At 27.2% G+C, this 120,662-nt stretch overlaps 4 protein-coding genes and 3 pseudogenes across 11 annotated transcripts; 5 read left to right on the top strand and 2 right to left on the bottom strand.

Annotated features, from left to right (window-relative positions):
• Nucleotides 1–1,593: 1,593 nt before the first annotated feature.
• LOC145181318 (voltage-dependent L-type calcium channel subunit alpha-1D-like) lies at nt 1,594–40,214 on the top strand. Of its 2 annotated transcripts, XM_090071962.1 has the most exons (43): nt 1,594–1,663; nt 2,736–3,024; nt 4,649–4,754; nt 6,372–6,511; nt 7,536–7,642; nt 11,095–11,253; nt 11,988–12,190; nt 12,261–12,370; nt 12,929–13,044; nt 13,324–13,638; nt 13,902–14,014; nt 16,376–16,473; nt 17,576–17,707; nt 18,222–18,294; nt 19,827–19,950; nt 22,725–23,118; nt 23,221–23,251; nt 23,350–23,533; nt 23,799–23,937; nt 24,072–24,201; nt 24,313–24,372; nt 24,585–24,691; nt 25,090–25,186; nt 25,368–25,475; nt 26,005–26,057; nt 26,150–26,204; nt 26,318–26,418; nt 26,946–27,144; nt 27,282–27,446; nt 29,229–29,336; nt 29,423–29,500; nt 30,665–30,787; nt 33,165–33,230; nt 33,346–33,434; nt 33,569–33,728; nt 33,815–33,942; nt 35,270–35,366; nt 35,699–35,903; nt 36,127–36,227; nt 36,358–36,506; nt 38,621–38,771; nt 39,545–39,635; nt 39,720–40,214. In XM_090071962.1, the coding sequence occupies exons 2-43, from the start codon at nt 2,759–2,761 to the stop codon at nt 39,887–39,889; spliced, it is 5,601 nt and encodes a 1,866-aa protein (XP_089928088.1). In that variant the 5' UTR covers nt 1,594–1,663; nt 2,736–2,758; the 3' UTR covers nt 39,890–40,214. The 2 variants fall into 2 exon arrangements, with proteins under 2 accessions (XP_089928088.1, XP_089928087.1); XM_090071961.1 differs by lacking the exon at nt 1,594–1,663 and having other exon boundaries at nt 2,664–3,028; nt 4,653–4,754; nt 39,545–40,214.
• A 117-nt stretch (nt 40,215–40,331) lies between these two features.
• Nucleotides 40,332–68,688, top strand: LOC145181856 (muscle calcium channel subunit alpha-1-like). 2 transcript variants are annotated; one of them, XM_090071959.1, is made up of 42 exons: nt 40,332–42,598; nt 44,705–44,810; nt 45,048–45,187; nt 45,307–45,413; nt 46,012–46,170; nt 46,439–46,641; nt 46,799–46,908; nt 47,737–47,852; nt 48,819–49,133; nt 49,387–49,499; nt 49,952–50,049; nt 50,214–50,345; nt 50,463–50,535; nt 50,651–50,774; nt 51,751–52,180; nt 52,777–52,807; nt 52,911–53,178; nt 53,355–53,487; nt 55,153–55,282; nt 55,675–55,734; nt 56,212–56,318; nt 56,418–56,517; nt 59,643–59,750; nt 59,860–59,912; nt 60,017–60,071; nt 60,157–60,257; nt 60,412–60,610; nt 60,843–61,007; nt 61,162–61,269; nt 61,389–61,466; nt 61,734–61,856; nt 62,156–62,221; nt 62,322–62,410; nt 62,719–62,878; nt 63,087–63,214; nt 63,361–63,457; nt 64,936–65,140; nt 66,398–66,504; nt 66,625–66,770; nt 66,895–67,048; nt 67,124–68,147; nt 68,317–68,688. In XM_090071959.1, exons 1-41 carry the CDS (start codon nt 42,342–42,344, stop codon nt 68,123–68,125), a joined length of 6,456 nt encoding a protein of 2,151 aa, XP_089928085.1. In that variant the 5' UTR covers nt 40,332–42,341; the 3' UTR covers nt 68,126–68,147; nt 68,317–68,688. The 2 variants fall into 2 exon arrangements, with proteins under 2 accessions (XP_089928085.1, XP_089928086.1); XM_090071960.1 differs by lacking the exons at nt 40,332–42,598; nt 44,705–44,810; nt 45,048–45,187; nt 45,307–45,413 and adding an exon at nt 45,676–45,802.
• Nucleotides 56,836–58,886, top strand: LOC149879148 (uncharacterized; annotated as a pseudogene).
• A 2,724-nt stretch (nt 68,689–71,412) lies between the features above and the next one.
• LOC145181319 (muscle calcium channel subunit alpha-1-like) lies at nt 71,413–99,014 on the top strand. 4 transcript variants are annotated; one of them, XM_090071095.1, is made up of 43 exons: nt 71,413–71,576; nt 72,151–72,551; nt 74,497–74,602; nt 74,871–75,010; nt 75,182–75,288; nt 75,376–75,534; nt 76,594–76,790; nt 77,597–77,706; nt 79,868–79,983; nt 80,571–80,888; nt 81,032–81,144; nt 82,777–82,874; nt 83,043–83,174; nt 83,364–83,436; nt 83,809–83,932; nt 84,274–84,652; nt 84,908–84,938; nt 85,057–85,279; nt 85,724–85,853; nt 85,983–86,112; nt 86,330–86,389; nt 86,632–86,738; nt 86,821–86,920; nt 87,080–87,187; nt 87,470–87,522; nt 87,889–87,949; nt 88,080–88,180; nt 88,444–88,642; nt 88,771–88,935; nt 89,031–89,138; nt 91,657–91,734; nt 91,818–91,940; nt 92,063–92,128; nt 92,235–92,320; nt 92,454–92,613; nt 92,760–92,887; nt 93,119–93,215; nt 93,389–93,593; nt 94,366–94,478; nt 94,585–94,742; nt 97,238–97,412; nt 97,517–98,624; nt 98,745–99,014. In XM_090071095.1, exons 2-43 carry the CDS (start codon nt 72,160–72,162, stop codon nt 98,927–98,929), a joined length of 6,822 nt encoding a protein of 2,273 aa, XP_089927221.1. In that variant the 5' UTR covers nt 71,413–71,576; nt 72,151–72,159; the 3' UTR covers nt 98,930–99,014. The 4 variants fall into 4 exon arrangements, with proteins under 4 accessions (XP_089927221.1, XP_089927224.1, XP_089927222.1 ...); XM_090071096.1 differs by having other exon boundaries at nt 71,481–71,576; nt 74,911–75,010; XM_090071097.1 differs by lacking the exons at nt 71,413–71,576; nt 72,151–72,551; nt 74,497–74,602; ... (3 more) ...; nt 76,594–76,790; nt 77,597–77,706 and adding an exon at nt 78,251–78,269.
• An 8,486-nt stretch (nt 99,015–107,500) lies between these two features.
• On the top strand, nt 107,501–114,579 carry LOC145180862 (uncharacterized). Its single transcript, XM_090071094.1, has 5 exons — nt 107,501–107,974; nt 108,381–108,735; nt 113,310–113,430; nt 113,553–113,838; nt 113,959–114,579. Exons 1-5 carry the CDS (start codon nt 107,943–107,945, stop codon nt 114,146–114,148), a joined length of 984 nt encoding a protein of 327 aa, XP_089927220.1. The 5' UTR covers nt 107,501–107,942; the 3' UTR covers nt 114,149–114,579.
• On the bottom strand, nt 109,288–110,274 carry LOC149879147 (uncharacterized; annotated as a pseudogene). Its single transcript, XR_016446746.1, has 2 exons — nt 109,931–110,274; nt 109,288–109,762 (listed from the first exon to the last, which is right to left on the bottom strand). The product of XR_016446746.1 is annotated as an uncharacterized LOC149879147 (transcript).
• An 822-nt stretch (nt 114,580–115,401) lies between the features above and the next one.
• On the bottom strand, nt 115,402–117,593 carry LOC149879146 (uncharacterized; annotated as a pseudogene). The gene is made up of 2 exons (XR_016447034.1): nt 117,456–117,593; nt 115,402–116,152 (listed from the first exon to the last, which is right to left on the bottom strand). The product of XR_016447034.1 is annotated as an uncharacterized LOC149879146 (transcript).
• Nucleotides 117,594–120,662: the final 3,069 nt, after the last annotated feature.

The raw sequence follows: 120,662 nt of genomic DNA, 5'->3' as shown, positions 1-120,662 counted from the left end.
CAATGCGAAGGCAAACAAAGATTTTATCAAAATATGATTACCTCACAAAAGAGGCGTCTACAGATTTCAGGAAAATGATTTCGAAAAATGCTCCTCTGCGATTATTATGAAGTACCTCATCCCACAATCACAGCAACAAACTTTTTTTTTTTTCTTGCTAAAATGTTTTTTTTTATATTTTTTTCGCAATTTTTTTCAGATGGCGTTTTCCTCATGTTCTTACATTTTAAGTAACACGTAACACTTGCAAATGAATAAATTTGATAAAGAAAAAACGAAAGAGTTAAAAAGAAACTTAAGACAACAGAAATTGCGTCTGAAAAGTTGTCAAACGCAGACTAAACACAGACAAATATATTTTTAAAAAATGAGAATAAATTTATACATATTAGACAATACAAGCATGCGTATGCATATACATAGTTACATTTCGTCAACTACAATCCAGTCCAAAACTAATAAAATAATAATATTATCCCCAAGACGAATAAAAGAATTCGCATTCGGGGAGAAATGAGATTCTGTCGAAGAATGCAGCTGTTTTAAACAACTTAATTGTTGTCAAAACGTAATTTGTTTCCGCCAAATTCGAAAAAAAAGCGAATTCAAAATGCACTTGAAAAAAATATTGGCTTTAACCAAATAAAAATAAGTTTTGTGAATGGGGATAAATAGTGAACGGAGAAATAAAGCACTAGTGTTAAAAAGCTGTTAAAACATACACATTATATAAACTTTTCAAAGATAAATATCTTTATTTTCAAATAATATTTTATGTTCTACATATAAAGTATATATTATATACTTTATCATTTTTTATGTTCTATATATAAAAGTATATTATATATAAAGTATAACAATTACATGTGTAATAGTTTATACAAACACATACTTATGTTAAAAATTTTAGTTTAAAATATGATAACTATAGATTTATTTCCTATTTAATTAGCTAAATTTCTATAATTTTTAATGGTATTTGTTCAAAATGATATATTCTTTTGTATTCATAAACTTTACCCTGTATAATTTTTGAACGTAAAAAAACAAAAATCCAAAAACTCTTAGACAAACACAAAAAGAATATATTTAGGTTTGAAATATTTTTCTCCATTCAACTTTAACGGGGGGTGGTGGGGGTTGGTGGCCCATTTCTTTTACTTGTCCATTTCTCCCCACCCTCGTCTACCTTTTGCATCAAAAAAATCATTCTTACTAAATTCATGATTGAACAATTACAAAGTGGACAAATGAATGATTGACCGATAATGAAGTATACTTTACAGTCGTTTAATCATTTAATTAGAGAAAAAAATAAAATAAAATAAGAGATTGGCGCTCGATTTAGAAGGGTTTGCAAAAGCCCCACCCGAATATTTGGAGAAAATTAATAGAGGAGGTCTCACCTATTTTACAGAGGGCACAGAAAAAAGTATTTGGTAAGAAGAAGCTGAGAGATTGGTTCATTTGTATAATGTAGATTACAAACAATTTTTTAGAAAATATGAAAATGATTTAAGATGTTCTATGAAAGTAAATTAGAAATGTAAATATTTAAAATTTTTATTAAGTAAAAATTTAAACAGATCTCTCAAAATTTATAAAGTTTAAAACAAGAATTATAGTTTTTAAGTACAAAGTTGCTGATGCGGATTACATTCAAGTGAGAATAATATTTAGCATTAAAATATTTTTTAGAGCTTGAATTATTCAATTAGATAAGAGTTTGCAGACTGGCACTTATTTTAATGCCTTCCATTTCTGCAATAAAGATTTACGTTCATTTATTTAGACTAAAAGGTCTGAAGAATTTATTAAGCTCTGTAATTATCTAAAATTATTACTAACTAAATTAACAATTAACAAACAGATAAAAGAAAATTATATAAAAACCACTCTTCATATAAATCATAACATTTCCTAAACATTTACTAATGCTTCCCTCTTACTCCAAACCCTTGTATACCTACCAACTAGTTTACACCCATCTCACCGACCATCAAACATCAGCATCGCATTTGAATCTTTTACAAATTTTATAGAGCGCATACTTAAGATTTTATCTTAAGTTAAATATATATATATTTTTTCAACTTAATTTTCAAATATCATTAAAAATATTTAAAAATAAAGTCTTAATTGTTATCAAAATTATAAACACTTTAAAGTATAAATATTCTTTATATTTAGATAAAAATTCTTAAATTTAAAATTGTGACCTACTTTAGAATATTTTGACAATGATTAATTTTAGTTCTTTGCATCTAGCGAACTGATGTAGGATGAAAATCCCCATATCATGTCTAAATCTTAGGAGATACCAGTTATTATTTATGCAAAAATGAACTTTTAAGTCATCACTAATATTGCGGGTTAGAGACAGCAAGACATTGAAAATCTACCGTAAAAAATTTCTTAACGAATGTCATTAATTAAACTTGGTGTCGTTCAATTGTTATTTGCATTATATCTTGCATTCGCGCGATTTAACCTTTAATTAAAATTTTTGCGAGAAATCATTGTTTTTGTGAAAAGAAAAGCAGATGGTTACGGAATAAATGAACGTGTATATTTTAGCAATGAATAAGATATTCAAGAAAAATCAGTAACTTAATCTTTATGTTTAAAGTACAAAGCAGCAAAAAAAAAAATAGCGTGTAATACTAAAATAAATTTTTTTAGTAATCGTAGAAAATCTTGTTTTGTTGTTTTCACAGCAGTTTCATTTGGTTTAGAAAAAAAGTTGACGGCTTCCAACATGGTCAAGAGACAATACAACATCAAATCGTTAGAAAATTGCATTTCAGAGAACGGCGTTGAAAATTTTAGAAAAATTATCGGCAATCAAGAAAATCAAGTTTTTAGCAATTTACCAAAAGAATTAAACGAAGACAAGATAATACCTACAAATACAAATAACAATTATCTTAAGAAAAAAAAAAAGAAGAAAGAATACAATTCATTATTCATATTTGGGCCGAGGAACAAATTTCGTATGATGGTGGTAGCAATTATTGAGTCAAAATATCTTTTCATTTATTTTTTTAAAAAACTGATATTATTAAATATTTTCATCATAGAACAGAAAATACCAGAACTTGACCAAAGTAAAGTTAAAGAATTGCTGCAATTGCCTGTTAAATACTTTTTCATTTATTTTAAACAGTCAAACATAGTGCTTTTTAGGCCTAAGTTTATTTTTATACCACTAAACTGGACCATTTACATAACGACACATAATTACATGACGCAACATTGTTATATTATGACGCAACCTGAATAATGTTGGAAACATTTTCATTTAATAAGAAAAACAAAAAAGCATAATTATTCATGCATAATTATTCATGCATATCTGAGGAAAAAAACACAAGTTTTTTTTGTTTATCGAAAAAAAAAAACTTTTTTCTTACCGACTTCGGAGAAGATCATAGCAACTCTTGTTTGGGTATTTAATTATCACTTCAAAAATTTTTTTCATTTTCTTTCATTTTAATTTTCCAAAGAAATGTGAAGTGAGCAAGAGTTTTCTTGAACCAATCAGTATTTTTCCTATCATATTTCTTTTTTTTTTACTCATTATAATTAAATAAAAAAGATGTTTAAAAGATGCATATATAAAAATAAAGATACATGTAAACAGAAGCAAGATTTTTTTTAAAAAAAAAATAGTGAAATAATTCCAATAGTGGTACTGGTTCTGTTGCTTATGGTGCTGGTAAGGGGAGAGAGTTACAATAAGTTTATACCCGTTCACTTTTTAAGTGTTGTAGATTTTTACTTTGAAATATTCGATAAAATTGTAAATTGGTTCACAACTTTTAATTTCATTTTTTATGATACAGCTGTGATTTATTTCATTGTTGTATCAAAAAATCTTTGAGATTATCATCATCTCCCCCCCCCTCCCCTCCCATTGCATATATTAGGATTGCGTCAAAACAGTAAAATACGTAATTCTACAATTACAAAATTACATCAAGGGTATACTCTAATACACACGATGAGCGTAGTGTAGAATATACCCATGAAAATTAAAGAGAATAGAATAGAGTGACTCAAGTATTCACTCCTGTAAGAAGCGGATTAATAAATATTCAGAATCGGTATCTTATTATTAACTATATTTTTAATATATTTTTTAGTTTTAATTATAATCCTTGTTTCTGATTATTTATCGTGTATTAGAGTATAGTTTGTTCACTTTCTATCACTTCCACCATTAATAGTTCATTTCTAAAAATCAGTTTACTTCGAGGGGTAAAACAATGAAAAAAAAAAAAAAATTTAAATAGAGGTCGAAGAGAGGAGGGAGACATGCGGGCGATCTTAAAGTCAGTTGTTTTTAGTGAGAACGTTTTTGAAATGACCCTTATCAGTATTTCATTATTCCGCGACCACACGGCTACACCATTAATCCGTAAGCACATGGCTACTTCACTCCAGTTACTAATATACACGGTCTGCTTATAAAATTCTGCATGTTTAAAAGTAAAATTTTAAAACTTAAGATCAAAAACATAAAGCAGCCTAGACAAATTAGTATACAGAAATAAAATTTAAAAATGCATTATTAAAGTACATAAATTATGTTTACATGTTTTTATTAAAACTATATTTTTCAAGCCGTCTCCTTATCTTTTGTTACATATTTTGAATCATTCATATTACTCACTATCTTGGTTGCATCAGTTATTATGGCATTGGATATTCCTCTTCCGAATCAAGACAAATCTGAAATGAATAAATTTGCAGTAAGTATTATATAAAAACAGTCAAAGCGACTTTATGTTTTTTTATACTACCACGAAACATTCCTAACTAACTTAATTTGTATTATATTTATACATACTACTGTGTTAAGTATGTGTAGAGAATATATACCATTTTTTCTTATTTCATTTTCTCTTTTTGATAGTCTAAATAATAGAAGCTTATTTAAAATCTTTGATTTTACATAAGTTGCAGTATTGTGCAAATTAATTGCATCAAAATTAAAAACAATAAAAATCCAGGAAATTTTGAGTTTTCTTATTCTAATAAAATAAAAACTCATGCACTAATATTTTATGTGTCCTCCTTGTGCTGCTATGACTTTCTGCACACGATTTGGCATGGAATCCACTAAGTTTTTACAAATGTTTTGGATTTCTGTGTCTTCAATCCAAATCTGAAGAACAGTGGTGGTAAGCTTAGTTTTAGTTGTGCAGTCATGTTTTCGCAGTCTTTTTTTTACAATTGCCCAGAGATTCTCAATTGGATTAAGATCTGGGAAGTTGCCAGGCCATTTAAGGGTTATAATATTATTTTTTACCATGAATTTCTTAACTTTTTGGATGTATGGCATGTGGTTAAATCCTACTGTAATATTCCATTTCCATTTGGAAACACTTTTAACATCTCTGGAATTGAATCTGTTTGAGTTCATCATGCCAGTAATTGGGTAGAGTCTTCCTGGTCCAAAAGCAGAGAAACAACCTCAAAACATCTTCTTTTCTGGATGCTTGGCATATTTTTCAATGTGTCCGGGTCGTATAGGCTCACCATCAGAACAACGAACAAACTGTGTGCTCGTTGGCCTTGCACTTCAAAATGTGATTCATCCAAAAATAAAACCTGCAATCAATAAAAAAGCATGTTAACTGTTATCAAGTCTCTTCAATTTAATATCTTCAATTTTTAAAAATAGTATGATTATATAAATATAATAGATAAAGTAGCTGTAAATTTAACAAATACATTTTGTCTTACCCTTCTCCATTTTTCTTTAGTCAACTTTTTGTATTCCTTTGCCCACAAGAGACGCTTCTTCTTCATGACATTTGTAAGTAATGATTTTTTAGAAGGTTTTCTGGCAAACCTTCTAAAAGCTATCAACCTCCTCCGCACAGTACTCGAGCAGACATGGATGTCATGCATAGCTAAATCATTCATTAGTTGGTCACTTGTCTTTTTGGATTTTTGATACTCTCCAGCATCAGATATCGGTCATCTCTCTCTGAGGTCTTTCATTTTTGACCACATTTTCCTTGTCTTAATGGTGATAAGCTGCCTGTTGCAATGTAATGCTTCTTAACCCGGCTAACTGTAGATTGGTTTACTGAACATAATGTGGCTATCTCCCATTGAGATTTATCAGAATATTGAAGTAAAGTTAATATTTTAGATCTTTTTCTTGGTGTAGTGTCCATCTTTGTTTATTTACTTTTTTTAAATTTATTTATCCTTTTAATCACAGTTAAATTATAGAAAACACAGAATAAAACAAACAAAAAAAAAAAAAAAATGTTTGATGCAATTAATTTCCACAATACTGTAGTATTTAAAGAAATAGATGCTGAATAGATACTAATGTAATGGTAAAATTTTAGGACAAAACAGAACACTATTTTCTGGGAATATTTGTGTTTGAAGCAGTTCTGAAAATAATTGGAATGGGTTTTGTATTGCATAAAAAGTCTTACCTGAGAAGTGTATGGAATCTTATAGACTTTATCATTGTTATCATCAGGTATCAAACTAACTCTATATTTGATTTGCTCAGAAAAGAAAATTTTATATATTAAGATGATCTTTTCATATTGAACTAATGCAGAAATTTTACCTTTTTTTTTCTTTCTGTATGATGGTTGACATGAGCAAGCATAAGCTTTTAAACATTTATACAACTATTATTAAATGTAAGCATCAACATGACAAGTGAATTGTCGGTGTCTTACTCTTCAAAATGAGTTGTCATGTGAGACATTTAAAACAATTTATAAAACACAAACTCAACTTTCTATGTTACTATACTACTTACAAAAAACTGCAATGTTGTCATAAAAATTTGTAACTTGACTCATGTACAAGTGTCTTCATAACAGGTAAACTTAACATATCTACCATCAGCATCAGAGACTGCTTTAGTTTAAGGCTAGATTGATTAGTATGCCTTAATCTAATGGTCTTATTTCATCATCAAGGCATTATCTTGATATTAGAAGCTTTTGGAGAATCTTTAGAATTATGGGGATGTTGATTAGCTTCTCTCACATTAATGACCCACTCAAGGTAAGGTCTAAATTATAAACATCTGGTAAGTTTGGAAGCCACATGTAAGCCCATTCATGATCATTAAATTTATCAGAATTCCATTTCTGAATCACTTAAATGCTATGAGTTTTTGTGTAGCCTCACTAACAATATAAATAAATCTAGTAATTATTAAGTTTGGTTATATTAGCTCAAATAAAGTCCATTCAATAAAAGAAAAATTCATTTCAGCTTTTTATATGTGATTCAGGATTTTAATTTTTTTCTTGTTTATTTCATTTTTTTTGTGTGTGTGTAAAAAAGACAGCAACAAATAAACTGAATCAAAAGCACTAAACTGTAACAGGTTGTTATAAAAGAAAAAGAAAGCATTATCTTGTATCAAACAAAACCAAACAGAGATAGGGAACTTAATAACATCTGTATAAATACTGAAGGTATTTATGGTAAGTTTTTGTTCACGGTGTTGTTGTAGATTTATTATCAACTAATTTGTTTAGTACTGTTACATTACCTGAGATCCTATCTGGAGCTAATCAAGTGAATGTTAAAGGGTTGCGTGTAATCAGAGTCCTTCGCCCACTAAAAGTTGTTAGTGGGTTTCAAAGTAAGTTTTTAATTTCAATCATAATAATAGTGAAATTACCGCTCTTAACAATCTAATAATAAAAAGCTCTCATTCTTGATATTTTAACAATGATACAATTGCCATTTTTAATAATCTCAGTGTGCATGTTTAGCAATACTACACATTGATAAGTATTTAAAAGTTTTCCCTGTAAACTTAAAACCCACTTACAATGAGAACTTGATCTTAAATGTGTTTGGTGAACAAACTAGATACATATAAATGATGTATGTGTATGGTGCACCACCTGGTGCATAGAAGGAATCATTCCAGAGCTTAAATTTAACTTAAGTATATTCACGTATCAATTTTCACTAATGATAAAATGAAATCTTTATGTTATCTCCTTTAAAGTTATATTGCTTCTTTTGAGTCTATTTGCACAAAAGTACAGCTAGCTGTATAAAAAGCAGAAAAATCCACCCAATTATGAATTTCACTTCTATAAAATGAATTTCTAAAAGTGAAATCCATAATTGGGTGAGTTTCTACAAATGTTAGACTTATTTTTGGAAAAAAAAAAAAGGATTGGACACCAATTAATTAGAAGATGTATCTCACACATTTGCACACCTGAAAAACCAACATCAGAATATCTTTTCTAATGAAAACTTTTTTAGCTGATTGTTTAGGTATTTTAATAAAATCAGTAAAAAAAAGTTGTAACTTTTTGGAAAAATTAGTCTATTGAAAGACATACCTCAAATACTAAAAAAAGTGCCTCAAAAACTAAAAAAAGAAAATATTTTTAGTTTTATGTCTTACCATTATATTTAGACAAAATAAAAAAGTAAACAAGTTTTAAAAGTTGTTAATTGTTAGATCTCTAGAAATTTCAGTTTGTTTGAAATTGAATAATTTTTAAGTAGGGCTACCATAGTCCTGATTTTTATCAGGACTGTCCTGATTTGAAGGGTCTGTCCTGACTGTCCTGATCAGGTGCCAAAATGTCCTGATTTTAAAAAACCATAACAAAAAAGAAAAAATATCATTTTGACAAAAACTAAAAAATAAAGCAAAGAGAAAAATGTTGACTTGGCAACTCCAACTTCTCCATTCAATTTTTACTATTTTCTTGCAATTTTAGGCAGTGCTGGCAGAAATGGCAGTGGTAGCAGACATGATAAGGCAGTACTTTACTTTTGTTTTTGCTGGTTTGGTACTTTCCACTTTTACGAAGTTTCTACTTCGTGACAGAGGGTTTTTTAGTGTTAAACTTTTACTTTAACTTAAAGTAAAAAAAAATCCCTTATTAAAGTCAAAATGTCAAAAAGAAAGTGCCATTTTAATGAAACTCTGAAGAATGAATTTGCTTTTCTGAAGAAAGTTTATGAAAGTGGTGAAAAAGTTAGATGCGGAGATTGTTTGACTGAATTTTCTGTTGCAAATGGCGGAAGGACAGACATCACCAAGCATTTAACAACGGAGAGACACAAAAATGCTTTGAAAGCATCAGCAAGTTCTGCATCAATAACATCATTCTTCAAGACTGATAGTTTAAGTGATAAAGATCTAGTTCTGGCAGCAAAGGAAGCTACTTTCGCTTTTCACACTGCAATTCATGATTTGAGCTTCAAAACTGCTGATTGCTCTACCAAATTAATTTCAAAACTTTTTGAACCAAAGTTTAGACTTGCAAGAACAAAATATGAGGCTATTATTCTCAATGTTATTCTACCAATGATTTCTGAAGAAATTAAGGAGGAGTTGAAGAAAGCTACTTTTATCACCATTGCAACTGATACATCTAACCGAAATGAACTGAAACTTTTTCCTGTCCTTGTTAAATATTTTGTGCCTGATCAAGGAGTAAAAGTTAAATTACTGGAATTTAAAAATGTACCTGGTGAAACATCAGAAATTTTGTGCAATGCTCTGCAATCTGCCATCAATAGCCATGATTTATCAAGGAAAGTGATTGGATTCTGTGGTGACAACTGCAACACAAACTTTGGTGGAGTGAAAAGACGAGGACAAAACAATGTTTACAGTCGGTTGAAAAAGTTTCTTGGTCGAGAGATTGTTGGGATTGGCTGTGGAGCTCACATAGTTCACAACTGCATTCAAACAGCTGTCGATGTTTTACCAATTGATGTTGAAGCTCTTGTGGTGAAAATTTACAAATATTTTCACATCTACACTGTCAGAGTTACTCAACTGCAAGAATTCTGCGAGTTTGCTGATGTTCACTACAAGAGAGTTTTGCAGCATGGAAGCACAAGATTCCTTTCTTTACTACCCGCAATTCAGAGAATTTTGGAAATCTTTGCGGGACTAAAATCTTTCTTCTGTTCTCAAGAGCAATCTCCAGTGGTAATTAGTAAGTTCTTTAGCGATGAACGTGGTGAAATGTATCTTTGGATTGTTCATGGTCAGCTTCAGACATTAAACAAAACAATTCTGAGAATTGAAAAAACAAGAGCAAGTGCATGTGATATTGTTAATGAGATAAAAGTATTGCAGAATAATCTTAAGGAGAGATTTGATAATAAGTTTATTCCACTGGAAGCTAAAAAGATACTTGCAAAACTATTTGAAGACGGAATTATTGACGAAATTGCTGTCAAAAAAGAATTTACTGGCTTTTACGAGAGATGTCTTTCTTACATTGACCTTTGGAAAGATAGCTTTGCTGATGCTGAAAAGTTCCTGTGGATTGAAAACAGTGCAATAACATTTCCAGAGTTGGAAGAAGCTGCAGAAAGAATTAACCGAAAAATTGGATGTACAGCAACAAATACTGATGAACTATTTGATGAAGTTGTTTTGGTCAAGGCATACTTGTCAACTAATTCTGAAACTTGGAAATCTGATGATATGAGTGTGAAGAAAAATGGGTCCTGATGATGAAACATTTTGGAGAAAAGGGCATTTCAGTAGCAAATTTTTCACTGGTGTTGGAATACATTTTCAGTCTTCCTGGAACTTCAGCTGCTGTGGAAAGGGTGTTTTCAATGATGAACAATATTTGGTCTCCTGAAAGAGGTTCTTTGCTAGTTTCTACTGTGAAAAGTTTGCTTTTTTGTAAGTTAAATATTGATCTCAATTGCTCACAGTTCTATGAAAAGATAAAAAATGACCAGTTATTCCTGAAAAAAGTACACTCTAGTGAAAAATATGACTGGTTTAAAAGCAAAGAAAAGAAATAATTCTTGTAGTCATTACAAAAATGTAAAATAAAGCTGGTTTTTAATGTTGTATTTTTTGTCATTTTCACTTTTAGTGTGACGAGCTTTTGTCCTGATTTAGACTTCCTGTTTATTTATATTTGTCCTGATTTGACAGGTTAAAAAAGACATGATGTCCTGATTTTTCCAAAATTTCATATGGTAGCCCTATTTTTAAGTAACACTAATATTTTTTATAATCTATGTACATACTATAATCTTTCTAATATTTACATTCTCAGAATTTATATTTGTTATTTATAGGTCTACATGTTGTCATGACAGCAATCGCAAGAGCAATTGTACCTCTTTTACAAGTTTTGTTTTTAATAGTTTTTGTGATAAGTATTTATGCTATCATCGGTTTGGAGTTTATGGTTGACAGATTTCATTTTAGCTGTATGAATAGTATTACAGGATTGTGTAAGTTTACTTTTTATCTTCTTCCCCGAGCACTTTCTTCCTAGAGCACTTGGATATGTTTATTAAATTGTGCAGTAACTATCTTTTTAAGCTGTGATTGGAAAAACAACACAAAAAATGTTAAAGTTCAAATCATTTTGTTTCTTTTAACTGAGAATGCACTGCTGAATTCTTTTATGAAATATTTTTACAAATTTAAAACAAGATCATTTTGTATCACTAAGACTAAAAGAAATTTTGATAAAGTGTATATATACTTTTGTAAAAGCAGAAAATAAAATGGATTATTGACTAACTCCTTACAAAAACACAAACACAAACAGAAACCAATTTACAATAAATATCTTTTAAGAATGAACTTTTTTGGTGATAATGCCTTTCCTGTTTAAGATTCTTTAATAAGTTCCAAAAGAAATTTAAAAAAACACAACTATAACACCATATTGAATGATGAGTTGTTAATTATAGAATAATTTAGACTGAGTTCAGCACTCTTTAAAAACCAAATTCATTATCAATAAGTTGGCTACACAATTTATTAAAACAAAAAAAGTCAACTCTTCTTTGAGTTGTTTTTTAAATACTTCCTGCATGTAGGAAAATCCAGCCTAGCAAAAAAAGCATTTAAAAAACATTTGAAATTTTTCTGCATTAAAAAAGTACATAGTTTTTTAAAATTTTTCTCTATATGTAATTAAAACTTTAATCTGTTTTTAAAATCTTTCATTTTACAGTTACAAACAAAGATAAAGCATGTGACAGTTTATTTAATGAGTCCTTCTTTGTGCACGGTAATGGATGTTCTAGTAATGAGACATGTTCCAGATTTGTTCCTGGTGTTAACTATGGGATTTCATCTTTTGACAACATCTTCTTTGCTATGCTCACTGTATTTCAGTGTGTTACTTTGGAGGGATGGTCTGATATAATGTATTATGTATGTCAGTTAAATTAAATTGTTTTGAAGTTTTTTTAACTACAACATACTATAGTTATTCAATCTTTAGACACAAGATGTAATGGACTTAAGTGGGATTATTTGGACAACTTTTTACACAACTCTAATTTTGCTTGGTTCATTTTTTATGCTTCATCTTGTCCTCGGTGTGCTAAGTGGGTAAGTCTATGTAGTTATTTAAACTTTTATTTTTGATTTTAATTTGATTATACTAAACGTATTTTGCTTTAAAAAAAATTCTTTACGTTATCGAAATCTTAGCAATACCACACTGAGCCAGGTTTTTATTGTATTAAATTATATTACATTACATTATGTAATCATAATTCTATATAAACATATTTCTTAAATTATGGGTTGTAATTATTGCAATGCAAGCATAATAAAATAATCATACAAAGAAGGACTAAATAGTTTATCAAATGAAATTTACTAGCTTGTAATATGTACTCTAATTGCCTAAATAATGTACACAATGTCAATGCTCAAGCATATCTTGGTAGATAAAGGTTCGGGACCCTAAACAGCAATGTGTTAAAGCTGACTAACGTTTTTAGATTTCTGTTGGTTTTACAATAGAATGATCTTCTCTGTTTAAAAGTAGGTTTTTCCAAAGATTTGGACTCTGCAGGATTCTTAGTTTATAGGACAACTGTTTTCAAATATTTTTGAATATTTTTTTTTTACTGAGGAATAGTGTGACAAATTTTGTTTTAGTGAATTTGCAAAAGAAAGAGAAAAAGTTGAAAACAGACAATCTTTTATTAAATTACGTGAAAATCAGCAGTGTCATAAAATATGTGATTTTTACTTAGAATGGATTTCAAAAGGAGGTAGGAACCCTTTTACGATTGATTAGAACATTTTATTATTGATTGATATGATAATGAATTTAAATATTTTACTAGTTTTTCTTTACAGAGTCTTTAATGACAATGGCAAAATGAAAACCCTTTTAGCAACTTTGTCTAATCTATCAGTTTTACACCTGTAACCATAATTCATTGACAGTTTTTTTCAACAAAGAAATAAGTTTGAATAATGTTCTATTTTTAATACTCTACTTTTGCTTTGAAGTATAGCAACAATTTAAATAAGTTTTATTGTTTTAGAAGATCTGACCATTATTAGTCAAAATGAACTCATTGCACAAACGCAAGAGAATGAAAAGGAGGCTACTTTAAACAGTATAATTTCTAATCCAGCTGTTGTACTTTCTTCGTTGAATTTCCAGCTACCAATAAAAAATTATCAAGTATCAAAGTCTAAGATTATTATTCTTCGCATAAAACATTTGCGCTTAAAAGTACGCAATATCATCAAACATAAGGGTTTTTTTTGGTTTATTATTTTTATGGTTTCAATTAACACTTTCATCTTGGCGACAAACCATTATCGACAGCCAAAATGGCTTACAGATGTTCAAAGTAAGTAATTTGAAATTATAAATTGTAATGGAACCTAAGAATAAAACTGATAAGATTAACATAAAAGTGTTTTTTTTGTTGTTGTGGAAAAAAACTTAATTAAGATTGTAGTATCAATAATACTTTTATTAAAATAATAAATGATAAAAAAAGAATAACAATAATAAATACATTTTAAGAAGTTGTAATATTTATTTTATACAACTTTAGATACAAAGAAAAATAAAGTTTTATAAAATTTTAAATGCTCAAACTTTCTTTAGGTTATGCTGAAAAGATTTTTACATCTTTTTTTGTTTTTGAAATGCTGTTGAAAGTTTTTGGATTGTCATTTTTTGGATATTGTAAATCACCATTCAATGTCTTTGAATTAATTGTAAGTTAAAAATAATTTTTCTTATTTTTATAAAGCTCCTAAACTTAACAATCTTTCATGTAATAAAAATTAATTGTTTTTTTTTGTCTTGTATAAAATAAAGCAGCAAAGATTTTATGTTAAGTCTTGAATTATATGCATTTGTTCAAGTATATTTTAATGAAAATTAAACTTTGAAGTAATTGAACTGAAGTTTGCTATTAGTGAAAGAACTTATGCAAAATAGGTAAATAATATATACGTAAGTATAATTGCTGAATATTAGGATTTTTTTTATTGTGTTATTATTATACATGACCAGCCCAAACAAAGTTAGTGATTTTTTAAATTAATTTGACTGCAATCTGCTTCAAGAGATGTTCACTGTCCACTAAGTTGCATGAAATTCATAGCAAACAATAAGATTGATTTTCATGAAAAAAAAGTTTCGTTTTTGTTTACTTTTAGTAATTTAGTAAGTAGATGTATTCTAATGCTAATATTTATATTTTTTCCATTATATATATTTGTAATTATAATATTCATTAATAGTATTCTAATATCTACTATGTTGTAAATGAACAAACATTAGTGGTTTCTTGATTTTCTTTTTTAGTTAAAAGTGTGAAACAAGTTCTTTCACCTTTTCTTCCTTCAACTATATAAAGCAAGTTTTCTTCATAAAATCTTTTGCAGGTTTGCAAAACTTTAAAAAACCTCTAGATAAGTATTATGATGTAAATTTTCATGTAATTCATTATTGGATTAAGTTGTGATTGGAAAAACATCACAAAACAATATTAAAGTTCAAGTCATTTTGTTTCTTTTTACTGAGAATACACTGCTAACGAAATGAAAATTTACATCATAATACTTGTCTAAAGGTTTTTTAAAGTTTTGCAAACCTGCAAAAGATTTTAAGAAGAAAACTTGTTTTTTATAGTTGAAGCAAGATAAGGTGAAAGAATTTGTTACACTTTTAACTAATAAAGAAAATCAAGAATCCACTTGTGTTTGTATTACAAGAGAAATAGTAAATCTGATACTAAACTTTTACAATATATTTCTGGTGACTGAGTAAACTATTTAAAAAAAGATTTGTAACAAACAAGACCTCTTTAGGTGATGAAAGATTTCACTTTTGAGAATCATTTATCTCATGATTATAAAGGAAGGAAACCCTAAGGAAGAAAAAACTTAGTTCACAAACCTGACATATTTAAAAAATACAATAAAAGAAATTAAGCACCCATAAGGAAAGTACTCAGTTTCTGGAACTGTAATCTTACAGGAGTCTCCATAAAATTGTTTTTTCTCATAGTTGGATTGTCTTAAACCATATAGAACTAAGTCAAAATGTTGTGTTTGAGAAAATGATGGTTTTGCAATTTTTTATGGTGTAAATGGAACAATTATTGTGGTTCACAGTGCTAAAAAACTCTCTATGGTTTGTCAAGCAACATAATATAATAAATCATTCAAAAAGTGCACAGTTTAAGACAACAAGGTTTAGAGAGCCTAACAAATTCTTTATATACGTTTTTAAAGTTTAGACTAAAATTTTGTATCTGTCCAAATTTTAATAACAATTTGTGACAGTTTATACTGCTTTAACATTCAAAATCTCTTTAAGATTTTCTTTGGTTTTAAACTTTTTTAATGAATTTCAAAATTTTTGATTTTTGAAAGTCATTTATCAGAGTAGAGCAAGCTAATGGGACAATAATAAATGATTGTCCATAAAATTTTCAGTAAACTTGCTATTTCTTTGCACAATTTTTTCTTGTTTCTTCTTGGTTCAGTAATTCAGAATCAATCGTTAGAAATTAACTGAATTAATTTGTAATAATTTTATAAAAACAGCTCTAATTTATTAAAATGATTTTGTCTGAAAACCTTTTCAAAAAATGAAATAATTTATTAAAAAATTTATTGATATATTAGTTTAACTTTACAAGATTCTCTAAATGAATTAACCCTAAAAAAATAAGTAAAGTATCTGGTTTCCACCTTATAATATCTTTTACTTGACAAAAAATGAGACACCCTAATCTGAATGGTGCAATTTGAACTTTCATTATACATTATAGCAGTATACAAAAATATAACAGTTCTTTCACTTCCATAGTTAGAAAAATTAAGTTGCAAGGAAATAAAAACTAAAATGTACTTTGCAGCAGCTCTTGAAAAGTAAAATGTTTTTTAAACTAAACTAGAACAATAGTTATTATCTTAAAAGTAAGTGCTTGCTAAAACTTATGAAATGTGTTAAATCCTATTTGACTGTGTCTTACTACTAAGAAATTTATTTACTACAAAATTTAAACTACATAAAAGAGGTGTTTTTTTAATATCCTCTTTTTTTAATACTTTATTTACTAGGTAGTTATTTTAAGTGTAATTGAAGTATCTACAAAACTGCAAGCTGGTTTGAGTGTGCTTCAATGCTTAAGATTGCTCAGAGTTTTTAAAATCACAAAGTAAGTTATTATTATTTTTTTTTTTTTTGGTTTTACAAATATCAATCTTTTTAATCATTAAACTAAGACTTTTTTAATTTTTAATAAAGTAAAATTAACTTTATAATATGCTCTTTATGTTTTCTAATTCAATTTTTTATAGTCAAATGGGAAATTTGGTATTATGAAGCTATTAAATATTCTCAAAATCCTAAAAAATAAACTTTACTTTACAGACATTTTTTACCACAGATAGTTTCCCAGAGAAAAACAGGCTGTATTTTGTAAAATCCTGTATTTATAGTTATACAAATTCTAAAAAACTTCAAAGATTTTGATGAAAGTTCAAAGTAAAAAACAAAAGAGTGCTTTTTAATCAGGACTGTGAAATCAGAGTTGTGGTTAGGTTACTAACTTACTATAGCATACCTCAGCAGACTTCATTTGAAAAAGCTATTGTAGCATTTAGTATCCAGCTACAAGTTTTGGTGTAAAAAGTTTAAGAAATACCCTTTTAACTTATACATGAAATGTAAATAACAGTCTATTTTGAAAATTTTTATTAGGTAATAATATAAATTTTTACATAAGAAGGAGTTGGAGTCAGAATCAGAGTCGAACGCACTCAGAGTTTAAACTTTAGTTAGCTTTCTCCAAAGCCATATTTTTAATAAAACTAAAACATTATTGATTTGTTTAAATTTTCAAAAGTAAATAATAAGTTTGTGCTTTTTTAATGTTACCATCTTGTGTCATTCTGTAGAATTAAAACTTAAAACTTTATATTTTAATTGATGGATTGATACCCATGCTTACTTTTAATGAATACCTGTGTTTTGTTTATTTTGGTACCATATTATTTGTTATGCGTTAAAAAACTTAAATTTTGTTGGAGTAAATGTTAATTTACACAAAGGTTTAACTTGAAAATCTAAATTTTATGATAATTTCATTTCTAAATACATTTTCTAAAATTTATTGATTTAAATTAACAGAAAAGCTGTTAATATTTAGAAACTTTATTTTACATATAAAAAGATTTTTTACACAATTATAATTTAATTTTCAGAAATCTAAAATGAAACTTTTAACAACCATTTTAATTAGTTAAGTTTTATTTTAGGTATTGGGCAACTTTACGTAACCTTGTTGCATCATTCATGAATGCTGTTAGTTCAATTCTCAGTCTGTTGTTTCTTCTCCTTTTGTATATACTTATAAATGCTCTTCTAGGAATGCAGCTTTTTGGTGGAAAGTAAGCAGAGTTTAATTTGATGCCAATTAATGTACTTATAGTGTTTTATCGAATGTATGTTCATAGCATTTATTTTTTTTTTTAAGTATTCTTAACCAATTCAACCAAAGCCTCATTTTCTATGAAAATGGCTAATTTAGGATTATTGAAATTTTAAAATTAATACAAACTCTGAGAGTTTGTTTAGGCTTTTTTCAAACAGGTCTTAAAGGCATGGATAATAATATTCATTAATACTAGAAGTTTAAGAACTTTAAAAGTTATATATGGTTCTTTTTTTTTTTTTCTTGTTTGGTTTTTCTTCTCCAAACTCATAAAGAGTTTGGAAATTTGTGATTTTTCTTGTTTTTTAGTTAAATAATTTTTAAGTTAAATTATTGCAGATCTTGTATTCAAAAAGTACTATAAAAATAGTTACAACTCCGGTTAGAGACTTGTTGCTATGTTAAACAATTATGTTAAACATGACATCACTTGTTGCTAAATATTAAAATATCATATTTTCTTAATTCAGGTTTGCTGCACTTAATAGTACTCCTAAAGCAAATTTTGACAGTTTCTCTTATTCTTTACTTGCTGTGTTCCAGGTGTGCTGATGTTTCATTTTTTTAGAATTTTTTTAAAAAAAATGTTTATGTGATTTTCATATTTATTATCTTTTTTTTTTTTTTTTTTTTTTTTTTTATATAAAAAGTGTTATTCTTCTTTGTACATTTTTTTTATAAAAACAAGTTAAAAATTTAACTTGAAAGCAGAAAATATGAATATTGATGTCAGGACTTGAACAGTTATGTAGTTGTTTTAAAAGTGCAAAAAAAAAATATTGCAACAATAAAAAACTGTAAAGGGAAATTAACTCCATCAGTTTATAAGTATTTAAAGCTTTCATTTTATACTAAATATTTGAAAATCAAATTTTTGAATATACTTCTGCCTGCATTAAGTTTCAAAAATTGTCATCCTGTAATATGTTTTTATGTCATAAATTTTATAACTTAAGCAACTGACAACAAAACCTCGAAAAGTGATATAAAATTTAATAGAATGTTTGAATGATGCTGATAAATCTGGTATATATAAATAAATGAAGTTAGCTATGGCAGACATTTGTAATAAAGCTGGTGTATTTTATTTTGGATCAGTTACCACTGGTAATTATTATTAAAAATGAAAATTAAAAATTTGCAAAAATAGGATTTAAATGAACACAAGAGAAGCTATAGAAAGTTTTCTTTGAGAGGTTAGCACAATTAAAAGATTATCTTATAATATCTGTATAAGAAAGAAAATTAATGTCAAACTCACCATAAATGCAGGAGCTATTCCATCTGAGTTTCCATCCAATGATCTGTCAACCTACAGATTAGCTTAGCATTCCTACTTAAATGATAAAAACTGTTTTTCAAGGCTCTAATGCTATATTTGCTGATTTTATGAGGTGTGTTAATGAGGTGTGTTTATGTTAATGCTGATTTTATGAGGTGTGCTAATGTTATATTTGATGATTTCTATAATTTTTGGAAAGCTCTAGTGTTACGTCTCCAAACAAAAGAATCAAAGATAATCTAAGTTATCTGTGTAACTAATGAGAGAATAAAAAGAACTGAGAGATGTATTTGAAATAAGGCAAAATCTCTGCCTTTCTAATATGATCAACAAATCTTAATCTGTTAAAGAGTAATACAGCTCACCTCAAATGCTGGAAAAACGTTTTCTTAAAGTGAAATGTAAATTTAATTGGTTTTGACAATGAGCCAAACTTAAAAAGATAATAAAGAAATTCCATTAGCAAGTTCTTCCAGATATTTATTTTTTCTTTAACATCTAGTTAAATAATTTCTACAAGTTTAGGTAATTTTTTGATATATTTCTTATAAGATTTCTTTTCAAACATTTGCAAGGTTGAATTTATTGAAAAGCGTGGTTATAAAACATATCTAATTTACTTAATTGTTAAAATCCTAATTTCCAAAATTCAATTTAGCTCAAACTTAAATAATATTGTTAATAACTTGGTTTTTAGACTGTAATGAACAATTCCAGGGTGACTTTCTGAAGTGAGTTTTTGCAATAGACAGTGGCTTATTGCAAAAGCTCACAAATAAACTGTCATTTATAGGTGATAACTGGAGAGGATTGGAATTCAGTGATGTATTCTGGAATGTTAGCATATGGTGCACCAAATACAGTTGCTGGACTTTTAGTCTCTCTTTATTTTTTACTTCTGGTTGTTTTCGGAAACTGTATCTTTTTATACTTGCATCCTCATAACCAGTTTTTATATGAAAAAGTTATTAAGCTGACTTATAATTCAAATATTAACAAGTTTCTTACAAAAAATATAGTCAGAAGCTATAAAACTCAAAATAGTAAAAGCATTCTGTAAAAGCCGAAATTCTGAATTGTCTTTCTTTTGATTTCATATTTATTATTTTATGCACTAAACAAACATTTTTTCAAGCTTCTTTTTTTTTGCTTGTAGCACTTAAGATTGAAACCAGTCTTTTTGGAATGAAACTGTAATCTGCTAAACCGTTTAAAAATAATTTTAAACTAAATAAGAATACTTAAGAAAATTTTAAATTTTTTAGGTGAATCGCAAAAGCTTAATTTCAATTTTTCAACCATCAAGTTAAATATTTTACTGTAAATAAATTTACTAATAGTTTGACAGTTTTGACAATAGTTTGATTTGTATCTTTTGTAAAAAGATACAAAATTTTGAAAGATATTTTTTGTAAAGCCAAAATTGTCTACATAATGAATTGCATATAATAATAATGTCAAGAGCATATAATAATAATGTCAAAAACATATAATAGTAAAGTTGAGGACTAGAAAATTGAGTTAAAAAGAAGCACCAATATTTTCTACCTAATGAACTTGAATTCAGAGCAAAAAAACCAAATAAAATCTAAAGAGTGCAAAGAACTCCAGCGAATCGGAAATATCACTTTAAAGATTTAACTAAAGAAGAGTTTTAATCTAGTTCTTATAAACCCGGTTCACATAAATTATTTAGTTCACATAAATGAAGAAACAATAGCCAATTTATATGCCTGTGTTATTTTATTTGACACCAACTATTTATCAGCGTTTCAAATAGAAAACAGCTTTATCCTTGACATTTTTACTAAACACTCTAATCAATATGCTTTTTATCCTTGACATTTTTACAAGACACTCAACTCAATGTGTTTTTTATCCTTGACATTTTTACTAGACACTACTCAATGTGTTTTTTATCTTTGACATTTTTACTAGACACTTTACTCAATGTGTTTTTTATCCTTGACATTTTTACAAGGCACTCAACTCAATGTGTTTTTTATCCTTGACATTTTTACAAGACACTCAACTCAATGTGTTTTTTATCCTTGACATTTTTACAAGACACTCTACTCAATGTGTTTTTTATCCTTGACATTTTTACAAGACACTCTACTCAATGTGTTTTTTATCTTTGACATTTTTACTAGACACTTTACTCAATGTGTTTTTTATCCTTGACATTTTTACAAGACACTCAACTCAATGTGTTTTTTATCCTTGACATTTTTACAAGACACTCAACTCAATGTGTTTTTTATCCTTGACATTTTTACAAGACACTCTACTCAATGTGTTTTTTATCTTTGACATTTTTACTAGACACTTTACTCAATGTGTTTTTTATCTTTGACATTTTTACAAGGCACTCAACTCAATGTGTTTTTTATCCTTGACATTTTTACAAGGCACTCAACTCAATGTGTTTTTTATCCTTGACATTTTTACAAGACACTCAACTCAATGTGTTTTTTATCCTTGACATTTTTACAAGACACTCAACTCAATGTGTTTTTTATCCTTGACATTTTTACTAGACACTACTCAATGTGTTTTTTATCTTTGACATTTTTACTAGACACTTTACTCAATGTGTTTTTTATCCTTGACATTTTTACAAGGCACTCAACTCAATGTGTTTTTTATCCTTGACATTTTTACAAGACACTCTACTCAATGTGTTTTTTATCCTTGACATTTTTACAAGACACTCTACTCAATGTGTTTTTTATCTTTGACATTTTTACTAGACACTTTACTCAATGTGTTTTTTATCCTTGACATTTTTACAAGGCACTCAACTCAATGTGTTTTTTATCCTTGACATTTTTACAAGACACTCAACTCAATGTGTTTTTTATCCTTGACATTTTTACTAGACACTACTCAATGTGTTTTTTATCTTTGACATTTTTACTAGACACTTTACTCAATGTGTTTTTTATCCTTGACATTTTTACAAGACACTCAACTCAATGTGTTTTTTATCCTTGACATTTTTACAAGACACTCTACTCAATGTGTTTTTTATCTTTGACATTTTTACTAGACACTTTACTCAATGTGTTTTTTATCCTTGACATTTTTACTAGACACTACTCAATGTGTTTTTTATCTTTGACATTTTTACTAGACACTTTACTCAATGTGTTTTTTATCCTTGACATTTTTACAAGACACTCAACTCAATGTGTTTTTTATCCTTGACATTTTTACAAGACACTCTACTCAATGTGTTTTTTATCTTTGACATTTTTGCTAGACACTTTACTCAATGTGTTTTTTATCCTTGACATTTTTACAAGGCACTCAACTCAATGTGTTTTTTATCCTTGACATTTTTACAAGACACTCAACTCAATGTGTTTTTTATCCTTGACATTTTTACTAGACACTACTCAATGTGTTTTTTATCCTTGACATTTTTACAAGACACTCAACTCAATGTGTTTTTTATCCTTGACATTTTTACTAGACACTACTCAATGTGTTTTTTATCTTTGACATTTTTACAAGACACTCAACTCAATGTGTTTTTTATCCTTGACATTTTTACAAGACACTCAACTCAATGTGTTTTTTATCCTTGACATTTTTACAAGACACTCTAATCAATATGCTTTTTATCCTTGACATTTTTACAAGGCACTCAACTCAATGTGTTTTTTATCCTTGACATTTTTACTAGACACTCTACTCAATGTGTTTTTGGCTATTGCTGTAGATAATTTAGCAAATGCTGACATTTTGACCTATGATGAGAATGAGCTTGAAAATAATAATTTGACAACAAATGCAGCATTAAATAATGGTGCAATAACATTTGCCAAAAATATTCAGTCCAAAGTAGTTCTAAAAATCGAAGGGAAAGAAACAGCATTGGAGACATCGTTTGTGAGCCCAAAACCTATTGGCTTAAAGATTGAAATTAATGGCGTTGATTCTAATGGTGGTTCAGGAAATCCCTTACCTTTAAATCTTTATAGGCGAAAATCATCAACTGGATCTGCAGGAAAATTCAAGCAAACATTATCTGACCCTGATGGATTGAAATCAAATGAAAAAGTAAATTATGATTCTGTGTAAGTATTTGATTCAGAAAAAATAAAAATTATAATTTTATTGGAATGTTTTGATAATTTATAAGCGAGGTTTAGTCTTAAATTTTCAATTTTTTCTTACAGAAACAAATACAAAAAAAATGTTCAAAAACAGGTACTTTTTTTTTAGTACAAATATGTGTATGGTTTATGAAGTATGGTTTTATTTTGTGTAATTTCATAGTAAGCTTTAAATATATTTTTTTATTTTAGTGGCTAAAAATAGTTGATTACAACACTTCTTCAGATATACTGTCAAACATAAATGTTGATGATATTTATAACAAAATGGGCTTCAAAACAAATACAGAAGTTTTATTCGATGTTAACTCCAACAATCAAGATTATATAACTGAAAGTGATACTGGCATGATAAGTGGCGATGTAAATCCAGAAGGTTTGCAAACTTTTTTTCCATCTATCTACATTAAAAAAGCTTATATTATGTAAAAAGGCATTTTTCTGTGGTATTAAACAGTATTATGCAATCTTACTTATTTTAAATGTATGTACTTTAAATAGTAGGGTGTGTGTTCCTTTAGTTCTAAGTGAACTAAATAGTTATGTATAAATATATTATATAGTTATGTGTGACCTAAATTATTCTTTAACTGTTCTATTGCTTTACGAAAATGAGATTGACACAGATGTTTTACATTTAGAAGATAATATTGATTCAGAGATTCAAAGAGAAGGATTCTTAAACATGTTAAAAGTTAATGTTGCCCAACGCAAGCGAATAAATATGCAACCTCCTGTTCAAAATGTTTTCTCACTCTTTATCTTCTCTCCTACAAACAGGTTTTCATAAAAAAAATATTTTATTTAAAATGTAGTAGATTTCTGGCCCTAATTTTGAAAAGTTAAAAAAAAAAAATTAAACTTATCTTAAATTTATGATAGCAAATTTTTTCTGGGATAAATTTTTGTTTCAGATTTCGTGTATTGTGTCACAAGATAGTTCATCTAATATATTTTGATACTTTTATGGTCATTGTTATTATACTAAGCTCTATGGCACTTGGGCTTCAAGATCCATTTGATAATAATGCCACTATTAATTCAGTTAGTCCAATATTTCTTAATCATTATTTTATTTTTTTTAAATTTATTTTGTATTCATGAAAAATGTCTCTTTTTTATAAATGTTCTTCATTTTTGTCATTTGCTTTTAAGATACTTAGATATTGTGATTATGGTTTTTTGCTTATATTTGGAATAGAGGTATTCCTAAAGGTATTGATTGCTGTTTTTATTTTAATGTAATTTTAAATTTATAATTCTTTCTAAATAAATTTTTTAAAAAAAAATTTATTAATGTTTAGCAACTATAAAAGAGATCTTGTTTTTAAAGAACTAGTTAACAAAAGAATATAGATGGGGATAATTATAATCAGTGGTAGTCATAAGTATCTTTATTTAATTGAAGATAGCAACTGTCTTTCTAGGTAATTGATGATGGTTTAATCTTACATAAAGGAGCTTACCTTCGAAATCCATGGAATAAGCTTGATGCTTTGATTTTTGTGTGTAATTTGGCATCATTGATTGCATAGTATGTATGCTATCATTTTTAGAAGCATTGAATATTTTTTAGCATAAAATATTTTTTAGGATAGAGTGTTATTTATGTCTATGAATGCTATATATTCTTAGGTATAATGTTTTTTAGTACTCTTACAAATAAATCCCACTTCATGTTATTAAAACAAAAAGGTTAAATAAAACTTAATATTTGGTAATTTTTATGCTGAAAGTGTGAATTCTTGTAACACCTTCTAAACAATTTCAATATACAAATTAAAAGTTTGTTTTCAATTCATTGAAACAATAAAAATTTACCATAACTTATTAATTTAAAAATTCCCTTTAATAAAAATGTTATAATTATTTTATTACAAGTTGACTGATGAAGTTAGATTTCAGTTTTAAATAAACTTTGTTTATATATAGTTTTAGCTCACAATCACAAAATACTTCTGCAGAATTTCTGCGAATCTTTACATTGCTTCGTCCAATCAAAGCTATTCAAAAAGTAAAGAAGCTAAAGGTATGCCTAACTTATATCGGTAACCATTGTTGTTTTTGTTTACTGGTATGGAATGTTTGTACATTGATGATAATAAAACTGTTTGTATATTGTAATAATAAATTTTTACACTTTACTGTTTAAATTAAGTTTTGTTTTTAAATTTGTATTTTTGTGTATTATTTGAATTTATGTGTTTTAGGTTGTATTTCAATGCATGATTTACTCTTTAAAAAATGTTGCATTTGTTTTGATTATCACACTCTTGATGCTGTTCATCTTTGCCTGTATTGGTATTCAGATCTTTCAGGTAACTCAGCACCAACAATGAAGGTTAATGAAGTTATCTCATCAGAGAAATAGTAGCCACATTATTAAATTTTTCTAAAAATTTTGTTACAACAAAAATATATTAAATATTTTGGTAATATTGTATATTGGTAAAAAATATATTAAATTTCCATTTAAATATTTGATATTGGAATCAAAGTAATATTAAATTTTTAACATAAGATAAGTTTTTTTAAATTAAATTTAGATAAAGTTTATGATAACCATTTGTATTGCTTTTTAAATTGAAATATTCTTAAACAAAAACAAAAATTGGGTTTCAAATATCCATTACACTATTAAAATAAAATAAAATTACAATAAAATTACAAATTCTTTTGAAAATCTCTATAGAAATTAAGTTAAACATAATACCCAATATATAAATATAATTAAAAATATTTATGTATAATTATATAGTATATGAAAAAAAGCTATTTTGTTTATTTAATTACTTAATTAGTAAAATACAAAAATAATCAAAAAAATTTCAATGGCAATCATTTCAGGGACAGTTTTATCAATGTGAAGATTCAAGTAAAAAAAATGAATCTGAATGCATGTAAGATAGTCAATTAGCTTAATTGTAACTTTTATTGCAACACATTTTCATGTAGATTAAATTACTTCAGGTACTTATGCTTTTTTTATTAGAGGCAGTTTCTATACAATTACCTTTTCCGAAAACACCAACAAAGATGTAGCTAAGGTATTAGTTAACATTGCAATATTAATTTAAATTTTTTTTGTTAATTTGCTTTTATATAAAAGTTTGTATTAATTGTTTTCTAATTTTTAAATTTTCTTTTTAATTGCACATAGTTAAAAAGTAGAGCATGGAAAAATGCTGATTCAAATTTTGACAATATTATTGAGGCAGTTTTTACTCTGTATATATGTTCTACAGAAGATAATTGGCCGACGTAAGCACTTTTTTTATTTTTAGTATGAAATCAGGAAGTCTTGTTACAAACCACAAATTTTTTTAACTATTTGCATTTAGCTTTTTGGTTTTTAACAAATAGTAGTAAAATAAAGTACAAGGTTCTATTTCAGTCATTTTAAATAAATCAATTTTGCAATATCTCACATACCTTACATTTTGCAGAATTGCTATCTAAAACCTTATTTTTATTTTATATTTTAACTTATTTTTATAATAACTTTAAAATAACAACTTTTTGTATAAATATAAACTCTAAAAGTCTGTAATAAACTCTAAATGTCTAAAAGTAATAAGGATATAAACTCTAAAGGTAAGTATAAAGAATATAAACTGTAAAAACTCTCATACAGAAGTTTGTTATTATTTTTTAAAAACTGAAAAACCAAATGCTGATGGTTAGTTGTTTTTTTTTTTTTTTTTTTCTTTTTTTTTCTTTGTTAAATAATGCTTTCTAGCTCTTCCAGTTTTTATTACAAACTGCTCTATTACAAACTTTTTTTTTAGCACAATGTACTATGCAATTGACTCTACAAATGTCAATGAAGATTCTTTCATTAATAGTAAAATTTATGTGGCAATTTATTTTGTAATATTCATTGTCTTGTTTACATTTATGATTATCAACATATACATTGCATTAATTATTCTGACATTTCAAAAGCAAGGTGAAAAACAGATTCAAGCTGGGCTTGACAGAAACCAAGTAAATACTTATTATTTTTCATTTCACAATATAAATTTTTATTAGTTATAATTTATTTTAGCCTTGAATTTTTTGCATATTTCTTCATATGTCTTTATACTGTCAGTATGATAATATTCTAAAAAATCTTTTTATAGTGTGACTGTTTACATTTTGTTCTCAATGCAAAACCTCGTCAGCGCTACAGACCAAAAGATGAATCATCAATTTCTTTTCGTATGTGGCTGATGGTGGAATCACGTCCTTTTGACTACTTAATTATGTCACTTATTGTGCTAAACTGCCTTCAAATGATGATGAAGGTTTGTATATTTTTCATATGAAAACAAATACGGTTTTATTCCATAAGCAAATGAGGTGACAATTTTAAAACTAAATTAGTAACTTTATTGTATTTAGTAAATCTTCATTCTATTTTATTAGACTGCATTATTTTACACTAAGATGCTAAGAGATACTAAGATGCATAAAAGTTGTGGAACATTTAATTATATTTCTCTTTTATTACTTTTTGTCACTAAGTCTGACTGAAACTTTCACAGAAGAATATTTATCATAATTATTTTTACAAGAAATTTTTTGCATAAATAAAACTTTTTCTTTTAACAAATATTTTTCACTCATTCACTGCACTCATGTAAACGTTGTAGAAACTAAGTCTTAGAATGATTTGTGAAATAATTGTCCTAATAACTCCAGTTTTATTTCTTTAGAACTAACCTTTGTTCAAACAAATGAATGTAGGAAATGATAGATAGCTTATTTTTCCTGTAAAAAAAATTTGATTATTTGGTTCCTCGTCAAACAAAATGTTTATCACAAAGTTGTATGTTAGTTTATTGTATCACAATTTGTTGAAAATTTAAGAAATTTTAATCTGATGATAGTTTTGAAAACAAAAAATTATCACAAAAAGAGACAATTACTGGTTGACTTGTCCTGACGGCTAACCCTGGAAAATGCACTGTTACTTTGAATTCTAAATTGTCCTTAAGTTAAAATGTTGTGTAGAAAGACAAAGTGAAGGATATATTGCTTCATTAACTAAAAAATAACCAGCAAAGAAATTATCTATTTCTGTGCAATTTAGAAAGTTTGAAAAGCAGCATGTAAATTGGAGAGATGAGAAAAGTTCTCTGAAGAGTTAAGTTAATGTTAATCAGTTCATTTACAATTAGTTAACTTTGTCATTGTTCAGGCTTAGATTAATTTTTAGGAACAATTATGAGTATTTCATACAATTAGTAGTAGTGAATTAAAAGATTTTTAGTTTAGATTTTTGATGGCTTCAAATCAAGTCAAGATTAATGACATGCGAAGTATACTATCTTTAGCTATATCAGTGGTCTTTGTTCTAATGTAACATCATAGTGAGAGGGATTTAAAAGCTATATTTCTGGCATTCTGGTTATAAATGACAGTGCAGAGTTTGCTATTAAACTTGTTAGCACTTCATTGAAACTTTCAGAAGTAAAGAAGATAGCCAAGCAAATTTACTGATTGTGACTGACTATTGGTTGAAATTTAAGATAACAGATAAAAATCTTTAAAATTTTTTTTTTTAAATAAAACATGACACTTTAAAATTACTTCAAACTTCAAACTTCAAGTTTTAAAAATTTTGATCACCCATGCTCAAACTATAAAACTTATGAACAACCTCCTGAATTGTATAAACTGGTTTTCAGTTAAAAGTCAACTTGATTTATAAGTCGACTTCCTACTTTTAACTGAAAAGATTTAATGTTTTATAACTGATCTATAAGTTGAGGTTTGTTAATATTTTTGTCTTCTTACATTCTTAAGAAACAATTTTGACCCATTCTAAATGGCTTAAAAAGTCTCAACTTATATACCGATATATACACAATAACCAATTTTCAAAAAGGATGGTACCAATTATTATATTTCTAGGTGTTAACATTTATATATATATATATATATATATATATATATATATATATATATATATATATATATATATATATATATATATATATATATATATATATATATTTATTGATTAGAGGAAAAATCTTTCATAATTATATTATTTTGTGTTATTAAAGTGTAATTTCATTTAGTTCAATGGAATGTCTGAACAATATCGTTCAGTGATGTTTTCTTTAAATATTGGATTCTCAATTCTCTTCTCTATTGAAGCCATTCTGAAGATGATTGCTTACAGATGGGTATTACTTGTGTTAAATTATAGCTTTACATTTGAATATATTAAACGATTCAAAATTTAATAAAAAATGTGTTCCTTGCTCTTTAGAATTACTTCAAAGATTTATGGAATTTATTTGATTTGATTTTAATATTGGGAGGCTTTTTGGATATTTTCTTGACATTGGTAAGAACTTTGCAGATTTAAAATAAAGAAAAAAAGTTCTCAAAAGAATAAAATAAAAAATAAAAGTTTGAATTAAATTCGAATTAAATAATGAAAATTCTCAAAACAGTTTTACTTGAACACTAAAATCCTTCTTCAGATTAAAAAATAAGTATCTTCAAATTAAAAAACAAATAAAAATGTTCATTGAATGGTAATATATATTCTTTGTATATATAAATATATATATAAAAGTATTATATTTCATATCTAATCCCCTTATGTTAAAAATTGACTTCTCACTAGTGATCCTGATAATCCTGATAACATTTTTCAAAATCTAAATTGATTTAGGGAATCAACATTAAATCTGAACTTTTTCCACTTGAACTTTTTTTACTCTTAAATGTACCCGTTCTAACAAAATGTTAGTAAAAGTTTGACATTCAGTTAACTTTGAGATACTACCAAGCATAATATTACTAACCAAGCATATACATTGTTCAATTTTCAAGGCTTCAGGAGTTTGATTAAAATTAAAGCACCTGAATTTGCAACATTAAATAGATCTTTAAGACTGAAACTAAATTTATCTTCTTTCTGTTGTTAAATTTCTGTTCATCCAATAACTTCCTTCCACAAACCCTTTTGTTTTTAGAGCTTTTTCTTCTGCAGTAGAAAAAAAAGTTAAGACTTTTAATGTAAAATCAACTTTGAATTTTGCAATTTAAAAAAAAAAAAAAAATCTCTTTTGAGCCAAATATCATGAGTGGTCCCATAAGTTGATGGAATGGAAGCCTCAATAGTATAGTTCACTTGATAAAAAAAAAGTAGATGAACAGTTTATTGAAATCAGAACTTGCTTATGGACCAGAAATTTAGATCAGATTTGACTGCACTGTAAACACTAGTTGGTAACTAAGAATATCTTAATTGTCACTAGCTGGAGTGTTAAAACAAAGTAAAAGGTTTTATTCCTGGCAGCACAAATGGAACCAATAAATATAAAGAAAGACAAGAAAATTCAGTAATACACAAGTGATATTTGTTTTTAAAACTTTGGGATAACTATTTGAGGCAAATAAAATTAGGGTTTGTTCTTCATTTAATACTTTACTTTATATAAAAAATTACAATAAAAAATTTTATTGTAAACAATTCTCACATTTTTCTGCTATTTTTTAGAAAAAGTCAAAGTTTTTGGATCCAAGTATGTTTCGCTTATTCAGGGCAGCTCGTATTATAAAGCTCCTTCGCAAAGGCACCAACATTCGTATCATGTTATGGACATTTCTTCGTTCTATCAGAGCAAGTAGAATTTTCTTTCAAACTGATTCAATTTTGCTTGTTGAGCAGCTATTCATGAGAATAAAATTTTTCAAACTTCAGGAAAAAGTTAAAAAACCATTACACTGTTACTTGAATAACCTTGGAATATGCCTAGCCTCTGCATTAATAAAACTATAAAATAATTAATTGAAAATTAAAACTTAAATTATAGCATTAAACACAGAAAAAGATGCAGGTCTGGTATAAAATCTTTAAGATAAGATTAATAAATAGAATATTTTTTCATGTATATATATGTTAGGGTGGTCTTAAAACCTTTTTTAGCCTTCCCCAATATAAACTTTTTTCATAAATGAATACTTTTGATTGCCATTTGGATGCCATTTAATTGATATTTAGAGGTTGTGTTTGAAAAAACTAATTCTATGTGACATGTATGTCAAGTTTAATACAAACCATTTGACCTGGTTAGTTTTTAAAAAAGTTAGGTGACAAAATATAAAATTTGGTAGATACATTAATGACATGTGCAAATTAGTGCATACTGTGCACCCTAACGATTGCAGAGAGTTGCTAAAACAAAGTGGAAATAAAAGTGGTTGCTGCTACTGCATAATTGTCTATCACTAAGTCAACTAATTTTTGCACCCCTCTTGAGCTGGTAACCTGTTCTTTAGTCTTTCAGACTGCTGTAATAATTTTCAAGTTTTTGTTTAAATTATTACTGAGACTGTCCTGAAACAATAGTTCTTATCAAATATTCTTCCTGACAACTAGAAAGATTGTTTAATGCTTTTGTACAACTAAATTCTCATAAAATAAAAGATGACTAGTAAATTGCAGGACAATTTCTAGAGTTGTGAGAGATTCATATGCTTTAAATCAAGCATGAATATAGATGCGTGACACAAACAGCATCTCATCAACATTATAGCCTAAAATATTAATGAGCTGTGCTGTGGTTGTTGTAAGGTACATGGTATTTCTCTTGGTTATCCGTGACTTTTCTTGTGCATCTGTGACAACTTTAAATAGGATGACCTGATTACTACTACTGCTGGAAGTGTTTCCACTTAACTCTCTTCTTTTTACTCAATGATCAATATTTAAATTGCTTTCTTCACACTGTTCTCCTGTATTGGAGAACAATCCTGTAGCTTCAATGGACATCAGTGTATCATTTTTGCTCATTGTCTTTGTTTTTCTTCAGATTGCAGTTTTTTTATTTTTTGTTCTTATTGCTTTACCCATTCTTTTTTCTCTACACATTTAATCATTTTGTCCATCTAGCAAAAAATAGCAGGTCCTTAGAGAATTCTGTAGTCTTTCTGCATCCTGGTGGGAAATACCAAAAAATTAAGTTAAGCCTACAGCTAAAAAGAACTTCATTTTCAGCTTGTTTTCCCCATATGATAATCAATTCTGTATAAGGATAAATTTTTAAATTATAGCTTTTTAACTTATATCTTCAGCAAACCATTAACAAGAATAAAATCAAAGAATAACTAATACTTATAGATAATTTCAAGAACCAGCATTAAGTAAAGAATTAAATTTACCTTGTGCATTATGAAAATGGAGCCTACCACATAGTTAACATTTTCGTGTTAGTAATGGTAGGTATTGACATCTTTCTTGACACTTATAGATAAAATTCAAAGTGATGGTGCAATCTTTAAATCAATGCAATGGACCACTCTTCAATTTACACACAAACATACATACATACACACACATACATACATACATACATACATACATACATACATACATACATACATACATACATACATACATACATACATACATACATACATACATACATACATACATACATACATACATACATACATACATACATAAATACATAAATACATAAATACATACATACATACATACATACATACATACATACATACATACATACATATTCATACATACATACATACATACATACATACATACATACATACATACATACATACATACATACATACATACATACATGCATGCATGCATACATACATACACACACATACACACATACATACATAAACACATATACACATGCGTATATATGCATATATATTTATTTATATTACATATATATGTTTATATTTTATAAATATGTACATATATTTATTAGTATTTTATGTATAAATATATATTTATGTTATATGTGTATGTATAAATATATATTTATGTTATATGTGTATTTATAAATATATATTTATGTTATATGTGTGTATATATATATATATATATATATATATATATATATATATATTTATATATATATATAAATGTATATGTATATATATAAATGTATATATATATATATATATATATATATATATATATAAATGTATATACATATATATATTTGCTTTTTTAGGCTCTACCTTATGTAACTATATTGATTTTGCTCATGTCTTATGTATATGCTATTCTTGGAATGGAAGTGAGTAACAATTTCAGTTTAGTTGCATGCTTTAGTTCATTATTGATGGTATTTAAGTTAGTGCAACAATCTGCTGTAAACTCTTGTCTTAATTAACTCTATAATTGTAATTTAGTTATTTGCCAACATAGAACTTGATGGAACAGCATTCCATGATAAAAACAATTTTCAAAATGTTTATCGTGCATTGTTGCTTCTATTTAGGTACTTTTTTTTATTTTTTATTGATTTAAAAAGTTTCCTATAACTCTGCAATTTTTTATTATGCATAATTTTTATTATGCATAATTTTTACTTTTGTTTATCAATTTGAAATTTTTATTGACATGAATATAAAGGTGTTCAACTGGAGAGAACTGGAGTATCTTGATGTATGCGTGTTACAGTACAGCAAAATGTAATAAACAATATATTGAGAGAACTGGGATCCAATATTGTGGAAACACATGGGCAGCTAGATTATATTTCACTTCATATATGTTTTTCTGCATGTTTCTTGTAAGCATTTTTTTTTGTGCAATTATATAATCTAATAGCTAAGTATCAATTTTTTACTGATTTTAACTCAAAATAATATTTTCTAGCTTCTAAATTTATTTGTGGCTGTTATCATGGATAACTTTGAATATTTAACGTGTGATGGTTCTATACTTGCTCCACATCACATGGATGAGTTTGTCAGATGTTGGTCTCAATTTGATCAACAAGCTACGTATGTTTTGAATATATGAGATTAACTTCTAAGCTAGTTAAGAATAATAGATTATGTAAATTGAATTCAAATATAAAATATGGTTACTTCTATGTCTATGAAACACTTCATAGTCAATATTTTTTACATATTTTATACATAACAGATTTTTAATTTTTTGTGCATAAGTAATGTGTTATATCGAGTTATTGAGCTATATTCGTCAAAATGAACACTTGGAAATTTACTTATTATCTAGATCATTCCAGAAAGATTTAAATGTTGATTGAAATTTCTTGAGCTTTCAGGTATTATCTATGTTTTCTTCAAAGCAGAAGCACATGACACTGTTATAAGTAGGCAAGTGTCATAAGTGGCTGCAATAGACAGACAAAAAGATGGACCACCAAAAGGTACAATCTATTTCCAACCAAGCTCACTACTGAGGAGAAAGCAGCAAAAATAGTTTGTGGCAACTTGGGCAATCACAAGACCAAAATACATAAGGAAGTTGATACAAACTTTGAGACTCTGGTGAAGAACTACCACACAAGTAGTCGTAAGATATCCCTCAATATCCATATCTGTAATGCACACTCTGATAAAATTAAGGAAGACGAACAATAATATTTGGAGGAGCAAGACAAGAATATCAAGGATATAGTTAAAGAAAGTGTAAGACAAATAATGGAAAACTGTATTCAGAGGTTGATTTGTGAAAGTGATTTACTGCATATTTGTAAATCTTAAAGCACTGAATACATACTAAAATATATTTCTTTTTCCTGGTTTTATAACTTAAAAAAATTCACAAAATTGCCGGTTTTTCTTTAAAAAAATGTTAAATATCGAAATATTGCTATTCTTTTATAAAAGCAAAGTTTTTAAAAAACAAAAAATATTTTTTACACTTTTAAGACATTAGCATTTATAGATACTTCTTTCTACCCTGGAAAAATATGGGACCATTAACAGGAGTTCATTTGCTACAAAATAATGACTCTATTGCATGTAATATTCTGATAAGTTTTATATAATTTTTATGCTTATATAACTTTACATGAGACACTTAAGATTGTAAGTCAATGGAATTAATAAGAACATTTGTTTAAGAAGCATCTGTTTACATTCAAAAGTCTGATCAATAATGAATTTTTTAATTCAACTGCAATTCAACAGCAATCTTTAAAAATGTGCCGCTACAAGAACTTCCACCATAAAAACTAATTTTAGATCTGCAATATTTAATTGCAAATATACTTTGGTATCAAATAATTAAGAAATTAAGTACATCAAGAGAGTAGAAAAAAAGAAATGGAAATAAATCAAATAAGTTTGATTAATTTAGGGGCAGAATACCACATAGCCAATTGTATGAATTGATGTGTTGTCTACCACCTCCAGTTGGCTTTGGACGCAATTGCCCAAAGGTTGTCGCTTATAAGGTAGTAATTGTTGTTAATGCTTTTAATGATGTAAAAAAATTTTTGAAATAAAAGTTGCTATAGTTAAACAAACTATTCCCAGCCATATATAAATGATTGTATTTTGAATTTGTTGCCATACTCAAGATCTCTTTTGTTGTTGTTGTTGACCTTTAGATTTTTTTCTCTAGCGCTACTTTACATTAAGGATAATTTACAGTGCTCCCACTAGACTTACTGCAATTAGTGCTGACGATTTTTTAACTTTTGACAGCACTAAACCAATCATTGAATCTATTTATACATGTAAATAGTGATTGTAAACTTTAACATCATTTTCTTTACTTTCATAGCGTCTTATTCGAATGAACATGCCTGTAAATTTAGATGGAACTGTGTCCTTTTACACGACATTACTTTCACTCGTTCGAGTTGGTTTGGATTTTTATACAAAAGGAAACAGATACGATAATGATAAGGAGCTGAAAAGAATCATTAAAACAATATGGCCGAAAATTGAAACCAAATCCATTGATAAGTTCTTTCCGAAGCCGACAAGTAGAGCTTTATGATTTTTTTACAATATGTTTAAACACTTTTTTTCATTTAAGAAGTAGTTGATTTTCGGGGGAAAAAGTGTAAATCTCCCAAATTACATAACTTTTCCTTCCCAATTCAATATTCTTTAATAGATTTTTTTTTTTCATGGTTTTGTTTTGGTACTTGAAAGTAGGGAATTTCAATTAAACGTTACACATATATTTGCCTTTCTAAATTACAGGCGAAGAACAGTTAACAGTTGGGAAGATATTTTGTATGAAGTTATTAATCATGAACTTCCGAAAATCAAAAGGACGTATTGTTGAACCGGTTGTTATACCAGTAAGCTTATCTTAAAATCATTTCCTCTTAAAATGTTTTGAAAATCAGTCTATTGTTAGTATTGTTGTTTTTTTCTATTATTACTGTTAATTATTATTTAAAAACTTGATTTTGTTTTTTAAAAAATTAGGTTGAGACACCTACAGTAATACAAAGAATTCAGGCCATCCTCCCCAGTCTCAAGTCTCGTAAACTTTCGAGTAACAAGAAAATTTCTGACGCTTCTAAAACTGAGATAAAAGTAAAACGAAATCTTACATTCTCTGGAGTTTTCACTAAGTAAGTTTTATAAATTCATAAGAATAAATAGTCTTTCCTATGATCAACTCCTTGTTAACCTTTTTCTAGTTTTAACATTCAAAGTTCCTACTAACAATAGCATTAGGACCTAATGGTTTGAAAAACCGATGGCGTATTAGTGATAGATCATATTGTAGGTTCTAGTTTAACGGCCGAATAGAAAACCGAGTTCTGTTTTTTTAGCTGAAAGCACTGTATCACTAAAATATTAAGTCAAAATGATACTAGATTACTCATAGAAGTTTAATCTATTGGCATGAAGACAGTTAAAAAATGTTCATGTTCGAACGTTCAAATTTTTGACATTTTTTAAAGAGATTCAAGTTCGAACCTTTTTCCTCTAAAAGTTCGGATATTCTACATATGCAATTAAATGAAAGATTTTTTTTACATTTTCCAAAAGAAAAAACATTAAAATTAAAACTTTTTCAAGTTGAATATGTAAAGAAATGTTTTTGAACGGTTGTTTGTTTTTAAATTTGTTTCAATCTTTTAAAATGAAAATGATAAGGCGCGTTATGTATTTTCAATTGTTGTCGTGAGATCATGATAACAATCGTCAAAAAAAATCCCTAAGGTGTTTGAATTCAAAAAAAAAAAAAAGTAAAGAGAGCTACCGTAGCTTTGAGCTAGTAAAAAATTTTGGTTGACAAAATAGTAAATATGGATGATTTTAAAGATGTCAGCACAACTAGAAGATCTGAGGCATGCGGCTATTTCAAGTTTTCTTGAAGAATTACAGAGTACAAACTGTAAAATTATTTGTAAAAATTAACAACTCATATCTTTTTTAAAGCAAACAGATATTGAATTGAAACTTAACTATCAGGAAATTGGATCAAACCTTATTATAAAAAAGGAAGGCTGTTTTTGAAGTTAGCAAACTAGACCCAAATATTTAGACCTACTTTTTTATGCTGTTCCTCCTGCATCAGTAGAAGCTGAGAGCGCTTTTTCCAGTCTTAGACAGTTTACAACTAAAATTAGAAATTCTTTTAATGATGAATCTGCTTACTTTGCATTACTTTTGTGTATTTTAACATAGAAAAAACGAAGTTTGAAATAGTTCAAAACTGGAATCAGCATGACACCAAACACATTTTTCCTGACCACTTTCGAAGAGAATTGAATCAGCATTAGCCATAGTTTAAAGGCTTACGATATAATCTTATGAAGAGTTTTTTAATCGCATTTAGAACTTTTTAATTGGATTTTCAACCCAGACGTTTTTAAAAAATATGATTTTCAACCCAGACGTTTTTAAAAAATATATACATCAAGCAAATAAAGAGATCTTCTAAGTTGCTTAATCATCTTAAGCTTTCTTGTTTTCCATTAAAGATAAAGAGTGCTAAAGTATATTAAAGTCATTTTAAAACTTTTATTGATTAGGTTAATTTCTCTCTTTAAAAACCTGAATATTTCTCTTTAAATAATATTTTGAACACGTCTGTGTTACATAGCGCACATATATGCTATATAATGCATATCATGTTGTCTTACATACAAAGTGGTATAGGACTTTCTGAGGTGTAACCCGACGTTCATGTTTTGCTTTCAAATATCTAGTTAGCTTGTTTTGTGATAAAAACTTTTCAGGGGGTAATGTGCAAGAAAATATACTTTTTACTGGTGAACGCGAAATATTGAATTTGAAATTAAAAATCAATAAGTCGACATTGTTTTCACACAAGTGTTCCTCTTGCGCGGACTTATATAATGAACTCTGCTCCTAAATGCACTATTTAAACGTTTTTCGATATATTTGAAAAACTTCGCAAGATGACCCGAACTTTCCAGATTATAATTATGGTCAATTACACATTTACCGTTTACATCATTTATTTTAAATTCCAATTTAATTCAAAAAGCTTGCATTAAAATCAGTTTTTGATTTCTATGACAGAAACAATGAAAGTGAATACTGATTTAGAAAGCTTTATATTGCTTCAGATTATGGTTACCATATATTATCCAGAAGGCAAATATTAACTGTAAAATTATATATTCGAACTCTGTAATCTTTTTCTTTATCAACTTATTTGTTGATGTAAATACTTGACATATGTTTATTCGTTGAAATATGTATTTAGAATTCAAAATGGAGAACTTTCAGGCAACACGAGTATTGTCGCAAAAAAAGATGCAAATACTTCCCGAAGGCACTCCTCTCTTGGTGATCTTTTCTCCAATAATTTAAACGACAGTTTGGCGGTTACATCAGAAAAAATTACAAGTGACTCTGTAAGTAGGAGAGTGAATATTAAAAACACAAAATAATTATCCCCTACGTTTAACGTGGGGGATAATTATTTTGTGTTTTTAAGTCAAAGGGTGGAAAATAATTACTTTTTAAGGTTTTAGACTAAGTTAGCCAATAAGAACATTTTTTGGTGAGATCCATGGTTTTTACGAGGAAAAATTTAAAAACCGAAGTCTTTAGATTTGCCAGGTTACTTGTTTTCCCAAGTTACTTTTTTGATCTAAAGACGCCGATTTGTGATGTCTAATCTAATCATTCTTCTAAACTAAATTTAAGAATTTTTTTTTTCACCTTTATTGTTTTTGAAACAGTAAACATGAACAGAAGTTCTTAAACAGCGAAAGTGAAATGTTAGCACAAATTTCATTTCTATTTTGTAACTTTTTCTAAGTTATCTCATACAGTTGACGGCCGGTTTTTCTAAGTTATCTCATACAGTTGACGGCCGGTTTTTTTTTTTTTTTTTTTACTGTAAAAGAATGCATTTAACTAAAATGTGTAAGCATCGGCGTTTGGTCTATCAGTTTTTAACAAATAGTAACGAATATTGTACTGACTTTTATATCAGTCTTTTGAAATCAATCGAATTTAATATAAATTACATATTTTGACATATAAAGTTACACGTTATACGTTGCAAACCTTATATCATTTTGTTTCAACACTTACTAATACAGTTGAAACTCCCAGGTTCGCGCGTTTTGGCGATCTTGTAAATAATTTTTTAACGTGAACTCTGCTTTTTTTTTTTTAGAAGTTTAATTCATTAGATACGAAGGCTCGCTTTCCTGAATTTCTCAATTTAAATTATCCTCTATCTGAAAGCATCAAAAGAGAAGCGTCAAGTAGATATTTATTAGATAACTCTATTTCTAATGCAAATCTGTCTCATGCCAAACAAAATTTTATGAATTTTATTCGTAATACAGAAATCAACTCGACTGTTCCAACTGAGACAAATTGCAGCGATTTTCCATTATCAATTTCCTATACAGGTGGTATATGCCAACGCGCTTTGTCACCACCACAGAAGGTTAATGAAAACTCTTATGGATCATACGGATCGTACTTGCATCCAGAAAATTTTTACAAAGAATAAAACTAGAATATGGCTAAATTAGTGCTTCAAAAAAAGTTGGTTGAGATTTTTAGGATCTCGTCCTGATCCCAAATGATCAAGATTCAACTGGCTAAATATTATCCAGATCCTGAAATCTTAGTCTTCTGCTAGCATCAATCCTAAAGATCCATAGATGTTTAAAAACATTTACTCGATTTTTTTATCCTGAATTTATAATACCCGATGACTTTAAATGTGAATACCTAATTAATATTTAAATGTTTTCATTTTTAAGTTAGGTGTGCATTTAAAGGTTAAACTTTTCCACGTATTCAAATATTGGTATTTAAAATGTGTTACTAGATTTTAATTGTTTAAATACTAGTTAAAAAAACGTTCGGACTGTTAGGACAACACAAAGTTGTTCATACAAGGAACCGATCCTAATCTCGATCCCTGTATAAATACCTTTAAAATTTATTTAAGCACATAATTGCATATGAATATATTTTTACTTGAATAAAAGTTTGCCTACTAGAAAAATGTGTGTTTAAGATAAAAATAAAATAGAATTCAGGAAGAAATTAAGAACAGATCGAAAAATTGAGTTTGAAAAGTACAACCACTGTATTTAGAACGATTTAATTAGGTTAAAAAAAAACTTTGGTTCATGTTAAAGCTCCTCAAGAAATTCTAAAATGCGGTGTTTCGTTCTTCCAATTAAATTAAATTTACCGTTTGATTGTAAATTTGGCACAGTCTTCTTACGAATATTACGTAATATTTTGGTTAATTACTTCATTTTAACAATTTAAGAAAGGTTTTTTCTGATACCCTAAACATTTTTATAGGTTAGTAAATTTTATGAAATTTTATACTGAATAAAGTTTTTATAATATTACATGGTACGAAAACTGATTGATTATGTATCCATCACCATCAGTTGTTATTGAGTGTTCACGAAGGCTAAAGTTATCGATAAATAAAACCTAGAGTAAGAGAAGTACCAATTTCTCATTACTTGTGCTAAAACTATTTCTAGAATAGGATTTCACCACGAGGAAGCATCACATGCTTGGTTCACTGAGACATAAGAAATTTTAATCAGCGCAAATGAAAAAAGATTGGGATCTTGTTGTACAAAAGAAAGACCATGATTTCGGTTTACTCCTATTTGAACTCATAAAACATGCGGTAAAATATGGTAATGAAAAAACAAACAAAGAGTCGGTAAATAATGAAAAGACTTTTATTTATATTGTAGTTGTCAGTCTCCGTCTAACAGTTTTGATTAGAAAGTTGTTAATTATTTAATTGTTTATTTGATTTGGAAAGTTGTGCGTAGAGTTTGTTTTTTTTCAGTTTACACTCCCACTAGCAAGATTCATTCCATATTTCACGATTACTAATTTTAGTAAATCACGCGTATTATTTTTATTCCATGTAAATTTTTCTTGATTTATTTTGATATATTGAACCACTTTGCATTTACTGAGGGGCTCCTACAAAGAACTCTCAAAAGCTTTATATTCGCAGTAACAGAACTTGTTGATCATTTGAAGCTTTTTCTTCCGTGGACATTAAATTTTTGTAAAATACTCTTGTAATAAACTCATTAAGTCAGGTCTTAGAAATTTCGGCTTAAAATTTTTTTTTTTGAATGAGAATTTTATTTAAAAGAAGAATTTCATATAAAAGGAGAATTTCATTTAAAAGAAATTAAATTTTTTTTTTAAGTTTAAGGCCAACTCTGCACGTTTTTTTTTTTTTTCAAGGTTAAGGTCAACTTTGCATGTTTTGGCTACCGTAAAGCAGACCCCTTTTTATGAACTACATGTCAGCAACAGCAACCTTTATTGTTATTAAATTATCTTTAGTATTTTAGCATTTATTTAAATCCAAAAGGACAAAAAGCATTTTTCCTATTTTAGCTCTCAGTTATATTTACAAACATTTCGAATTACTTATGATAGTATTATTAAAGGAGCAAAATAAGGATTCTAAACTCTTATTCACAAAAATTAACTTATGAAAATCTTTACTGAGAACGTGGAAAAAAGAAAGACACTTCGTATTTTTTACTTTTGTTAAACAACACAAATGATGAAAATTTAAATTTGAAATTTAAAATAATAGTAATAGTGCGACTTATAAACTTACATCTTTATATAAAACGTAAGAAGCAACTTACTGCTCGGTTATAAATGTTTTTCAAAATCAAAACGACTTTTTACAATTTAAGTGACGCCTATCTTTTTTCATTATTAATGTGAGCGATACAAAAGCAGATGGTACCATTACAAAAGAAAAGTACGACGAGCGTAAAGAAAAATTATGTCAAAAATTATGTTTACGCTTTTTCCTTGAGCATTTAAAAATGACTTCTAATGAATGGCTTTAACGACGACGTAGTCAGACTTTTTAATATAAAGCTGCAAGTTTTACAAAAACCCAAGTAAGCAATATTTTAGAACTTTTACTTGTTTTAAAAATGGTGAACACGCAATTCGACAGCAATGGAAAAGATTCTGTTATGGAAGAAGATTTCAGAGAAAATTACATTTTAAGTTCACAAAAAAAGCAAATGTTTAAACCTCTTGTAGCGGAAAGTAGTAAAAGTAAAGAAGAGATCTCCAGTAAACCAGTTTCATATCAAGAAAAGAGAAAAAAGAAGGAATATAGTTCGTTATTCATATTTGGCCCTAAGAATAAAGTTCGTTTGGTAGCTGCAATGATCACAAAGGCAAAATATCTTTTCATAATTTATTTGAAGCATTCAGTAAGTAAGACTTGGCTGTTTTATTATTTCATTATCATTAAAATAACGGTCTATGAAAATCTTATTAAATAAAAAGAAGACCTTTTGTTTTCTGAATTAAACTTAATAAGTTTAAATGTTTGTTACGTTTTAAAAATGAAATGCCTCAAGACTGTGATAAATTTAGGAAACAAAGGACAAGTGCTTCAGGTTCTACAAATGTCTTGTAGTGCACAATTTAATTTCCTGAGCGATTATTTGTAATCTGTATTTTACTTTAGTTCTTCAGTGATTTAAAACTTTTGATCTACGATTAATGAGTAAGAAAGCTTGCTACGGCTAATTTTTTCTGAACTCGACAGCTGAGTTCTTTGTGTATATAACTTTCTTTGAAAAACCAAGTTTGGCGTAAAGCACGTTTAAACTCGTTTACACTGTTTGGCTTCTCCATAAACATTTTTTTTCTTTAGTGAAGTTATTTGTTCAATTAGAACATTCTTTTTAATTGTCTGAAAGCGGCAAAGGCGAAAAATGAAACAAAAAAAACAAAACAAAAAAAAACAAGAAAGCTTTTGTTTATTTTAACAATATTCAAAAGTGATAAAACCTTTTGTGAGCGCTTAAAAATTAGCAAACATGTTTGAAGAAGTTTTATTAGAACATAAAACAAAGGTTACTTTTGAAAACTTAATATGAAACTTTATTCTAAAGTACGCTAATTAAATTGATTACTTCATTCATTTTCTTGTCGAACTTACTCAAAAGAGTGCAAGGCTAGCCAACAGATTACCAGTCATATCTAATTGCCATGTAATTTATAATGTCGGTGTGCTCAGAATAATATGTGTATCTGAACCGTTTGTTATCCTGTAATGATTTTCCCGTAGTTTTTATAACAAAAGAATTTACAATAAAAGTTTTGTAAGCAGGATTTGTTCATTAAGCAAGAACTAATACTGATATTATATTCTTCCTTTCATACGACAGTTTTAAAATCTACAAAAAGGCAATGCTTCCTTTGCCAAACAGCATAAAAGAAAGACCGACCATCGGCGGACTCATGAGGAATATGTTGTAAGCTAAATGTTACTAATAACAACCAAAAAGTCTAATATGTAACACGTGTAACATCGTATACTGCAGTAATACCAAATTCTCTATTATAATGGCTAGTTATTGTACCAATTGACCTCATTGTTCCGCGAAGAAAGATTGTCGATAGATTTTTACTTAGAACATTTTCCTGTAATTTATTTAACTTTTTGAACTTGCCGCCCTGCACTGTATTCTTTAAACGCAATCATGTATTTTTTTAACGAAATACTTGAAGTATAATTTAGAGTCTATTTGTCTTTTTTAAGGATGTCACTAAAGGCTAAGTCTTACTGTAAAACAGATAAATGTAGCGGATTTACTACAATAGATCAATTTTGTGTCTTGAATCTCCGCATGCGAAGGGTTAATCTAAGGGCTTAAATAGGGCTCGCCTATATAGTGTCTCTAGTAAAGGGAAGCCTAATTCATGCCGTTAGGTACTACTTAGATTGTACAATTACTAATTCCTAGATATATTCTTTCAGCAACTCTTATCAAATAATTTTATTTCTCATTTATCAAATAGGTTTATTTCTTGTATGTTCCTTGAAAATTGAATGCAATTTTATCCCTGCAATGCTACTTAAAAATTTATTTCCTGGAATACTTTGTTTCTCCGATATTTTATTCGTTTCAGGAAACCCCTTATCTTTTAATGCATTAAAATCATTTATAAACAGACCAATAAGTTAAACAAACACAAAATATCTTATTGTTTGTAATATACCTTTGGTATCAATGATTTTTCTATCCAATTTAACTTACATCTCTTATCTTTTGCATCTCTCAACAGCATGTAGATAGCTAAAAACTATACATCTACCTTTTCATAATACTCTTCACAAGATAGATGACTAATTTTTAATTTACTCCCTAATTAAAGTTTTTTAGTTTGTTAAATACAGACGTAGAAAGATAAAGTTTATATTGTGATTAATATTATATATTTGTTTAAAGATTAGACAAAATTTTTTACTGCAAATAGTTTCCTTATCTTTTACGTTGTTTGAATATTTTATTTTACTTTCCATCATATTTACCTGTGTTATTATGGCACTTGATGCTCCTCTGCCCAATCAAGACAAATCTGAAATGAACAAATTGGCTGTGAGTATTTGTTATATTTTTGTAAAGTGATATTGCTTAAAGTAACCTTTTTGTAAAGCAGTTATTTTTATCTACTTAAGATAGTTTAATATTATATTTTAGTTTAATAAATAAATAGTTTAACATTTAAATTTAGCAGTTATATTTAAATTTATATTTAAGCTAGATAAGATAAGACAAGTACGGATGGTAGAAATATTTTTTTTCTTGTTACATACATAGTTTTGTTAAATTTAGGATAGGACAGAATGCTACCTTCTTGCCATTTTTGGCACAGAAGCTGTTCTTAAGATTATTGCTAATGGTTTTATATTACACCCACATTCATATCTTAGAAGTCTATGGAATATTATTGACTTTGTTGTTGTAGTAGTAAGGCAAGTATTTGAGATATATTTTTTTTTTTTTTTTTTTTTTTTTTTTGTCATTTAATCAATTTTATGGTTAGAAAAAAAAACTATTTGAACTTGGCTGTCAATTTATTTCCAATATATAGCATTATTACATTACCTGAGGATGTGACAGGTAGTGACCAAGTGAATGTGAAGTCATTGCGTGCAATCAGAGTACTTCGTCCACTCAAACTTATTACAGGAATTCCAAGTATTGATTTGTTCTTAAATAGAGTTTAATTATTTATATGGAATGCTAGATTGCACTAAACATCTTTAACTTTTAAAACAAAGCACAATAAAGGAGAGTATTTTTGATTTTCAGCTTACATTTAGTTTTACTTTACTTTTTTTTTAGTTTATTTAGATTTTAGTTTTAATCTTTAAGTTCTTTTCAATTTTGCAATTTTTTTAAAAATTTTTCTACTAGCATATATTAATTTGATTTTAAACTTTCTCCATAGGATTTTGACAGTCCAAATACTGATAGGAAACAACAGCTTTGTACTTGTACTCTACATTACCTTCATAGCCATTTTGTCTTACAAACTTTTCATGGCACAGAATACATAGAATGTTGAATTCCAAGCTCTTTGATGAGTACTCAACTGTTTTGTTTACTTAAACTTGACTTTTGCTTGACAGCTCAACTTAAATCTAACATAATGATTATTATGGTCACTAAGTCTGGATCAATGTTTTACTTAGCAACTGAAAATTATTCTAATAATGTTATGTCTATATATTACAATCAAGTCATTTATTTTCAGGTTTTTATTAATACTCTATTTACTAATCTCTCCTTTTAGGTTTGCATGTTGTTATGACATCAATCATGAGAGCTGTTGTCCCCCTGTTGCAAGTTTTGTTTCTTCTTAGTTTTGTGATCAGCATTTATGCTATCATAGGATTAGAGTTCATGGTAGAAAGATTTCATTATAGCTGTAAAGATAATCAAACTGGAAAGTGTGAGTAGTTTACTATTTTGTTAAAAACTCTTAAGCCAAAAAATAAGTACGTTCTTAGAATGTGCTATGTTATTCTGCAAGCAGTCAAGCTTTATAATACAATAATACCGAAGGGAACCTAAAAGAATACACTGTAACTATATTGATCATAGCTATACTGGATTTCTCTTCACTAACAGAATAACAAAAATTATTGTGGTATATAATAATTATAGTTTTTATGAACATAACATTTAATATTATTAACAACTTAACTTTTTAAACTTAGTTGTTGATCCAGAGAAAGCTTGTGATCATTTGATAAATGGATCATTTTTTGTGCATGGACATAAATGCTTTGACAATGAAATATGCTCAAGATATGTGGCTGGCGTAAACCATGGAATCACCTCATATGATAATATCTTCCTCTCCATACTTACAGTTTTTCAGTGTGTGACAACTGAGGGTTGGTCAGAGATTATGTATTATGTATGCTTCTTTTTTTAGATTGTTTTCAATAATTTTTGTGTTATTAAATTTATTTTGATTCTTAAACTCTTTTTCATTAATTTTTGTGACTCAATTTCATTAATTTTTGTGTCATTAAATTTATTTTGATTCTTAAACTCTTTTAAATTTTGCTTAGACTCATGATGTCATGGATTTAAATGGGTATATATGGTCAACTTATTACACCACATTAATTTTGTTGGGCTCATTTTTTATGCTAAATCTTGTTCTTGGTGTGCTTAGTGGGTAAGTTTGTATTTAACTCATAGTGCATAAAAGGTTTATTCAGTTAGTTTGCATAATGCTTTCTATTATATTAATTGTTTTATTAATATGTTATGAAAGTTACATGATGGTTTTTATCCAAAAATGATTTTTGAAAATTTTCATCTGTTATTATCATTATTATTATTATTATTATTATTGTTATTATTATTATTGTTATTATTATTATTACTGTTATTATTATTGTTATTATTATTATTATTATTATTATTATTATTTTTGTTATTATTATTATTACTGTTATTATTATTGTTATTATTATTGTTATTATTATTATTGTTATTATTATTGTTATTATTATTATTGTTATTATTATTGTTATTATTATAATATTATTATTATTGTTATTATTATTATTATTATTATTATTATTATTATTTTTGTTATTATTATTATTATTGTTATTATTATTGTTATTATTATTATTATTATTATTGTTATTATTATTATTGTTATTATTATTGTTATTATTATTATTATTGTTATTATTATTGTTATTATTATTGTTATTATTATTATATTATTATTATTATTATTATTATTTTTATTATTATTATTATTATTATTATTATTATTATTATTATTATTATTATTATTATTATTATTATTATTATTGTTATTATTATTGTTATTATTATTATTATTGTTATCATTATCTTTATCATTATTATTTTACAATACAATTGTAAATTAAATACAATTTTAAGTTTATATTAAAATATGGCATTAGTTGTATTTTAACAAATTATTTATTTTTTGGTTTGAATTAAAAGTTGTTAACAATTATAGGGAGTTTGCAAAAGAGAGATTAAAAGTTGAGAATAGGAGGGCATTTATTATGTTGCGCCAAGATATGCAGTTAGAAAGATCATGCGAATCTTACTTGAAGTGGATTTCAAATGGAGGTATAAAATACTAAAAAATACTAGCAGATTTTCAATAGATGTATGATGAAATGGATGTTTAGTTAATGTATTTTTTTATAGGTATGATAACATACAGTTTTAGACTAGTTGTAGCAGTGTATATTGGGGTATGTTTATAAAAAAAAAAAAGGCATTTATTAAGTTCTTTTGATCAAGGCTACAAGTTCCTTTATTTACTTTATGAGTTCCTTAATACTGTGAATGATATGATGGAGATAATGACGGGAGTAATAATAGAACAAATTTTAGTTGCATTTTTTTTTAAATCTAAACCTACTATAGGATGTAGAATGAACATGATTTTAGATATTGTTCTTGCCAAAACCCTTTTAATTATTTTTTTAAAAAAGCACTGTACAAGCTGATTATGCAAATGCACATAACTTTCTTTCATAGAATCAAAAGAACCAATATTTACATCCAAATTTTGTAATTGCCTAGTTTAAAATATGGTGTTTTCAAGCTTGAAATTTTATTTGAGCTTTTTTGACTACTTTGGTTTTGTGCTTTTTTAGTGGTATGATTTTTAGCATGCATATTAATACTTATTATATTATGAAAAGGCATCATTTTTACTTTATGTATAAATGAGCCTAGATGAGAACTAAATTGCAACTGAATAGTTTAGATAACAGAATTGAGGCAAACAGGTTTGTCTTTTCCATCTCCATTCCACTTGGTTTCCATCTGCTCCCATTTTTATATTTAATCTTGTATTTTCTTTTTAAAAGTTTAAAGTATAAATTGATGCCATTTTTACAGTCATTTTTTCATATTATGTTCCAAAATTGCAGGACTTTAAAATCTAATTCTTTCAAAAAATGCAGAACTTCAAAATTTCAAAACATTATTCATAAAGCTAACAATATTTTTCACTTTAATTAATGTTCATTGATCTTAACTTAGAAAAAAAATTATTTTGTAACTAAGTCTTTTTGGTTATAGAAGAGTTGTTGATTGTTGAACAAACAGAGTATTCTGATCAAACTAATGAGAACACGAGTGACGTAATACTTAACCAAAACTATGCAATAAATCCAGCCATTATATTTTCCTCAAGTAAGTACAGGTTAAAAGGGACCCATCACAAGTCTAAGCCTCACTTATTTCAGCTAGGCATAAAGCAATTTCGTTTAAAGGTTCGAAGCATAATAAAACATGAGGCTTTCTTTTGGATTGTGATTGGAATTGTCTTTGTAAATACTGGGATTATGGCAACATACCATTATAGAGAACCAAAGTGGCTTGAAGATACTCAAAGTGAGTTTAACTCAATACTAATTATTGTAGATGTAAAGTTTATTTTTATTATTGAAGTTAATGGCTTTTTAAATGAAAATGAAATTCTTATTAAAAAAAAAAATACAATTAACTTTTCTAGCTTGTTGCTTTTTCTATATTTGTATAATTACATGATATTGTGTAATTATTTTTATTAACTCTAAAGCATAAGTAAAGCATAAATAAAGCATAAAAATTCGCCAAAAATTTAGAAATAAACATAAACTTTTAGGATTTGCTGAAAAGGTTTTTATCAGCATTTTTATTGTTGAATTGCTGATGAAAGTATTTGCTCTAACTTTTCGTGGGTATTGTCAGTCTTCATTTAATGTTTTCGAATTAATTGTAAGTTCAATTTGTGATTTTTTAATTATTACGTTTTTTATAATTAAGAAATTTATAAGTTTTTAATAAAAAAAATTTAAATTTTTTGATAATTCATTATCTGTTATGTCATATTCTTAGTTCAATTTTATATTCATAATGTATGTTTTATATCTTTTTCACACATTAATTAGTCATACCAAGTACACAACATTTTATCAGTGACAATTTTGTATTTATTATTTTCCTTGTGCATAATGAAAAACCTTTTTTTATGTTTTAAAATTCAATTGAAAACTGTTGTTGCATCAAATTAAAATTAAGCTCTTAAAAGATAAAACTGCTTTCAACCATTTTTTTCAATTCATACATTTAAAGTGTTATTTGCTAATGATAAAAAAAAATGTATTAAATTAACATTTAATTAAAACTAATCACTTTTGTTTTAAAAAGCACTTCAGAACTCTTTGTAGGTTATAATTTTGAGCATAATTGAAGCTTTCTCACCATTGGTTGCTGGTCTACGTGTTTTACGATGTTTAAGATTGCTTCGTGTTTTTAAAATCACAAGGTGTAAATATTTTTTTAAGTATTACAGATTAAATTTATTTTTATTTGTTACATTAATACAAAAAAACAAAAAAATATAAACTTCTTCTAAATATAAATATGTATTCAATCTTGAACAATAATTTTTATCAGAATTTACGTATATATATATTTTTATTGTTTCAGATATTGGTCAACATTGCGAAATCTTGTAGCATCCTTGATGAATGCTATGAACTCAATTCTAAGTCTTTTGTTTCTCCTTCTCCTCTTTATGCTCATTACTGCCCTTTTGGGAATGCAGCTTTTCTCTGGAAAGTATGATAAAGTTTTCTGTATTTTAAAATCACTTTTTAAATTTACCATTTACTTACAAATTTTTTTGTACAGTATTAGTTTTTATAAATATAAATTACATAATCATTCTACTTACAGATTTTCCAAACTAAATGAATATCCGCGCACAAACTTTGATAGTTTTCCAGATTCATTGTTGGCTGTGTTTCAGGTTTAAAATTTTGTTTAAGCTAGTTTTAGTAGAATACAATAATGATCAAAATAATAATATTCAAAAAATCATTTCTAAATGAGTGTTTTCATGTGCCTGGAATTTTACTTTTTAGGTGATAACTGGTGAAGACTGGAATACTGTCATGCACAGTGGGATGTTGGCATATGGTGCTCCAGACACAGTTTCTGGCATTTTAGTTTCTTTTTATTTTTTGTTTCTTGTGATTTTTGGTAACTGTATCTTTTCACACCATAAAATTTTAGAAGCAAAAAAAAATTTCACTAAAAGTAAACTTATTAGTATTATTATCATTATCATTATCATTATCATTATCATTATCATTATCATTATCATTATCATTATTATTATTATTATTATTATTATTATTATTATTATTATTATTATTATTATTATTATTATCATTATCATTATCATTATCATTATCATTATTATTATTATTATTATTATTATTATTATTATTATTATTATTATTATTATTATTATTATTATTATTATTATTATTATCATTATCATTATCATTATCATTATCATTATTATTATTATTATTATTATTATTATTATTATTATTATTATTATTATTATCATTATCATTATTATTATTATTATTATTATTATTATTATTATTATTATTATTATTATTATTATTATCATTATCATTATCATTATTATTATTATTATCATTTTTATTATTATTATTATTATTATTATCATTATCATTATCATTATCATTATCATTATTATTATTATTATTATTATTTTTATTATTATTATCATTATCATTATCATTATTATTATTATTATTATTATTATTATTATTATTATTATTATTATTATTATTATTATTATTATTATTATTATTATTATTATCATTATCATTATCATTATCATTATCATTATCATTATTATTATTATTATTATTATTATTATTATTATTATTATTATTATTATTATTATTATTGTTATTATTGTTATTATTATTATTATTATTATTATTATTATCATTATTATTATTATTAATATTATTATTTCACTTTTAGTTTTAGCAAATTAAAAGTGAAATAAACATCTATTGTTATCAAAGGAAGTTAAAATTTCATGTACAAAGTTTAGATATTGCATTCAAATATGACAGTGAAAATCTTTTTGTAAAAGTAATCTTTTAGATGTTTTATTCCTTGACCTAATTTCTAGACACTCTGCTCAATGTATTTTTGGCAATTGCTGTTGATAATCTCACTAATGCCGAAATACTTACACAAGATGAAGAAAGAGAAAAAGAAAGAAAAGAAAAGGCTACAGTTAACTGTGAGGACCAAAACCTTAGTTTGCCTGAGACAAATAATGCAAGCAAGTTTTCGTCAAAAGTTTTTTTGGAGAAATTGGCAGACAAAAAGAGAGAAAATTCAATTCAGGGAAAAAACTCTCTTTGTCCCAAAGCGGATGTAAATATTGATGACACTGTAGGAGAAGTAAAAAATATTTCTTCTACAGTAGTAGATAAAAGTTTATATCCATCACCAAACTTGAGCATGCTAAAGTTTTCAAGATCTTTACTGGAGGCTAGAGCAATTCAAATAAGTCCGAAATTGTTAAGTTCAGATAAAATGGATCTGGAAGCATTGTAAGAATATAGTGTCAAATAGATTTAGTTTTTTTTTTTTCTTCATTAGCGTATTTTAAAACTACAATTAATACAGTTATTATAAAGCGTCCTGCTAACTAAAATTTTGTATCACTAGTTTAGTACACCAGCTGAGCAAACTAATTGTTAAAAAAGGAATCATAATTTTGTTGATATCATAATTATTTATAGATATTTTGTATTTATATGTTAATGAGTAATAATGGATCAATATATATATATTATTGATCCATTATTACTCGTGTTAAACTCTTAATCATTTTTAAACGATTTTTTAAAATATTTAAATACATTATTTGAATATCATTAGGTTATTTAAATATTTACTAAATGAAGTTCAAGGATGTGATCCTTTAAAACAAGAACTTTAAAAGTTAAAATTTACAGAGAAAAAGTCAGATTTTTATGTTGTTTTTTTTTCCCTGAAAGTTTTTACTTTTTAAACTTTTTGAATTTAAAAGTTTTTTTTCATCACTATAAAAGAATTTGCTACTAATTATTCAGGTGTTTTTATAAATTTTGGAGGTTTTATTTAATGAAACAATAGTTTTGAATAATGAATTTTGTTTTTACAGGGACAAATACAAGAACTCAATTCAAAAGAAGGTATTTCTTTTTTAATTTATTTTTTTATCTATGATTAAATTAGAATTATTTTAAAAGAGTACACTTGGTTTTGACTAAATTGTAGTACATTTTTCTATTCTAGTGGTTAAAAATAGTTGACTACAGTCCCACTCATGAAATATTTTTAAACTCAAATTCAGAAGTAAAAAAATCTGAAACAAAAGCTGAGAACGATGTTCTTATTCACACTATGCCAACCAATCAAATGTCTAATTATGATAACCTTTTCAAATTTAATTACCATAATGGAGACAATGCATACAATAAGGATAAGAATTTGTTTAATTTGAGCTCTGTTGAAGATGATGATTATGAACAAATTAATAACAATAATAAATCATTGCAAGAAGGTATTCTTTTTTATTGTGCAACTATGCTACTCTTTGCATAAAAATATTTGATACTTCTACATTTAATCTATAAACTCACTTTAAGAATGTTTTTGTCAACTTAGGCCATTTCTTTAATTCACTTTAAGAATGGTTTGGTTAACTGAGACCATTGTCTTACACTGTTTTACTTACAGATTTTGAATCACAGATACGAAATGAAGGATTCCTTAATATGTTGAAAATCAATGTTGCAAAGCGTAAACGCATAAATGCAAGCCTCCCTGTACTCAATGTTTCATCCCTTTTTATTTTCTCTTCAACTAATAGGTAATTAATGATAATAATAGCATAATAATAATAATAATAGTAATAATAATAATAATAATAATAATAATAATAATAATAATAATAATAATAATAATAATAATAATAATAATAATAATAATAACAATAATAATAGTAATAATAATAATAATAATAATACCAATAATAACAATAATAATAATAGTAATAATAATAATAATAATAATAATAATAATAATAATAATAATAATAATAATAATAATAATAATAATAATAATAATAATAATAATAATAATAATAATAATAATAATAATAATAATAATAATAATAATAATAATAATAATAATAATAATAATAATAATAACAATAATAATAGTAATAATAATAATAATAATAATAACAATAACAATAATAACAATAATAATAATAGTAATAATAATAATAATAATAATAATAATAATAATAATAATAATAATAATAATAATAATAATAATAATAATAATAATAATAATAATAATAATAATAATAATAATAATAATAATAATAATAATAATAATAATAATAATAATAATAATAATAATAATAATAATAATAATAATAATAATAATAATAATAATAATAATAATAATAATAATAATAATAATAATAATAATAATAATAATAATAATAATAATAATAATAATAATAATAATAATAATAATAATAATAATAATAATAACAATAATAATAGTAATAATAATAATAATAATAATACCAATAATAACAATAATAATAATAGTAATAATAATAATAATAATAATAATAATAATAATAATAATAATAATAATAATAATAATAATAATAATAATAATAATAATAATAATAATAATAATAATAATAACAATAACAATAATAACAATAATAATAATAGTAATAATAATAATAATAATAATAATAATAATAATAATAATAATAATAATAATAATAATAATAATAATAATAATAATAATAATAATAATAATAATAATAATAATAGTAATAATAATAATAATAATAATAATAATAATAATAATAATAATAATAATAATAATAATAATGATAGTAATAATAATAATAATAATAATAATAATAATAATAATAATAATAATAATAATAATAATAATAATAATAATGATAATAATAATAATAATAATAATAATAATAATAATAATAATAATAATAATAATAATAATAATAATAATAATAATAATAATAATAATAATAATAATAATAATAATAATAATAATAGTAATAATAATAATAATAATAATAATAATAATAATAATAATAATAATAATAATAATAATAATAATGATAATAATAATAATAATAATAATAATAATAATAATAATAATAATAATAATAATAATAATAATAATAATAATGATGATGATGATAACAATAATAATAATTTTTTTAAAATTTTTTATTAAGTTTTCTTGATTATTTTTTTTGAGTATTTTTATGCACTATAAATTAATATTGAAGTTATCACTGTATATACTAATTCATAGATAGGAACAAACCATTAGTATAGCAATAGTTTTAAAAGTAATAAAGAGTTAAATTATTTTGAAGAGTGTGTATATATGATAAATCATGAGTATTTTTTTTTAATCAAGTATCCTGAGATGACGTGTTAAACTCTAATGGTTACATGTTGTTTTATAGATTTCGTCTCTTTTGTCACAAAATAGTTAATTGGCCATATTTTGACCCTTTCATGATTGCAGTAATAGTGTTAAGTTCAGCAGCTCTTTCACTTGAAGATCCAATTCATCGACATGATGATGTTAATTCTGTAAGTAAAACTGATTTTTTCTTTTACTTCTTTTACTTTTTCTTTTTTAGGACTTCTTTTATGACTATTTTTAAAGGATGCTGCTGCAACTTTTTGTATTTACTATAATAAAGTAACTATGCTATAACTTGATTTTATACTTTTCTTTTTCACTAGTAACCTTTTAAGTTCTTTTGTTTTTAAATTAGCTTATTTGCACTCAATACGTATGTACATTTTATGCAAATGTTTTGAGTTAACATTTCAATAAGGTTTTGTGAAATACTTTTCCTGTTTTAAAAAACCAAAATCAACACTAAAACTGAAATTCATAGTTTTTTTTTTTTGTTTGTTTTTTAATGATTAGTTGTTTCCAATTTAATATGTACTATAAAAAAATTTTTATTTTCTAGGCACTCATGTATTGTGATTATGTATTTACTGTCATATTTGGATTGGAAATTTTTCTTAAGGTAACTATTTCTTTTTTACAACTATTACTGTGTTGCATACTTAAAAAGCTTGTCACAAAAATTTTTTTAAGTAAAAGATCTCTATAAATATGAACTTTGTTTATTCATTCTTAAACGAGAAAATTGTTAAAATGTTAACTTATAGCAAGATTTTTCTACACAAGTTCTTTATTATCTCTAACTTAACAGCTAATATTGCTAGTTAAGTTAAAAAACTAAGCAATACTAATTAAGTTAAAATGCTGAAAATATTAAACTAAAAAGTAAAGAGTTGACTAGTAAACTAGAAAGTAAAAAAGTTTGTCTTAATCAATGTACCTTTTTCATGAACATTTTACTAAAAATTAAAAATAATCACATTTTAAGTCCATTAAGCTTCATGGAGCATAAAGATGTATAAAAAAAATTTTTTTTAGCAAGTTTTTCTTTAATTTTCTTTCATGAGCACCTACTAAAAGTTAGGTTGACGAATTTTAGGTAATTGACACTGGATTCATTTTGCATAAAGGAGCATTCCTACGGAATTCCTGGAACAAACTTGATACATTCGTTTTTATCTGTAGCTTACTATCAATAATTATCCAGTATGTGCCCAATACTTTTTTGTCCTACTTTTATAAATAATATGTAGGCTTTTTTTTTTATTACTTTGCAAGAGTTTTTTAAAAAATTACTTTTTGCAGGACCAATGACAACTTTCAATCATCATTATCAATTAAAGCATTGCGTGTGCTGAGAGTTCTTCGTCCAATCAAAGCAATTCAGAAAGTTAAAAAACTCAAAGTAAGTTAAAAAAATATTTCATTTATCTCTCTTTCTCACTTTCTCTCACTCAATATTTATTTTTCAAGCAATCTTATATTTAAAAATGAAAATACAAAACAGCTAATTGAATTTATTAACCACACCTTCTCTAAAGAAGGAGATTAATTTTATGTCTGATTTGTTGAATTGCCTCATGCAAATTGGTTTTTGAGGTCTTCAGGCTTTCACCAAAGCTGGATCTGGGAGATGAACTATGAAGCAAATAATTAAGGAGTATGATTAATCATCTTTGGCATACACAATATTCCATTTTTAATATTCCATTCAGCCTTCAAGATGATGGAGCCTCAGCAGAGGATTGAAGTAGCTGATGCTCTACTTGATCTGAATGAGTGTAATAAAGTTTTCAGTGAATATGATAAACCAAAAATGTCTATATTCCTTAAGCTGTGATGAAGCTCAAGACAAGATTTATTCCTTGCCAAGGAGAGATTAAGAAAGAGTGGAAGAAAGGGGTTAACAACTAAGAAAAAGTTATAGTTGATAAGGATTGTGGTATGAGAAAAAATACTAGGGAACCATTTAGATAAATGGATAGCAAGTCTTGGATATGATAGTAAAAACCTGATATAATAGTTTAACTGTGAAGCTAGGAAACTTGTATATTTTATACTATAATATAAATCAATCATTATTTCTTTGTTCATTAATGGCACCTAGTTGATACAGGAAAATATTTTTAGAAGTGAAAAGTTCACAATTGCTATGTATAGTAAACCATTGACTATAGTAGTTTGGATTCAAGACAAAAAATCTGACCATGCTGGTCTTAATCAGGTGGAACAATCACAGAGTTTATTAAATGTTTAATAGTATCCCAGCATCAAACCAAGAAAATGTGCTCTGTATTTAGAAAGAGTCTTGGTTTTGAAGTAGCTTTTAAAGTTGTTTTGTTGCTATTGTAGAGGGAGTATCAGGACAATATCAAAATCTTAGGAAATTACTTGATCCTCTTGATCAAATATTAGGTTTCCTGTTGCATTTGATTTAAAGTGTGCAAACTCAATCTTTGGTATTTCAAGTCATACTGGAAAATATAGTTTGTGGTGTGAAGAAGAAAGTCTTTTGGATGCTGGAAAAAAATGAACACTTGGTTGTCTTGATAACCATTACAGTAAATACACTGAAGCTGGAAAACCAAAATCAAGGATGGCTGCTTATAAAAATGTTATTAACCCTAAAGTATTGTATCTTGAGGAAAATCCAAGTAAAATTGTAGAAAACTAACTGGAATACCTGGTGCAATGTGCTGGGTTTTCCAGCTATTAGATATAAAACGTTACTGTATTAATCAGAAATCCAATTGTAAATATATTGCCTATATATATATTTGCTATATTGTCATGTTTTTGGGAACTAAACCACACTCTGGTAATGTAGCTTTTTTGCAACAAATACATAGATAAATCACAATAATCTTCTCTCCAAACAAAAACCTGTCTTTACAAACTCTCCTTTATTTATACTGCATATTTTCCAAAAATATCCTCAAAAATCGTCATAAAAAACTGCTACCACATATTTACAATTTTTTTGTTTTTCTTTGGTAAAAATTTTTTAAACTACTAGCTCCATAATCACTTCCTCGCTGAAAATAAGGAATGGTTAGAGGGGGATGAAACTTGGTTCCAGCCATAAGCACCATGAACATGGAGTCCAGGGTGGTCCAACCTGGCTTAAAAACTTTCCTGGGAAAAAATAGACCTGTGTGCAAAATTTGGTGAGGATTGGATCAAAAATTTTTTAATAAAGAACACACCCACATACACAAAAATATACAAACTTTGAGCTTTACATTAGATTTAGTTCCAGTACCTGAGTTGCATGCATTAATTGGAATAGTTACGACTCTTGGAAAGCTATTTTTAAAACTATGGCCTGGCTTTAAACAATAGCTAAATTCAACTAATATAATTTTTAGAGGGCACCAATACCAAAAGTTTCTTGAATATGTTATCCTTACTTGTTATATCTCTGATCAAGGAAAACTTGACTTATTTTCAATAATTGAATGTTTAAGAAAGTTTAAGGCAATAAAGCTACCTTTGGTGTAAAAATAAATGCCAATAATGAGATTGTAGTTATGGAATTCAAGATGTCTCATGCCAATTTGATGGAATATATAAATAACTACTATGAAAATGTTTCTTCAAATATTCCCTGAAATGTTCATAATGCAGTTAACCATATTAAAACCATTCCTAAAAAGTACCAATACTAATAATGGATTTGGAATTTACTCAGAACAAGCTGGTGAGTCCATTCATCATGATTTCAAAAAAACATGGATTAGGTATGAGACAATAAAACTACTCAGAATATACTAAAAGGTTGAAGTTGTTGATTTGTAGCATTAAATAACAGTCTTTATGTTTGTTATTGGAGTAAATATATTGTTGACCAAGTGCACAATTGTACTATGAATTATTGTTCATCTTAATTAAATTGGATAGTTAGAAAAATATTTTAAAAACAATAAAGCTTGTTAATTTTTAGTATAGTATCTAATTGTTTGTGCATTATAAGGTGCAGCCTTATAAATACATATCATTTTTAACTCATTTTTTGTATAGGAAGTCACATAATACAGAGTAAAATTAGTTTAAGACATATCATACATATCTTTATTTAAATAATGCTAACCATGTACTGCCCAATTATTTAGCTTATTATTAAGTTTGTTATTCAGCTTGTTATTCAGCTTCATAAAACTTTAGTTTTTTTGAAATTTTTTTCATTCAAAGCTTAAATGTTTTTTTTTTTTTTTCATTTTATCTTTCTCTATGGAGGTTATCTATACTCTCTCTCAATAATAATTAAAAAAATAAATATGGGAAGTTTCGAACCTGGTGGTCATGATGGTTTACGGTGATTCAGATCCATATGAGTTCAAAAAAAAAAGTTTCATTTGTATCTTGAAAATTGAGAGACCTAGATCCTCAAAAAGTGGCACATTTGGGTCTGAAAATTCACTTTTAAAGAAATTGCTATGGATCTGTCAAAAATAGTTTTTATAGGACTGAAATAATTTAAATTTAATGTTGTACTAATGTGTTAAAAAAACGAATTTCTTTTTGTTTCAGATTGTATTTCAATGCATGGTTTACTCTTTAAAAAATGTTGCCTTTGTTTTGATCATCACACTCTTGATGCTGTTCATCTTTGCTTGTATTGGTGTCCAGCTCTTTCAGGTTTCACTTTTTGTCTGCTTTTTATGTGCTTTACTTATGATTAATTAATTTAAGGTTTAAGATTTAATGTTGTTTCAAAAATTTTCATCAATATGGTTTTTAATTCTAGGGAAGATTTTATTATTGCGAAGATGAAAGTAAAAGAAATCCACTTGAGTGCTTGTATGATTTTTAATTGAAGATCTTTTAACTTTGTAGTTCTCTGCTTTTGTATTGTTTTGTACTTCGATTTCAAATTCTTTTTATAAATTGTTTATTTTTAATAGAGGTGTATTTTATGAGTTTCCATCTTTGGAGAATGTGAACAAGGGAGTACCAGAAGTATGTTTTTTAAAAACTTAATCTTGTTAGCTTACACCTTTGCATAAATAATAAAAGTTTTTGATTAAATGAAATTTGTTTTCAGTCAAGAGAACGGCAATGGAAGAGACACGACTCTCATTTTGACAATGTCTTTGAGGCTATTCTTACACTTTACATATGTTCTACAGAAGATAATTGGCCTACGTAAATAGTTGTTAATTCTTTTTGTAAAAAGTGATTTTTTTAAAACCTTTTTCAAGGTTCTTTATTTTAAGAATAACCAATCATTTGTTTGTATCCTAAATATAACCAATGCCTGTTAAGTTGATTAAAAACATCTTTGTTTTGTTTTTTCTAGTGTTATGCAAAATGGGATGGATGTGACTGGGATTGATCATGGTCCTTTGACAAAGAACAGTTCTTATATGGCAATGTATTTTGTTATGTTTGTGGTTATATTTACATTCATGATAATCAACATATACATTGCGTTAATTATTCTGACGTTTCAAAAACAAGGTGAAAAACAGATCCAAGGTGGACTTGATAGAAACCAAGTAAATACTGTTTCATTTGAATAAAATATCTATTAAGTGAGATAACATGTTGGGTCTGACCAACTCTCTATGCATCAGTGTTCATCACCCATCAAGATTGAGTGGTTGTTTATCATTTATTTATTTAAAGGAAAGAGATGTTATGATTCTAAAGTAATGGCTAAGTTAAATTACTAAGTTACTTTTTGTAAAAGTGAATTAAAGTTGAAGTTTTTTATTTTTTTTTTTGCAGCGCGACTGTCTAGATTATGTCCTCAATGCCAAGCCTCGTGAACGCTTCATGCCAAAAAATGAATCATCAATATCTTTTCGGGTTTGGCTTATAGTAGACTCGAATTTTTTTGATTACTTTATAATGTCTCTCATTGTACTGAATTGCATTCAACTCATGATGAAGGTTAGTTTAACTAAAAAGTTGTTTTACATCTCGTTTTGAATCATTTAGTTTAAGATCATTAATGTTTTGATACTAAAAAATGAAAGTTAAAAAGTTTTCATTCCATTTTATACTTAATTCAATGGTAAAATAATGTTTTCTTTTTTACTTTAAGTATAATGGGATGTCTCAAGAATATCGTAATTTACTGCTGTCTCTAAATATTGGATTTACAATGCTTTATTTAATGGAAGCTTGCTTAAAGATCATTGCATACAGATTGGTATTTTATTTTTGTAGATTCTTTGTTTTTTATTGTTTTAATCAGAAATTTGGTAACATAACAGTATTTCTTAACAAGCTCATTAATTTAAATTTATATTCAATGTTAATGTATTTAAGAATTACTTCAAAGACTTATGGAATTTGTTTGACTTGGCAGTTATCTTAGGAGGACTTTTGGATATTATCTTGACTTTAGTAAGAAATTTAAGAAAATTTTAAAGTTGAAATTTTTGTTTTTTAAAAAATATCTTTTAATTGAAGTAATTTATTGAGTTTATGATTTATAATTGTTATATTAATAAAAATTTTTGTATAATTGTTATATTAATAACAACTTTTGCATTTATAATTGTTGTTTAACAACAATTACAAATGCAAAAAGTTTATTAAAATATATAACATTTGCAACACTAAAGTTGCTTTTAGTTTATTTTTATTTTCAAGTTTTTGTCTTATGTTTAGAATAATACAAAGGTTTTAGATCCAAGTATGTTTCGTTTATTCAGAGCAGCTCGAGTAATGAAGCTCCTTCGAAAAGGAAGCAGTATACGAATCATGCTTTGGACATTTCTACAGTCTTTTAAAGTATGACTCAAATAAATAGTTTCCAAAATCTTTTTCCATTTCAATGGCAAATTTACCTGAAAAATTTGTGTATTTAAAATCTTTATCTTTGTTTACAAATTATTTATTTTTAGAAAAAAAATTTAACGTTTTTGTTCTTCAAAGTTCTTATGGCTGTTTATTTTATGACATATTTCAAAAATATTTTGTTGTTTTTAAAAATACTTCTAGCTGAATAGTGTTTTTTCTTTGCAATAGTTGTGAATTAATTTGTTACATTGCAAAACTTTATCTGAACATCATCTTGTCTAATATTCCAGGCATTGCCGTATGTAACTGGATTAATTCTACTTATGTCTTATGTCTATGCTGTCATTGGAATACAGGTATTCACTGTAGTAGTTTGAAAGGCATGCATTTGCAATGATGTCTAAAAATTTTAACTTTCCATGAATATTTTATATTTTTTGAATATTTTGAATTTAGCTCTTTGGTAACATCAAACTGGATGGTGAGGTTTTTCACGATAAGAACAACTTCCGCAACATCTACAGAGCATTACTGCTTTTATTCAGGTATTTTTTTTATTCTTTGGTAAAGGGTATAAGATTGTATTTTATTTGTTATTTGTTTAAAACTTATATTAACTGTGTAATTGAAAAAAAAATTTTATAAACAGCAAAGTTAATATTCTGTAACTAACTAGTACGAGTTGGTTCATGAGATTGTAATTGCACTAATACTTATTTCTTTGTACTTCGCGCAAACATAAAGGTTGCACTTTGGTATTTAATATTCATCAAATGAGATATTATTTTCAATGTATTTTTTAAAAAGTTTTATTTTTTAAAATGTTTTACAATTAAAAAAAATTCAATTAAAGGTGTTCTACTGGTGATAATTGGAGTGCTATTATGTATGCTTGTTATGATTCTGCTGAATGTGATGAGTCCTATGCATCTATTACTAAAAATGCCTATTGTGGGGACACATGGTTGGCTATATTATATTTTACATCATACATATTTTTCTGTATGTTTCTTGTAAGTATTACATTTCTTTTGCTTATTTAATACTTTTATGTTAGAATATGTTTGAATTCTTGTTAATCAAATTGAATTGAACTGGTTTCTTAAAAAGACCCAGTTTTTACATATTTTTATTGTGATTTTAAATTTATTCCTGATACTTTTTTTTTTAAAAGCTACTAAATTCTCTGATTTGTTTCTAACTATCACAGAACCTTTCTAGCTATTAAATCTTTTTGTGGCTGTAATCATGGATAACTTTGAGTATTTAACTCGTGACACCTCTATACTTGGTCCACATCACATTGATGAGTTTATCAGATGCTGGTCTGAGTTTGATCCTCAAGCATTGTACGGATTGACTTTAAATACATATTTTCTATTTGTGCATTTTCAAAACTTTATTTAGTAAATTGAATGTATTTATTTATCAACCTGAGGTTTCTTAAGAATGAATTTGAAGTTATTGAATGTAATGCTTCTGAAATTTCTTTTAGAGGAAAAATTTCTCATGACAAGCTCTATGGAATGATGTGTTATTTATCTCCTCCTGTCGGATTTGGACTTAAATGCCCCAAAGTTGTTGCCTACAAAGTATGTATTTGATGTTGTTATTTTCTTTATACTATTATGGTAATTGTTGTTTTATTCTGTTTTATGATTAACAAAATTTCTCTGTATTTATGTGCAATTTAAGTTTATTGTTTTCTTTGTAACATATTTAAATGTAAAAATGTAGCAAAATTTCAAAAAAAACTAAATTTAATGGACAAATATTAATCAGTGGTCAATATTAAACTTAAACTTTTACCAGAAATAAAATTTTCATATATACCATATATGAAAAATATATAAGAAATAGAATTCTCATATATATCATATATCACTGATGTCTCGCAACTTAATCTTCACAAAAGTTAAAAAACACATTTTATCAGATTAGAGCTGGTTATACAACGAGTTTAATTGTTATATTTCTAAATTATTTGTTAAAAACTTTACTAAAAAAAATTATTAGCAGCAAAAAAGCATAAACATCTGTAACCGATTTTCTGCATTAAGTTTCTTAACTAAATGCATAATCAGGTTAAGTTTTGTCATCTGATTTAACCTCCATTTTTAAATCTTGTGAAACAGCATTGCATTAGGTTTTCTTCTTGTTTTAGCTACTCTTTATCTCTTAGCTTACCTCTCACAACTGGGATAAATCTTTTCAATCATTATTTTTCTTGAAGTCTTCTGATCCTAAAGTTCCACTAAATCCTAGATGTTTTAAATCAATAGGGTTATTTTTACAATCTGTTCTTGTAACAACTTCAGCATTGATACACATGGAAAAATATCAAATAGACTTTAGAAACTTAACAAGCTTTCTTGCTGTCTTAGATGTTCTTTTTGCTTCTGGATGTTTTGGTAGATTGTTCACTTTTTTAATAAATATATATATATTTTTCGCTATTTTGTTAAATGCAATATAAGGTATGCTGGCAGTTTACTACATTTTGATCAATTCAGTCTCTTCAATTTTTTAAATTTTATTAACAGTCTGATACTCCTTTCGTTGGTAGAAAGCAAAATGAAAATATCTTGCATGAACCTTCTGATAATAGTAATCAAATACAGTATTATTCATTTCTATTTATCACTCTCAGGTTGGTTCATTTCTACTGAAATATATTCTGCAACAGGTTTTTTAAAAGTTGCAACTACAAGACAAATTTTTTAAACTAAAATTTTTTTTGATGATTTCTAAGTAGGAAGCTTCTATCAATCAAATTTTTTCTGGTTGAGACAACTAAAATTTGCCCTGCCCTAATGTAAATACATATTCGTTATCTTCATATTTGATATTAAAAATGTAAAAGTTGAATTGATATTTAGTTCTGATATCTGTCACCTTAATACTTATTTTCTTATGAAACTTTGAATAAACTTAACTTTAAATGTAAAAACGTTTGATTAGAATATTCTGTCCTATTTCCACTCTCTAACTTGGATATAAAACCTTAATAACTTAATTACTGGTTTATTAATTTATCAATTATCTAAATAAAACTCTTTTTCTATTAAAGCGCCTTATCCGCATGAACATGCCAGTGGATCCTGATGGTTCTGTATCATTTCACACCACATTACTTTCACTTGTTCGTCTTGGTTTGGATGTTTTTTCAAAAGGAGATATCTTTGAAAACAATAAAGAGTTAAAGACCATTATCAAATCTTTGTGGCCAAAAATTGCAAACAAAACTCTTGAGAAATTCTTTCCAAGTTCGTCAGGTTCGCTGACTTTTGTATATATATACTTATATGTGGTTATATGTGTGTGTATATATGTATGTATGTATGTATGTATGTATGTATGTATGTATGTATGTATGTATGTATGTATGTATGTATGTATGTATGTATGTATGTATGTATGTATGTATGTATGTATGTATGTATGTATGTATGTATGTATGTATGTATGTATGTATGTATGTATGCATGTATGTATGCATGCATGTATGTATGTATGTATGTATGTATGTATGTATGTATGTATGTATGTATGTATGTATGTATGTATGTATGTATGTATGTATGTATGTATGTATGTATGTATGTATGTATGTATGTATGTATGTATGTATGTATGTATGTATGTATGTATGTATGTATGTATGTATGTATGTATGAATGTATGTATGTATGTATGTATGCATGCATGCATGCATGCATGCATGCATGCATGCATGCATGTATGTATGAATGTATGTTTGTATGCATGCATGTATATGTATGTATGTATGCATGCATGTATGTATGTATTTATGTTTTTAGTATGTTTTTACTTGATAAGGTGATATTAATAATCCTTATACATATCTTCAAAAAATTAAAATGAAAATGCAAATAAAACAAAGTTAAATATTCTATTAAAGCATATTTGTCATTCATTATATATTATAAGCTTTAATTTTTGTCAAGAGAGTATTATTTTAAAGCTCTTTTTTCAATATTAAATATTAAAAAAAGTGCTATAAAAATATAAACCTCTTTTCTATAGTCTTCAATTCCTTGTTTTAAAATTATTATATTCATAAAATTTTTTTTTTACGTTTCTCTCTTTGTTTAAATTAATGCAGTTTAGTATTTTGAAATATAACTTTTAGTATAATTGGCGCTATATTTTAAGTATTTCAAGTACGAGGTACGACAACGCGCTGAAGTCAAATAAATAATAAAATTTTGTTAATAATAAAATTTATTTTTGAATGCAATTAAAAAATTTGATATTCGTTTGAGATAAATTTTTACGTCTTTTTTTTTTTTATAAAATCTCTGACGATTTTATGATCTCTTATTCTTACAAAAATTTTCTTCTAAAAAAACGTTCATAGATTATTAATAGTTCACTGCTGTCATTGACTTGAATTCTAAATGAATCTTGTAGAGAAAATGTTAAAATTCTATAAGGTTTCTAAAGAATTTATTGTCTTCGGATCATTACCCTTGCAAATGTATTTATATCGCAACATCATTTAATTACAGATGAACATCAAATGACGGTCGGGAAAATATTCTGTATAAAGTTGCTGGTCATGAACTTTCGGAAGAGTAGGGAAAAAACCATTGAAGAAATTATAGAACAAGAACCGGTTGGCATTTTTTTTTCACTGTGGTTTTTTTTTTTTTTTTTTTTTGGGGGGGGGGGGTTCAAAATTTCAGGCTGTTTTGTGCTTTTATAAATTATAAACTTTAACTCTGTTTGAAAATAGTCCACTTCTCACACCGTGATACAACGCCTCCAATCACTGATTCCTGGATTTAAAATTCGCAAAACATCGAACGATTCGTGTAATCACATTACGGGAGTTTCCAAAAATGACATTGCACCAAATGTTAAATTTAAAAATTTCAATAAGTATTTTCTTTTTTTTTTTTTTTTTTTTTTTTCGTCTTTTTATTTTTAACTTTCCTGCTATTGCCACGTGTATATGAGATTATTTGACTATCAATGATTTTTTGCATTATTTCTGTCCTCATAGAGCCCATCATGACCATCGGCTCGCAAGAAAAAGTAGCATTTTAAAAAAAGAATATCATCGAAAAACGTCTTCTTGGAATGATGTATCACCGTTCTTTCGGTTTGAATCGTCAAAGAATGAATATGATAACACGACCAAAAATCAAGGAAATATTGTAAGCATAAAACTTCTTGAAAATACAGTTTCTTACGTTTTGTGCTCATGTTGCATAATTGATTTTTTTTTTCAGAAAATAAATTCGTTGACTTCAATTTTAATACCTGCATCTAAAATGCCAGAAACGGTGTACTCTTCTCCTGAACTGAAAGGTGAATCACATAGTAAACGAAGTTCTTTCTCAAGCGGCAAGTTGTTAAATTGGTTGAGTTCAAGTGCAACCGGAGAATCGGTCGATTCTTCAAGCAATCATCTAAAATTAGACAGCTTTAACAAAATCTCTTCAACGAGTTCTATTCAAAGTCAAAATTCTAAGAATAAATACCATCATCAAATGATAAAATCAATTTCGGCTCCTCCTACTCCTAAATGTAAATCTCACAGCACGATCTTATTGAATTTTTCTGATTCAGATGAAAGTAATCAGCCGATAGTATCTCCATTGGATAAACGTCATTTGAGTTCAGATCATTTTAATGCTTCGTATTTGTATCCCAACCTTAACGGTAAAACTGGTAACAAGTCACCTGATTTTGAAAGGCAAAGAAGTGTTTCAGATTCTCAAAAGACGCAAAAATATACAAATTGCCGGCGATTTAATGCAAACTGCTATAGCGTTAGCGATGGTAGTTTACAAGAAAAAAGAGGTATTCAGTCTAAAGATTGTAGGTACAATTCAGACCAAGCCGTTTATGATAATGTAATGTTTTGTGCGGACGATGCAAACAGTAGTAACAAAGCCTATGAACAAAACCAGCATCCCTTAGACTTACATCTTAACGAATATCGGCAGCGAACCGATTTAAACTTTTCATGGTTTCATGATAAACTACATAATTCTTATAAACCACACAAAGAGCAGGAAGATTCTTACAACAAATTTGACTTTCCATATAGGCTTGACGAAGCAGTAAATCAGCAACCATATAGACTTGACGAAGCAGTAAATCAGCAACCATATAGGCTTGACGAAGCAGCAAATGAGCAGCCGAGTAAACTTTCAGTAAATGAAATTTCAGAACTTTATCAACCTCATATCATAAGAGAAGATTTTTGTTTTAAAGGTTCTGAATAAAATGTCTGATCTTATTTTTCAGGTAAAAAGGTCTAATGAAATAAAACTTTTTTTTTCTTTCGCAGTTTATTTCAAAAAGATTTTTTTTTTGAACACAACTTTCTTCGCTTTTTCCTACTTTTTGCATTGTTTCTGACGTCGTTCGTTTTTCTTTTTATTGCGGATTCTTGACAAAAACATTAACCTTTCAGCTCGCATCGCTCATATGAAATATATGGTTCATATATGAAGTATATGGCTCATAAGGTTTGATGAGTAAGTTATAACCTCTAAAAGCAGAAGCTTATCTACGCAAGTTGTTAAATAATGCTGCGATCTAATGGAAGTTTCTATTTGGTATCATCCCATGAAGGTCAAAGGAATTTGCAATACGTTTGCTACTCCTAGCAATATTTGGTATTGAAAAATATTTTAAATTTTTTTAAAGGTATTCCTTAAGAACTTTTTGTATTTTTAATTTGTTATGGTAGAAATATATAATTACTTTGATAATTTTACAAACGTTATAAAAATACCAAAAGATGTACAAAAAATACAAGAAATACTTTCTATGTTTAATTTTTTATACGTCTATTGTATTTTTAATTCAAATTTGGAGTTTATCCGGAGGAGAAGAAACTTAAGGAGCTTTCAAACACTTGCAAACAGTTCTTGACAGCAACCTTGCATGTTAAGTTAAGATTAAGAATTGATTTCGTTACAACGGTAGCATATATTTAGTTCTCTTTGGTCACTTATGCAACTAGAATTCAAAAAAAAAAAAAAAAATTATTTCCTCGTTCCTTTGTTGGACAGCAAGGAGCTTTGAATTTTCTTCTGTCGGTGACAATATATAATCTCTCAGTATTACTGCTACCAGTTATATTTTTCAACATTTTTTTGAACTTCTGTATGCAGCGACTAGGTATTTTTTACAAAACATTGTTTGATATCCTCACCAATCTTTTGAAGAAAAAAAAAACGTCATCAATAATTGATAGCATGCTTAAATTAAATTAACACTAAATATTAACAACTCTGTGTGTCTTTATGTGATTTTTAGCTCTCTGGGTTTATTTTATGCATATACTCGCTGCATACTAGTACAATAACAAAGAACTACGATTACTTGTTTGTTCTGTGTAGTGGCATTGCCAGATCAGGTGAAACAGTTTTTACTTTCGTAACAATCTAAGTAGCATTACGCTGTGTAAACGCTACTTAGTTTCATTTCAGACCAGAAAGTGTTTTAACACATTTTTAAAATATCGTTAAAAAAGGAATTGTTCTTATTAATGGCTCCAAATTAATCTTTACTATCAAATGACGCGAGTATGTATTTATTTATGTGCCTACACTTACCAACTCTTGTTTTTTGTTTAATAAATTTGTGCCCCTATAGATGGCAATTTCAGTTTTTTCAGTTAAGTATGGGGTGCATCTTCTTGTGGCTAGTTGGTAAGGTTGGCATTAAAGTTGGCATTCATTTTTCATATTGAAAATTCCTGAATTATTTTTTTTCGTTCAATTGCAATCAAATTCGAACTTTAGAAATTCAAAATTCTTGCAATTATAAAAATGTTTTTGAATAATGGGATTAGATTAATTATAATAATTAAAATTGAATTGCGATGGCATTTTCAAAATTTTTTGGTGTTTAGTCGCATTTACTCAAGTTGCTTACAATTTTTATCTCGAATAGACGTTATCTGTTTGTGACTAAATTATAGTACTAGTTTTAATTAAATTAAAATTGCTGGTTATTTGAATAGTAAATTTTCTAACAGTAAATTGAGTTACTCGAAAGACTAGACGCTTCAAATCCAGCTACATCATTAACAGCTTATGAATCTGGATCTGAGTTGAACTTTCTGTTTCAAATGAGGCACTACTCGAAATTGTTTCTGGTTCTTCTGACTCTTCATCTGAATCTATTTCTTTTGCTCTTGAAAATAGCAAAAGAATATTAGACGAACTTAATAAAGCTGTAAAAAAAAACACATTTGCCTCGCATACCAAATCAATGTGAGACTGTCGGTGAAAATTCAAAAAGAAATGCTGTTGTTTAAAAATGGAGGTACACGTAGTGATTTTTTGCAAGGAGCGAATAATTTTTTGATGACTATTAAGCCTACCAGTGCAGAATCTGAACATGCTCTTTCTGCGGCCGGACTTTTTGCAATAAAAACAAGAAGTCGTTCGGGCGATGAAATTTTGGATGCGCTCTTCTCCCTCAAAACGTATTTTAAAAATAATCAAAAATAGTTACATGTGTATATTATATCTATAAAAGCAAAAAACTCTTTATAATTTAATAATTAAGTATGTATAATTTTAAAGAACCAAAGAATTTCCTTGTAATTTAAAAAATAGTTTTTTCTAAACATACTTTGAATGTGTTATTAATTTTCTTAAAATTTTACTAAAATAATATGTTAAAATCTTTCAAGAACAGGTATTTAAAAATCCTGGGATCCCACGAATAGGTAAACGCATTCCCGAAATCCCGGTATTTTAAATATAGCACGGGATTACAAACCTTAATCTTTATCATCAATTGAAGGGTGAAAAACCGACCAATAAAAATGGTTTATTCAAGATGCTTTCGGATTGTTGGTTATATATCCGCAAAGATGTTCTTATCAACTTAGTTGACTCATGTCTCATGTCACTGATGTCTCATCGTTGTCAAGTAATATTAAAATTTAGACGCTATCCAACAAAATACTGAATGAAAAAAAAAATGCTGTGATGAAAAAATGAGGAGGAATTAAATGTCTCTTTTTTGAATTTTTTCAGTTTGTAAACTTTTGCACGATTATGTTTTCAAAAAAAATTTTAATTTCTTTCTTCCGTTACAAATTATCTTTTTTTTTTGAGTAAATCATGCTATGTTATCACTCTAGAGGAACAATAGGTAAAAATTCCATGTATTTTCAGTGAAACGGCAAAAGGTTAAGACAAAAAAACTAAAAAAATTTAGCTGTTTATAAACTTTCACATGCTACTGTGTGTGTGTGTGTGTGTGTGTGTGTGTGTGTGTGTGTGTGTGTGTGTGTGTGTGTGTGTGTGTGTGTGTAGTTTTTTAAATTGATCTGTTTTCAAAAAATTTGTTATTAATTTTAAACAAAACAAACGCGTTAAATAATGCAAAAAAAAGAAGAAACTGAATAGGCCAACAATGAAGATTTATTGAACTAGTGAATGTACTTTTTGATAAATTATTAATATTATTTTATCGGTACTTTATAGAAATCTAAATATTTAATTGATATTTTAAAAAGTTACTTTATTTTTCTTGCAAAACCTTTCAATAGACTTAATCTCGGTTATTAATTAGTTTTTATACTAAAACGATGTTTCGATGTTTCCTGATACTTTTGTCTCGATAGCCTGCAAATCGTTCATCTGAGAGTTGTTCAGGAAATGTACACAGAACTGGTGTTTCAGTCAGGCTATACGTTCTGTTTAGGTGAGATGGATTTTCTAAGAGCTGCAAGTGCTCTCTTAATACAATAAACATCGTCTTGCTTAAATATACCACTTTAATAACGAGCGACTTTTAGTAAGGGATTTTATATTGCTCCCTCAATTTTAAAATGTAACTTTTACTAACGGCACAAAGTTTATAAACAACTTTTGCTTATGGCATAAATCATTTTTAGTCATGCGCGTTGTGAGCATCAACGCTGAAGTTTTTCGTAATGCTTTTCATAATTTAAATAAAAAGTTTTAAACTTTCATGCCCTCATGTTTTTTTTATTGAAATTAAGAAAAAAGGTAATCGTAACATTTCAACTGTATTACAACAGTGATGGTTTATATTATGTAGAAAAAGAAGGAAATTTTTTATTTAATACAAAATCAGCAAAATAATTCTTATTAAGTACAAAATTAGCGAAGAAAAATACATTTAAATCCATATTTTTTGGTATTGTTATGGCAACATGATCAGTGATCATTTTAGGAAAAATTTTTGCTAAATACTGCAAGAATTTATTTTTGATAAAAAAAGTAAAAAAAATTACGCTTTGATGTTACTTTAGTTTTGAGCAATGGTACTTAAACAGTATGATCTCGTTGAATCTGGAAGAAAAGATTCTAAAGTCGACGTAGGAAAGTTTAAAAACCTGGAATCTGGAGTAAAAGATTATAAAATTGTCAAACAAAGTCTTAGGATGATTAACAAATCATTTGGAGATCCCGCGATAAACAAAGATTCTAAAACATCAGAAGAAAATTTCAGAGAAGTTTGTGATTGGAATTTACAAGAAAGTCTGAAATCTAATTATTCACTTATCCCTACAGAACGTAGTGCTGTCAACCAAACGAATTCTAGTAGGCGAGTTTCAACCCATGAGAGGAAAAAAAAGGAATACAGCTCGTTATTTATATTTGGCCCAAGGAATAAAGTTCGTTTAGCTGCTGTTGCAATAACGAAAGCAAAATATCTTTTCATTTTTAACAATATTTATTTTCTTGTGGTTTAAGTTTTAAAAATCTTATTAAGATAATTCATAGTAGTCAGTTCCAAAACTCTATATCACCACAATAAAAATTCTGTTTAATTGACAGATAGAAATGTACACGTGCTTTAAAAAAAAAAAATAATAAAACATGTTTATATTTTTGTTACTAAAGTCTCCATCATTTTGGTAATAACTTTACCATAGGGTTTTAATTATTGTCCTACTGGAAACTCTAAGAGTACACATACGCATTATGCTGCCTTGCAAAATCTGCCGGTATGCCAAAACTACTGGTCTTGACACTTTGGTGTTAATTGAAGGTATACTGGGCCACATACGTCATTATGCTGCCTTGCAAAATCTGCCGGTACGCCAAAACCGACAGATTTTGCAAAGCAGCATAATGGCGTATGTGGCCCAGTATACCTTCAGTTAACACCAAAGTGTCAAGACCAGTAGTTTGACTGTGGAATATAAATTTTTCGGATTCATTTTCTCAGTTTTTAAATATATTTTCCAATAATGGGAATAATGTAACTTTAAAATTTTTTAAGTTATCATCCCTGTCTAATAGATGGCAATGGAAAAATAATCGTAATTCAGTTTTAAAAGTTATTTCGATACGGCAAAAGTGCTACTGCCATTTTTTCACCTGTGGTCATCACGTTACGCAAAATACTCTTTTAAAATAATATTTTCTAAAACCGCTTGAAAATTAGTTGTTATACGCTAAGCTGAAGTTGAATGGTAAACTTGAGTCTAGAAAAGTTTACTTTGTGGCCCAACTTACCTTTTTTTATTCTGGGATTTGAAATTTCAGAAAAACTTGTGGTTGACTTAAAAAACTTAGCAGTTAATTTCTATAATTTTAACAGTAAAAATTTGGAATTCTCGGAAGAATGATGTCATCAAATTTGTTCTTGATTGGTTGAAAATATTTATACCTCGTGATGACAACAAAGAATTGCTTTAACTAAGAATACTTTTTTTTGGATGACAACGTATAATATGATTTCGGTACTTAGTGCTTCTCAACAGGCTCATTGGATGGGGAGGCCTGTTCCATAAAGATGTGACATTTGTAAAGCAATGAGTCATTACAACCAGGCGCTAATTTTTGAAATTCTCAAAGTCGTCCTGCAGCCCAAAAGTCAGGCATTACCTGCAGGAGTTAAGTTTGGACTTCTGACTAACTGGTTTAAAAGTACGGCTTTGGCTTATACTCCATGATATTACCTTACACTGCTTTGTGCACTAAGTACCTAAAATTAGAAATGTCTAAGACTACAACTAAAGCTTTTTAGCATGTACCTTAGGCATCTCTCTGAGTTTATTAATATGTGTGCAACAAAAGTTCAACTTACGTTTGGCATAATGAATACCAAAAACCATATCTACTCTGAGTATAAGACTGCAAGAGATCAAGTTTCACAATACCACCTGAATCATTAGCAATTATTACCGTGTTTCTGTTAATGCTTCAAAGCAATTAACTTAAAAATAAACAACTAGACTGTCAATGAGGAGTAATAATGAACTGCTGTATAAACTTATGTTAACTATGAAACTTGTCTGTAAAACATCAACATATTTTAAATAACTGACTGCTTATTCTTTTCCTTGCCAATTAAAATAATGTTTCAAACAATCAATTATCTAATCTCTGCAGTAAAAAAATTTTGTGTTTGTTTTTTAAGTTGCTCTTGATCATAATTTAACAAAGTTAAGCAAGTCGTAAACTTAGAAAAAGTTGAGTAAATCCTAAATGTTAATACTTTCAACAATAATTTACATACAATTAGCAAGAGTTAATGAAAAAATATCAAAAGATAGACAATAGATCAGAAAATATTTTGTAATCAATAAATATGTATATCAATTCTTTTCATGCTGTAATTGAAACATTATTTCCTTATCTTTTACGTCATTTGAATATTTTATCTTACTTTCTATCATAACTACATGTGTTATCATGGCACTTGATGTTCCTCTACCCAATCAAGACAAATCTCAAATGAACATATTTGCTGTAAGTAACTTACATGCTATTGCTACACATGCATATATATATATATATATATATATATATATACATACATACATAGATACATAGATACATACATATATATTAGGTATGTGTGTATATATAAATATATATATACACACATACATATTTAATATATTAGGTATGTATATATATATATATATATATATATATATATATATATATATATATATATATATATATATATATATATATATATATATATACATACATACCTAATATATTAAACTAGGATAAAACTGAGCTTTATCTTCTTGCAATATTTGGTACAGAAGCTGTTTTGAAAATTATTGCTAATGGTTTTATATTGCACCCACATTCATATCTCAGAAGTTTATGGAATGTTATTGACTTTGTTGTTGTGATTATAAGGCAAGACTTTCGAAAAATTATTTTATTTTTTTTTATTATTTGTGTATATTGTTTACATTACCTCTATAAATGTAGTTTTTTTTTTGTGACTGTTAAATTTTTATGAAAAGCACAATAATGTCCTTTGAAACATTTTTGAATTACACTTTTAAGCTATCATTTTTTATTTAGCTTCATTACTTCGCTAGAGTTTGTGACAAAAGGTGACCAAGTGAATGTGAAATCATTCCGCGCTATTAGAGTACTGCGTCCACTCAAGCTCATAACTGGAGTTCCCAGTAACTAGATTACATTACATTATTGCTGTTTAAAAAACATTTTCTTATGTTCTGTAACCTTTTTAAGGATTGCATTTTTATTTTCAGGTTTGCACATTATCATGACTTCAATCATGAAAGCTGTTGTTCCTCTTTTGCAAGTATTATATCTTCTTAGTTTTGTGATCAGCATTTATGCTATCATAGGTTTAGAGTTCATGGTTGAAAGATTTCACTATAGCTGTAAAAATAATATAACTGAAAAGTGTGAGTAATGCATTTTTTATTTTTTTAAATTTTTTTTTTGAGATAAAGGTATTTATGATATATATATTATTTTGTTGGTTAATGAATTTCTGTGTTTACCAGAATTTGATTAGTTACCAAAATTTGTGTATTACCAAACTTAAACAAAGCAAGCAATAATATAAAAGCTATGAAGACTTCTAGTAAAAAACAAAAAACAAACAGTTCTTTAAAAGTAAAAATAGCCTTTAATGTATTTTTTTTAATTAAAATAACCAAGACCTTTCAAAAGTGATTGTGGCAAACAGACAATTTTATAGTTTATAATTAAGTTGCAACCCAAGATTTATTTGGACTCAAGATGTTAAATGTAAAAAGATAAAATATTTGGAAATATAACATAGCTGCTGCTGTGTGTAAAGTTTGGTTGAATCAGTAAAAAGAAATGAACATGGAAAATAAAATCAGTTCTGCACAAAATCAAAATGTTTTCTTTTTTTTGTTTGTTAAAAAATTACAACTTGTTAGTATGAAGTAGTAATCTTAAACAGTTCATTAGAAAAATTAAAGTAGTTAAATGAAATCTCTACAAAACACTTGATATATGATATATATATGACACTTGATAAACTCAAGTGTCATATATGTTTTTATCATTACTAATATTTGTGGTAATTAAATTAAGGACATATGTCAGAAATGCAAAAAAGAAAAAAAAACCAATATCTATCCCAAAAATTTAGTTAATAAAGTAAATTTCACTAGTAAATTTTGTTAAATTTAACTAGTAAATTTTATTTTTGATAAATGTTATTTATTGTAATATTGGATTGTGGTAAATTTTGAAATATATACTGTTTCTTTTTATTTTAACAAAATATACAGTTTTATATAACTGGTGAGGAAACATTTCTCTGAGTAAAAACAAATGTGATTTTCAAGTGTAAGAATCAATACACATATGTTCAGCAGTTTTTGCTAAAGGACTTTTAATTTTTTTAGGTTAGTGTTGTGTGACCTTGAACATTGAGATGTTTGCTAATTTAAGTGAATGCAATACTTAATAGTAATTTATTTTAGTTAGAAGTCAACCGTGTGATAACCAACCCAAAAAATCTTTTTTTGTTCATGGTTCCAAATGCTTTGAAAATGAGATATGTTCAAGTGGTGACCCTGGCATAAACAATGGAATTTCATCATTTGATAACATTTTCTTTGCTATGCTCACAGTCTTTCAGTGTGTGACAACTGAGGGATGGTCAGATATTATGTATTATGTAAGTATTTTGTTTCTTTTTGTATTTATTTATTTGCATTTTATTATATTACACCTCCTTACACATTACGCCATATTATACAATTGTGTTAAAGTTTTTGAAAAGACAAATTATTGATTTTCCAAAATTAATCAATTTTTTACTGCAGGAAAATATTTTGTTTCTATTTTTCAATAAGTTAAATGATTCCTACTAAAATACTTAATTTAAGTTTTAAGTGTAAATGGTTGAAAAGACATTTATACACATATAATTTCTGAAATACTTAAAGTTGTCTTTAAAATTTAAAGTCAACAGTTTGTATACAACCTTTTGTAGATAAGATAAATTATAGATAAGTCTGTAAGCAATTCGTCAGCCGAAGTTTGTAAGCAATTGTCTAATGTACAATCTCAATTAAAAAAAAAAAAACCTTAAAAATATTTTTTATAGTTTGCTTAATTATACATTAATTGACTTTTAAGTTGTTTGTAATATTTGTAAATAAAAAATGGTTGATAAAATTTTTTTTCATTAAACTGTATTTTTTTTTCATTAAAACTTTATTTTTTTTTCATTAAACTATTCTTAATGTTTAAAAACATGTTTATGAAATTAAAAACATAACTTAATGTTATAAATTATAAAATGTGAGAGTATTTCTATTGTTCACACATACTAAAAAATTTATCAGTTATAGTTTTCAGGTAAAATTGTTTTGATGGAAAGGGTTTGTTGTTGATTAAGTTCTAAGATTGCTCTTCATATCTTTACAATTTTTTATAGTTATTTTTTTAAGTTTTCATAAATGATAAATTCTTCTTTAGACATTTGATACTATGGATGAAAACGGATATATTTGGGCAACTTATTATGTTTCATTAATAATGTTGGGTTCATTTTTTATGATAAATCTGGTTCTTGGTGTGCTTAATGGGTAAATATTAGATTTCTTACATCACAGTTCTGTTTTTTACACTCCTATTATTGCCTACATAACAAGGTAGTTTTCATATTATTACAGAAACCCACCTAAATATGGGGGAGTGCATGCAAAAAGGACCTATTAAAAATTTTTTTAGTGCAATTCAAACTTCTAAACTGTTCTTTTTAAAACATTACTTGTATCAAAGTGTTTTCATTTGAAATTTATGACTATTGTTAAGTGACAGGTTCTTAAAATTCATTTTTTTGAATACACATTCCTTCATCTAAAGCAATTTTTTGATTGTTTTGTATCTTTTTTCCATATAAAACACAAAACAGTGAATTTTTGAGAAGGAAACAAAAAAAGTAGGTAATCATTTTTTTCCTTTTTTTTGTTGTTTTTTTTATTGTTGTTTTGTTGTTATTTTGTTGTTGTTTTACTTTTTGTTGTTTCTTTATTATTTTGTTGTTATTTTGTCATTGTTTTGTTGTTGTTTTGTTGTTGCTCTTATTTTGTATTTTTATTTAAATATTTACATATTACATTTTTAGAAATTCTGCGGCAAGAATATGGTAGGGAAAATGAATAACAAGTTTACAGAGAGGATAAAAAATGATATTTTTTTCATTTTAGTTATTATGTGATATTACAATACTTGATATATCATTCATGCATCCTATGTTGCAATCTTTTTCTATATCTTTAATTCTGTTAAAACTAAATGGTGAATTTTATGATTTACTGTGTATATCTTTTATTTGTAACTTTGCAGCTATAAACCTCAGTATTTTTTATTTTGAAAAGTTGATGCAAAAAGAGTTTGATACAAAAAAAGATTTAACTTTGTATTCGATTATCTTAAATTTAACTTCATATATCAAATATACAATCAACTTTACTTTCCAGGTATCTTTACAGTTTCAATATTTTAAAGCAAAAGGAATAGTGTGTCAAGGATATTACTTTTGTTGATAAGAAATTCAAACTGCTTCCAGGTTCTGATAGTAGAAAGTGCAGTTCAGCTGTCCCCATCAAATTAGTTTTTTTTGTTTGGTTTGGTATTTATCTGTGTGAAAAAAAATACAAACATGTTAATGCTACCTAAATCCTTGATACTAAAATTATTATTATAGTTTTAGTCTGATCTGGTCCTTTTCCATTAACAAAAAGTATTTTTCCATAACTGGTCTGTAAAATTCTGTAAATAAATGCACTATTATTTTTCATGAATTAATGCATCATGACTCAAGTAAACCTCTTATATTGGGTCAATATACATGGTTTCTAGTTTCCAAAAATGTAAAAAATCAAATCCAACTTCATCAATTACAATAAAAGTTAATTTTAAATATTATTCTTCTTTGCACATGACAGCATTTTCTAAAAATTTTACATTTAAAAACTTTTCTTTTAAACAGAAAGAACACAATAAGTTATTGGCTTCCATTATGGTCTTTATTCAAATATTTTCTTTTGAAGACAATTCTGAAATCTTGATGTATACTCTGGGTGATAATTTTTAGGTTCCTAATTGCAATATTTCAAAGACTTTTGAATCATTACAAGTAAGAACCTTAAGATGGTGAACAAATTGTTTTGCTTTCTCACTGTAAAAGCCAAGTGATACTCTTGTCAGATCAATAAATGCTTAATGTGACATAGTACATTAAGTGTAAAGCTAAGTGTATAAAAAGTAAGTGCAACAATGTAATAGGGCAATGACAGTAATTTGTTGAACTGGGAAATTTTTTCAGCAAAATCCTCTTTAATTGTCAAAGCATGAATTTTCAATATTATGAAACCTTTGAAGGATGTTAATTAAGTGAAGCTGGAGTCTACAAAAAATTTTGGCCTATTTCATGTCACATGAAGTGACAAAGTTCATTAAGTCAGCTTGAATCAATAACTATGTTTAATGTTATAGTATAAAAAATTCTTAACATCTTTTTAACAGCTAACTCAAAGATTGGCAAAATTCTTAACATCTTTTGCCAATCTTTGAGTTAGCTGTCTTTTGCTTTGCATTGATTGTATTTCATTTAATTGTATTAAAGTATGTAATCTCTAGACGGTTTTTTTTAAAAAACACCTCATTTATATTTCTAATTTTAAATTTTTATCTAAAAACCAGTTTAACTAGTTTAACAATTCATATTTTTTATTTTTATAGAGAATTTGCAAAAGAGAGAAATAAAGTTGAGAATAGGAGAGCATTTATTAAGTTGCGTGAGCGTATGAAATTAGATCGATGTTGTGAATTCTACTCAGATTGGATATCAAAGGGAGGTATCATTTTCTCTTTTAGAAATTTATTAAAATATCTCTCATTAAACATTTTATTTAAATTATGCGTAAGTAACAGTTGAAAATTTTGAACGTCATCTTATAAGTTGCAACCTTTGAATGCCATGTAATAAATTTTAATTGTTTTGAGCATAAAACCCTAAGATTAGAAAAAAAGTTCTTTTTTTTTTTTTTTTTTTTATTACAAATCCTCACAGAAATGCTCACAAAAGTGCTCACAGAAATGCTCACAAAAATCCTCACGAAAATCCAAAATAAGCTCCTGATAAAAATCTCAAAATTTGTGAAAAATTATGAGAAGCATAGTTGAGGAAATCAGTTTTTAGTCATCAATTTAATTGATTAAGAAAATTTTAAGTTGTTCTCTCTGCTTGTATCTATGTAATAAACTAAATATACATCTGGTTTTCTGGTAAAAATATTTTTATATACTGGTTGCAAACAAAATAAATTACTAAGAATGGATTTAGTTTTCAGAATTTCTGATTAAAAATCAACTTTTTTTAAAAAATGAGGAAAAAAATGTTTGCTATGATAAGTAATTTTAAGAATTTTAATTCGGTTTTTAGAAGAGCTGATAATTTTGGAACAAAAAGAATATGCTAGTCAAATACTTCAGCACCAGAATCTTGATGAATTAAACAAAAATATTGGTGTAAACCCAGTCTTTTTATTTTTCTCAAGAAGATTCAGGTTACAACAGGAATTAGATCAAACTTCTAAGCTTGGTTCGTTTCATTTACGCATAAAACACTTACAATTGAAGGCTAGGAACTTAGTAAAACATGAAGCTTTCTTTTGGTTTGTGCTTATAATAGTATTTCTTAATACTTTTGTTATGAGCACTTATCACTACAGGGCTCCAAAATGGCTTGCAGATTCACAAAGTAAGTATTAACCAACATTAGGAAAGGATTATATTGCTAAGTTTACTATTTATCAACATATTTGAAACATTTTTATTTTTACTCTTTTGAAATGGAGTTGCGAAAAATGTGCAGTTTTTTGTATTTAAAAAATAATTTTTTAGAATATGCTGAAAAAACATTTATTTCCATTTTTATTGCTGAGTTGCTATTGAAAGTTTTTGCTCTGAATTTTCGTGGATATTGCAGGTCATCATTTAATGTCTTTGAATTTATTGTAAGTTTGGTTTTTATTTTTGTTTTTAGATTTGTTTCTTTAAAACCTTTTTTAGATATTAAATATATTGTGTAAATATTAACAATTGAAATAGATTTTTTTTAGATTGATACAGTATGTGGGCAGTGAAATTAGAAAACTTCAAAAAAAAACCTCCTTTTAAAAAAATTTTGGTGCAATTTTTTATTTAATATAACCCATGTAATTTCTTTTAAAAAAATCAAGATGAATAAACAAGGTATGCTAGCATCAAATTGAGAGTTTAAAGAAATCTTTGACTAAAAAGATAAAAAAAAAAGTTTAGAAATAATATTCTTTCAGAAATCTAAAAGCTATGTTGTCTGCATATTTCTGTCATGAGATACTGGTTCCCAGAAAATAACACAAACAGTTCAAAGCAATGAGCAGTTTAGGAAGTGTCAGTAAATTTCCTTTATATCTCAAAGAACTTGTAATAAACTTAGAAATTATTTTCCTTTCAGATTAAAGATGTCTTCAAGCTAATTTTCCTAAAATAATTTTGATTTCACAAACTTTATGTAAAACCTAAAAATAAGTCCTATATATCAACAAAGTGCTGAGTTATAAAAGATTGTAAATTTTGTATATTCAACTTAAAATAAGTATTTTAAGAGGATTTATTGTAAAAAAAGGCTGACATTTTTTTATTAACATTTTTTTTTGGAGTATGAATAATGGAAACTATTATTCCAAATAAAAATATAAATATTGGTGCAAATCTTGTTAAAATCCAAGGTGGTGGTGAGAAATGCTTAGGTTAAATTAATATGGACCAACCAAAATTTACCATTTCTTTCTGCTGACAACTATTTAGTAATAGCTCCCATTTATATTGAAAACTAATTTTTTAATGGTAAATTTTTGCCAAACCTGTGACAATCCCGCTTCACTTTTTTCTCTAAAAGGCTATTCTTATTAATGCCTCAATAAAAAGGTTATTTAAATACAATTTTTTAGATCTTAATTTAACAAAGTTAGCTTTTTCTGTCTTATCTCTTAAGAGTTTTTTTTTTGTAGGTAAACACATAAAAACCTTAAATTCAAAAAAATCATTATAAATGAAAAAATAATCTAAAACCAAATTTTTATTGTCTATACTGCAGAGGTAATAATCTGGAGCTGTCCCAAAAGTTTTAAACTAGTTTTAAGAATAGTAAATGAGAAAACTTATGAGTTTTTATTTAAATAAAACATTTTCACCTTACTATTATTCATTTAACTTACTTATGTAAGCAGAAAGCCAATCTAAACAACATTTCTAAACAAATTCAAATGCAATTTTTGGTGTTGCATCAAGAGCGAAACTTAAGCACATTATTATTTTTTTTTTTAATTCAAAAACATTTTCAGATTTAATGTTAATTTATTTGATATTTAAAAGTTTTTTTCTTAACATTTAATACCACATAAAAACCTGACACAAAATGTTTAAGTTCTTTTTGATGTGGCATTAAAATCAGGTATCCTAAATGTTCAATTTATGGGTATAATGCAGCATCATAACTCAAATCGTTGAACTTCATGCTGCAAAGTTTTGTATTTACTTTTTTGTACATGTGTTTATTTTTTTAAATTTTTATTATTTGTTTTATTTTTTATTTAAAAAAAAAGGTGATCGTTGTAAGTTTAATTGAAGCGTACTCTACGTGGGAAGCTGGTCTTCGTGTTTTACGTTGTTTGAGATTGCTTCGAGTTTTTAAAGTTACTAAGTATAAAATAAGTTTTCAAGCAAAATTTAATTTTAATTTCTTTTTTTTAAAGGTTTTTTTAAAAGCTTCTTCATTTTTGTTGAAGGTTTTTTTTACTTGATTTTTTTTTGAAGGTCATTTTTCTTGTTTCTTTATTTAACATGGTTTATATATTTGATATGGTTTTAGATATTGGTCAACATTACGCAATCTTGTTGCATCCTTAATGAATGCAATGAACTCAATCCTTAGTCTGTTGTTTCTGCTTCTTCTCTACATGCTTATTACTGCTCTTCTTGGAATGCAGTTATTTTCTGGACGGTATGGAGTTAATTAGTTTTAGTAGAAATTTCATTTGTTTGCACTTTTTTTTTGTTCAAAAACTTCTTATATTACAATTTATATTTATATATTTTAATTTTGAAATAATTAATTTTAAAAAAATGTTATCCTCAATTTGAATACAACTTTTTGTTATTTAATTTAAAGTTATTTTTCATTTGATTACAGGTTTACTGAGTTTGATGATTATCCAAGCACAAATTTTGATAATTTTCCGAACTCCTTGCTTGCAGTGTTTCAGGTTTGAAGTATTTTAGTATTATCTTTCAGCTTTACTCAACATTTTAAAAGCTTTTTATGATGACTTATTTACCAAACTATAGTTCTTTATAACATTAAGAACCAAATGTAATTATGCAAGTAATTTAAACTAAACTTCCATATACTCCTAGTATAAAACTTTGAGATTTATGTAAATTGCCCTAGAGTTAAGATAAAGTTTTAAGTTTTGATGTCAAGTTTTAAAAAGAGCTAAAACAAATGATTTGTAGTTTTGTAAAATATTGTTTTTGTTATAATAATATGGTTAAGTAAACTTTTAAGATATGTTATATTGTTATGTTGTTATAATGATATGGTTAAGTATATAACTTTTATGAGATTCTTCTTTTAGGTTATTACTGGAGAAGATTGGTATTCTGTCATGTACAATGGAATGTCAGCGTATAAAGCTCCAGAAAAAGTTTCAGGCATTTTAGTCTCTTTGTACTTTTTGTTTCTGGTAATATTTGGTAACTGTATCTTTTCTCTCCAGAGAGTTATTTTTTTTAATGCAACTATCAAATATTTTATGTAAATATAAATATTAAGTAAATATCAGTAAGTAAATAACAGTAGTTGTTTTTTTATAAATGGATATTTTTAAGTAATGCACATGTAAATTCTTCGTTATCTAGAATAATACTTTTATGTTGCAATTTTTCAAAAACAACCATTTTATTTCCAAAACAAACACTGGCATTTTTAGACTTAAAAATCCAATATAGTTTTACATATTTTTTATTTAAACATTGTATACAAATGTATTTGTCTTATAAGTTGCTTCAAAGTTATAATTGGATTTAACTAAATTTCCTAGACACACTTCTTAATGTGTTTTTGGCAATTGCTGTAGACAATCTTACTAATGCTGAAATACTTACGAAAGATGAAGAAGAAGAAAAAAATACACGAATTAAAAGCCTTAAAAGTTTGAGTAAAACAGAATCTAGAGTTCCAATTGAAAACCAACTTGCAGACAACGGAGATGCAACAGCTAAGGAACACCACAGTTTAAAAATTGAAGAAATCAGTATGAATATCATTGGAGATATAAAAAGATCATACTCACCTGCAGAAGGTCACAATAATGATTTTAGTTCTCTTGATGTGAGGCATAGTAAGTTGTCTTTAAACCATACTGGGGTAAGTAAATTAAGTCCTGAGCTGCTGGCTACCAATCAAATGGAGTTCAAGATGTAAGTTTTTTTTAATGAAAAGTTCATTTAAAACCTTTTTTTTTTTGAGCGTGACTTGTTATAGTTGTAATTAAAAACATTTAACAAAAAATCTGCAAAAAAATGTAAACAAGCAAAGAGTATAGGTACCAACATGAAAAAAAATTTTCCTTTCAATTAAAATATTTTCAGTGGTTTATAATATCAACAGCATTTACAGAGCTCAACACCATCAACACTATTTATATTTTTATTCTTACTTATTTGCCTTTTCAGGAGCAGTGACAAGAATAATATTCAAAATAAGGTTTTTTTTTAATTTTTTTATGAGTGTTTCAAGTTATTTATTATTACTAGTAAACAATTATATCTTTGTAGAAAGTTGGTCCACTTAAATAAAGTTTGTTAATTATCAATTTTCACAGATAACAATAGATGACAACCCTGATATATTTTTCAACTCAAATGCAGAAGTAGTAAGTAAACCACAATTAAAAACTGACCAACTGTGTGCAATACCACCAATAGATGATTTTTTAGATTTTAAATTTAAAAACAAGGACAAACAATTTAACACCAATAAAAATTCTTTGGATTTCATAACAAATGATGGCTACAAACAATTGGATAAAAATGTTTACTCTATAGGTAATAAATTGCAATTGCAAAAAGTTAGTTATTTAGTGAAAGTTTATATTTATGCATGTTATAAATGTTTTGGGTAAGCACTGATGGAGGGAATTTAATATCTAATCTATTTTCCAGCTTATTTGACTGATGTTCCCTTTTTAATGGCATTGCACCAAATGTTGATTTTAAACCTTGACTTAAATGGTTGATCATAAATAGAACAAATCAGCTAAACTTTATATTTCAATTACAAGTTTCTATCTGTTTCAGCAAACTTCTCCCTCCTACAGTGATTAAGTCAAGTAATTGATCACATATGTTAAAGAAATCTAATTTAGTTTACTTTGGAATTTCTTGCTTGCCTAAGTGTTTATCATTGAAATTAGTATTATTTCATATAATTTTTTTTAACTTTATTTTCAGCATATTTTAATATATATTGTAATATTTTTTAATTTTTAGATGATGATTTTAAATTGCAAATAACAAATGAAGGATTCCGTAATATGTTAAAAATCAATATTGTACACCAAAAACAGAATCTTCCTGTGCTCAATGTTTCATCTCTTTTCTTTCTGACTCCTTCTAATAGGTAATTAAAAGTTTTTTAATTGCAAACTACAAAATTTTACTTGCTCTACAAATATTTTTGAAAATCTTTTTCAAACCTTTAAAATATTAAAAAAAGCTGAAGTCATATGAACAAATGATTTTTTTTTAGGTTTCGTCTGTTATGCCATCAGATTGTTCAGTCAAAATATTTTGATTGGGGCATGATTATTATTATACTGCTAAGTTCAGCAGTTCTTGGAATTGAAGATCCAATTAATGATCAATCTCCTGTAAATATTGTGAGCAAAAGTTTTGAATTAAAAATTTATATTTGAAATAAAACCAATAAAGAAATAAACTTTTTAAAAGAAAGTGTTGAGTTTTATTTGGATGATATTTTAAAACTTGTGTTGATGTTTTTTATTCTTCATTAAGAATATATAACTTTAAAAGAATTTTTTTAAAATTTTGATTTTACAAAGAAAAAAAAAAATTCAAATTTCAATTTTATTTCAGGTGGTTTCGTATTGCGATTACATTTTTACATTTATATTTGGATTAGAAATTTTACTCAAGGTTAAAATTTTTTTTTAAATCTAGTAGGAATGTTTTAAAAATTTGAGTCTTTTCATCAATAAGACGCATTTTCATATTTATTTTGTGTTTTTTTTTCAAATTTTTATACATATTTATATTGTTATTTTCATATTTATCTTGTATATATATAGCTTTATCAATATTTATGTTATTTTAATTTTTAACTGTATGTAACTTTAAAGTTACAAATCTATGATTAAGAAATTTTTCCTTTTCCTTAGATAATTGATACTGGTTTTATTTTGCATAAAGGAGCATTCATACGAAATTCTTGGAACAAACTTGATACATTCGTTTTTATCTGTAGCTTGCTGTCTATATTCATTCTGTATGTTTCTTTAATTTTTTTTCTACTTAATTCATGAGTTTCTTCTAGTTTTTCTAATTACACATTAAGTTAACAATTTTAGGCGCAAAGAAACTTACAAAACTTCAGTCCTAATCAAAGTTTTGCGTGTGCTAAGAGTACTTCGACCAATCAAAGCAATTCAAAAAGTCAAGAAACTTAAAGTAAATGTTTACAATTATGCTTGAATTACTCCTCTGATACATCAAGCTTAAACATTAGAATGTCAAAAGCTATAAATATTTTATGCTAAAAGTTGGTAAATGTGTTATAGCTTAATTTAAAGTCATTTTAAAATGTCTACATTTTTCTTTTTGTATCAGATTGTATTTCAATGCATGGTTTACTCTTTGAAAAATGTTGCATTTGTTTTGATTATCACACTCTTGATGCTGTTCATCTTTGCTTGTATTGGTGTCCAGCTCTTTCAAGTAGATTTTGTTTACTTTTGAGTTGAGTTTTGAGCTCTTTCAAGTAGATTTTGTTTACTTTTGAAATGAGTTTTTTAACTTGTCTTGGATTTATTAACTTATATAATATGTTTTTCAATTTGTTTCCAGTACTTTAGGTAGGTAGAAGGATAGGGTATGACATTAGTATGCTTGGAATTGACTAGTTTTGTTTTCAAACCAAAATGTTTTTTTTACTAATCTTTTAATACTTTTTTTTTTTTTACATTTAAGATAGCCTGACATTGAAAATATTTCTTTTAGGGACGATTTTTTTATTGTGAAGATGAAAGCATAAGAACTTCTAATGAGTGCCAGTATGATAGCAGAAACATTTTTTCTTACTCTCTTTACATTTAAAAGATTTGTTAGAATAAAAATAAATCCTTTATTCTTTTTAAATTTTCTTTTTTAAGATGGCTTTTTTCCTTTTTCTTAATAATGGTATTTTTATAAAGTTCATGTTTTTTTATTGGTTATAAAATGAAATACAAAATGTTAAATTAGTGTAGCCATTATTTTTTAACTTTTCGGTTTTTTGCTATTTTTCAATCATTTGATTTTGTCACTTTTTCCATTAATTTAATTTATTTTTTTTAGGCTGTTTTTTTCTTTTGAATGTTCTTTGTTATTTATTTTTGTTAATAATGTAACAAAACAAAATTCTTATTTTCTTTTATCAGAGGGGTATTTTATAAATACACTGCTTCTGGAAACCAAATTATGACAGAGACATTACCTGAAGTGAGTTATTAAGCTAGATTTTAATTCAAAAATTTAAATTTGTTTAATTTTATATATGTATATCTGTATGTTTTTAATTTAAAGAATCGGAGCGTCTTTTTTTTCCTTTAGAACATTTACATTTATTTAGATGAATGTTAGAACATGGAAAAGGCGAGATTTTCATTTTGACAATGTCATTGAGGCTATTGTTACTCTTTATGTGTGTTCTACAGAGGATAACTGGCCCACGTAAACAACTTTTTTTTTGGTATAATTTAAGTGTTGTTCTTGTTTTTTAGTAATTTTCAGAACCAGGAAATGAAATGGAGAAAGAAATGTTTTTTTCATTTAAAAGCTCTTTTAAATATTATGATTTTTAACTGCTATAAAATAAATGCGCTCTATTTTGAGTTTATCTGTGTATATGTTATGTTACATTGTTTTTTACTAAATAGTTTTCTGCACTTTGAATATTCAAATAATTTTTTTAAACAGTTAACTTTTTTTACTAGTATTATGCATCAAGCAATGGATATAACAGAGATAAATCAAGGTCCATTGAAAATGAACAGTGGTTATATGGCAATATATTTTATCATTTTTGTGATTATATTTACATTCATGATAATCAACATATATATTGCATTAATTATTTTGACGTTTCAAAAACAAGGTGAAAAACAGATTCAAGGTGGACTTGACAAAAACCAAGTAAGTTTTTAAAAGTAACTACATGTTCAAAAAAAAGTTACTTTAAAATATTTTTTATAAATATTAGTAAAAGGAATAATTAATTTGATTATTTAAAAGAAATGCTTTTTTTTTTAAAAAAAACATAGCATGACTGTCTTAATTACGTCCTCAACTCTAAACCTCGTAAACGCTTTATGCCAAAAAATGAATCATCAATATCTTTTTATGTGTGGCTCCTTGTGGAATCACGTCCTTTTGATTACTTTGTTACATCACTCATTGTGCTGAACTCTATCCAACTGATGATGAAAGTATGCTTTAGAAGTAGTTTGTGAAATTATCAATAAAATAATTAAAAAAAACTTAAAAATATGATGAGTTAAACTTTTTCTTTTTTCTTTTTTAGTACAAGGGCATGTCTGAAAAATACCAATATTTATTACAATACATAAACATTGGATTTACCATTCTTTTTGTTATGGAAGCATTTGTGAAGATTGTTGCATACAGATTGGTATTTACATCATTTATTTATGTTTAGAATAATTGTAATGTAATTCAAAAACCAAAAGCACTTCATTTTATAAGTAATATAAAGTTTGAATGGTAGCATTGTTTTGAATGTGTATACAGTTTAAATGTTGAATATGATTTGTAGTTATACCATTTCTACATTGCTACTTTTAAGGGTGGTTCTTATTTATGTAAAATAATTATACAAAAAGTTATGAAAGAATGATTTTTAGAGGTTTCTTTCAACAATTACATAAACTTACTAATTTATGATAATTATTTAGTCTACGATTACTTAAATTATTGAAAGAAATCAGGTTTTTAATGAAACAAAGTTATTTAGGTGACGATGCTAAATAACTAAATTAAGTATTTTAAAAATGTTGATGCAATTAAAAAACTTTAAACTCCATTATTAAATTTTTAGTTAATTTAAAAATTTAATAACTCCATTATTAAATTATTAAAGTAACTCCATTAGGCAATAACTAAAAAATGATTAACTTTAAGAGCATATGATATGTTGTTAATATATAAAAATAGGTTTTTAACACCTTATTAAAGAATATTTAGTTCTTGTTTAAACAGGCCAGGTTATGAATTTTTATTATTCAAGATCATTGAATTTACTTAGATCATTAAACTAATTTAGATCATTTAAAGAAACAAGTTTGTGTATATTTTACTTTATATTCTTTTGAGGATGTTAGTTAAATGTAATGTAGCGTAAAGATGTCTTGTGTCAGTGAGGTGTACAAATATTTTTTGGACAACAAATCTGAAGGCAAAAATTTTCATGGTGGATAATTTTAAATACAAAAAAATACAAGCCAAAAAGTTCATTTAACTATTTAAGAAAGTAGAGTATTGCTAAAAAAACTGGACTAACATAATCTATATAACCTTTCTCAATCAAACCTTGTAGTATACTTTACAGGCTGTGAAGTGCAGTGGAGCATATGTTAATTTTAAGGGCTGTTTCTTGTACTAAGAATTTGACCTTATATTTTGGACTAGTTCTTGAAAATACCACATTACTCTATACTGAGTACAAAATACTTTTAAAATGGCTATTATGAACATGAGCAAAACTGGAAAGAAATTGATTTCAATCAAATAAAGTTATGAACTGGCCTACCAAGTCCATGACCTGAATTATGTTTCTGTATGCATCGTGTTGAATTCTCTCAATCTCCATTCCACAATATTACTAGCAACCTGCATGCTGCAAATAATTTTGCAGACCAGTAGTCTTCATCTTCTAACTCCACATCTTCATTTAAAAAAGATGATCCGAAAAAGAATCTGAGCGGTTCTTGCTTACAATACTGTCCAATCTTTTTGATGCAATAAATGCAGAATGAAAATTTATTCTCTTTTGTGGATGTTCAGCTCCCTGTTCCTCCCTTTTTCTTTAATTCTTCTTTTTCTTCTTCTTTGATCTTTAGACTTTCAATACGCTCCACTTTATTTTCTGTTTTTTTTTTCTTTTATTTTCATTTGTTACACACTTTCAAAACAAGCAAAGGATTTTTTTTAGTTGGGATTTTTAATTGGGGTTAGAGTTTTTACCCACACATCAAGAAAATCAAGGGCTGTCGAGTATGATGAATCAAAGTTCTGTGCTTTGTTTTCTCTGTAGTAAAAATAAACAATGTCATGGCTTCTCTTTTTGAGTACTGTATTGTTAAGTTAAAAGCACTTTTAATACGCCATAATTGAGTTGTTCTTCTTGTTAATTTGAAATTTTTTCCAAGCAAGACATTATGTAGTCATATTAAATTTTTGTAGCCATAGTATATTTGAAGAATGTTGTATGTAATAATTGACATTCATTCTATATATTTATAGTGTACACATTTAATTAATGACTTCCAGGTCATATGGCTTCCAGATAAGGTAATTTTGTAAATTCTGGCAATAAGTAAATTATAAATCAACCAACATTAGAAAACCCTCTATTATTTAGTAACCTCTGGTAGCTTGCTATTAAAGTTTTAACCATCATCAATTATTATTGCAAAATAAAACATGAAAGTTGTCACATGTATCAAAATACAATAACTTTGAAGTCTGTGACCTTAAAATATGTATTTAGGTTTAAATGATATTTTGTGTAAGTTTTTAATTTAGGTGTTATTAAGCTCATTTAGAAATCAAAGTTTCAAAATTAAGGGCCACCCTACTTTTTTTACTATAAATTAAGGGCCACCCTACTGCTTTTACTATAACTTTTATAAATCACTCAAATGTTTTATATACTCATGCTCTTTTATTTTAAAATTACAATGGTATTTCTTGATTAGCTTTTTTAAAAGAATTTTCTTATAAATTTAAGTTTTTAGAAATACTGCATCTTCAAATTTCAAAAGTCATTATGTAATACTTGCAGAAAATCTAACTTTATTGGACATTTTTAATGAACTATAGTTTTTGTCAAATAATTCCTAACAAGTGTGCAGCAATTTATTTTAAAATAATATTATTCTATTATGTTTTTAAAATTTTTTTTATTTCAGAACTACTTTAAAGATATATGGAACTTGTTTGATTTGGCAGTAATTATAGGAGGACTTATGGATATTACTTTAACTTATGTAAGAGCCTTCAACAATGCTAGGAAAACAAAAAAAGATGGGGGAGCGAGACATTTTTTTAAAAATCTCTCTTTTTTTTTTAGAGTAAGACAACCGTTTTAGATCCCACTATGTTCCGATTGTTTAGGGCAGCTCGAGTAATGAAGCTTCTTCGAAAAGGGTCCAGTATCCGTATTATGCTCTGGACATTTCTACAGTCTTTTAAAGTATAATTGTTGATTTTTTTTTTTTTCTTTTAATTTTTTATAATTTTGAATATTATTTTTTAAATTGCAAACAATTTTCAAAAAAAATTTTTTTTTTAATATAAGTTTTTTGTTTGTTTTAGGCGCTGCCATATGTGACTGGTTTAATTTTACTTACGTCTTATGTTTATGCTGTGATTGGCATTCAAGTAAAAAAAATAATTTTGCAATAGCTTTTTTTTCTTTTTCTAATTTTTAAATCATCTTTTGGTCAGTATATTATTTTGGTTGTATTTTAATGTATTTGGCATTTAGCTTTTTGGCACCATCAAACTAGGCAAAATTTTGAATGAGAAGAACAACTTTCGTAACATTTATAGGGCATTATTGGTGTTATTTAGGTATTTAACATTTTCTGATTTAAAAAAAAAACATTATCTAATGAATAGTATTAGGTAATCTATGTTTTTTTAAATTATTTGTTGTGATTTTCTCCCCTGTACTAATTTCATCAAAATTGAAAATTTTTAAAAGGTGTTCCACTGGTGATAATTGGAGCGTTATAATGCATGCATGTTATGATGCAGCAGAGTGTGATGATGTATATTTATCTAATAATAAAAATGCAGAATGTGGTAACACTGTATTAGCACGACTATACTTCATGTCCTACATGTTTCTTTCAATGTTTTTTGTAAGTAGCATGTTTTCTTAGAAAAATGGTTTTATGCTGTTTAGAATGATATATTTTAATTAGGAATACCTTATAATTTTGTAATAATATAAGATAATAATTTGTAATTTGTAAACTTACTGTAATTCATTATTATATTTTTCCAGCTCTTAAATTTATTTGTTGCTGTAATTATGGATAACTTCGAATATTTGACACGTGACAGTTCTATACTTAGTCCACATCACTTAGATGAATTTGTCAAATGTTGGTCAGAATATGATCCTCAAGCAATGTATGTTTTTAAAAATATTTTTAAGCTCAAACTTGTTTAGCTTAATTTTCTTTTTAAATTTAAGAATTTCCTTAAAAGATAACTCTTCAATATTTGTTGAAAAGATAGCTCTTCAATATTCGTTTAAAAGATAACTATTCAATATTTGTTTAAAAGATAACTCTTTAATATTCGTTTAAAAGATAACTATTCAATATTTGTTGAAAAGATAACTCTTCAATATTTGTTTAGAGGAAATATCTCACATGACAAGCTCTATGAATTTATGTGCTTTATATCTCCTCCTATAGGGTTTGGGGCAAAATGCCCTAAAACTATTGCTTACAAGGTATCTTTATTGTCCGTTTTTACAGCTATGAGATATTTCTATTACTATGTAGATATTTTTGTTGTTATATATGTAGATATTTTTGTTGTAGATATTTTTCTTTTTGTTTTTTTGAAGATATTAATTAAATATAATGTAGCGTAAAGAAGTATGTCTTATATATTGCTTTTTAGCGTCTAATCCGCATGAACATGCCGGTGAATCCAGATGGTACTGTTTCTTTTTACACTACATTATTATCTCTCATTCGTGTTGGTTTGGATGTTTATTCGAAAGGAGATAGTTCACAAAACGATAATCAGTTAAAAAGAACTATAAAGTCTTTGTGGCCAAATATTTCATCGAAAACTCTTGATAAATTTTTTCCTGATTCAACAGGTTCATTTAAATAATCAGTATATATTTCTATTGTATTGTACATAAATATACATGTTTATGCATTATATTATTTTTACAAATTATATATGCATATATATTTGTATATAATGTACTACTATATGCAATAATAAATTATTATATATATATAATAATATATTGCGATATATAATAATATATAGTAATATATTATTATATATAACAATTTATATTTATTTACATTTACTTTAAATTTATATACTAAATTTTTTACTTAATTATATGTATATAATTAATTTTAGTTCAGTAGTTTCTTTTTTTTCTAAATAGTATTACGGTGCTTTTGTTATGCACATCCAAAAGTTATTAGCTATTCTAAATAATTTTAAATTTTAAACATTTAAAGTTTTAATTGCTAAAAGTTAATTTTAAGTTAAAGGATGCAATTAAGCAGTCTTTGTTGATTATTTCCTGATTTTTTAAAAATTTATTTTTTTATTTAATCCAAATATTTACAGCATTTTATTTCGCCGTAGCTCATCGTTGCTCAGAAATTATAATGCATTATTTAAAGGGTCGTTGTGTTCGAGCCAGAAAATCTATTATTAAAGGGGCCGTTATTCATAGGTCACATATGATATATTATTTAAACAGCAGCTGCTTTAATTGACTTGAAATTGCAAAAATACTCTTTTACTAGGTTTCAAAATGTAATGAAAATCAATTTTGATTTGATTCAAATTTCCAGCTTAGAGCTGTGGGATATATTTAATGCTCCCCCCTCTTTATTTGGTAGATGAACACCAGTTGACAGTTGGGAAGATTTTTTGTATAAAACTGTTCGTCATGAATTTTCGAAAATGTAAGGGAAGAAGTAATGAAGAAACTTTAGAATTAGATGCAGTTCCGGTTCGTTTAGCATAATTTTCCATAACTCATTACATTACTTTTTACTTCAAGTCAGGTGTTTTCTTATCTAAATCCAGATTATGAATTTTATTTTTTTTTGTCTTAGTCTACTTCCAACACAGTGATTGATCGGATTCACTATTTTATTCCCGGCTTCAAGCATCACAAGGCGTCAAATGATTCAAGCTTTAACGACGTTTCTAAAATGCCAAGAAAAGAAGTAATGATCAGAAGAAATGTGACGTTTTCCGGAGGATTCACAAAGTATGAAACTTTGATTATGAAACCTCTATTTTTTATTTTTTTATTTTTTTTTTGCAATTTAAGTGCTTTTTTTATTTTTAGTTTGTTTTGTTTTTATTATCTTTTTTAATAAGTTTTTTAAATGGTTGCTTTTTACCTGGCATTATTTTTGTCCATCGTTTCATTTCTATCCTTCTTTACAAGTTCGCTGAATTCTTGAAGTAAATTCCTTTTTCTTTTATTTTCCCATTATATATCTGCTCTGTTGGATATTATTGCGCTGAAGAATCTTTTACTTGATTTTCATTTTGTCGTTTAAACCCTTTTTATATAATACTTATCTGGCTTTTATTAAAGAACGAAAAAGAAAAAAAATCTTTATTGAAAATAAGAAATAAAGAATTGAATGATGCGATTCTCACGTTAAACGTCCTTCTTACATTATAGAAAATTAATGCACGGATTAAGTTTTCTTATATAGGTTGTTTGTTTTGTTCTAGTTTTTCGACGCCACGCGTAGATGTTTAGCAAAAGTTTTGGAAAGCGTTTTTTTTTTTTTGGAGTTTTTTTGTGATAGACTTTTTATGCTGCCCTTCATGATTTTCTTAAGAAAAATTTGTGTTGCATAATTTAGTAGCACCTGACCTCTTCTCAGTTTTATGAAATAAGTTTTTTTTTTTTTTTCGTTATCACAAGTGTTTCTAAAATATCATTCTAAGTTTAAAACGTTGCCATTGTATTGCTATCAATTTCTGCAGTGTCATTCTGAGAAACCTAGTTGTTAGTGGCATTGTCACTCTTTTTTGACTGCTGTTTGAGCACCAAATAGAATTTTTTTAATTTCAATTAAATGACGTATCGCTTTATTTCCACAAGAAACATTGTTTCCAATAGGAAATGCAAATATAAATTATCACAGAATGATTAATTAAATCTCACTTTTCAAGTAACACATCGATAAGAACATTTCCGTGCTAATCACCAATAAAAGAATTATAAAGGAAAAAAAGTTATCGTTGCCGTGTAATTCTCTTTTTCCTTCTAAAATGAAAAATGATTCATCTTTTTTATTGCATATATTGTTATTATTTGCGTTTTTCTGCTTATTGCAATAAACCAATATTCATTTGTTTGCTCTAAAATTTAAATGAATTCAAAACGGGGGTAGTTTAGTTTTTAAAAGTATGTTAGTAATCTATATTTATATACATTGCTGCTTATATGTAACGTATGCCTTGACATCTCATATATATGTTATATTTATATATTTATATATTAAAAATAAATATATTTATATATATATATTTATTTATATATATATATATATATATTTATTTATATTTATACATATTTAACCACATACATATACATACATACATATTGGCCTAGATTTGTAGAATTTCTGACGTTAGATACATTCATTCATATATAGACATGTAACACCCACATATAAGCGCATATATTAAAAGCTATGTAAAAAAATTCTTTTTCATAAAACTCGCATATTATTTAACATTATAAAATTTAAAATGCTCAACTGACCCCCTGACGTATTAAACGCAAGGTGGCTTTAAACTCAGAATAGTTGTTAGAAAATTAATATTTTAAATATTTTTTCTCGCGAGCAAAAATGAAAAAATGAAAACACAGGGAAAGATTGTTGTTGTTCATGTATAAGTTGTTGTGGCTTGATGGTAGTGGTATTCATGGAAAAAATGAAAAATATGCATGGTTTTCAAAAAATAAAAGAGTTTATTAATGATCTTGGGAGCACGATCAATGAATTTGCATCCATTCCGTAAGCAGTAAAGTTCTTCCGATCTATGAATATATTAGTACTCTTCTTGCATCTATCTTTTTCCCAGTTTAAGTTGATGAAGTTATAATTTTTAACTTAAATACTGTGCGCGCGCGTGCGTGCGTGTTATGTTCTTAATGTTGTACTATAATCATGTCTCTAAAACTTTTTTTCATTTGTATCAAGAATACAAACGTTTACATCTTTTAAATCTTTGTTTACATCGTAATAATCTCCTTTTCAATTCTCTTCCTAATAAAAAACTTAAAAGTGATCGCAGACTGTATAAGACTCGTATTCAGTTATTGTTACAGAAATGTTTCTTAGAGTTGTTTATCATAGTGCGAAATGAATGTGAACGTTCGAGCGTTGCTTAATTATATAAATGACTTTTTTATGTTGAATGTCTTTTCATAATGCTTTTTTTTTTTTTAATATTGGAGCATGTACGAAAGATGATTTGAATTTTTTAAATTTTTGTTAAGCGACATTTTTCCTCATGGGAATTTTAATTATTAAAGTTCCGCATTTGTTTTTTAAAAAAGTTGAAGTTGTTTTTTAAAAAAGTTGCTCTCCTTTCTGCTCGTCTTTTATGTATTCAGAGCTTTAGTGAGTATAAAAAGTTAGGTCTTAGTTTGTAATCGTGTATAAGTTACCTCACATTTACTGGTGCATATATAACTAGCTTCGTCTGTCATCAATTATTGTTATCATATAGAGCCCAGCATGAACACCGACAGGCAAGAGAAAATAGCATTTCAAAAAAAGAGCGAAATCAAGTTCGAAGAAGATCTTCTTGGGGCGATGTTTCCTCTTTTTTTCGATTTGGATCATCGAGAGATAAATCTAACGATGCAACCATAAAACTGGACAACAACAACACAGATAATACAGTAAGTTGTACTTGATAAGCTCATAAAAATAAACGCTACTACAAAGTTTTGCTCAATATTTTGTGCATTTTTCATAATTCCTTATTGTCTATTATTCTTTTCAGAAACTAAATTTATCAACAACGATATCGTTATCTCCTGCCTCTCTTTCCCCCGATGCTGCATATGTTTCATCTGGAATAAAAGGTATACCTTACAACGCAGTTGCTAGAAATTCAATATCAAATGGAAAATTATTAACCCGCTCAAACTCCGGTGGAACAGGGGGATCTGTCCATAGACGTATAACGAGTAATCAGTCACAATATGATGCCAACAAAAACTTAACCGTGAATTCCGCACGTCAAAAGCAACACTACCAATACCATTCTCGAAACATGCAATCTATTTCCGCCCCTGCCACCCCAAGAGGTTCTTCCCACGGAACTACGCCTATAAATTTTCCTAATATTGATGCGAGAAACAAAGAGATTTCTCCTTCCAATAAACTTAATGTTAATTCAGCAACTGTTTATAAACGAAATGGTTCTTTTGTATATTCTGACCAAGCACAACGCGGATACATCGAGCCGAACAATTCTCCATACTCTGATCACTTTAATCAAGGTTCTCCATACATCAACCACAATAACCATAAATCTGACCCGGATGTTAAGTATAGACTGAACGGAAAAACGAATGAATACCACGATTTTCCTGATTTTGAAAGACAAAGAAGTATTTCCGATTCTCAAAGGACACAAAGGTATACTAATGGCTTACAGCCATCAAATATAAATTATCAAAGCGTAAATGATGGCACTTTGCAAGATAGAAGGGATTTTCAATCTAGAGATAATAGAATTTTATATCAAGGCGTTTATGATAATAGTATGCTGCCCCGTGCGGATAATAAGTTAGAAAATGGCAGTAGTAACAGACTGTATGAACTTAATCGGCTTCCTCCAGAATCAAATCTTCACGAATACGGAGATCGAGCCGAACAAACTCCTTCGCTTGCGAATGATCGGTCTCATAACACTTACAAACTAAATAAACAACTGGAAAATCCATATAAACGTTATGACATTTCTTATAAACCTCTCGAAGGTGGAAATCAGCAACCGCATAGACTTTTAGTACAAGAAAACTCGGACCCATATTATAAACCTCAACTCATGAGAAGAGATTCTCGCCTGGACAAACGTGAACAGTTGTCTCCTAATCTTTCAGGTAATTAGTTTACATAAATAAAAATACGGTGCGAATGTTCCTCGAAATTTCATTTCGACATAAGACTTTTATTTTTTATTAATTTTAATTTTGTTGTGGATGAATGGTATTAATTTTTAGCGTCTTCCCAATTTTACCCGACCACTGATGGCGACTTAATGAACGAAGCATCTCAGCAATACTACGAAAAAATGATTTCGCAAATTAACTCGCAAATAGCCATGGTTACAGATAATCGAAAGCCTGATATATATAACCCAATGTTGATAGTTAACTCTGAAGACGACGAGAATGAATGGTGCTAAAAATTTAACAAAATGAAATGTCTTTCTTACAACATGCAAATTTTTTAAAGAGTTTTTAAAGAAAGATAAAAGCGTTTTCGACGAATATAGTTTATTCATTACAATCTTTTTTTTTTTAAAAAAACCATACTCCGTAACTCATCAAGGTTCTAAACGTTCAGCATTAAAAAGTAATGCAGATTCTTTAGACATGAAATATTGCCGTAATTTCGTACTACACATTATTTTTTGAGACGTAATTATGACTCAATGAAGGGTAAAAAGTGGTTACTTCATCGAGCGGCAAATTTCTCAGGGTTATTACTTGCCCAATATTCTTATTTTGCAGAAGTTAGGTTTTCTGAAAGGGCTTTGAATAGTTCGTACTCTAGGTAAACACATGTTAAATGGCTAGTATGAAGGTTAAAAATATTCCAAACCTTTTTTGTAGTAAATTTACCAATAAAATTACAAATAATTGTTTACATACATTTTTTAACAATTTAAAAGATATGTTGCTGTAACTTTAAGTAGTTTTTCGATTCCAACTAAAAAAGTTCGATGGATGTTTTAAAAAAGTTCGATGGATGTTTTAAAAAAGTTCGATGGATGCTTTAAAAAAGTTCGATGAATGCCATAAAAAATATAAAACTTTAAATGACATCTGCATTTTCCATTGTCTTTTATTTGTAGCTGAATTTACAATTATTCATTACCTAACTAAATATAGGTGTAAGATTTGTTTTCGTGGATTGATCGATAAATTTTTTTAATCGTTTTTACTTTATTTTCACGATTAAAATGGATTCTTTGTTATTATTTAATACAGTTCTTTCTTATTTACAAACATATACTTGTGCAAAACGTGTAGTAACTACTGATGGCCACCGTTTTTTTAAAAAAAATCACCATTTACTGCTTGCTATAATACTTTTAAATCAACCGCCATTATCAACCGATGAGATGCGATTTGGTGGTTAATAAATTTGACGATCATCAAGGCCTTTTGTTATTTGACGGCGAGCTGCCACTTAGACACCGTTGGTAGCTGCCACTTAGACACCGTTGGTAGCTCTCTTTTTTTTGTGATCAATCACTTTTAATGATCTATTGCATAGTAGCTGTTGTGGCATTTTAGCCAGTATTCAATTTTCTTAGTTTTTCATTCTTTCCGGACGGTTAAGAGACAAAAAATTTAAAAAAAAAAATCATCTTACAAATCTAACTTTTGTTTAAGAGCAAATGTGTTTCCATCCTTATTTTTTACAAGCAAGTGTTTACAACCTTTATTTGAAAAGCATGTAGCAGCAAATTAAACTCGAGAGGTTTCATTTAGCTCTCTCCAAGTAAGATTATCCCGTTTTCCTTCACTCCGTCTGATTCGTCTATATAATGAAATATTTAATTGGCAGCTTGATGATTTAGATTTTAGTTCCATCCAAACCAAAGATGCAACATTTATGTAGTCATAAAAGCATCAAACTCAAATAACTCTTTTGCTGTAAGTTCACAGACATAAACTACGAAGAATATTTTGCTGTATTGAATTTCTTCAAAAGCATTAAGTTTCTTAGCACTACTTTACTCTTCAATTTGGTTGAATTTGAGTTTGAGTTTGTTTCAATTGTTCAGTTTAATACAGACTGTCAATTTTATCACTTGGTTATTCAGATGTAGCATTATTAACGCATTCCTTATTAATACCATCAGAGTTTATCTAATGGATCTCCTTTTAACTTGCTATGAACTACCATTTAAATTCTGAGGTTAACAATAAAGTCGACTACCAAGAATGTTCTGGCGCCTTGATCTGAATAAGAAAACATCTTCTATTGTTTTATCTACATTTTAAATTCATTTGATAAGATATATTTATATTTAATATATTTACGCAATTTATGACAATGTGTTAGAAGTCATAGTTTTACCAAAGTCATGAAACTAAACGAAAGGCATCAATAAATATATAACTTAATTGCAGTTGAAAATGAATTTATTATGAATTTACTGTTTTACTTCGAAACAGCCAGCAAGTTGGATTTGATTAAAATAAAAGGTTAATGTGTTGGCACTTTATTTACATCAGAAAAAGGATACAAAGTATTACAAGAAGAGGAATATGGTCAAACAAATATGATCAGGAAACTGGTTTTAAGATAAGTGCTGCTTCAATAACTATTTGAGGAGCCATAACCAAACCTGGTTAGCCACCTACAATGTGACGAAAAGTAAAATATTCATTCATTAAACAGTAACTTTTCCTTGAATTTTTCATTTGCACTCTTTTAACTGACGTTAACATCTTTACAAATGTTGCTACGAAGATCAAATAAAATATTTTAATTGCAAAAGTTAGTTTCTCCCACAAGTCCTTGACATTTTTTAATGTTTGTGTTTACGTGTATGCAAACTTCATAGAGCATGCGCAACTTTGGTATCAATCCGATTGGTTTAGTCAGTTGTATGCTCAAGTAACAAGCTCTGCAGATCGGACTTATTGACGTCTACAGTGAAAACACTGAGGATTTATGCTCTTGATAAATCGACTGTAGAAAGTGAACAGCATTGCCTCAAGAAATGTGCTGCTTCAACTCAATGTCTCTCGATTAACCTAATATCCAACCTTACGGCAAACGTCAGTAAAATGGAGTGTCAATTACTCAGTCAACAAGCATATGCAGATAAAAATAAACTTATGTATTAAGAAAACTCGACTCATTACACAGTACTGGTGAGTTTATGTTTTTAGAGTCTGTTTTCTTTTATTTTCGATTAATGCTTAAACTGAGTTTTTAAGTTTAAGATTTATTTTGCTGAGAGTACGTTAATGTGTCTACTGAGGTACTACGAATAAATATTTTTAAGTACTTTTTTGAGACTGTTGATTACATCACACAGCATTATTTCGTGCAGAACGCAGGATGTGAGAAAGGTCTCTGTACAAACAACTCGACATGTCTACCCAACAACGTTTTCGACGCCAACATATCAAGCGTATTTCAGCAAGCTTTGACGGCACTTTGTGCGAAAAAGGAAAAAGTTTATATTAATCAAAATATGATGATCAACTAATCCAAGTTAGGGACCCAAAATAATATATAACTACTTTTAACAACGCCGCGTCAGCTGATGTTGGTTTTCAATTTTAAACTTTAGAACTGATAGTTGTTTTTGCTGCAGTACAACAGAGAATTTTGTGGACCATGTGGACCATTGATGCTCTTTTAAGATTACAATATCAAGTTCATCATGTTTGTTTCAGTTTAACGATGTAAACTCTGTTTCTTTTAACCTTGGTGGTCAAGCGTTTGCTTACTTTGTTCCCCCTGAAACTGGATTCTACTCATTCAAAATGACTTGTACCTACTTTTGCAGGCTATTGTTTATTTATTACTACAGCTGGTAAACACGATAGACGGGCTATTCAGTTCAACCAGTAAGCTTATGTTTATATTGCTTTACGTTTGAAGCATTTTAAGATAAACTTAAAGGGGTACATTCCAAATGAAAGTATTTTAAAGCGGTAATATTTCTTCTTATCGCTATAGTTTCCATAAAGGTTCAAACACCAGTGTTTATTTGGAAGAAGGAAAAGAGGAGTTTCTTGAAATGTTTGTGACCCAATATCAAATTACGAACAACGCAGGGTACAATTCACCATTTACATTAGGTGTTACTTTCCCGATTTGGAAAAAATCTGATCTTATCGAAAACCGATATTTGGCATCAAAGTCCAACTTTTTTTGAGCAAAGCTTGAGTATTAAGTAAAAGGTTATTTATATTTCCAGAACAGTTTGAGTTTTTAGCATTATTTAATATCAAAAAAACATCTTTGTAAACTTGCAAAGTGTGATACTTTATTTCCATCTTTATATTGAAAGCATGCACTTTTGTCGCGTAGCTTAAACGTTTGGGTTTCCTACAAGGTTCTGAAAGTGCACTTCCTACTAGGGGTAAGAGTTAAGGTTAGTTTTGGTCTAACTAAAATTAGTCGACTAAATTTTTAGTATAACTGAATTTAGTCGACTACCTTTTTAGTCTCCAATTTTAGTTTCTAATTAAAGTGAATTATAAATTATAAAACTCAAGTGAAATCAATTTATAAAAAAAAAAATGGTTCTATATTTTTGAAAGGTGTATTATATGCAAAAGCACTTTCAGATTTTCTTTATATAATACCTGCAATCATTTTTTGAGGTAATAATACGTAATTTATTTCGTTCTACACTCATAAAAAAGCAGATATTTACAGTGACAACAATAAAATTGTAACAGTTAGGCAATTAATTTTTTTTTATTAATTCTGTACTGTGTAATTGAATATATATCTTGTTCAACTCTCAATTTTTTTTTTCTTTTAAAAATTATTATTAAAACGCTTATAATTTTAAGTAATTGTGCAATATGTAAATCGCTGTATTTTGTCTGTAATGCTACTCTTATCGCGTGTCTTTTCATCTCTTGCATTGGTTTATTATCTATCATGTATAAATACCAACAAATAGAAAAAAATAATAAAACATAAGAATAATAACAATACGTGATATTCTCAATCACCTGACGCACCCCCTATTTATTTAAAAATCATAGAGCAAGTACTGCGGCAACACTAATACACAAGTTGCATATCTAAGTGAGGAATTACATTGTAGCTATTATGAACCTTAATTTATACATGTACAAAATAATTAGTCAGTGTTGAACTTTTGTTAATTTTTCCTTTTGTTTGGATGCTTAAGAGACAAAAAGTTAAACAAGGTATTATCATCTAAAAAATTTTTACTTTTGTTCGAGAGCAAGTGTGTTTCAATCTTTATTCTTTAGAAGCAAATGTGTTTCCACCTTTATTTGAGGATATGCCGCAGCAAATTAAACTTGAGAGATTTTATAAAGCTCTTTCCAAATAGGATCGTCCCGTTATTGCAACTCATGATTGACAGTTTGAGAATCTAGATCGTTCCATCCGAAACAAAGATCCAACCTTTATACAGTTGTAAATACATTAAAATCAAATAATTCTTTGCTGCAAGTTCACAGACGTAAACTACGAACAACATTTTGCTTCATAAAAAGCTTCTTATTTTCTTCAACTACTTTAACTTTCTAAACATTATCTTGTTCTTAATTTAGTCGAACTTGAGTGTGAATAGCATCGATTTATTGTTCAGTTCAATACTAACTGTCATATAACATTGTCATCTGGATGCAGATTTATTTACACATTCTTAATTTAAACCGTTAGAATCATCTTTGTTTAATGTTAATATAAAGAATGTCATGCTATTTTAATATCAAAGTCATTTGAAATTAAATGAAAGATATATTGATAAATAAATGATCAACAGCAATTCATGAATTTTTTATAAATGCACAAATGTTCTTAGAAATTAGAGTATTATTGATAACTTTGTATGCTTCGAAAAAAGACAGAAAGTTGGTTTTGATTTAAAATAGTTAGTTAATCTGTTGACAATTTGCTTCAAAGGTTTGAACGGGAAAAAGGAAAACGCAAAGCATTCAGAGGAATAACAAATATGATCAGTTTTCAAAAACAATTTGCTCCGAAGCTTTATTAACATCAAAAAAAGAACTCAGAGTATTAAGAGAAGAGAAATAATAAATATGACCAGGCAAGTGCTTTTAAGGTAAGTGTCTCTTTATTGATTATTGACGGAGCCTTTATCAAACCTGGTGAACGACCCACAATTCGAAGGAAAGTAAAATGGTTATTCAATAAACAATAATAGTTCCTTAGTCTTTCCTTTGCACTCTTTTAACCATGTATTTGAGTTGATTTTTAAATGTTTATGAGATGATATTAAAATTTTTGGATGTTTTGTTTACTCATATGCAAACTTCATAGAGCACGTACAACTTTGGTATTAATTCAAAAAGGTGAAAGTTTATTTTAAACAAAGTCGACGAGTCCGGGTTAGGGGCCCAAACTAATTGACAAATATTTTTAACGATGCAGCGGCAATTAATATAAACTTACAATTTTAAACTTTAGAACTGAAAGTTGTTTTGTTGAGGTACAGTAGAATGTATAACTTTGAAAATGATGTTGAAGGGATGCTAAGAGTCATATTTTAAGACCAGTAAACAAGGTTCAGCGTGTTTGTTTCAGTTTGATGATGCAAGTTCTATTTCCGCTAACCTTGGTGGTCAGGGCCGCCGAGAGCCTTCAAGCCGCCCGGGACAAAACCTTTTTTGGCGCCCTTATAGATTTCGCTTCATATATATACTTAGCATAGAAGCAAAAAAGTACATTATGCCTTTATAGCTACTTTAACTTTATTTCATTTTTTGCTAACTAACCGCAGCATAAACAATTCCTAACTTAAATAAAATTTTTGAGCTTTTTTCGAGGCAAAATTATAAATTACTTCATCATATGACAATGATTTCGCGAGATCATTTTCAATAGACAAGATCATAAGATTTGAAAGTCGCTCTTGTCCCATGGTGGCTCTGAAATGGTTTTTTATAATCTTAAAATAAGAGGGTGAAAGATCTTTTAGTAAACTTTTTAAAAAAAGTTTACTAAAAGATCTTTCACCCTCTGCAAGGGATATTGGAATTGTGTGAAAAATGATTAATTTCGAAAATATTCGTAAATTGCATCGAAAATAATATATATATATATATATATATAGACCTATATATTTCTACTAAATCACCTTCAAATCAGTATTTTGATTAGTAGCTTTGTTAAAACCAACGTAATTCTTGGAGCATTTGTTTATTTTTTTTCACATTCTTTTACCCTTTTGGAAGCCAATGCCCTATTTTGTGCACCAGAAAGTTTTTTACGATTCATTATTAACAGTTACTGTAAATAACCGTACGCATCAATAAAATAATAGCATTGTCAACTACATAAACTCATCAAAAAATTATAAACTCAATCTCAAAAAGCTAATGTCATAAATCAATATTTCAATAGTTAAATATAAATCTTAAACATGAATTACCATATATAAGTTGATCGTAAAGAGTTGAAAAATATTTTTTATTACTTTCTAAATTCTGAATAGAATTATTTCTAAATTGTAGTCACAGTTATTTTTTTTTTCGAGGAATTAAAAATAATGATATAACGCGAGTAATATATACATTTCAATTATGGCATTTTAAGATTAAAAAAACTATTTTTATTTTACTTTGGCATCTGGCGCCCCATCGACATCTGCCGCCCGGGACAAACTGTCCCTTTGGGCCCCCCCCCCCCTCTCGGCGGCCCTGTTGGTGGTCAAGCATTTGCTTACTTTGTTCCGCCTGAAACTGGATTCTACTCTTTCAAAATGAGTTGTTCCTACTTTTGCAGACTATACATTTTTACACCAGGTAAACACGATAGATGGATTATTCTCCTCAGCCAGTAAGTTTAGTTTTACATAGTTTTACGTTAAGTTTAAAATATTTTAAATTTTGATTGATGTGGTACATTCCAAATAAAAGTATTTTCAAGCGATAATATTTCAGATATATTGTATAAATAAATGAACATAGGCAAAAGTGTTATAAAATAATCAAAAATTTGGGACGAATCTTTTTAGAGAATACAGGGAAAATGTTTTTTAGATCAATAAAATGAGTTCAAAGAACGTTTCTGCATTGTATTTTAATTGTAGATATAATTTACAGAGTAAACTTCATTTACCTAACTGTTTATCAAAGTAAAAGTTTTCGTTTATTGATCGAATTTAGTTTTTTAACCGTTTTTGTTTTGTTTTTGCTTATTAAGGTTGATACTCAGTTATTGCTGAATATCGTTTCGGTTTTTGCTAGTAGATGATAGATTTTCATTAAGTTTCATATTAAGGTGATAGTTAGGAGATATTAAGGAGAGTTTAAGTTAATATTAAGGACAGTTTAAATTAAGTTTCATATTAAGGAGATAGTTAGGAAATATAAACGAGAAGTTTTAAAAACAAATCTGGGGAAAATAAATTTTTTCTAGTCTAAAGCAGTTAGCCAATAAGTTTTTTATTTTGTTCGGGCGCTTAAAAGACAAAAATTGAAATAAAATATGTTAAATCTAGTTAATCTAACAAGCAAGTGTATTTCCACCCTTGTTTGAGAGCATGCAGCACTAAATTGAACTTGAGAGCTTTTATGAAGCTCTTTTCAAATAGGATTACCCCTTTCTAAATGTCTATACTTCATAATGTTAAAACTTACACTCACCCCAACTCGCCTATATATTGTAATCTATGATTGACAATACGATGATCTAGATCGATCTATCCAAATCAAAGATCCCACTTTCATACAGTTATAAAAGAATCAAAGTCATGTAATTTTTTTGCTGCAAGTTCACAGACGCAAACTGTGAAGAACATTCTGCTGCACAGAAAGCTACTTATTCACCTAAAATGCATCAACTTTCTTAACACTACCACGTTTTTCATTTGGTTAAACATGGGTTTCAATAGCTTCGATTTGTTGTTGAGTTCAATACTGACCATCAATTACATCCCATTGTTATCCAGATGCAGCATTATTAACGCATATCTTATAAATACCATCAGAGAGGGTCTTTATTTAACGGAATGATGCCAAGAACAGATTGGATTCTTGATCTGAACACCTATGCAAAATCTACTGCTTTATCAAATCTTTAAATCAATTTAATAACTCAATATATTTACGTAACTTTATAATGTGTAAGGAGTCATGGTTTTCTAATATCAAAGATATGAAATTAAATGAAAGATATATTGATAAATAAATCATTTAACAGCAGGCAACGAACTTAACATGAATACAGCAAAAGTGCTTCGAAATTAGAGTTATATTAACAAACTTGTTTACTTCGAAACAAACAGCAAATTGGTTTTTATTAAAGTAAAAAATTAATCTGTTGAGAATTCTCTCCAAAGGTCTTCGCTCCAAACGACAAAAAAATAGAAAAGCATTCTGAGGAAAAACATACCGTCAGTTTTTAGAAACAATTTATTCCGAGTTCTATTTTATTTTATTTGTTCTGAAACATCAGAAAAGGAAAAGAAAGTCTTTAGGAAAAAAGGAATGAGAAATATGATCAGGAAACTGTTGATAAGGTAAGTGTCTTTTCAATTAATATTTGGTTAACGGAACAAAGTAAACAAATGCTTGACCACCAAGGTTTTCGGACACAGAGCTTTGGTCATTAAACTGAAACAAACACAATGAATTTTTTTTTACTGGTCTCGAAATAAAATTCTTTTTGCATCCTTTCAGTATCTGGTCCATAGTAATATAAACGTTAGATATAGTTAAAACTAAAACACGATTAACCACCCTTTGACAGAAAGTAAAATGGTTATTCCATTAATAGTAACAGCTCCTTTAGTTTCTCCTTTATTTAAATGTTTACAAGTTTTTGCTGCGGCGATAAAATAAAATGTTTTAGTTGCGAAATGTAACTTTTCCCACAAGTCTTAACATTTTTGGATGTTTGTGTTCACGTGTATGTAAACTTCTTAGAGCATGTGCGACTTTGGTATTAATCAGATTTGTTGAGTCTGTTGTATGCTCAAGTAACAAGCTCTGTGGATCTGAGTTGTTGACGTCATCAGTGAAAGCAAAAAGCAGTTATTTAAGTACAAAGCGAATGTCGTCAACTTTTTTAAATGCAGTGGCTCTTGACAAATCGACTGTAGAAAGTGAACAGCATTGCCTCAAGAAATGTGCTGCTTCAACTCAATGTCTCTCGATTAACCTAATATCCAACCTTACGGCAAACGTAAGTAAAATGGAGTGCCAACTGCTCAGTCAACAAGCATATGCAAATAAAGATAAACTTGTGTACCAAGAAAACTCGACCCATTACACGGCGCTGGTGAGTTTATTCTTTCTGAGTCTGTTTTTTATTCATTTTGATTATTGCTTAAACTGAGTTGTTACACTCTAAATTTAAAAGTGTTAAATTACACTAAAACGGTGTGCAGCATGAAATACACCAAAACGGTGTTAATTTGCACCGTTTTGGTGTATTTCATGCTGCACACCGTTTTGGTGTTAATTTACACCGTTTTGGTGTATGTTTACACCATTTTGGTGTATTTCATGCTGCACACCGTTTTAGTGTTAATTTACACCGTTTTGGTGTATTTCATGCTGCACACCGTTTTAGTGTTAATTTACACCGTTTTGGTGTATGTTTACACCATTTTGGTGTATTTCATGCTGCACACCGTTTTAATGTTAATTTACACCGTTTTGGTGTATGTTTACACCATTTTGGTGTATTTCATGCTGCACACCGTTTTAGTGTTAATTTACACCGTTTTGGTGTCAATTTACACCATTTAAGTATATTTCATAATGCACACCGTTTGAGTGTAATTTACACCGTTTTGGTATTTCATGCTGCACACATTTTAAGGGTTAATTTACACCGTTTTAGTGTTCATTTTTGGTGTTGATAACAACATACATACACAAATTATTATTTATAAAATACATAAAACTATATTCATGTTTACGTTCTACTCATAAAAAAAAGCTGTGTTTATAAAAATGTTTTTATCGTACAATTACAATAAAGATTTTAATAGTTGATTTGCCTTTATTGATAAAGGAAGACTTTTTTTTAAAATCGCAACTGCCAACATTTCCCAAAATGATTTTGATCCTGAAAGATATTCCAGGTTGAACGCATAAAAAAAACATAATTTCGCGTGTATAATATCAACAAGATAATTTTTTTGGGCAACCACAACACCTTCAATGCATAGAATATATTCTTCTCCTTCAAGATAGACTGTAGGCTGCATGTCGGCCAATTCAGGTTTTTGCTTAACAATAGCAGAGCGAGGATTTAAATAATGATTAATAGCCATCAAAAGGTCGTCGTCATCATAATCCTAAAATATCGTTAAAAAAAATTTATAAACACCTTTTTTTAATAAATGAATAAAAAATTTCATAATTTTTAATTAAATTAATATTTACTGTTATAGAAACACCATAGAAACAAGCTAAACTTTTATCGAAGCAGCAAAAAAAAAATTTTAAACAATATTATGACATACCTGTGGTGTCTTTAGAGCCTTTCTCAGAAGATGTCCGTTCGAAGCTAAAAAAGCTCTGCAAGTAGGAACTTCAAGACCAACATCCAGTTCAGCCTATTGATGCCAGAGTTCCTCGCTATGAATGATTGCTGGAAAACGTTTTATAATATTAGCAACTTTAGGGTAGCTAATAGAAATCCATTCTTTGCGTTGACGAAAGGTATATTGCATACGCTTTTTAAGAAAATCAACATCTTGCTCGCATTTCCTCATTTCAGCTTGCATGGCTAGCTCATGAAATTGATAGCTAAAATCATCTTCTCCATCATTATGGGCATTCTGTATGACAGTTGTAACAGAAGAATTTATTTTACGCCTACACACATAAATATGTATATCAATAAATAAATAAATAATATATATATATATATATATATATATATATATATATATATATATATATATATATATATATATATATATATATATATATATATATAATAGTAATAATAATAATGATAATAATAATAATAATAATAATAATAATAATAATAATAATAATAATAATAATAATAATAATAATAATAATAATAATAATAATAATAATAATAATAATAATAATAATAATAATAATAATAATAATAATAATAATAATAATAATAATAATGTTAGTTATAATATAGCTTTTAAAAAAACAAAATTTACCTTTTTCAAGAAACTGTGAAAGTGTAGTTTCAGGTTTAAGAACTATACCTTTAGGAATATCGGATGTATATGATGCATATACAGGAAAAACAGGCATTTTTAATTAACTTTTTTTATTTACTAATACACAATAACAACGTGATAATAACCTTTCTTACTTTGAATTTAAATAAAGTTCTTTTTCACGTAATATAAACTTTTTAATATAAATATCCACTTTTTTGCTTTTTTTTTTATAATCAGCAAAATGTAAATGCAAATCGATTTTTATACAAAATTAACAAAGCAATTATCTAATAATGGTTAGACAAATATTAATACATATTTGCTCACTGATTAAAAAAGTTATGCAATTTTTTCGGCATAATTTTAGAATTATTTTTTTTTTACATCCTTAACTATTAAAAAATCTTTTTGGATTTCCTAAATGTCCCTTCAATTACTTCCATTCAACAGGAGACCACCGACTCAATTGTTTTTAACATCAGCTGATGACAAAAATTGGCAAAAATACCGCTGATGTCAAAAATTGGCAAAAACACTGATGGCAAAAATTGGCAAAAACACTGATGGCAAAAATTGGCAAAAATAGGGTTAGGGCTATTGTAATTGTAATTGTAAAAATTAAATACAATTACACATTACAATACAATAATATTGTATTGTAATATTACAGAAACAATAAAAAAAATTTATTTTGGTATTGTATTGCTCTGATGAAAAACAATTACAATAAGTATTGTATTGTTTTTTTTCTAACAATACAATAAAATTCGAGAACTATTGTATTGTATTGTTTTAATGGAATAAAATTACAATAACTATTGTATTGTTTTGATGAAAACAATTACAATAACTATTGTAGTGTATTACTTTACATTAAAGTAGAAAAGCTAACGTATTTTAACGTATTTATATTCATCTCTGACGAACTTGCTATTATTTTTGCTATTTTTTATTTACGGATTTGAAATATATTGCAAATTTTATTTTTTACATATTTTGTTTAGAAGAAATTTACGTTAAAATTATTTTTGTAATTTGGATATGCCGATTCTATAATTATGCGTGGTTGTGCTGACAAATTACCATGAGTGTGCCATATATAGCACATTTATGATGATCATTAAAAAACCAAGTTATCTATTTTTAACCGATTAAAATTGTATAAATAGGGTAAAAACATTATTTTATATATGTTGATTAAAAAGTAGCAAATGCGATGTTGATCTTCAAAATATAATATAATACGCAATCGGTATTAATCTTAATCACCTTCGGATCATATTTAGATTTCGCATCACCTAACTTGTTATGTATTTCTAAGTTCTAAATGGCCGCAAAATATTGCCTGTCTGATGATAGCCTTACTATTTAAAGTTGCCCAATTTACCATTCTGACACCCCTTCCCCCTCCCATAATGTTTCAGTAAAATAGAATCAATCATTAAATATTAGTTGTACCCTATTTCAAGGGTACAAGGGTATATAGTCGGTAACTGGACTATTAAAACATTTATTAAATTTTGACAATAAAATAATTTTTTTTATAACAATAACAATATATTGTTATTGTATTACAAAGACGAATTACAATACAATATTTATTGTTATTGTAGTGGGTCCTAACCCTAATTTTGCCTATTCTCCCCTCCCCCCCCCCCCCCCTCTCTTATCACAATCGTTCGGCGACGCTGAGTCAGTGAGAGATGCATTTTTTAATAACTAAACTTTACGTTTTTAAATTTAAATTATTTGTGTTTTCTGCTTATTATCAACTATTACTATTATATACTATTAAAAAGTAAAGTTTAAGTTTTTCTTATATAATTTATTATTTTTTATTAAATCTTTTTTCAATCAAAGTATCAAACAAAATAAAACTACCACTAAAATGCATAAAAGGCGACGGACAGCGTCATAAATACAGTAGAAACGATTTTTTATTGTAAATTAAAAATTCTCCTTGCTTACAGCCTCCTATTTCCAGGGGCGCCTTAAGGGTCGGCGGCGACTGGGGCAAACTTAGTTGCGACGCTCCCTTTCTCAAGTAATAGTCAGGTATAAAAGCTTCAAAAAGTGTTTTACAACGTTTTAGTGTATAATTACACTAAAACGTTGTAAAATTACACCTTTTACTTAAATCATTTTCAATAAACACCGTTTGATGTTATATTAACACCAAAACGGTGTAATTTTACACCTTTTAATTAAACTTTATAAAGTTTTTCTACTTTAACACCGTTTTACACCTTTTAATAAAACGGTGTAAAACTGAGAATATTATTTTGAAAAACGGTGTAAAACAGCTTTACACCGTTTTACACCGTTCTAATAAAACGGTGTAAAAATAGAAAAATGTTACATTATTTAAATTTTACACCTTCTTGAAACGGTGTAGTTAATAAAGAAGGTGTTAATTTACACCGTTTTAATAAAAATACACTTTTAGAGTGTATAATTACACCAAAACGGTGTAAATTTACAACTTTAGCATAAATTATTTTCAATAAACATCGTTTGAGGCTGTATTAACACCAAAACGGTGTAATTTTACACTTTTTAATTTAGAGTGTAAGTTTAAGCTTTCTTTTACTGAAAGTACCTTAATATATCTATCGAGGTACAACGAATAAATATTGTTAAGTATTTTTTTGAGACATTTGATTACATCACACAGCATTATTTTGTACAGAACGCAGGGTGTGAAAAAGGTCTCTGTACAAACAACTCGACGTGTCTACCCAACTATGTTGATGACACCAACACTTGCAAATGTGTTTCAGCCAGCTTTGATGGCACTTTGTGCGAAAAAGGTGAAAGTTTATTTTAAACGAAGTATAAAAGTTGACGAATCCGGATTGGATCCTAAACTAATATACAAATATTTTTAAGTACGCAGCGGCAATTAATATAAACTTACAATTTTAAGCTTTAGAACTGAAAGTTGTTTTGCTGAGGTACAATAGACAATATAACTATGGAAATGATATTGAGGCAATGGTAAAAGACACTTATTTTAGAACCAGTAAAACAAGTTCATCATGTTTGTTTCAGTTTAATGGTGTAAACTATGTTAGCTCTAGCCTTGGTGGTCAAGCATTTGCTTACTTTGTTGCGCCTGAAACTGCATTCTACTCTTTCAAGATGTCTTGTACCTGGTTTTGCAGACTATACATTACTACACCTGGTAAACACGATAGACGAATTATTCTCCTCGGCCAGTAAGTTTATTTTTACTGAGTTTTATGTTAAGTTTAAAACATTTTAAATTGATGGGGTGCATTCCTAATGAAAATATTTTAAAGAGGTAATATTTCTTCTTATCGCAATACTTTTCATAGAGGTACAGCGTCTGCCATATATTTGGAAGAAGGAACAGAGCGGTTTTTCGAAATGTTGATAAGCCAACCTCAAGATTATGTTAACAACCCTTTCAGTTCAACTTTTTCGTTGGGCATCACTTTTCCAAACGGAACAACATTTGATCCTATCGAAAACAGATATTTGGCATCAAAATCCAGATTTTTTTAAGTCTGAATTAAGTAATCATTCGCGCAGTTACTTGGTGTGATAACCAGTATGACGTGAATTTTGTTAGTTTTTGAGAACGGTTGCAGTGTATTGCCCTATTTACTATCAAACTGCATATCTTTGTGATTCTTATGTTGCAAAGTTTTACACTTTATTTCTGTCTTTTTCATAATGAACATGTGTTTTAGTTGTGTAGCATCAACTTTTGGGCTTCCTACAAAAAATTTCTTAATAATAAAAGTTCTCTGCTTTTTTTATTTGAAAGTATCAAGGTTTTGTATACATGTTTTCAATTATTTTCATATTTGTAACCTAAAAACTTAAAAATCTTTTATGATTTTATAAGAAAGTAATCAGTATGCATACAACCCAGATAACATGCTAGCATCGGCCTGATATCGGCCTGACGTCCGCATTTAATCGACTACAGATGAAAATTTGATGCATTTATGACGGGCGGTTGCTCATCAATTAGGAACTGCCCGGAAAAAATACATTTAAATGATATATGACATATAAAATATATTCAATAGTAAGGTGTGAAATAAAGGTATATTTAATATAGATTAAATAAAGTAAGAAAATAGCAATAATATTGTTAATTATTATAATAAATAATTATTACTATATAATATATTTAATATACGGTATTTATTGTATAAGGAATTGTAGGCGCAACTACAATTTCTCTCCCCCCCGCTACCCACGACACCCCATCTTTTTTATGATTGGTTATGATAGAGAATTTTATGCTGGTTCAGAAAAATATAAAAACATAGACCTGGAAATCAACGGCAACCCTTACAAAAAAACCCAGTGAACTTCCAGTGAAAAATTGTTCCAAAACCCAGCGAACTTCCAGTGATCTTTTCCAGCGAACTTCCAGTGATCTTGTTCCAAAACCCAGTGAACTCCCAGTGAACTTTTCTAGTGAACTTCCAGTGATTTTTCATAGCTAAATAGCTATGAAAGTTAACTTTCATGTTTTTATATATAAAAAATGGAAGTTTAGCGAATTCGCTGGAATTTTATTTTTTAGGATATATTTTTTTTAAAACGTTCATAAACATTTTAAATATTTAAAACCGTTAAGCGCGAAATAAGACAAATTAAGCATAGGAAAAAAAAAAAGCTTAATATAACATTTATTTAAAAATATCAATATTTAGAATAAAAAAACAATGTATAAATAATAAACTACCTTAAGTATGAATACAAATTTTCATAAATTTTTAACAAGAAAATATAAAGTAAATTCACTAATATAAAGTAAATGTTTTTTTTTTATTGACCTTATGGCTATATTTATGGCTCAGATTTTGTAAATCTGAGCCATAAATACGGGAACTCCATCAGTATTAACAACAAGTCTAATTGTTGCTTGCCCATTTTCTTCAAGATCTGCTAAATGTATCCAATTGTTATTGCAAGCATTTTTAAGCTGTTTTTTTATGTTTAAAGTATGAAAAAATTGCATTTCTTATGAAAATAGGATGATGTAAAATATTTCAAACATTTTGGACACTGCTTATTAAGACTTAAAGCAACTTCACAAACATCACAAAAAAAAATTTTTTCATATAACTCTTTTTCCTTCTTAAAAAACTTCAAAAACAAATATTTAGATGTAGGCAAAACACTGTGTGACAATAAAATAGTTAAGAGAGTTAACAACGCCTCTAAGGCTTTGTAGGACAAATTAAAGCGCAAAACAAAAGTCATTATGCATAAACATGCATTAGAGACATTTATCTTTGAGCCAGGATACAGAGGTGGACTCTCTGAACTTTCATTTTCATCAAACTCATTATTGGTTGTTTCATTTCTTGGTTCATCTAAGTCAGATAAATGATCCATAAATTCATCGTCAATAGAATGATTGTCATCAGAGGTACTCTCATTCTGTTGCTGAGCACAGTTAACTTTTGACATCCTCCAACGTGTTGTTCTTGGAATATTTACTTCCCCTGATTGCCATTTCTTGTAGCAACCAATTCTAGGCATCTAAAATAAAAGAGGCAAGCAGGTAAAATTAAACTTTAGTTAAACAAGATTAACATCAGAAAGAGAACAAGAGAAACTATTGTGCTTAACCTAATTGTGCTTAAATAACAATGATGCTTATTTTACAGCTAGTTCTTTAGTATATACAATACAAACTATACTTTTATTTGATGAAAATTTTTTTTTATCAAGTGTATGATGTATATATAAATATCAAATGCATATATATGTTAAATGAAGGTGTTTAAGCGGTATAAAATTTTCTAATTTTATTTAAATTTTATAATTATTCAGAAAATTTAATATTCTTTTGAAAATTATAAAACTTACAAAATATCTATTCTGATGAGTCTTATGTGATGAAATTTTCTGATGAGTCTTAATTGATGAAATTTTCTGATGTCTTAATTGATGAAATTTTCTGATGAGTCTTAATTGATGAAATTTTCTGATGAGTCTTAATTGATGAAATTTTCTGATGAGTCTTAATTGATGAAATTTTCTGATGAGTCTTAATTGATGAAATTTTCTGATGAGTCTTAATTGATGAAATTTTCTGATGAGTCTTAATTGATGAAACACAGTGTAAAATGAAATAAGTTTGATAAATGATTTTTACTAATTTATTATTGCTATGTTCTTTTAAGAACATTGAGTACTCTATTTTAAGAATACATTTAAATTTATTCGGATATATACATGTATATATATATATATATATATATATATATATATATATATATATATATATATATATATATATATATATATATATATATATATATATATATATGTATGAATATATATATATATATATATATATATATATATATATATATGTATGAATATATATATATATATATATATATATATATATATATATATATATATATATATATATATATATATATATATTTGACATATTTTTTAAAAACTTTTTTTTTGTAATTATAAGGACCCCTTAAAATATTTTTTATTCCAAAAAAATTTTAAACCTAGTGTTTTTATATTAGATAGAACACATTTAGGGGGTGGGAACAAATTATTTTCAAAAATGCTGTTTTTGGGACACCCTAATATATATATATATATATATATATATATATATATATATATATATATATATATATATATATATATATATATATATATATATATATATATATATATATATATATATATATAAATCATTATCTATTATGTTCAATAATCTACAATAAAGAAATTTATAATAATAAATTTTTGTGAAATTATAAAGTTGAATATGTATTCGCTTTAATAAAAATGAACATACTGAACATACCTGTGGTTTTGGAAATTGAGTAGAACTTAAAATAATAGAAACTGAAACTGTAGATATAAAAAAACAACGTTTACTTTATTATAGAAATTGGAAAAAAATTTTCAAGATGTTATATCTGTCAAATTTCTAAAAAGTTATGTTAGCAAAAGTTATATCAATATTGAGTTATGAAACCCGCGGCGTTTTCGATTATTGAAAATCAGCGCTAAATTTCCACTAATGTTTTAGATCACTGGAAATAAAATGACGTTTTTCGTTAAACTTCCAGTGAACTTCCAGCGAAGTCGTAAAATTTGCGGAAAACCCAGCGAAATCGGTGAATTTCCAGTGATCTTTTACATTTCCAGTGAACTTTCACTGGAAGTTCGCTGGGTTTTTTTGTAAGGGTAAGTGCTCTGATTCAAAGTCAAAGTTTTAAAAAATACCACTAAAAACTAGAGGAAAGACTTACGATGTTTTTCCGAGCGTGACGTTTAAAGACTAAAATTGTGTGCGTTTGTAAAATTAACCGAACGCAACGAACAACGGTATCAATTAAATTGTAATATTGAAATTCCGACGAGTAACTGATTCAATTAATTCGCAACTTTAAGTAATTTGCTCGAAAGGTTCGTCATAGCTTACGTAAATCAATTTGCTAGAAATTTCCGTTAAAAACTTCGAGAGCCATCTAAAAAACTATTCTTCATCATTTGTCTCTTCTTCTAAATCTGAGACCGCAGTATTTTCTTTTTCTTCCGAGTTGTTGTTCTTGTTGTCAAGGCGATCATGGTAAGCTTTTATTGAAGTGTTCTTTAATAATCTTTTTCACCAGTGCATCTCTCTCATTGCTGATGATCAAGTCCCTGTCCTCATATCGTTTCTGGAAGTTTGCATTTTTTAGAAATGAATCTCTAAACAGGGGGTCAAACAAGTTTCCCATGGCGTACGCTTCTGTTTTGATGCCTCCCTCAGGGAATCTCTTGTCAAGTTCATCTTTGAGAGCATTGCACCATTGGACCATCAGAATCCTCACCAATCTTTGCCTGTTCAATCTTTCGCCTAAGGAAGCTGATGTAGAGTAGCATTTTGTAAATGCAAACCTTTTTTTCCGTTGAATGACCCTCTCCCAGTAAGCAGGACCTTATTGGGCCAGGGCTAGCGAGCCAGCTCCGAATAAATACGTGTGATCCAGTTAAATACCGTAGCTGGCACACCAGAATTGGCTAGCCATTATCGTGTTATAAGCGTATCCTAAGTGGCACGCCAGCTATTTACGCCAATGCATTATAGTGTTAACACCATAATGAATTGGACAAAATTACTTTTTATTGAAGCGAATAAAATAGAGAGCGAAATATATAAATATTTCTATCTTTTTTTTTAGCTTTTGTAAGTTCATAATTTTTATTTAAATACACGACGTAAGTTTATAAAACCAACTATATACCGTAGATTTTCCTAATTCCGAACAGTCCCTAATTCCGAACAGCTTTAGTTCACTTATTGTTACATCTTTTATTTTTGTGAGATTTTTAAAAGGAAAACTGATTAATAAATTGGAAGACTAGGGTAATATGAAAAAATATTTTCAAAATATATATTGGTACCATTAAATTTTTTAATTGCAAGCAAAACACTTTTCAAAACCCTGAAAAACCAACAATATAAAACCGACTTAAAAAAAAAGGCAATTTAAATTGCGTACTGTTCGATGTAGAATTTGATGGTGATTTTTTATCTGAAAAAAAAAGTCAAAAATTAGCAATACTTCGTAAGATATCTCAAAAACAGTACTTTTCTGCATAATAAAAATGTTTTCCAAATTCCAAACAGATTTTGGAACGCACTTTTTTTTGCGAAAGTTAGCGTTTTTACGTGCAAGTAGTTAACCGCAATATTTAACAATAGTATTTTAACGACATTAACTTAGAAACAAATAAACGCTTTTAACCTTTTTATTGAATTTCTAAACGTCTCGTTTATCTTTACGTTTGTTAATAAAAAAGAAATATCAAATTAAAAAAAAAAAAGAAAGATAGAAAGCTTCTTATTTTCTTCAACTGCTTTAACTTTCTAAACATTATCTTGCTTTAATTTATATATATATATATATATATATATATATATATATATATATATATATATATATATATATATATATATATATATATATATATATATATATATATATATATTTATATATATGTATATATAAATACATATATACATATATACATTTAAACAATATAAATAATATAGATTAATATATACAACTAATTTATGATAATATTATATAATTTATAATATATTTATAATATAATATTACTAATGATATATAATAACTATATACGATACGTTATGATAACTATAAATGATATAGATATAAATATTATAGATTATTATATACGACTAATTTACAATAATATGTTATAATTTATAATATATTTCTACTATAATAATATTAATAACATATATAATAACTATATATGTTACGTTATAATAACTATAAACAATATAGATATAAATATTATAGATAAGTATATGACTAATTTATAATAATATTATATAATTTATAATATATGTAATATATTTCTAATAAAATATTACTAATAATATGTATAACTAGTAATTATTTCAAATAAATTGTATAATAGGCTTTTTACAAAACTATAACCTTTCCTTTTTCAAGGTCAACAAGCAGTGGAAAAGTCCATACTTGATTTTCCTCAGTCTCATAGACCACATATAAGTAAGTTTTTTTTAAGTTAGGAGTTGACTTGTTTACTCGAAGAACTTCACCTGTACACCAAAAGTATTTTTTAGTGTCGATTTTCATTATTTTATGTTGAATAAATTTCCCAACAAGATAATTAACATCATTTAGAATGACAGCCAAGATGTTTGTTTTTTGTTGATTTGCTAATTGAGACAGTCTTGCATTCTTTAATTTTTCACTTAACTCTTCTTTCTCTTTTGCAATCAAAATATCTCGTTCTTTTCTTTCAATAAGAATAACTCTTCTTTCAATGGGCTCTGGAAAAGTCCTTGTTCTAATAACTAATTGTAAATTACTGAACAACTCATAGTTTGTTAAGTCTATTTGCTTACTACCATGCATTTTAGTTTTGTAAAAATATTTAGGTTCACATTTAACTTCCATAACATACCTATAAAAATCCAACTGTGCTCTTAATATTTTTTTGCTTTTAAATGTGTCAACTAACA

Source organism: Hydra viridissima, unplaced genomic scaffold, assembly GCF_058129835.1.
Source record: "Hydra viridissima isolate aposymbiotic clone 2 unplaced genomic scaffold, HvirCarnegie_v1 scaffold_14, whole genome shotgun sequence".
NCBI classification, from domain to species: Eukaryota; Metazoa; Cnidaria; class Hydrozoa; order Anthoathecata; family Hydridae; genus Hydra; species Hydra viridissima.
The sequence above is the reverse complement of the archived record's forward strand: the minus strand, read 5'-3'. Positions and strand labels throughout refer to the sequence as shown.

Bases quoted from the DNA above. Each gene is read 5' to 3' on its own strand.
- LOC145181319 (XM_090071095.1), top strand. From the start codon at position 72,160: ATGGTACTTAAACAGTATGATCTCGTTGAATCTGGAAGAAAAGATTCT. The intron at 81,145-82,776 runs GTAAGTTTGGTT...TTAAAAAAAAAG, and splicing joins TTAATGTCTTTGAATTTATT to GTGATCGTTGTAAGTTTAAT. The intron at 91,941-92,062 runs GTATAATTGTTG...TGTTTGTTTTAG, and splicing joins CATTTCTACAGTCTTTTAAA to GCGCTGCCATATGTGACTGG.
- LOC145180862 (XM_090071094.1), top strand. From the start codon at position 107,943: ATGAGAAATATGATCAGGAAACTGTTGATAAG. The intron at 113,431-113,552 runs GTGAAAGTTTAT...TTTAAGCTTTAG, and splicing joins TGGCACTTTGTGCGAAAAAG to AACTGAAAGTTGTTTTGCTG. The intron at 113,839-113,958 runs GTAAGTTTATTT...TACTTTTCATAG, and splicing joins CGAATTATTCTCCTCGGCCA to AGGTACAGCGTCTGCCATAT.
- LOC145181856 (XM_090071959.1), top strand. From the start codon at position 42,342: ATGGTGAACACGCAATTCGACAGCAATGGAAAAGATTCTGTTATGGAA. The intron at 53,488-55,152 runs GTAATTAATGAT...GTTGTTTTATAG, and splicing joins ATTTTCTCTTCAACTAATAG to ATTTCGTCTCTTTTGTCACA. The intron at 61,008-61,161 runs GTTAGTTTAACT...TTTTACTTTAAG, and splicing joins GCATTCAACTCATGATGAAG to TATAATGGGATGTCTCAAGA.
- LOC145181318 (XM_090071961.1), top strand. From the start codon at position 2,759: ATGGTCAAGAGACAATACAACATCAAATCGTTAGAAAATTGCATTTCA. The intron at 16,474-17,575 runs GTAAGTTATTAT...GTTTTATTTTAG, and splicing joins AGAGTTTTTAAAATCACAAA to GTATTGGGCAACTTTACGTA. The intron at 26,058-26,149 runs GTAAGATAGTCA...TTTTTTTATTAG, and splicing joins AAAAATGAATCTGAATGCAT to AGGCAGTTTCTATACAATTA.